Source organism: Aphelocoma coerulescens (genome assembly GCF_041296385.1).
Source record: "Aphelocoma coerulescens isolate FSJ_1873_10779 chromosome Z unlocalized genomic scaffold, UR_Acoe_1.0 ChrZ, whole genome shotgun sequence".
NCBI lineage: Eukaryota > Metazoa > Chordata > Aves > Passeriformes > Corvidae > Aphelocoma > Aphelocoma coerulescens.
The window spans coordinates 25,372,705-25,482,735 of record NW_027184085.1 but is presented as its reverse complement, the minus strand read 5'-3'; the positions used below and the strand labels follow the sequence as shown (position 1 = coordinate 25,482,735).

The 110,031-nt window shown below is 37.0% G+C and overlaps 1 protein-coding gene across 6 annotated transcripts; it reads left to right on the top strand.

Annotated features, from left to right (window-relative positions):
- Positions 1-8,939: 8,939 nt before the first annotated feature.
- FCHO2 (FCH and mu domain containing endocytic adaptor 2) lies at positions 8,940-94,654 on the top strand. Of its 6 annotated transcripts, none has more exons than XM_069002379.1 (27): positions 8,940-9,079; positions 17,915-18,006; positions 23,664-23,738; positions 25,052-25,193; positions 25,286-25,438; positions 29,506-29,610; positions 31,585-31,683; positions 32,745-32,841; positions 51,836-51,880; positions 53,626-53,698; positions 56,753-56,777; positions 64,154-64,211; positions 66,657-66,832; positions 67,409-67,423; positions 67,832-67,856; positions 68,554-68,596; positions 69,561-69,649; positions 72,868-73,377; positions 73,988-74,091; positions 77,013-77,142; positions 82,451-82,562; positions 83,183-83,338; positions 84,269-84,401; positions 87,171-87,370; positions 89,463-89,527; positions 91,986-92,150; positions 92,379-94,654. In XM_069002379.1, the coding sequence occupies exons 1-27, from the start codon at positions 9,053-9,055 to the stop codon at positions 92,399-92,401; spliced, it is 2,937 nt and encodes a 978-aa protein (XP_068858480.1). In that variant the 5' UTR covers positions 8,940-9,052; the 3' UTR covers positions 92,402-94,654. The 6 variants fall into 6 exon arrangements, with proteins under 6 accessions (XP_068858480.1, XP_068858478.1, XP_068858482.1 ...); XM_069002377.1 differs by having other exon boundaries at positions 8,963-9,079; positions 67,412-67,423; XM_069002378.1 differs by lacking the exon at positions 8,940-9,079 and adding an exon at positions 14,239-14,315.
- Positions 94,655-110,031: the final 15,377 nt, after the last annotated feature.

Sequence of the window (110,031 nt, the reverse complement as noted above, 5' to 3'; positions counted from 1 at the left end):
TTCAATCCACTCATATTGGTTTGAACATTTTATGTTCAGTCCCAATCTTTAGCAGTTGGTCAATAGGATGTAGACAACTTAGACCGTATGTCTAGCACAGATTGCTTATTGACTGAACATTTTATTGAACTTAGTCATTACACTGTATAAGCAATCTGTGCTAGACATATGTCATGGTGTAAGTTGTATGCTGTTGACCAACTGTTAAATATAGCAATAAAATGCATAGATATAAATACTTACTATAATGAAATTTCTAGTAGAAACTAATTGCTCCATACTTGGCTGAAATTCTGCGTAATGAAGGACTTTGATTTCCAGAAACAAGAGAAGGCCATGGAACAGCAGTGTAGAGACAAGCTGATTAGCAGAGATACCAGTTCCAGGTGGCTGAACACATCACTGGCTGTGTGGGAGGGGATTGGGGAAGTTGTGTTTTCTTTCAAATAGCCATTCCCACTCACCTTATGTTCTCACAGCATACTGCTGTCAGTAGTTTTGTTAAAGTCTCCTACTATCAGCTCAAAGCCTGATTTTAAGCTGTGGCCTCTAATTTTGAGTCGGAGGTTAATTACTACCCGTATTTAAAAACATTAAAAGGTTGAAGTACATTTTGAGTAAGTGAAGTGAATGTTACTTCAAAGCTTGTGGAACAGTGCAAAGGATTGAACTTTCATTGTACATCATGATATTTTTTTAAAATAAAGACATTTAAAGTTGTACTTCAATGAAGAAGGATTTCAGTAGGCATAAAGGGTGTATAGAATAATTTTTGTATGTTAAGTGGTCACGGAATAGTTGTTGGTAGCTTTTGTTACCCCAGAATAACTCACAGTGAAACATACTGCATATAGAAATGACTGATCTTTCACAAGCATTTACCCTTGTTCTGCATGAAATGAGCAGTATAGCCAAAAGACATCCAAATGTTAATGTGAATAATGGCAGACTTAAAATTGAGTCATTTCCAATAATACATCCAATTTAAGGAAAACAGATGTAATTATGCTGCTGTACGTGTACTAAAACATAGGTGTGTAAGTGAAGGCATATAATGAATTATTCTTGAGTCACAGTTTTTCAGCTTTTTTGTGACGTCCGCTCTTTGTCTACCAGACTTCAATTTAAATTGTAAAAATTAAAATGGAGTTATTTATGTATATACATATATCTTTATCTGTAGATATAGGTGTCTTCAGGTATAAATACTACTTTTCAAATCTTAATTTATCATTTTGAAATATAGGGAAATATATATTTCCATACTTCAAAATATATTTTAAAAAATTAAATAAAATGTTGAACTGTTATACCCACAGTTTTACCCATTTTTCACTTTTCTTAGTGTCCCTTGGCAAAGTGAGTGGTCATAAATTTCCTATATTAAATACACAGGGTAACTTGAAGTCCTCCTGTGTTTAAAGCATACAGGTTAATTTGGATGCATAACTACTGCAGTGTTACTGTACCTTATACCAATATTTTAAAAATATCCATTATTACTCTCTGCACCCCCTATGCTTAATAGAGTAGTACAATTTTGTTTCTGTGATAAAGTACACAAATAGAAATGAGGTTTATTTACCTGTCCTTTTACCCTGGAATTACTGTTAAGGAATGTATAGTGAATGGGTAGTGTATATTTAATTTACAGTTTTCTCAAGCTATCTTTTAGCTTTACATTTATGTTGGTTTACTGAGAGGATTCTGTTACTTACAGGTATAGAAACTAAAGGGTTCTGTAGTTTGAAATCTCAAAACGTAGTGAAAGATACCATTAAAAAAGGGATTTTGCTTTTAAACTAAACCACTAAAAAAAAAGTGCAAAATTGTTTTGCGTCTTAATTTTAATGTGGTATTTTTCTTCCTAGGAACACATCTTTCAGTGTCTTAATAAAATCATCTCAAAAGGAAGTTTTCAGTCATCTTACATGGTGGGGTTTTTTTTCTTCTTAACATATTGATGGTCATTGTCTTGCATGTTTTTCATTCTGAAATGTACATGCTCAAATAAACATTTTGGAATCATGTGTGTAAATATATACACCTTTTCCTTCTAGCTTTGGAAGATCAGAGGAACCACGTGACAAACTAAAAAGTCAAATACTCATTTTTTTAAATTTACATACCTTAGCATAAGGCAGTAAGATAGTTGTATCACTTTCTGTAATACTCTGCCATAGAAATATGTAGCCAATTTTAGTTTTGGTTATCTCCATCCTTCTTATCAAGGCCTTGCATACCAAAACTGTTGTCATCTTTGGGCCAAAACAGGATGGAAGCTAGCTGGAACCTTAGACCATAGCTCTCATTGTGTTGCAAGCATTCACTTGGATAACTGTTTCTCATTCCATGAAAAGGCAGTGTTGAACACAGAGGACTGCCTGAGGTAACAATTCAGAGCTTAGTTATTCTAATTAAGACCCATAGGTATCTTGACTACTTTTGTACCTTTAAAACAAACAAACAAACAAACAGTAAACACAGGGGAAAAAAAAAAAAAAAAAAAAAACAAAAACAAAACCACAAACCAAACAAACCTCAAATGTCTTCTGTGTGAGCAGACAGGAGGCCTTCCAAATCGGTACTGCAGGTCTTCAGAAGGAATTAGGCTTTAAGAGTTTTATTGAAGTGACAAGGACACTGAAGTTCACGTTTCTTCTATGTGCTAAAGCTGGTGGCTGCCATTAATAGGCACTAGTATGTCAACCTACTGGTGTTAAGAATCAAAGTTAAGAATCGTTTTCACATAGCACTACTTTTGCCCAAATGCAAGCCGTTCACTGACCATCCTGTTCATACTGACATTCTGATTTTTAATGTTCAATCCTAATTAAGGATTTGTATAGCCAAATCATTTTACTTCTTTCACAATATTTCAATAGCTACTTCTTACCTAGATAACTAAAATACCTGTCCAGACCAATATCTTTCATTATTTCATTAACTGTCTTGCATGAACTCAATCCCGAGCAATTGCTCTTCTGTTAGTGTAGTAATACTTAACATCTGTCTTTGGTTTATTAAGAACACAGGCACCATCTATTATGCTATGCTGTCCTAGGAATACTTTCTTGAGATACCACGTAATCTTAATGAGCTTGGCTTCACACCCTTGTACCACCAATTACCTTTTCTGTTGTGTATTATAACAAGAGTGAAGAAGATCTTTGTGATCAGAGCACCACCACAGTAGGTGGTGTACTATGGAGCACTTTGGTACTAAGTATACAGTCAGAGCTTGCTCTTCTAAATACTTCATGTTTCTTCACTTATCATTGAATTTCAGTGTATTAAATACTTCAGTCTTTTTTTTTTATTATTATTTATGTTGTTTTTACTAGTTGACTGCAAATAAGCTGCTGCTCCAAGTTAATTGATTGACATATTTGCAGGTAAGTACCTAAAGCATGTACGTAATATTAAATATATTAATGTGTCAAGAGTATGAATTACTAATTCAACTAAACATTGAATGTACTCCTTAGGGTACAGCACATAATAATTTGTCCTGTTATTTCCCCATCTTATGCAGAATATAAATTAAAAACTTCAGTATGTTGTTACCGTAGTAATGCACCTCCTGAATATATTAGAAATCTCCCAGAATTTTTCATACAGGATTGAAATGTGACAAAAAGTCAAAACAGAATCTACACCCATTCAACTATTCTGGTTTGTTTTTACTAATATTTACTAACACTTTCTGAGCCTTCCATTTGATTGATGGTTGATTTGATGAGACATGCTTTTGGCAGAAGAGTTATAAAGGCGGACCATTAACACCGCATGACTTGCTGTGAAACAATGCTGTTGGCTTCATAATTTAAGTAATTGAATTAATGAATGGGATACAATCAAGCTTGGTGTGCAGATCAATAGAAACATGTATTTAACTGAACAGTGAGTCAGATGATGCAGCCTAATGGAATACATAATTCCAGGGAAGTAGTAAACAGTGCCGTGAACAGTTGCTGCAAATCTTCAACAGAACACATATGTTATTCCTAAGTTTGAAATAACTTTGATGAAATATTGCACTAAGTTTAAAGAAATTCTATTGATCTCTTACTGTAATAACATGGCTATGAATCTGTGGACAAATATTTTTTGTTCATCTTATACTTAGAAATAACATTAGAAATACCCATCCTACCCAGAGTGTAATGTAGGCCATAATCTCAGCAGTGTTCTCTCATCAGACTGTATTTTCAGTTTATGCATATATTTCAGAAAAGGGCTTAGCCTGTATTAAGACTGTCTGGGAGAATTCCCATTGAATAAATTATTTCAAGTTAGCTGTATTTGCTGCTAGCTTTATAATGTCTTTTTCCTAGGCAGATTTTTTTTTTTTCCTGAACTTTACCAGCTCTAACCTTCTGCCTGTGGGATTTTATTACACTTTCTGTACAAAAAGTCTGCAATAAATGTCTAGTAATGAAGGTAATGTGTAGGTCATAAGCAAGTGAATTATTAAACTTCTCAGTAGTATCTGCAGGTATGCAGGTACCATTGCTTGGTTAGAACATAATCCTTGTGGCTTTTCAATCCTACAAGGTAACCTGACCAAACTGAAACGACTCTTGAACAGGACTTAGCTAACAATCACTCTGTCTTCACTTCATCTTTTGTTCTCCACCACAGTGGACTCTGGCTTTTTACATTCCCTTCTGCTGCTAATATACCTGTAGAATTTTGAGTAGTTCTCTTAGCAAAGACAATGAAGAAAGAAAATGCATTTTTCAAGGCATATTTTCAGTGTAGTATATGAAATATGTATGTGGTATATAAAATACCTCCATCTGCTTCTTCAGATCCTCTTTAAAGATAAAGTGTAATGTTAGAGTATTTTAGCTGCATCTGTTTCTTAACTCTTTATAAGGAATTTTAAATATCAACTAGCTCTTTGGCAATTCATGATGACATTAAGTTATATAATAATCAGAATTATCTTTTGCAATTGTTTGGATTATTCTTTTTTTTTATCTTAAAATTAGTGCATTTAATTTTACTAATTACAATACGTGTGTTAACAATTTTACTGATAGTTGAGTACAGTTGTTTTACCTAGAGTTTATAATTCATTTTCAGGTGGCTTTGACATAAAACAAATTAACTTAGTTGCTGTAAGTAAAAACAAAATATACAATCTTTATTTAATATTAACACTTACAAAACCAGAAGCTGGAAATATGGGAGAATGGGTGCATGGAGATGCATATAGCAAACTGCACAATCAGGGATGCTTTTCTGATAGACTAACTGAGATAAATGCCTCCTTTAACATGTGTTCAACCCATATTAATGCCAAATAGCATACTTTTTTAAACACTAGCATTATATTGTGGCATGAGTAACCCAGAATGTTATTGTATTCTGTATCTATATGTGCCCCAAAATTTTTACTGTCTCTTTAAGACCCTGCAGCTGGAAGATGGAACTGGGGAGGGTGGTATTGTGGGCATTTTTAAAGTCGGCTCTAGCAAGCAACTCGGCCTCTTGCCGCCTAATTTTTGCTTTGCTGGGCTTTTCATTTTTGCTGAGGCAGAGCTCTCACTCTGGCCTCTTGGTTTGGCTCTTGGCTTCTCGCTATGGAGCCGAGTGTGGACAGAGGCTGTTCGGTTTTGGGTTCTCTTTTGGGATTGTTTTTTTTCTCATCTCAGAGAGGCTGCAGTTAGTGGTCTTGGGCTGCCTCAGGGCAAATTCCACTAGCATTGCCTGGCCAAGGAGAGAAAACCACGAGTCAACCCAGCCCAGCTGCCCTGCCTTGCCTGCCCTGCCTTGCCTGCCCTGCCATCTCCTACCGAGAGAAAAGTGAACTTCCTCCACGAGTTCTAGACCTGTGATCCAGAGAATACCAGTTGGAGCTCCAGCCATCAGGCAGATAAGCAGAGCAGTGAGCAGGGGAAGAACTGGCACCATTTTCCCCTTTGTCCATGGAACCACATGCTCGGCCGCAGAGAGCCATCTTGGAGGGGTGGTACCCTGTGAGATTTAGCAATATGGTATCTAGCAGTTATTTACTGTTATTCTTTGCCTGTTGCTGTTCTGATTGTTAGTAAAGTGTTATTTTTTTCTCTTACATCTACTTGTATTCATTCCTTATTGGTGGAAAAGAGTTGTTTAAGCCTGTAACAGGAAGCAACTCATTCCAGAACATTTCTTCTTAAATTCTCTAAAACCAATACATATTCATAAAATATAACTAGTGAATTACTATAGCTAAGACATCTCTTCAGTTCTTCACAACCTTCCAGTGAGGTTTGTTGTGGTGGTTCTTTACCTTACACTCATGCAGATGATGCGAGGAACTGCTTTTTTAACTATTAAAAAATCAAAAATCCAGAATACAATTTCAATCTTCCATGAACACTGCTGAAAATATGCAAGGAATTATTGTTTTATTATACAGGACTCACTGTGTATTTATGGCTTTCAAAACAATGTCCCTTTCTCTATGCCTCCATTGCACTAGGAGAACAAAAGAATGACTGTACTGGGACAAACAAAGAGTCTACCTAACCTAGTATCCTGTCTTTAGCAGCCAATACCTAGGGAAGAAGATAAAATTAAAGAATTATAAGTGATACTATTGCAAAGTATCCTCAAAGACTTCACTAACATGCAGAGCAGGAACTTCCAGAATAAGGGACATTGCATTCAGTAATCCACTATGGATTTCTCTATGTAGAAAAATCTTAAAATGTAACTATTGATCCTGATCATCATCTGTATCAAAGTGGTTTCCTGTATAACTGTACCTATGTTGGAGCAAGCCTTAACAGTAAGATGGCACATTTCACTCAAACTTATGTGGAAAGCTGTTGAAAACCTGAGGATGGGTTTGATATTTCTGTCATGGTAGTTTGCTGAAGAACTGCAGCAGTTGCTTCACATCTAGATATAGCAACACAAAAAGTAGAACTATATAGCTTTGAAAATATGGAAAATGGGAACTTTTCTGTGAAATGTAGGCATGAACCTGAGACTCCTTCCATCCCAGCATAGTATCTGTCCCTATGAAAGATGTTTTTCTATCTGCTATGGAATAGAAAGCTTCAGCTTTGTTCATTCAGTGTTTATCTACTGTTTGTCCTGGTGTACATCTGTAAGGATGCAATGCACACTGCAAAATGTACTATAATCATGTGGTTTTTTTCAGATCAGATCATAATTCAGACTGCTTGCTTATATTAAGTAAAAAGAGGAATAAAGAAGTTTTTTTCAAATGTAGTCCTATAGCATGTTATTGATGATTAAAATGACAGTACACGTGCTCCTCTTATCAAAAGAGACATCCAGATCTAACAGTCTTGGGAATTTTAAAGAAATTTGTACTATGAAAGGAATACAGAAGTTTTCTCTGCATTGGCAAGTTATCCAGCTTGGCATACATTTCCATTGCCAGAAAGAAAGGAGCTTCTAAACTCACCATGGAGCTACGGAAGTGATGGACTAAAGCTACAACCATTTATCAATAACTGTTATACCTTTTCAGAATGATACTGTTAATCTTCCATGAAAGTATATCTAGTAAAGGTAGATGAAATTCTATAGCTGTGTAGACTTCTGAACTACATTCTTCCTAACCATTTCTTTCATGTAAGTATTTACTCAGCATAAATTTGATACAAGCTGGTGAATTCATGAGTTTCTTAGGGATCACTTGAATGTTCTGCTCTATGCCTCACCTAATAACATACAGAACAAAGTACGAAGACCATTAGTGTGAAGTTGAAGGCAGGTGAGGTTTTTCACACCAGAATTAATAGGATTTCCATAAGGAGGAAGGGAGCCCCTTGAACACCCAGCTGAGAATATCAGCTTCTTACTTTTTCTAGTTTGGATAACACTTTGTGCTGACAAAACAATGGGTCGAGTTGGGATAAAGCACTTACCGCGTGATTGCATTGGACAATGAGCTGCAGCCCCTCACATTGCCGCTTAGACCTAGCCCTCTGTTTTTAGTCAAAGATGAAAACCTAACTGCTGTCTTGGGCAAGGAGTCACCCTATTAAGATAGAACAGGAACTCTTTGGAGTCCCAGAAAGAGTCTGGTGGTGCTGACTCTGCCACAAAGACTATATATATACATATATACACGGAAAAGGAGCACTCCAGGTACAGACTGGCCACAGGTGGCACTTGAGTGGCCCTGTGTTCTGGACCAAAAAATGGTACCAACCCCACCAGCTAATACACTATATTGAATCAATGAAGGGTCTACAGACTGAACCGTCGTTGAAGAAGGTGAAGATCTGAATTAATCAGTTTCTCCAGACACTTTGGCTTTAGATGAGGTGCACCTTTATTAGGAGCATGCCACTGGAACTGTAAAATCCTGTGGGACAATGTGTTAGAAGGGCAGACTATGCTTTATCTGCAACATTCCCTACAGGACTAATCATCACCTGCTTTCAAGGACCTTACTCTACTGGGCTGGAATGAGACTTAGTTGTGAAGCCACTTCACAGAATCAGAATATTCTGAGTTGGAAGGGACCCACAAGGATCATCGAGTCCAACCCTTAGCATCTTGGGGATGTAAAGGACATCCCAGAGACTCGCATCGTGTCCCCGAGAGCGTTGTCCAAGTGCTTCTTGGACTCCATCAGGTTTGGTGCTGTGACAACTACCCTGGGGAGCCTGTTCCAGTGCCCAGCCACCTTTCTGGGTGAAGAACCTTCAAATAGCACCGGAAGTCCTCCATGCACGGTGACACTGAGCACGGCCGCTCCCCGGCGGTCACTGATGCGTCGCAGCGGTTTCACCCGAGCTTTCCGAGCCCGCCCTCTGCAGCCGCGCCCGTAGCGCTGCTGAGCGCCGGCTCCCTCTGTCCCCGCCAGAGGGCGCGCGTTGCCCCCGGCGCTGCCGGGCCTGCGCAGCGGCGGTGGCGGCCGAGCGCAGGCGCGGGGCCGGGCCGGGGCGGGAGCGGCGGCTGCTCCGTCACGGGAAGGGCGGAACGCGGCGGCGGCGCCCGTTTCCTCCGTCGCGTCTCGGCGGCTGCGGCGGCCGCGGCCGGGCTCCCCGGTGGCCGGGGCGGCAGAGGAGGGATGGCGTACTTCGTGGAGAGCTTCTGGGTAAGGCAGCGCCGCGGGCCGGTGACGCCGCGCCGCGGGTGGAACGGGCAGGGCGCGGCGCGGGGCAGCCGCGGTCCCCGCTGCGAGAGCAGCCTCGGCTCTTACGCCACCACCGGGACTGGGCCGGGGCCTTGCGGCGGGGGGTTCGTGTCCGCTGCGCCCGCCGCGGCCGGGCTGGGCCGCGGTGGAGCTGGATACCTGCAGCCCGCGGCAGGGCAAGGGGACCGCCGGCCCTGCCCGCGCCGCCGTGCTCGGCTGCGTAGAGACGGCGGGAAAAGGGATGGGATGGGATGCGATGGGATGGGATGTTGCCGTGAGGCGCTGGGCCGAGGGATGCGCGGACACCAGACTCCGTGCTCAGGGTTTCGGCGCTCTCAGTCAGCGCCGTGTCTCGGGGTGACTTGGGCTGCAGGAGGTCTTGGTGCCCTACGGGAGAACAGCACGGGCTGTAGCAGCTTCACATTTGTTTCACGCAAAGGCAGAGCCGCGCCTCGGCGCTCCGCGCTTTTGTGCCGGTGCCTTGTCTCCCTGTGCCCGTGAGGAGGTACAGCCCGAGCAGCAGCCGGCTAAGGGAAACAACAGGCTTTCCAGCTTGCTTTGGACATGCGATCTTATAAGTCACGTCTGCGCAGATATCTGTGGTTTTAAGTGGGTAAATATGTATGGATAAAAAGTTAAATTGTGGATTTGGATTGAGTTTCTTGAAATGCAACTAGTTTTCATTTTGTAGCCTCTGCTAGTTTGAAACATTAAAGTAAGTGTTCTCGTAGTCACCGGACTGTTTACAAAGTTGCTACTGCTTTACCTATTTAACGTTTTCTGTGCCTCTCTACCGGGAAGTAGGGGAGACATAGAAATTGTTATTTGTTGAGACTGAAGTGAAAGAGACACAAAATATCTTTTGGACTCCTGCTTTTCAGTTGTAAGCAGCAATTACTCTTAAACTTCAGGAAAAACCAATTTCACAATTACACTGTTCTTGAATATAAGGCATAGCTCAAGTTTACGTTTTGTTTACAATCTTGTGTTTAGTTTTGAATCCTTTGCTTTCAACATACTATTAAAATTTATTGACCGAAGATACTAGATTTGCTCTCTTCGCGTACAAATCTACTTAATTTGAAGCCTCAGTGCAGGAGATCAGTATTAAATTAACACGTGGAAGAATTTAATCTTTCATAAAAATAAGATTTAAATTAATATAAAATGTTGTATTTTCATTGGAAAAGCTTCTGTCTTCTCCTAAGATTAAAGCAAAATAGAAGTTGTTTATTCAGCTATCACAACTGAAATTGAGCACTTTTCTATTAAGCTTTTTTATGTACTGTGGTATGTTCATTTAACTGTCTGATTGCTTGTGTTTTGTTTTGTTAGTAAGTCAGTTAAATTGGTGAAGGCAGTGGGCCGTTCCCATACATTCTGTTTCCATGTCTGTGTCTTCACAAATGCTTCCAGCAAATATGAAGTAGTAGGCATCTACCCCAAATTCCTATTCTCTCTTTCTGCTTGTAGATTCTCTGTATTATAGCTTTATTAGCAAAACCCCTAGTGTGGGTTATCAATGAGTGCCAAGAGAAGGATTATTCCTTCTGTAAGTGCAAGTTTTTCTCATACCTCCAAAAATGGCACAAGACAGGACAGTAAGTTTGTTCTTGTTTGTCTTGCAGTGATAACAAAGACATTAGACAGGATCTTAACTTGCAAAATTTGACCAAGAAACTTTTGTAATACCGTAGATAGGGTTCTATTTTGTATAGAGGTAAAATTAAAAGGAATAGAGAATGTCCTTCTTTACTGCTGTGGGTGAATATTTTTCAAGATTAACTGTAATGATGGATTTGTAAAATCTGAATGTATTGAGTTTCTATATATCCTCAGAACTAGGCATAAATTATAGGTTTGTGCATTTTGAATCATTAGTTGTCTCCATTTGCACTAACATTTCAGAATAGGTTATTGTTCAGAATTGTTACTACTTTGGAAGACTTGGGAAACAATCTATACAGGCTCTGAATTATGGTGAGAAAGGTAAGATAGGCATTAGAAGTTATGTGTGAAAATGTACTAAAATGCATAATGACTAAAAATAATGAAGATAGTTTTGTAAGGAGAAAGGAAGGTGGTAATATGTAGAACTTCGGAAGGATTGTCTTCTATTTCTTCCTTGCCCTACTAGCCAACCCCAGGCAAAATATTTTTGGGAATATGGAATAGGATAGTTAGGCTTTTTGAAGCACTGATTTGAAAATGAATCGAAAACATAATTAATAATTAATTATTTGGCACAGATTCTGTCATAAACTTGCAGCTGAAATTATGCATTGGAAATGGAAGTCTGGGTCTTAAGCTGTATGATGCTCTCCCTTGATTTAGTAGTTTGCTGTAAGTAATAGGAAAAGGGATCAGAAACTTCAGGGACTTTAATGATTTCTCCAGTAAAGTAGAGTGGCATATATGTGAGTATAGCAATTTCTTACACACAATTTAAGCTGCTGTCTTCCTAAATGTGCTCATGTAAACAAAACAAATCTTACCTTCTTTGTTGTAAGTCTTGAAAATTATCCTGAGGCTTTCCTCTTGCACTGCTTTTGAAAGTGTTTAAATAGTTACACATTTTGGTTTTATTGTTGTTAGAGAGTGGAAGAAAGTTGACTTGACTGCTTTGTAAGAGGTCAATGAGTGATAAATAAGACTGTTTTCAGGATGTGTAAAGCTGAAGTACAGAGACCTCTACTGTCACTTTTAAAAATTTACTATCCCTTGAAAAATTTAAGGGTCTGCTAATGGAGCACAGCACTCTAGAGCAGCAGTTATCCAAGCCAGGAGGATATTTTTGGGTGTCAAAAGTTATGAACTAGTTGTACAGGCTGTAAGTGGCTTTGATTCTTATGACTAAGTTTTAGGCATTCAAGTCACATGGCCAAACATTCCCAGCTCCTAATTAGGATTTGTCATAAAACATCTTACTCTTGCTGCTATGTATATGCTACATCAAAACAACATCCTAATTTAAAGGTAAAACTATCATAAACATAGCTACATTTTATCACTTCAAATACACTCTTACTGGTATAGGAGTATAGAAAGTGTTCTTTATCATTGACTTTCTGTTTTCTTAACAGAAAACTTTGCTTAAACTTTGACATTGTATTTAAACTGACCAGTGCAGGTGATTCTTTTGATATAGTTTAAAAGAATGTCTAGTAACAAATCAACAAGAATAAGCCCCTTCCAAACCAGTCAGTGGTTGTTTATGAATTGTTTAAAATTAATTTGGTCCAACTATTGAAAAGTTCTATGAATAGCTGAAGGTGGTTTCTGTGTAACTCTGTGCTTGGTAGCTCTGGAAGTTCTTGCATATTAAAATATAAGTATGAATTGACTTTGACAATTTTATTTAATTTTTTTAATTGGTTGCTTTACTTGTAGCTCTTGAGAATGGCTGTGCTGAGGATTCCTTTTTTTTTTCCCAAATACTTTTATGGGGCCAAGGGTTGGCAGTATCCTGGTTTAATAACCGTAGCTTTGTGAAGAAGCTTGCTCTGTTGAGGGTGATATGTATTGTCTTATGAACTTGTGAGTATATGAGTAGCACTGAGACTTGCCAAACTGACATCTGGAGTTACATTCATATGTTTACGCAGCATTACTCTTCTGCTGGGCATATGGCTGGATGCTCTGTTTCAGCAGAACTGTTGTGCAATGTTTGCTTAGTCTCCTCCCTCTGTATGTGTGCATCTAGCATGACTTGGCAGCTTTCCATCTGTTTGTAAAAAAATATTTTTAGTTACCTATATATGGTGGAAAATATCTGTCCTGCCTCATATGCACAGAGCTTCTCTGGAGCTGATCTTTATTTGATATGTTGAAATGGGAAGGTGGAAATTGAAGCTGACAGGTTGTTTTTGTGTCCAATCTTCTCAAAAATTTCATAACTGAAGAAGATACACTACCTGTGCAAGCATCAGGTGACTGCTTTTCTGTCGTGTTTCAATGCTCTCAATTTTCTACAGCTCTTTCCGACACTCAGAAATTGAAATTTACTGAGAGCTTTCAAAAATGTAACACTGTACTATTAATCGTACAAGTATTTTTGTGTATTCAGGGCCTGTTAAATTAAATTATTTTCTATGTAGACAGCATGAAAGACATGCTATTTATTTAAAACTGCAACAAGGATTAACAGTTTAAAGAACATGACAACAGTGTTTGTCAGAGCATCTAAAATGAGTTTACATATCCCTGAATTTAGTATCTGACCAGTCACAGTCACCATAGTAGAACCATTTATTTGTACTGGGTAAACAGAAAGTGGTGTAACAGAGTATAAACTTTTTACAATAGATGTTAACGTTGAACAGTTTTAATCCAAAGGAGGCAGAGCTTGCACTCAAACAATTTAATTTGAAACATAGAAAATAAATGCTGCTGCAGATTGCCTAGAAATTTCTGGCTATTTTACTAAATGCAGAGTTTAAACTCAGAATTATTTTTGTTGCAACAAACAAATTTATTCTTAAAAACTTGGAGTATTTTAAGTAGTTCAGTAGAACAGAGTTCCTGTAATCTGTTTCCTGTTATGCACAAGTCATGGAAATGCTGATTTCTGACTACATGTTTGCTGACAGGGCTACTTTCATTTCCATGAGGAAATCTTTGCGACTAGTTCTTGATGAAGGGAAATGGAAGGACTGTTTGCTCTTGCTTTCCATGACTTAATTTGTCTGTGTACATAGTTGGTCAGTAATACTTCATTGTAGGCTTATTTAAGTGTTTACTTGTATTTGAAGTCTTGTTTTCTCTAATGGCTTGCTGTCAGGGGACATCTATGCTCTCAATACAAAAGAGCTTTCTTACAGTAGTATAGAGCAGGAAATCTCAGAACAAACACCATCTTCTGAAGAGAGTTTTGCTAGCTCTGAGTAAGAAGGAGAAAACTGCTAATGAACATCAGAGTAATTAAATGGTGCCTATATGGAGAGGGGACTACTTACATTTTGCGTTCTCATACACAGTTTTACATTTGTTTTTTATTGAGTAATGACAGGATCACCCTCAACAGATGGTGGTTTACCTACAAAATGACATTCAGAATGGTCTTTCAAACTGATCTGGAAGTCTGTTACATAGAGCCTGATGTTATACATGAGAACAGAGGATCATCTTTCTCCACTGTGCAACAACCTGTAGAAGAAAAATCTGCATCTGACTTCACTGTCTGTTATACCAGTGGATGGTAATTGCTTATGAATGGGACTGGAAGGTTTCATCATTCCTTCTATTATATGCTGCATTAATTTATTTTTAAGTAGGCCAGTACTGGTCTTTCAGTGATCACAGCTATTACTGTTGCCACTAGGAAGGAGCAAGTATAAACACCCAATGAAGAAAAAGTGTCTAGACACACAATTTCCATGTACAGAATTCTATACAGTATGTGTGGGAAGGAGAAGTGTTGAGAAAAAACAACCAAAACACAGTGTTGATGGCATACGTGCATGTAAGAGGATAAATACTTACTTGGCTTTTGTAAATTGAACAACTTTTCCTCCTAGCCACCACGTACATCTGTCTCTTTACCCTGAATACAGAACCTTAACTCTGATTGCTGCTCTTCATGAATGTAACTACTGAATGGAGAAGTTGTGGAAGGCCTGTATAGCTTTTTCTAAAGCAGAAAACCATCTGCTCTCTGCATTGAGACACCATACTTAATTTGGTTTATGTACACGTATGTCTCCACACATGAGCAGAATTGTCATCAGGTTAGTCATCAGAACTGTTGGTCATGTGAAGAGTTTTGAAGTCTAGATGTTTGTGCTTTTAGATAGAGCCTGGTATAGGTAATATGGGTTATATCTCACATTATGTTTACTAGTGAAGACATATCTTTTAGTTGTGCCAGACTTAAGCCATGTAAGCCCTCAAATCTGTGAGCCTCCTTTCGACTTGCTACTTTGTTTAAACTTTAATGTATTTTGCACATAGGTTCTTGACCTCTGATAACTGTTGATAGTGTATAAGAGATGAGGCTTTCAGGAGACTTAACTGAGGAAAGTATCTGTTCTGTTTCTCTGTCATGCTTTCTACTATTCATTGCGAAGTCAGGAAGAAGAGCAGGACTGATTAGAAAACCTAATTTAAGTGGAAAAATTATTTCCTTAGCAGTAACCTTCAGTTACAGTTAGGGAACAAGATAATGATGGCAGTTGGTTGTTCAGGATCATTCCATTCTCTGAAGATTGCATGGTTACATTTCTGACGGTTTATCAGGAAGGCTGCAGCCAGAGGCTGTGTCATGGATGTGCTAGCCTTCCTGCATTTCTAAACTGGCAGGAAATTTATGGAACTCCAGTGTAGAAAAGGCCCCATTAAAAGTTTCCATTATGAAAAGTTTAGAAGCAGCCTATGTTCAGCACATTTTGATCAACATGTTGTTTTAGCTGGAAGAAACACCTTAGAGCAAAGAATGTTTCATAAAGGAGAATTTTATTACTTTTTCAGGAAGAAATGCCTAACACTTATTTGTAAATGTTTGTCTATAAATTTGGCTACAGTAACAACTTTGGAGTAGTTAAATAAGAATTATATTCTCTATTCTAATTGAAAATACCAGTGAAGTCTTATTATAATGCAATGACATTCAGCATTTACATTGAGTAACTACATAAAGTTAATAAATTAGGGCACCAGTATTCAAAGTTATTGTGGGCCTCAAACTACAAAGAAAAATGTTTAGATAGGGGTGAAAGGGGAGAGAAACTATTTAGACTGGTACTTGAGTAAGATAACATTTAAATAAAGTTGCATATTCTACTAATTGGTGCTCCTAGCTTTCTTTTACTTTTCAAGCTTGTAAAAGCCTTGCTCTGTGGAGAGTCCTTTTAGAGTTTGCTGTTTTTTCATCTGTTCCATTTAGTTCTGCTTGTACTTTTTACAGACTGTAATTGCACTTACACCACTCTAATCTGAATTTTGGTGCACTTTTTCAGGTTACAGCTTACAGCTTACTGCAACCATGGAAACTATGATTTTATAGGTGCTTTTTTTTCTATTTGGTTTTGTTTTTCCCAATGCTTGGAAGAAGTAAAGCAAATAATCCTGGCTAGTAATCTGTATCAAATTGCCTTCAGTTATCTGTTATTTGTAAATTTATGTGTCTGTGTGTGGTGTCCTTTAAGGCAACTTGAAACTTAGTGGAAGTGGACTTAATACCATGGCTGCTGTAACGTGCTTCCATCCACCCATGACTGCTTCTCCTTATTTAAGATGGCAGATCCCTGCATGCCTTCTCCTCGTAGCTCCCCCCTCTTCTGCTGAGCAATGCAGCTTGTTTGTGTCCTTGAAGTGATCTGGATCAGTGATTCTTGTTTTTATTTGCCAGCTTTATTTTTCAGCTGTGTAATTTCCCTGATAAGGTTTGCCTTATGGCTGGACAAAAAAAATTTTGCAGAACTGAACAGACAGAAATGTTTGGAAGGGTATATGACCAAATTCTCAGGCTTCTCTCACTGGCAATATAGAGCTGCCTTTGTTAAAAGTCCAGGGTTTTAAGGATGTGAAAGTACTTGAGTGCATCCAGAGGAGGACAACAAAGCTGGTGAGAGTGCTGGGAGATGTGTACTGTGAGGAGCCAGTAAGGACTTTGGTCTTGTCTGGTTTGGAGAAAAGGAGGCTGAGTGGTGACCTCATTGCTCTCTACAGCTTCCTGAGCAGGGGAAATTGGGAGGGTGATGTCCATCTCTTCTCCCTGGGAGCTAAGGATAGGACATGTAGGAATGGTTGAAAACTGTGCCAGGGAAGGTTCAGATTGGACATTAGGAAGCATTTCTTTACCCTAGGAGGGTGGTCAGACACTGGAATGGGCTTCCTGGAGATGGTGGTCAATGCCCCGAGCCTGTCAGTGTTTAAGGGGCATTTGGACATGCCCTTAACACCATGATTTAACTTTTGGTCATCCCCGAAGTGCTCAATCAGTTGGGCTAAATGATCGCTGTAGATCCTTTCCAGCTGAAATAGTCTATTCCATTCTATGCTATCCCATCCTGTTTTTCTTTCCCTTCCACTCTGAACATGTATGCAGTTTTCCTGAGGGCACATTTTGCACCTTATATAGGAACAGCATTATGGATCTGAAGCTTTTATAAGGCAGAAGGGGGATGGATAGTCTGACAAGAAAACTTTATTAGTAGCAGTGCTATTATGCTGTGCCTTGCCTTCCTTTAATTTCTGTCATTCCTTTTTGCTATCAGGAGGAAATTCATCATGGTGCCAGAGGTCATAACCTGGCCAAATTTATTAATCAGGGCTTAGAGCAGTGTCTCAGTTTTAATAGTGAGGTATGCCTTACTCACTGGAGAAGTTTTGAAACGACGTTTAAGAATAGACAAAGAGAAGGTGCTAGTGGGAAGATCAGTGATTCTTTTTTTAACCAGTTTTACAAAAAGCAGGGGAAGAAGGATACCCAGTAATCCCAATTAAATTTTAGTTCATGGAAAATAATGAAAGATATGAGAGGATAAAGAGAGAGTACAGTATTTAGCATGTGTTTAATAGGATGGGAAGTGAAAGAATACAAGACCCCTAGAAATCTACCACAGAAATGTCTTTGACTATAGCCTAGAAATATGTAATAGAAATGTAGTGATGGCAGCTGAGGTGATTTTAGTTTGATTTATGTATATGGGCTTAATGGAAACTAACAGCAACTGGTAAAAAGAAGAAGCATTAGAAATAATTAACTTCCTGATGAAGTGATTAAAATGAAAAGCAGTTATTAAAATGCATTGGTTCAGCATGTTGTGCTTCATAGTTCTACTTTCTGTTTATGTTTAGGGAGAAAGGAACAATGGCTTTGATGTCCTCTATCACAATATGAAACATGGACATTTGTCAACAAAGGACTTAGCAGATTTTATTAGAGAAAGGTAGGTATTCATCCTATGCATCTAATATAATATTTGTGGGTTTTATTGTTTGTCATTGCATTTAACAGTAATGTGTAAAAGATGTAAACAAAACTTTAAAAATTCTAGTATCATTTTAAGATATCTCTCATATTCTACGGGACTGTTTATACTTATTCCATTCACTTAGAACTGAATAGGAACTCTTAAGCATCAGTTAATAACAAGCTTCTAATTTTTCAGGTTTCATTTAAAAGATGAGAGTAAAATTAATCCCGATTTTTCATTTTGTTTGGAAGAAAAATTATAATTTAAAGTTGCAAAAATTGTCAGTTTTTACTATGGATTTGGAATTAGGCTATTAGCAACTGCTAGTATAAACATTAAAAATATATACTTTAAGAAGCTGAGACACTAGATTTGTTAAAGAGAGTGATACATAGGGACAAGAAAATAATATGCAGAAAATAACACAGGTTCTTCTATATTGGATGGGAGGAACAGGACTGAAATCTGCCAATATGGCAACTTCCAAAACAGTTGACCTAATGCTGCATTTAGTTCTTTGTGAAAGAAAACTGCTGCTGCTACACTGAACATTTGGATTTCCTCTCTGAACAAAATAAACTGTATGCCTACTTCGGAATTTTGTCTTTCCTCAGTTACTGAGACTAGATACCACATGGAAGATAGTTTCAAGGTACAGACTGAGGACCTGTTTCAATACTCACTTCTTGCAGTAGAAGCCATCGAAAAAACTGGAATTCTTCTTCAAAATTTAAGTTTTGGCCTCAAATAGACCTCAATTTAAAAAGTACTTTTAAATTTCCACAAAATGTAACCACCACAAATCTGACAGATACTCCATTGCACTGACATACACATAGTTTCAAAGAGAATTGGAGAAAACTTAAAAAAAACTTCTCACTAAGTAGAAATGGGTGAGTTCCAGAGTCCGCATGTGAAGGGCAGTCTCCTTTTGGAAAGACTGCACAACCCAAGGAATCTTCTGTTTTATGAATACCCAATTTCAGAGAATGCATTATGAAATCACAAAGGGTTCTAGTGAAATCCTGAGTTGGATTGAGCAGAGGGGGTATCGCACTGTTCACATTTAGTATGAAATGCTTAATGCTTCACAAACTTGCACTTCTAATACTCGCCTTGTGTCATCTGTGTGAGTTCCTGAATCTTTCCTTTGAAAGCTGCTTTAATTTTTGGAATCATTCAGGTTTTATAGCAGCACATCATGGACCTAAGATGTACCTTACCTGGACACATTTAAGTTTATTTCTTTTACATCCTTTGTGTTTAGATTTACTTCCATATTTAGATGAGAAACCATCTTACTCTCTTTGCTTCTTGTCTCCTTTATGTTGTATTCTTTGGGCATGCTCCATGTTTTTCATATTGGTCCTAAGGTGTAAGATCTTAAGTAAATGGGTAAAAAATAACTTGATGCTGTATCTGACTTGGTTTCTTTGTTTACTATACTGACAGAAATAGAACTTGACAGCTCTTTCTATACAAAATCCCTTGTAAAAAGGAGTATGGCATTCTGGTTTTTTCTATCTATAAGCTGCTGCAAATTAAATTCTAAATTATTTTTAAATAACTTTTAAATTATGTGCCTTTGCAGTCAATAAATAAAATCTTTGAACCTTTTTCCACATGTTAAAATGTTTCAGCTCAAGTTTCTGCCAATTACTTCGAGTGATTTACATAACATTTAAAGATTAATGACCATGTAGGAATATGTGAGGATCCACATGGGTACTTTATCCTCAGTGAGAGGTCAAGAAATGTTTTTTCCTGTTCATGGATCGTGATGTGCCAAAGAGACATGCAGCATTTTTTGTAAGATCTATGAAAAAAATTCAGTTCTCATTAACTCACTGAGACAGAATCTGAGTGCTGTATTGCAATTTACTTCACAAAGCTGCAGTATTGTTCCTTAGGAGTCAGTTGCCTGTGTCAATGATGCAGATCAGCTGCACTAAATTCAGTCCTTTCCAGTGACTTTCTCCTATCAGGATATTAAACCTCCATTGTGTATTCTTCAGCCCTGTTTTTCTACTGCACCTCTGTAAGTCAGGCTGCAATAAACAAAAAGAAGTTGAGTAACAACTAGATACTTCTTTTCAAGTAAGGGATGAATGATCAATCACAGCCAAAGCTAGTAGTAGTTTGCGACATATAGTTTAGATTCAAAGAAATAGAGAGGAAAGTGGAGAGACTTCAAATATTTGGTGTCCTTACTTTAATGAAAATATGTGAGAATCCATATCTGTACAGTGAAGCCCTTTGCTGCTGTTGTGAAGTTACTGTAGGATGTCATTCAGCTTCCTGGGAAATAAAAATGGTTCAGTGGAATACATTTTTTCACATGGGTCAAATTCTTGGACTCAGAGAGAAATTGGATTGGGCAGTACTTGAGCAGTATTTTACAATGGTTCAGTTGTCTTGTCCATAATCTATTTTGCACATTTATTTATTGCAAAGAAGTTAAGAGATGTTGCACACAGTTATCTATTGTCCTCCTTCTTCTGCAGATTATTGTCTGAATATTGTTTTACAGTACTGTGCTCTGCTGGAAACACGTTAAGTGGATGAGCAACACTTCTTAGGAGCCATCTAGATCTAGTGTTTTTATGCCTTGACTTTTGTGTACCTGATTTTCTGAACTCTTCCCTATGAAAACAAAGTGTACATATGTTTGAACTCTGCATCTGTTCTTCCATTCCTTTTTACACATAGGCTTTTTTCTGTCTTTTTTTTTTTTTCAGAAGTAGATACATAAGAGAGTGAAAACTGAAAACTATTGAATAGGTAGAGACAGATCCAAGTTGGTGGTAATACTTTTAAGAAGTTGGAGTACATACCTTTTCTAGGTAGAGCAGTCATCTGGTCAGTTGGGCTTGCTGGAGTCTCCAGAATAGCCAGAAAATATACTTTTTTATGAAGTGGTTTTGCATGGAAAGGAGAGATGGCTCAGTGCATTTGGATGTACAAACTGTTTAGTGCACAAAGGATGCGTGTCTGTGTGAAGCCCATCTCTGCTACTTGTGATGTTCAGAATAGTGTATTAGTTATGTGTAGCCTATTTGGGGAAGAGTATTGTTTCCTTTTCTCCAGCCTTAGAAATGGTAATGAAAAAATGTGTAAGATATGGAACTTTTAAAATTATAGTTATCTTAAGTATTTAAAAAAAAATTTCTTTCAGAATTCCTGTAAGAGCATTCTGAGATTGTAAAGCTTTTTTTCTTTGAGAAAAACAAGTGTTTGAAATGTATTAATTTGTAACAATATTCCTATGCTGTATCTGATATTCCTACTTGATACCCTAGAAGGAGCAGAAGTTTTCCTCCTTGTCTGTGTTCAGTGAGTCAATACCAATACAATTCTCACTTTTTGAGTTTTGTTCTTGAGTATTTGTTATTGGTCATATTCTAAAAGAACTGAGAGCCAGTTGGATCTGTGGTTCAGAAGTTTGTCGTCTGAAGGAGTGAGTTTTCTGGCAGGCAGTCTGCTTACTGTTGGTAAATCTTGAATGGGACAGGTTATCTGTCTGCTGAAAGATTAGATACCAGTTCTTAGAATCATCAAATCATAGAATGGTTTGGTTTGGAAGAGATCTTAAAGGTCATCTAGTTCCAACCCCCCCCGCTGTGGTCAGGGACACCTTTCACTAGAGCAGATTGCTCAATGCTGCATCCAACCTGGCCTTGAATAAAGGCTATGCTTTGTTGATAAAGCATGTAACAATTTTTGTTTTTTAAAGAAGTCAAAATAAGAAGGTTGAGCTGCCTGCATACCTGCTTTTTTCTTTAAATATGGGGAAGATTTTGTAGGTGAACTGTCATGTGTTTGTGTTCATTTTAAATCTAAACTTTGTATATCTAAGAAATCACTCTTGCTTATCTAGGAAAGAAATAGGTATAGGAATGTGTTGGCTTTTCTCCATGAATCTTTCTAGTGGTTTTCTGCACCAATTGCCTGTAAGCATCATAGAAAGAATCTTCTAGATCAGATAAAACTAGCAATGCGTATGTTTCCATTTAACTTTAAAATGTTTAGCAGATCCCAAGCAAAGACACATCTTCAAATGGGTGAAAATTAATTTACTAAGAAAATCATAGTCTGTTACCTGTACTACAGAGTGTTCTGCAAAGTCGAGTTATAAAATCTGAAAAACTTTGATAGAAGATATGGATGATTAGTCAAAATATATTGTTCATCATGATAATTAAAAAAAACTCATTGTCTACGTTTGGTGCATATGTGCTTGCTGCTGTGCAGCATGCAAGATTTCCAAGCCTTGCAAATTTGAACTTTTTCTTATCATCAAAGATACCATCATATGTGGAAGGAGGATAAAGTTAATTGGCTTTTTTTAATGATGAATAACTTTGCAGTAGGTAATACTTAAAATGAAATTTATTTGTTGCATGTTGTAGTTTAATCTCCTTCTCCAAAGAGATTTCCAGCTAACTAAGTGGATAGTTGTTTTGGAAGTTCAGTAGGTTTTAATACATTCCCCTCTGTTTCAGGTGAATGCCCCTACTTTGTTTTCATATTTTCACAAGACAATTCTTTTTGGCTGTAAACTGTTGCTGTACAGGAGAAATAGAAACCTCTGTCTCAAGTTTTATAGTTGCGGTATAACTTGAGAGAGGGATGAATTCTTCATCTGCCTTTTTTTCTTCTCTCTTGTCCTGTGTAAAGGTATTACACACCAGGAAAGAAATTGCTCCAAGCTTTTCAAGAAAAGAAAATTACAGTATTTACTCAAATCTAGGATGCTTCTAAATCTAAGTTGACATTACATAATGAATATTGGTTTAGGGTGAAAACTTAAAATACTGTGTATCTTTAATTGTAGGAGGGTGAGGAAGATTGATAGGGAAGGACTTGCAGGGAGTCACTGCTGTAATAGATGACTCCATGGCAATTGCCTCTGCAGAGGCTCTAAGGGGGAAATCTGTGCCAACCCTCGTATTTTGCATCTCTGAAAGACGAGTGAAATTGTGTGTTTGCGTGAAGGAAAATAGAAGAACACATTGTGTAGGAAGAAATATTCACAAATTGAGACAACCTTCCATTAAAATGAATTTAAACAGTAGAATACAATACTTACCATTGCATTTTATTTGAATTTCCAAACTCAAGTATCGCTATGTGAAGGACTTAAAGGAAAAGGCAACCTACCCCCAACATGAAGACTAAACAAGACCTCATTTTGTTTTATGTGATTGCTCAGTAAACATTGTTTGTTTATTGTAAAGTTTTTGTTACAAAGACATGTTATTTTGTTGCTGTGTAACACTCTCCTGCTTAGACAGTCCTGGATAGATGATTGTCATGGTGCTTTGTTCTGTCTGTCATTAAGGAATGTTAATGGCAGTTGAGAACAGCAAATAGAGAGAAGGAATTGTCTTTTTCAAGCTTTGAGTTCCTAGGTTTTATTTGTTCTGTTCTCTGCAATGTTCTATTACAGGGTTCTTAGATTATTTTTTAAAAATATACTAATGTGATTTTCATATAGCTTTTGAGAGATCATTTAAATGGAGTAATTTTTAGCTCATGTAAAATGTTCTCTGTTTTGCACCTTTAGAATGCATATTCAGTCTTCATATCTTCAAAATTTTGATTATGCTTTTGATGGCTTTCTTTGTCAGGGCTACAATAGAGGAGACATATTCAAGGTCAATGACAAAACTAGCCAAATCAGCAAGCAATTACACACAACTTGGGTAAGTTGTACATAAGAGAGAAATAAGTGAGTGTGTACATGGTAAGAATCAAGTTGGATTCTGAAGATTTTATTGATGATGTTGGATGTTATCATAACTTTGCCACCTTTAAAAGTGATTGTTAAGTCTTTAGTAACCATGCAAAAATTCATGCAGCTAGGACAAAGAGAAAGACAGAGGAGTTCTTTAAAACTGAATAAAAAGACCAGAGCCCAAACATGGAAAAACTGTCTGTTCCTCTGTGTTTAAAGCTGAGTTCTTTGCAGACGTAGTGACTTCTATTATGTGCTCTCAAGCCTATGGAAATTATTTTGAAGAGAGAACATGGCCTGCAAATGTGGCAGTGAATTTATTTATTTCTATTATTTCTGATTTTTGGAGTGTTATCTGTTCTCAGAGATGTTCAGAATGAAACTTATCTATGGAATAAATCTATGGGAAAATGGAAGTTTTATACATAGGGTATGTTTTTAACAACTGGAATGATTAATGGATGCTTTTTCATTAGAAAGATTAGGCCAATGAAAACTTGGACTTCTGAGATAAAGCTAGATTTATTTTTTTATTCATAGTAATGTAATTTAGAAATGTGGGGAGCTTTCGTCCGTGGATAATTTGATAATAGTTGTTGCTGCTCTTTAAACTAACAAGCAGGTACAGAACCTCTGAACACAAGATCTTTAAAGCCTATGGTTAGTATTGACCTTTTAGCAGCACTAACCAGAATAGCAAGGCAGAAGTGTATCTTTAGAATAGCTGGAGAAAGCCCATTCAACACAGAAATCTGAATCTGAGAAAAGATCCCACCTCTTTGTTCATCTTTATTAATCACTAAATCCCTTTTAGTGGCAGACTATCTTTGCCAATATATTTTCCTCCATCTTGTGGCTGCAATGATGTAAGACAACTAGAAATGTAACTAACCAAGAAATTCCTGATTTGTTCACACTGTTCAAGTACATACATAGTAATACTTACTACGTGTTAAATTATTTTAAGCTGTTCTTGCGCCATCTTGACACTTGGCATTATTGTGTGCTCATCATAGCATGAAATGAACTTTGCTATATTTTACTTATTAGAGTTAATCCAAGTAAAACATAAAACATGGAAAAATTAGTGGATAGGATGCCAAGTACATTGGGAACATATTTAATAAGAATTTACAGCAGTTCTTGGGTGTTTTGTTTGTTTCAATTTTAAGAAGAGAAGTGAACTGTAAACTTTCTGATTATCCCTTAGCACTACTAAAAAAATTGCCAACTGAAAGAAAAAATCCAGATTAACATTACATATTATTTTCCTCAATGCAGGACATTTGCACCAGTTTGGGATGTTTTCAAAACCTCAACAGAAAAATTAGCAGGTTGTCACTTGGATCTTGTGCGGAGGTTACAAGAACTAATAAAAGAAGTTCACAAGTATGGAGATGAACAGATCAAAGCTTATAAAAAGGTTATTAATTTTTTTTTCCTGCATATGTCCAATGACTTGTTAGCAGTAAAATTAAAATGGTTTGGTTTTGACAACCATGTGATATTTGGCAGACTAAAGAAGATGTTTCAGGAACTTTGGAAGCAGTGCAAAATATTCAAAGTATCACTCAGGCCTTGCAGAAATCAAAAGAAAACTACAATGCAAAGTGTGTGGAACAAGAACGCTTGAAAAAGGAAGGAGCAACACAGAGAGAAATTGAAAAGGTAGCTCTTGCTTTAGTTGTTACTAATTGTCTTACATGTTCACCTTGTTTTAATAAGTGGAATGCTCAGAAAGGGTTAAATGTAGTTAAAAGTAGTAGTTGTGACTATTTTGTAATATGCATGATATTGTGAATACCTAATTATGTTTTGTTTACAGTTACTTCCTTATCTGTTCTAGCTGTATCATAGTTCTAATTCTTCACTTTGTAAATACCTGCATCAAATGACAGTTTTGTGCAGTGGCTTCAACAGAAATGACAGTTGTGTGCAGTGGCTTCAACAGAAATTGTGCTCAACTGTTTTAGCATCTCTTATGTTTTTGAATATATTTCCTTATGTAAATACTCAAATACTCAATGCCCTTGTTACTGAACTCAGGAGTAATTGTGTTATCTGTGCAATGAGATAAAGTAGCTAAGTACATGAGTATTTCAAGTCTGTTCAATAAAGAAAAATATGTTATCAACAGTTTCATTGCTGTTTTAAAAGGTTCCAATTTCATGGACCAGAGACTCAAGGGATAAGTATCTTGAGATGTATTTAGTACTGTCCTTGGGTTATGGTGGGGGTGTTGATCCATTCACAGTATCACTCAATGACTGAGGTTGACAGGGACCTCTGGAAGTTATCCTGTCTATTCCCCATGCTCAGACAGGACCACCTCCAGCCAGTTACTCAAGACCTTGTCTAGACAGCTTTTGAGTATCTTCAAGGATGGAGATTCCACAGCCTCTCTGGGCAACCTGTGCCAGGGCTCAATCACCTTCACAGGAAAAAGGTGTTTCCTGACATTCAGAGGGAGGGAACCTTTTGTGTTTTCTGTTGGTACCCATTGTCTCTGGTTCTGTCACTGGACACCACTGGAAAGAGCCAGACTTTGCCTTCTGTGTACCCCCCTTTCAGGTATTTATATCTCTTGGTAAGATAATCCCTAAGGCTTCCTGTCCCCAAGCTGAATAGTTCCAGCAGTCTCAGTCTTTTCTCATGGGAGAGATGCTTCAGTCCCTGAACTATCTTCATGCCCCTTTTCTGGACCCTCTCTAGTATGTCCATGTCTCACTTGCAATGAACAACACAGAACTAGACACTACTCCAGGTGGGGCCTCACCATTGCTGAGTAGAGGGGAAGGATCCCCTTCCATGACCTGCTGGGAAAAAAGTAACTTTTTCCTGTTTTCAGGAATCTAACTAGTAGAGGAAGGAGGTCACATTTCCTTGTCTCTAATTATAACTTCTCTTACTAAATCTTGATTCCTCTGGCTATTTCCATTTCAATTAACTGATCTGTGTAGGACTTTGTTTTTTTTTAGAATGATCTTTTTGCTTTTAGTCCTGCTATCTTAATGGGGAAGATAGCATTGGTTACTGTCTTTTCACTGATGACAAAAGTGATTCTGTTGACTATGTTTCAAATGTTTTATCTTGGTATAAATCTAGTTTTTTTCACCCCAGCTTTTGCCTCAAATGACAGTTGATGCTGGATTCTAGACATGAATCAGACGTGTGTGGGCAGATGTTTCCCTGTGAGTGTATTCAAAACATAGTTTTCTTGAATTCTTCTAAATAGAGTTTCAGTAGGAAAAGTTGACTTGAGAGAAGGCTTTTTAACATGTAGCATTATCCTTGTTCATTTGGAAACAAAAAAATCTTCAGCATGACAGATGTCTACATGAGAAGGGAGAAAGAGGAAGCACTGTAGGAGGAGGGTCAGTTTTTTACTCTTGTATGCGTCTTCCTTAGATACAATCAGGTCATAGCTGAATGCTCTGCAAGTATTTAAAAAATGTTTCCAGTGGGAACAGGTAACTGACACTGTCACATCTCTTCAGTCATGCCTCTATTCAAATTTACACTTGCAATTTCATAAACAGAGTGACCAAATATTGTATTAATTTATTTTTCCTTTGGTAGAAAATAGCTTTATTACTTTCAGTGCAACATGAAAACTATTTACTGGCAAAACCACAGAATAACTGCTTTGTCAGAAAACAAGGGATCTGCACCAGTATACTAAGAGTTTATCACAAAGCCAAATGTTTGGAGAGATACTTTTTTGAAAAATCTGAGGAGGTATCTGAGACCTTGCAAGTCTCACTGCAGCTGAAAGTTAATACTAAGTTGTGTAATAATTTCCTGTTGTTCTCTAACATGTAAACTTCTCCATTTATAGTGACTTAAAAAATACTTGACTGACCCTTATTCTTTCACATACTGTAAATCTTGTCACATACTGTAAGTCTGGTAAATAGAGTTCTAGCAATTGCTGCACCTGAGAATAGTCACATCCTGTTTTCAGAAGAGATTGCTAGTTAATCATACAATGTCCGTGTGTTTTATCATCTTGTCTGTCCTGCTGAGTAGTTAGTTTTTTTAATTGCTCTTCAACATGTAATACTGGCATTCTGCTCCTCATTAAACATTATAGGAGGTGAAGAATGTTTTTGTTTTGTCAATCTCCCTTGCACATGGGGTTCAATTAAAAATGCTTTACCAAAAAATAACCCCTTTTTTACATCTTGTAACTTGACATTTCCTTCCTTTTTAGTGGTGAAATTTGGAATCAACTGCAGAGGAGCCTTAATTGTAAAAGCAAGATTTCATGGAGCATGTTGTATTTTCAGCATAGTAAATGGCAATTGGGAAACAAGATAGGGCCGTGTGCTTCTTGGTGGTTCCCCTGTGTAAATGTGTAAGAGTGAGAATCATGAAGTAAAATTCAGGATAATAAACTGATGGGTTTGATAAAACTTTTCTGAATTATTCTTGTTACATTAAATATTTTCAGGTTCTGTTATGCTGAGTTTAGAAGAGTATGTGACTAAGATCTGCTTAAGTTTTCATTGTAACTGGAAAAACAGTGGTAGCTTCAGTTCCTATTCCTTTGGAGTGCTAATGATACCCTGTTACTCATGATTATCTGTTATTTTTCTCTTGGAAATTGCAGAATCTCTCTGTCTTGCCAGAGGGCGTCTTTCTGTTAATTCATTTGAAATTATGGATAGCACTCAGCTTCACAAATCGTTGTTAGTAAAAAATAGTTTCTAAAAAATAGTTAGACAGATGAAATTTATTTGAAAGGAGGAGGAGGGCTAATCAGAACAAATAGTGAATATACAACTCTCTTTACTGATGTCATTAACAATTCAGGAATACTTTTGAGTTACAACTGATGGGAAATTACAGTGAGACAGTAAACATGTTGAATAAAGAAGTTAGGAAAGAAAATGGTGTTCAAGATGATTTTCATTGGCATTTAACTTGGAAATAGAGTATCAAAGGTTTGAAAGACTTCATCTTGTGCATCACACTGTAAACTTTGAAAATAACTTTTTCTCTTCTACAAGTCACCTCATTCCATTTTGTTCTGCACGTAATACTGAGATTTTTCCTGTATTTTGTTTTGTATTTTACTTAACTCCCAGAAAGAAGATTTTTGTTTATTAGCAACAAATAATTAAAAGAAAAGGATAAATCCCCAAAAGATTATTAATAATAAAACTGACCTGCCTATATCTGACCAAACACTATATTTTGCACTAGCTTCATTTTCAAATATCTGTTAAACCATTGATGTAACTCCCATACTTTTGAGTTTCTTCCTTCTTTTCTAAGAGAACTTCACCATCTTGGTATATTTACCATTGATTCTTTCAGAATTGCACTTATAACTGTTTGCTCTGTATTCCAACCCTGCTTTTTTCCTATTTTGCTGTTGAAAATATAAATTTATTGTTCATATTTTACAAGCGCTAATGAGTTATCTTGAGCAATAAAAATTTTATTTCAAAATAAGTTTTATTATAAATATTATTATAAAATTTTCATTGCTTATAAGGGGAAGGGATTTAATTGAGTTAAATGCTTTGTTACACTTGTATGTAATTTATGTATAGTAAAATCTCTAATAGCTTTAATCTGAGATATTTGGTGTTGAAACTTTGTTATTACACTTCTCTGTTTTGGTATGCCCCTGGATAATTTTTAGAGATCATCCTAGGCTTTCTTTTAATAGTAACTTTAAAATCCTTTATGTGTGACATTTGACACATTTTTGTATTGATCTACAGGCAGCAGTTAAATCTAAGAAAGCAACAGATACCTATAAACTGTATGTGGAGAAGTATGCTACATTTAAATCTGATTTTGAACTGAAAATGACTGAAACAGCACAGGTAAGTTTTGCATTAAATGAGTTACCTTTGAAGTAGGTTAATGTATTCTATTTCATTTCTGGAGCTTTCTGAAATGGAAGATTTCAGAAAACTGGTCCCTGTGGAAATTGATTTGTTTGAAAGGCAAACACTGACTGTGTATGTTGTGATAGCACTGTCCTTGAATGACACAGTGGAGTGCTGGCACTCTAAACAATGTTTTGAAGAGATTTTTGGAAGAAAGCAAAATTAACTTCTAGAAGTATTGTATATGCATTTTGTTTATGTGGAAAATCCTCTGAATTGCTGGGCACCCAGAACTCATTCATAGGAGTTTCAATACTGAGATCCATCATGGCTTTTCATTATTATTCCATCAAAACACTTAAGTTGCAGCTTGTTAAAATGTGTACCCAGGATTTACCTGAGGTTATGAAAAGCCATTATATCTGTTTAAGATTCTGGGGATTTTTAAAAGACTGTATTCCGGAAGATTTCAGGTACTCTGTATCATTGCATATGTCATTTCTTGCTACATTTTTGACCACAGTTGACTAGATGCCCTTAGTTCTTTTTACTTAGAGTTTAAATTTTCACTTAATGTTGTAATGGACACTTGTAAACTTTCCACATCTGTCCGTATTGGAAATGAAAATTGCCAATTAAATATGTATGTGTGGAATTCATTTAAAGTATAATGGTGTAGCTGCATCGACAGTTTGGTTGCACAACAGCTGCTTTAAAGATGATGTGATAGGAAAAATAACATTCATGGATATATGGAATCCTCCTTTGATGTGAAGCACACACTGTAGTATCCTAATTCAGCATACATTTCACTTGAAAATATGCTGATTAGTTCTGAAAATAAAACCAGTGAGGGGTGTGAGTATTTTAATTTCTTTCAGTGCACAATCATTTGGTTTAGCTTAAATCTGTCTTACAATGTCCAGTAAAAGAAGTAACATTATAGGGTAGGCTCCACAGGATGACCATATCATCTGTAATTAAGAGGAAGGCTGCTGGAGAAAAGGAAAATAGTTTTAATCTCCTTGAGTGATGACTACAGAAGTACGTAAGTATGGAAGAAGACTGAGGGTCGAAGAAGCTAGAGATATTTGTCTTGTATGTGTGGAGTCATGTTTGTGAATCAGAGTAGCAGGAGATGTGAGATGGGGATCTTCACAGAACCCTGTGCAATCTGGAGGGAGGGTTAAGTGGTGCACCAAAGTTTGGACACACTTGAAAGGGCAGTTACAGAAATAGGCTAGGAAACTAGGAGAACTAGGAAAGAGCAGAAGTAAACAAGGATTTCAAGACTATTATGGCTCACTGTTGGGGAGGATGAGAACATTTTTAGTTCTGATTTTTGGCCAGGAAGGGACCATTGAAAACTTTGGAAGTAATTTTAAAATGGCTGTCAGATGACAGCCTGGGTAAAAAGGAACAAACTGTAAAAATTATGTATGGTAAGTTTAAAGATTATGTATAAGTTTAAAGATCAAATGAATTGTATTTAAATAAGCAAAGAATATAGATTTAACTAGAGAAAGAGTATGTATATTTACAAGGAGGAGAGTGTTCTAAAAAGGAAGTGCAAAACAGATCCAGAAATAAGATTTCTTGGTTTAGATGAAAAAACAAGACTCTTCAGTAATGGAGAAAAGAGAAAATTTGAACACCCTCTAAAGCTACTTTCTTTTGGTACAAGTAGATCAGATTTTTTGGGAGGGTTGGATGAAAGTTCAAAAAGTAAGTAAAAAAAGTTCAATAATGGTTCTGAAAGCATATATTGCTTTCTAAAGTGCATTATTTCATAACTCTGCATTCTGCATCTTACTTTCTTTTATGTAATTATCATGTTAAAGATGTAGAGAGGAAAAAAAAGAGTCTTATTTGATTTTTTTCATTTTAATGTATTTAATTATTGAAAGTTAAGATTTAGTGTTTCAGGAAATGTTTTCATTATGATTAATTGCTCATATTTGTTTGCAGAAATTTCAAGACATAGAAGAAATGCACCTTCTTCGTATGAAAGAGATTATACAATCATTGTCAAATACCATAAAAGAAATTCATTTACAAATAGGAGAGGTATTTTTTATACCATAATTTTTTCTTGTTTGGAGCATGCTTTATGTTTTTCTTAACTATAAAATAGCATATCTCTTACTGTGTTTATGGTAATTATGCCTTTGAAATTATGGAAATTCAACATAACCTGAAATTGCCATGGCTTTTTGTTGCATTTAAAAGTTCAGTGTCACAAAATTTACAGAGTAAGTCTGAACAAATTTTGTCTTAACATAAAACAAAATTTTAGGAGAATTTGAAACTGGAAGAATTTTTAGTATATTTTTTAGTGTATTTCTAAGTTCTGCTCCCTGGATATTAACTTAGTACTCATTTCACACAGAATTAGGATACTACTTTTTTAATTGGAACAAGAAATTATATCACTCTGGAAAGTTTCCATATATTTTATACTCTTGGATTTTATGAGCAAAAGATATTTAGTAACAAAAGCTTTTATAATATCTTTTGTTTAGATATAAGTTGGTTTAATTAATAATCTTTCTAAGCAGTCCATAATTTTTTAATTTTTGAAGTGTCACTTTATTTGCTTACACTTCAGTATCGACATTTTCTGCTAATAAGTGATCATCACAAGGGTCATGGTATTTATTTCTAAAGCACATACACATCCTGCCTTGTTGGAAAAATCTATTAACAACATGTTGTTGTTCGTTTGTTAGACCAAAACTATTACAACAGTAATGCTTTCACTGAAGCAGGTGGGAGCTGTGATAATACAGTAGTAACAGTTCACGCCCTAAACTGGTGCTGGCTTAAAAAACTGCTTGTCTTCCTGACATTATAGTGGGATATACCGACAATTTCAGAAAAATACATATACACAAGTTGTTTAGATGGAAGAAATAGAAATAAAACGTAGACCTATCATTTCATTTTTTGTCTGTATTGTACCCACGCTCACTAATACTGCAGGAAAGAGAAGGGGGTTCCTAGATAAAATAACATGTTGATTTCTCTAAGTCTTGTAATGTATTTTAGAGGGAAGTATTTTTAACCCTAACTATAGCAAAAAACTTCTTTTTAAAGTTAGTCACATTCTTTTTTTTTTTTTTTTGAAGGTGCACGAAGAGTTTATTAATAACATGACAAATACTACAGTTGAGAGTTTAATACAGAAATTTGCTGAGTCAAAAGGAACTGGCAAGGAAAGACCTGGTAAGAGATTAAAACTAACAGAATAGGAAATGTTAGCTTTAAAACTGGTAATTTCCATTTCCAATAAAAAGTCAAACCTATATTTGTTAATGTGCTATATTTTTAACATACATTCACATTCTTAGTACTCATTAACTTTGATATTGAATGGTTCATAGAAATTGGTAACACAGAATTCTTTATGTGCATGTTGTATTTGTGTTCATAAAGCTTGGTAATTTATAGGTCTATACTACCAAGTTATACTGTTTCCTGGAACATCAGGGAAATTGGTCAAGAAAACTGTAGTTCCTTGTACAAACTATGTCTTGTCTGCTATGTGTTTCTTGTACACATTCTTCATGAATTATGTTTCAGGACTGTATTTAATATAAACGTATTCAGAGCAGATGTCTATAAAGCTGCTTATTGAAGTGCTGGAACAGTTGGATCAGTTTATTCAGCTTACCAATTGAAATTATATTTTTATTTAAATTATTATTTTAATAGACAATATTTATTTTTTATAAAATCTATTTTAATATACAGTAACGTATATTGCTTCTTAGGTAAGTAGTAATAGTACTTTCTATTCTAGTAATACTATTTTCTATAAGTAGTAATAGTAAGTAGTGAATAGTACTTTCTGAAGGTTCTACTGGTTGATTGTGGTGTCTGAGACTTTTCTGGACTGGCATAAAAAAACATTCTCACAGTATGGCCAGTATAGTGTCACTTTCATATTGGCATATATGAAAATGCAGTCACTAGGTGTGTGAATACAGGAATTAGTAGTAGTTTCCCTCAACACTGGGAGTCCTCACTAGCATCTCTGTCTTCTAGTAAAGGCACACGAAGATGTTTTTTTCCAGAGCAAGAATGTATGTACTAGAGTAGATAGTGAAAATTTATAGTAAATTGTTAAATATGATTATTAGGTATCTTGCAGTGTGTCTGTGAGGTGTTTTTAACATAACATTGTTTCATATTCTTTCTGTGATCCTCTAATGCTGATATCCAAGTGGGCTGAGGTAAGATTACATATGGAAAGATTTTTGAGGGTTTCCTGCATATTTATCAATTTTTCAGTAAAGATCAAAAAAGAAAATGTGTGAACTTCACGGTTTCAAGTTCAGTTGGTCTGAAACAGGACAAAGACATGGGACAGTTCAGTGTTCAGACCTCTTTGATTAGCTGTTGCCAAGATATCATGGCTAGGGATCTCCATCTTGCATTTAAGATTCTGGCTGCCTGGCTTACAAAGGTCCTTGCTAATTTGTCCTGGAACAATGTGCACTTCAAGTCATCCATCCTATTACTGTGGATTTTGCTAGACAACATTGTAGTTTTAAGCGAAGTAGTACTTCACTTTTTAATTTAATGGAGAAATTACACACTTTTTACTTACTTCCTGCTTTACAGTTCTTCAAATCCTCTGTACTCTCTGGGGCCAAATAAAAACTTCTTCAAATGTATTCCTAGAAAATTAGGCAAAATGTTTTAAGGAACAATAGCACATTTAGTGTGTAAATGTATGCACCTTGAATTTTCTTTAATTACTGTGTTAAATTATTGTATTGATATCAACTTTGCAAAAGCAGTCATGGTACAGGAAGAAAGCACAGTCAAATTCAGCAGCAAAAGAATACAAATTCACAGGAAGTTTTGAAGTGTCAAAGACTAGCAACACAGACCACTAATGTTGTTAATTATGCTTACTGCTTCTAATATATTGGTTTAATTAACTTAGAATCATAAAACTTCGACAGTTTGAAAGATTTAGAAGGCAAAGTGAGGTATTGGCCTTCTAAGAATGAAATGGAGACATCCACTGTTAAGGACTGCTTTTTTTTTTTTTAAACCCCCACTTTTTTATGTCTGAGAACTTTTCATGATGAAAAGATATTTTAATTCATGGAGCAAATGTTAAAAGTCTGTGGGATATATTTATCAATTAGGCTGAAGAAGGAGGCAGCTCCTCAGAAAAATCTCAATATTCAATGTAAAAAATGATGCTGACTTGGCTTACAAAACAAATGCGGAAAAAATGTCTTCTCAATGTCACGGACCTAAATCTGTTTGAAGGCAATACTTTAAATTTCCCTAGAACTATGTAGGCCTTCTTTCATCCATATTATTTGTGGGCTACTATGACCAGTGAGATGGTAGGTACTTTCAGATAAAATAAACTAAAAAGGTAATGCATAACAAAGTATTTTAGTTTATTTCAGTATAGTCTAGCTATTTATAGTTCTTCACAGTAGAGTTCACTTGCTTTTATTTATATCTGTAAAAATAAGAATGAATCTGAAATGAAGTACTGATAAGGGCTGTTTTATTATGGAGAACTAAGAACCATTTACAGTAAAGTTTATTGCGTATCTGAAATGTATCTGTACAGGGATGTCCTTTTGACCAGATTATATGGGCTCCCCCTGGTGGCTAATTTCTGTCACCTGGAGTCATAATATACAGGGGCATCTAGAATTTAAGTTTTTCTAGTGCAAATAACAGATTTTCTTTCAAACAGTAATGCTTTGTGAGAATTTTTTAATTCTCTCAGGAACTTCTTTACAATGCCTCTTTTTGCATTGCTACCTAAATAACTTATCAAGTCAGGTTTATAACCTGCTTCTTACCAAATTTTTTTATTTTTTTTTTCTTTATTAAATCAGTTTAGAATTTAGAGGTTTTAGTAATACAATATTTGAAGAAGTTATATTTTTTTGCTTTCTGGCTTCCATTCAGTGTTAAAAAAACAAAACAAAAGATGAAATTATTACATCCTGTTGCAAATCTTTAATTTTAACTGAAAAAAAGTCACTTAGTGTAAAACACTGAAAAACAAAGCTGGCAGGGTCAGTAAGGTTTCAGATCAGAATTTAATGTGTTCCTTGAACTGGCTCTAACATCCAGAGGAACCAGGATGAGGTCAAGGAATGGGCCCATGTGATCCCCAATGAGGTTCAACAAGGCCAAGTGCAAGGTGCTGCACCTGGGTCGGGGCAGTCCCCAGTATCAGCACAGGCTGGGGATGAACAGATCAGAGCAGCCCTGCCCAGAAGGACTTGGGGGTGCCGGTGGGTGAGAGGCTGGACATGACCCAGCCATGGGCACTCACAGGCCAGAGAGCCAAACGTGTCCTGGGCTGCATCCAAAGCAGCGCGGCCAGCAGGGCCAGGGAGGGGATTCTGCCCCTCTGCTCTGCTCTGCTGAGACCCCACCCGCAGTGCTGCATTCAGCTCTGAGTTTTCAAGCATGGAAAGGACATGGAATTGTTGGGGTGGTCCAGAGGACGGACACTGAGTTTATCAGAACACCTCTCCTATGATGACAGGCTGAGAGAGTTGAGGTTGTACAGCCCGGAGAAGAGAAGAAGGCTCCAGAAAGAGCTGATTGTGGTTTTCCAGCACTCAAAGCAGCCTTATAGGAAAGATGGGTACAAGAAAATAGGGCCTGTAGTGATATGGCAAGGAGTAATATTTTTAAATGAAAAGAGAGTAAATTCAGATTAGATAAAAGTAAAGCCTTTTTTATGATGAGGGTGGTGAAACACTGGAACAGGTTGCCCAGAGAATTGGTAATTTTCCCATCCACAAAGCCATTCATGGTTGGGTTTGATGTGACTGTAAGCAACCTGATATTGTCAAAGATGTTTCTGCCCATTGCAGGGGGGTTGGACTAGATGACCTTTAAAGGTTCCTTCCAACCGAAACCATTCTAGGAATCTGTGATATCTTCCTGGTGTTAGGTTTAATAGCAGATTTGATACCATCAGCTGGAAGATGCTTTTTAATCATTCATGTAGTCCTACAATGTTCATCAAAACTTGCCCACTTCTGATTTGTTTCCTGTTTGTTATAGTCTGATGCTTCATATTCCTTGGAAAATTTATTTATTGTATGGCAGAAAATGTCTGCTTTTCTTCCAAAGTATATTGAAATCAATAATGGAGGTGATACCAGAGTAGTCTTATTCCAGATTAGAGAGGTATCAACGAGCTCTAGCTCTAGATACTTAATCTTCTGTTAATCTATTAAAAATTGGTTTGTTCTAGTGTGCAACATTGATGCACAAGACATAGAAACTACTAAGAAGTTTAAGCTCATGTTCTTTTTATATTTGATGTGTGAAATTGTCAGGTTCATATCAAATGTCTTTTAAGAGGTTAGTGAATGCCTATATATCTGTAGCTGATCATGGGTAATTTTTAATTTTAGTTACTAAATTACTGTGTCCTCTTCTCATACATGGGGACCTAAATATGTGTGTTTGTTCCTGTGTTAATTTTTGCCCACTACATGGTTCACCCAGAAGGCCCCATCCAGCCTGGCCTTGAACATTTTCAGAGATGGAGCATCCACAACCTCTCTGGGCCACCCATTCCAGTGCCTCAGCACACTCACAGTAAATAATTTCATTCTGGTATTTAATCTAAACCTGTCCTTCTGCATCTTAAGGTCATTCCCTCCTTCCTGTCACTACACGCCCTTGTGAAAAGGCCCTCTCCAATCTTTCTTGTAGGCCCACTGTAAGTACTGGAAGGTGCTCTAAGTTCTCCCTGGAACCTTCTCTTCTCCAGGCTGAACAACCCCAATTCTATCAGCTTTTCCTTACAGGACAGGTGTTCCAGACCTCTGATCAATATAGTGGCCCTCCTCTGGAGTCAGTTCAACAGGGTAGCTTTTTGTGCTGGGGACCCCAGAGTTGGATGCAGTACTCCAGGTACAGTCTCACCTGAGTGGAGCAGAGGGACAGAATCCCCTCTTGCCCTGCTGCCCACACTGCTTTGGATGCAGCTCAGGATACAACTGGCTTTCTGAGCTCTGAGCACACATTGCCGGTCGTGTTAAACTGCTTGTCCATGAACACCACCAAATCTTTCTTCCCCAAGGCTGCTCTCAACCCATTCTCTGCCCAGCCTGTATTTGTGCTTGGGATTGCCCTGACCCAGAATCCTGCACTTCGTCTCTTTGAATTTCCAGAGGTTTGCAGACATCCATCTCTTGGGCCTGTTCTAGGTTCCTCTGGATGGCATTCCTTCTCTCTAGTGTTCCCACCATGCCACACAGCTTGGTGTTATTGGCAAACTTGCTGAGGGTGCTCCCAACTGTCCATATCACTGACACAGATGTTAAACAGCACCAGTCCCAATACTGTCCCCTGAGGAACACCACTTGTCACTGCTTTCCACTCAGACATGGAGCTGTTGATGGCAACTCTTTGAGTGTAACCATCCAGCCAATTCTTTATCCACCAAGTGGTTCATCTGTCAATTATGTGTCTCTCCAGTTTACAGACCAAGATGTCATGCAAAAAAAAGTCAAATGCTTTGCAGAAGTCCAGGTAGATGACATCAGTTGCTCTTCCCTCATCCACCCCCGATGTAATTCCATTGTAAAAGGCCTTTGTCTTCAATAATTTGTTCTGGTATCGTAATTAGTTGTTTGTGGTAGTTTGTACCTCTATTTTTGCCTTTTTTTTCTTAAAAATTATTAAAGATTGAATCAAGAATTTTAATGTAATGCAGATAAAACAATGGAAAGCCATAATCTTTGTTTGGTCCCTAGTTCTCCAATAAAACAATGATGTGCAGACGGCAATTGCTACATATGCTGTGCTGTTATTTAGCGTGAGAGAGGCATTGGGTCATTTTCAGTTAAAATAATTTTTTATAAGCATTGGTTTTGTCCTAGCTTGATCCGGGTATCACAATCTCTGAGCCCATAAAATTACTTCTTGTCTCCTTTCATTATCCATTTAATAAACTTGAACTTTTTACAGGGCCTAAAAGAGGTTTGTATTTTAAAAAATATTGAAAATTTGTGCCTACAATTCATCTACTCTTCAGATTAAATGATAACAGTACCTTACAATGTTTATTATCAACAGTTGCTGTTTGTCAGCCATCACTGGCTCTTGCACATACAGTAAAGTATTAGACTTTTGTTCTTCTTGTTGTTTTAGATATTAGAAATGTAGTATGACTATTTTTAATAAAATGGCACTTCCACAGATAACAAGATTCAGAAAAGGACAGATGTAATATTTTTATTCTGTTTCTTCCCTCCACCAAGTGCAAAAATTGACAATTTGGTCAGTAATATTGATTAAAAAAAAAAAGTCTGGTCTGTTGATTTTTGGAGCTGTTGAAAACCTATTTTACTTTATTTGCCCATGCAGAAAAAACAATCTCAAGGCTCCTGGTAACTCCAGTCATGGAAAAGAGTAAGGTTGTTCATGTAAAGTGGAGATATTAATTTAGGAAATTTTTTTGTCATTTTAAAATTCTTTCTGGAAATGATATTAAGTAGATGTTGTGGCTTGACATTGGCTAAGCTAACCCACTGGCTAACCCATGAAAAAAACCCACCTACTTATTTTCCTCTGCTATGGCTGAGGAGAGGAGGGGGAATTGAAAACTTCATTTTCATGAGTTGAGATAAGGATTATTGAAAGAAAACCAAAATGCTTTCAGGCAACACAGGTTCAAAACTTTAACAGTATAAAGAAGACTTATTATTAACAGAACTAAAAGTAAAGAGAGTAATGAGAACCAAACCAAATCTTCAGAACGCCTTTCTTTCCCAGTCCCTCTCTTTTTCCACTCACAACACAAGAAAACAAAACATGGGCGTTTGGTCATTATTTCACTTCTTTAAAATCTTTCTTCAGTATACTTAAGGAAAAGAGTTTTTTCTGCTGTGCTGTGGGATCCTTGCCACGGGAGATAGTTCTCTTCAAACTTTTCTAGTGTGGTTTTAACTTCCACAAGCATCAGTCCTGCTTGAACCTGCTCCAATGTGAGGCCCTCCCAGGGGCCAAGCAGTCTTCCCACAACTGCCCAGCATGGGTCATTTTAGTTCATGGGGTTTAGTCTTTTAAGAATGAGCTGTTTGTCTTGGTTTGAAAGACAGGTGTCTGCTAAGGAAGGCAGGACCATCCCTTGGAATGGCAGATTCCCTCTGAGTTATTATAATTTTGAAATCAAGGGGCTTTTAGGCAAAGATATGGGAAATAGGAATAAGAGTTCTTTACTATTATATATCTATATGTGTATAACCAGTCAGACTAACAGCACTAACCATGGCAGTAACAGCAAACAATCCCAAACCCAGTCCCAGCCCTCTCGGCTGTCGGGCCCTTTCCCCTCGGGTGCAGTTCCGCTCGCAGCCGGCAGGGGCGCTGGCGGCTCCCGGTGAGCAGGGCAGGTGCGATGGTTCCCCCGCGGCTGCAGGGGGCGCTCCGGAGCGAGCTCGGGGAGCATGCAGCTGCTCTGGGGCCCTGGGATCCCGGGAAGGGATGGGACAAAGGGTTCACAAACCCCTGGGCAGCCGATCCTGGTGTCCGGCCAGACCCTCGGGAACAGCAGGCTGGAACGGCAGGCTGGAGCACCAGGGACGAGCACAAATCCCGGGTGACAGACCAGATGTATCCAAACGGGGAACCCCCTGGAGGTCTGGGCAGGCAGGGTGAGCACGGCTACAACATAGCGAAGGCCCAAAGCAGCGTCGGGGGCAGGACGGCCACGACCCAGCTCCCAGTGGGGCAGGGAAGGTGAGCTTGGGATCCTGGGGTTTCTCTGGCAGAAGGAAAAAGCAGCCGATGAAACAGTCTGTCCAATTGCCGGACTGACTGTCTGCACATCCAGGTGAAACAAAAGAGTAGACAGATGCACCCCTTATTCAGTGGCTAAGTCTTTTGTTTTTCTTAATTACCCAGCAGTTTGTCCCCCTAGCAACATGTATGGGGAAAATTCCTTAAACAGAAAAAAAACCCAGGAGAACTCCAAAAACCCCAACACTGTTCTATTTTGGAAGTGAAGGCTCTCTTCCTCTATTTCTAAAAGCAGGGGTCATCTCTCTCTGTTTACTAGATTACAGCTTTTCAGTATCCACGCGCTCCAGCGTGAGCACTCTTTTTCATGGGCTGCATGTGGATCTCTGCACCCCCCCATGCACCTCATGAATTATAGGGAAACTTGTATTATAGTCCTCACCACGGCTTGCAGGAGACTCTCAGCTCCGACGTTTGGAATGCCTCCTCCCTCTCCTTTTTTCACTGACCTCTGTTAGAAAGGAACTAACTTTTAGATACAATTAAATGAGGACAAAGTCCTCGAAGCAAAAGAAAATTGTTTATTAGTAACGATTCAGCTGAGCTGGGTGTGTGTCTCCCTCCCTCAAGAGCTGAACACACACCCCCACCATCTAAATGGCTATATTTTTACCCTTTCTGGACCGGGGTGGTCCCTGTCCCCTTTCCCATTGGCTGGGTTCTCAGGAACTTACATTCTCTCCAGACTGCCTACTTTTCTGTCCCCTCCCCCTCATCCTACTTCCTTTTTAGTCCGGTCTTCAACAGCACCCAGCTCACAGCAGCACCCAACAAACCAACCAGAATAAATTCAAACCACAAACAACAGCACATAGAACCAACAGCTTTTATTCTTTAACTTAATAACCTTTTGGCTTCAGCAAAATATCACCTCATCTCTAACACCTCAGTGTTGCCATGTTGGTTTTCCTCATGTGTCCTCACTTTTCCTTTTTCTCTGACATGGAAGAAAGTTGATGTCTGTAAGTTACAGCTGAGAGGTTGATCTCATCTGGGCTCTGCATCAGGGAATTGCTCGCCATGTCTCTTGCTGCTGGCCACATGGTCCCTGCCAGCACCACATGGCTGGCCCCAGCCGCGTGGTCCTCACCAGCACTGCACAGGCGGCTCCAGCCTCAGGAGGGCCCCGGCCACGCGGTCTCAGCCTCACTTAGGTCCCCACCGGGATGGGCCCCGGCAGCCACCCCACCACCTCTTGGTAGAAGAGAGAGAACTTCCCACGGTTTTTGCTTTCTTAAATATGTTGTCACAGAGGCCTTACCAACCTGTCTAATTGGGCTAGTAACCTGCCCATTGTCAGAGCCTTCAGAGACTTGCTCTGTGCCTGACATAGACGTTTTGAGCAGCTTTTCTCCCCCCACCCACAAAAAACTAGGCTGTGTTAATCCAACACAGTAGACTAAGTTGATAAATTTTTTAGTGAGTTAGGGCTTCTATAATGTCAGGATCACTACTTTTTCACAAGGTAGCGCATACCAGAAAAAAATATCCTGGCATCTTTCTCAGTGTGCTGGTGATCCTCTTCTGTTCTGAGGGAACACATCTGGGAACTCTGCCTGTTAGCAGAGATCATGAAGCACTAAAGCTTCAAGTTAGTAAACATCTTAATCCCAACTTTTACCAAGCCTTTAATTCAACTGATTTCTGATTCAGTGAACTCAACTGAATTATTGATTATTTGATTAGAAAAACGTTTCATGTGGCTGTCTGTTGGCAGTGATGAGGCAAAGTTTGGTGTGAATTTATCACATGCTTTCAGGCCTTTTGCAATTGCTTATTGTGAGTGTTTTAATTCTAAATGTCCATGAAAAGTACTGCTTATGTGTTTTTTCCAAAGCAAATGCAAGAGTGTCAAAGTGAGCTGCACCACAGCTGAAAGATAGTGCTGATAGTGTTAATGCACAGTTGTGCTCACTCCATGTTAATACTCCTGTTTAGTTAGTCTTTTGTGTTAAACTTCATGTTTGGTATCTAATGAAGAAATATACCAAACAAACAAGATAAAGCAGCTGGGGAAAGAAGAGGGTTAAGAATAAATGTATTACTCCTAAAAATTTTTAGAAACAAGTTAATCCTTTCCCACAGTTTGAGAGGCAAAACAAGGGCCATGGAGTATGGAAGCTTGCTTTGATTAAAGCTACTGGCATTTTATGTGGTTAAATAATGTACTCTGCTTTGAAAGAAAGACTTTAAACAGTGCTGGGTGTGGCATTTATTTTTTCCATGGGTTTGTTTGATAACATAGTAGTTTACAGAACATATAAAAATACTTTTCTAGGATACTAGACAAGTAACAAAGTAGATGGAAATAAACACTGAAAATGGTTAATACTGACTTTGGAACAGCTCTGCAGGACATCTTTGAGCTTCTTTTTCACAGGGAAGTGCAACAAAGCAAGTATTTATTTTATGTTCTTATAAATAATTTTCTTTATCTTTAAATACTGTGAATATTTTAGTGCTGCTGACGCTTGTGCTTAAATGCGCAAATAGCTTGGAGTGTCACAATTTCTCAAAGACTGTGCCCACGTATAGTTCTACACAGAAGGCTGGCTGACGAATGAGCTTACTTTATCAACACTGTCAGTGTCCAAGGGATTCAGCAAAGTATTTTTTGTAAAGGAAGGCAGACCACTGCTGTATTTCAGAAGTTAATGGAAGAAATTAAGTGAGAATATCTTTGAGTATTTTTATGAGAAGCTGGGCTTGAGGCAGATAGAAAAGTCTTTAAGGGTCTTATGCTGTAGAGCTGTTTTCAGTGAGGAGCTAAAAGCTGAAAAACTGGACCAGCAAATGTATCTTAATTGCTGTCCTAGATGTCTGCTTTATTTTGCGTGCAAAAATTCAGTCCTTTCTTCACCAACAAACTGCCAAAGCTTCTGTGTGCTTCTAGTCTGATCTGCCAGCATAGATTTTTAATAGTTACATGTATCTAAGTTGCAAACTTGTTTTATAATGCATTTTATTTATTTTTAATGATCTGGAGAGTTATAAGGGAGCAAGTTTTATTGAAAAAGTCTTTTAATGCAAGTGGAAGAATTGTAGCATTGATAAAAGTATCTTAGACAACATCAGTAGATATAACAGGGCAAAAGCTAGATTATGAATGATCTGGAACACTCACCAAGATGAAGTACTGTCGGGCCCAGTCAAATTTTCTTGCTACAGACAAACAAATCAATTGCAGCCTGGTATTTAAGAGAGTATTTTGGGACTGCAGGAGCAAAGCAATGTCCATTTCAGCGACTTAAATAGGAGGAGTATATTAAGTAGGTGATAGTCATCAGAAAATGCGGTAGTATCCATGATGGATTCTACTATGACCAGAAAAATTTAATAGCTTTAAAATATCTGAAAATAGAAAAAACATACTGAGATGTTTTATGGTGATAAAGTAAATAAGACCTGTACTTTACTTATATAAAAGCATAACCTTATATGTAATTAGTATTTAGGAAAGGTTTGAGATTTTTAATCTATTTATTTGGGGTATATATTTCTTTTAAGATAGGAAATGTTCTTTGTTTTCTAGTGGAAAAAAGATATTTTTGTCTGAAAAAATCTGGATACTGTTAAATATATTACCCTATTTTTACTCCTTAAGGTCGCATTAAACATCTTAACCTCTGACGATTTCGTGGGCTTAAGTTCAGAACTTCAGTAAGAAACTATACCTCTCTTCATTTACAGGGAGAATGTGTGACTATTAAAGAAGATGTGATTCTTTGGAGACATTTTTGAATATGTGGGCTATAATTTGACATATTTACAGTGTCTAGTGTTCCAAAATCCTAGCTGAATCTTTTTAAAAGTGAATGTATCTGTGCATATCTCTCATCACTTCATACTTGCATGGTCTACCTTCAGCAGGTGCATCATGCACCATGTAGACAGGCAGAGCCATTTGTTACAGATACTTACATTTATAGACTAGAATTATGCAGTTGCTTAGTACTTTTTCCACACTTCTCCTACAATTTTCACAAGACTGCTACTTTCTACACAATTTGATGGAAATAAAGACTAGAAATGTGGAGTTTGCTAGAGAAAGAAGAAGCATCCAAACCAGTAATGTCGTATCAGGCAAAGCCAGTTGAAGTGATGTAAGCTATTCATTTGGAGAGTCAGCAGACAGCTGAGCATGTATCTGTATGTACTGTTTATGTTGGCCTGCCACTTAGCTTGTGAATGGTTAAAACCAGCCATATCTCATATTCTGTTGTTTATGCAGTTAGAGAGAAAATATGGAGTGAAGCTGAAGCAAAAGCGGGAGTAGAAAAGGATGAGAAAAGGGGCTGGGATTGTAACACTGTAGATTGGTGCGTTACCTGACATTATTTTGTTACTCCCAGACCTCACACTTTCATGGATCATAGCTGAAACTTGAAGTGTTTGTTATCATACTCAGGTGTTGCAGCCTAGATGGATCTCTACCTTGAATCATTGCCTTTGGTACATGTTTCCCATCTCTTTTGAAAACCTGTGTGTTATCAGAGCAATGAAAAATATTTTGTAACTGGTATTTGCCACCTTTCTATTTTAGAGGAAAAAATGTGGTCTCTCCTTCTGATAGTAAATATCTTAACTGATAAATAATTACTTTAAGGTTACTCAGGTTATGATCCTTTTCTGCTTTGTTTTTTCTCTGTAAGCCACGTAGAAATACTGTCCCCTGAGTATAGTGTACTTGCTGTATTCACATAGTTTGTACCCAGAATACCAGAAAAACCTGAAATTAATGTTTCCTTTGAACTGGCGAACTGAGTGCAGGGCTGGAAGCCTAGTAACAGAATCAGGATTAAAATTGATTGCTTGTTTAGATGCTCTCTTCGTATGTTAATTTCTTCATCTGAAAAAATTCTTTCCGAGGAAGTGCTGCCTATGTCGCTACTGATAATTGTCATTATTTCTGATGCCACTATCACCTCTACCTTTCCTTTTTTCTCCATAATTGAATACTATTGCTGTGCTATAATTTTCTTTTTTTAACATGTTTTTTTTTTAAAAAGAAAGATTTGGTGAAGCCTTCAACATCTCTAGAAGCTATATATCAGCCAGGCTGGTATATCATTCTCAGGATGTAACAAGGAGTAGTCAGAAATTCAATGATTGGTGTGGTGGAACCGTATTTGTAGAATTATATTAAAGGATAAGGTTTTACCAGTATTATTTCAATGTTTTCTGTCAGACTGACATGCTAACTGGCCAGTTCTATTTCCTGTCCCTTATCCTCATTTTGGCAAAGAAGAGCTAACCAAATCCATAAACTAAGATTTGCTTGTAGCAATTTGGTACTAGCATGATAACTGTATCACATGTGTGAAATTTAGCTTAAAGAAAACAGGTGGTCATCTTTACTCTGCATTCCTCCAAGTAAGGTATGCTTGAATTTGGGGTTTTTTTCTTCTTTTTTTTTAAATGTAGAATAAGAAGTCCTTTTCTAGGGAAAAAAAATTATTGTTTTATAAAATCATTTCTCATGTATGGGCAGGCAATAAAAATGGGAGGTTAGTGTTAGAAACAAAATATATTTGGGCTTCCTGGCTTCTGTTGACAAAATATATTTGGGCTTCCTGGCTTCTGAATTTGAAAGCTGGAAATATTTTACTTAACATATCACAGGATCAGATGATAGCAAGAAAAAAATTGCTTATATGTTTGTGTACATACAAAATTGACCTTTGTGATGCAGCTTGACATCTAAACACTAAAAGCAGTCATTTGTTTTGACAGCAGAATTAATTGAGGCTAAAACAGTCGAAATTCCACTTGTATCAAGCTGTTCATTAGGAACTGCTGTCTGGCTTTAGTGCTGTCAGAAAAATAACCTGTTCTGCTATGATTAAATAGCAGAATGATGGTCGGTCCACTGAATTTGAGAGAGAGGTTGAATAAACTTTCTACTGCGGAAACAATTCAGAAGTGACACGCTGCAAGGGGGGTCAGAATGTGCATTGATATCCAGCTGAGCTGTCAACTGGCACTGAGCCAGGCACGCAAAGCTTTGCCGTTTGAAGCAGCATGTGAAGCATATGCAGTTTAAAAAAACTGTCCTCCTTTCATGCATGATTTAGACTCAGAGACAAATTTTATTTTTGTTGAAAACAAGAATATGGTTTGTTATTCTATTTGTAACTACAGGTACAGATTTACGGAGTATTTTTAAAAGCTTTTTCTTGAAACAGATATGTTGTTGTTTATAAGTGTGCATGCATGTGTGTAAACTGATTCCTCAGGTTGCAGGGAGGGGCAGTTTTCAGGGGGATTCTGAGTGTCTGAGTGCTTCCAGTTACTGAGAATTACATGCAGTTAACACCAATATAATGTTCCTTTCTGTCATGCATGCCCTCCTTAAACTAGAAAGGAGATAGTTTCCAAAAGCAGATGCAAATGTAAAGCAGTTCTTGATTTGTTGACTTCTTGATTTGTTTACCTTTTTAGCTCTGTGGGATTTTCCAGTTCATTAATATACTTACTGGGGGCACTTTTTCAGGGTATGACATAATATTACATTTTTGTTGCTAGTAATATTGGTTGACTTTTGCATTTGACTTGTTTATTTAAAGAATCCAAAGAGTAAAACCTTTTTTTTCCTCTCAGTTGAGGAAAGTGTGTATTATTTTATTGTTTAGACATTAGCAAAACATTCTCCCAATGTCTCCCTCACAGAGGTTTTGTGTAGAAGTTATTATAGACAGGCTAGAAAACCTGTATCTAGGATTTTATGGAGAGAGGTTTTGTCTTTTTTCCTAAGTAACAGATATAAGATAGCAGTTTCTGTAGTTGCTTTTAATATACCTTGAAAGTACTGTTCCCATACATGTGAGCTAAATATATAGGAGATTCTGTAATATAATTTACAGTGCAATTACCTTCTTCATTTGTCTGTCAATAAGAACAGTATCTCCTTATTGCTAGCTATATACTCTGCCATTCGTGGCATGGAAGCTCACATACTCACATGGTACTTGTAACAAGAAAAGCATTACATGTAGTTACTGAACAGTCTAGGAGATGCATCCTGAGATGCAGACTTACTCACTGGTGCTTAATTTATGCAAGCGTCTTGTAAATTATGAGATTAACTACAATAAAAATTTTCCATTTATACAAATTACTTTTTGTGTTCCAGCAAACCAAAGCTGCTTTATTTTCAAGAACCTAAGAATGACCTAGTCCTGGTGTATTTGCTTCAGTTTCTTGTCAATTAGCAGCTGTCTGCCTTCATGTGTTTGTGAAACCATCCTCTGTTTGCCTTTTCTTTTTGTCCTTATCTGTCCCAGCTGGTAGAATACTGTGAGCATTCAAAAACTCATTGCAGCTTGCAGTGATGGCTTGGTGGGATTTTTTATGTACAGTTAGAGGGGTTTGCTGATTTTTGATGCCTGCTTCCTTTGTAGAGTACTACATTCTCATTAGCATCCCGATAGCTAGGTATTTATTGTTAGGTGACTGAAATCCCACTAGATACTCATATCTCTTTCTGTTACAAAGGCTAAGCTTCATTTATGCACTGTATTTATTAATTTTTTCTGTTCTGTGTGTCTACAGTATCAAATACATGCAAGTCTATGTAGACATATTTGAGGTGTTAAAGCCAGCATTACCCAATGTATGGATTAATTTAGCAGCAGGCAGAGTAGACTTTGAAAGTTGCACTCTCCTTGCAACAGAACATTAAATCAGACACCTTTGCAAGGATTGGACTAGATCTCAGCTATAACTTTTTATTTACTCTGAAAAAGTCTTAATGTCTTTTTGATTTTTACAGTACTACTGTAGTTTTAGAATTTGTTTTTGTGTTCATATGAAGGTTTGAGAATAGGCTTCCTTCTCAATTCACATTGCTGTCTTGTTATGAGAAAAAACCAAGGAAATTTCAGTGCTTTGATTGCAGTACTGCCACATAGCAGTGTAATCACCATTATCACCTGCACTGCAGTATGGCAGCATTTAGATGGCTCTTTAAGTGCCTTAGGCTACCACATGGCATGGACTCTAAAGACTGCTTCAGGGAAAGACTTCAGTCCCCAACATCAGCACTACTTCTTAAATGTGAAGCAACTGCTTTTCGTTCTTTGAATGTTGCAATGGGCAGTGAATCCGTTTACTTGCATCAAAAATTTTAGTCATTGTAATCATCCAGATTTTGAGATGAAGTCCTTGTTGGTGTTAAGCCTTTGTCTACACTACAATCATTGGGCTCCAGTCTGTTCTGAAAACTTTTAGCCTCATAGAGGTAATGCATCCACTTTAAAAACTTCATGTAGTTGTTACAAAAGTTATTGAGATACCAGGATGTAAGATGTCATGCTTTGACTTCTATCTGTATATTACATCTATCTGGCAATCTCCATTAATGCCAATCCACTGGTAGTGCTTGACTATAGCAACTAATGACTAAGGAATCAGAAAGACAGACATTATGGTATTTCAGAGGAGAAAGCTTTTGAGTTCAGGTTTTTTTATGGGTTTGGTGGATATTTTTGCAGTGCTAGTGCAGCTGCTTTTGTTCCCATGTTATACAAGGACAGTGGGCAGTGCTGGAAAACTTCTTAAGAAACTGTCTGAATTCCTTATTGATGCTATGCTCCCATAAAAGTATGTGTGCCTAAGGCCTTCTGGCTGGCTAGGAGACTGGAGCTGGCTCTAGCAGAGGACAGTGTGGTGACAGCACACAATTCTGGCTGGACAACAGGATTATCACCTCTTTGGACGCAAAGACATCGGTCTGCAGGAGACTACAGCTGTTATGCAGGCTATTGAAAGCTTCTCACAGCTATCTTGTTTTCTAAATTAGTACACTATAGAGGAAATGTCCATTTCTGAAATGCTTGACTTAAAAATACTATGCCCAAGGCAAAATATAGTGCTTTTCCTATTGACATATGGGAAGCAGAACTGTTGGGAAGTCTGACATTGCAGAAAAAAACTTGTCAGGAAATTTAAAACTGCTACAAATTTCACTCTGCTCCATTCAAAATGGCAAACTGTATGAATTTGCCTTAGCTCTAAGCAAATAATGCAACAAGGCAAACGTGTTATATTGGTGAGGGTGGGTTAAATACAAATTTTACAAAAAGAGTAGAATGCTGAATTTAATTTATTAGTATTTGTGGAGTAATTAGAAACAGCCACTGACATGAATTTCTGAAATTCCAAAGGAAGAAGAGCCCTATACAAATTTGAGTTAAGTAGGAAAGGTAAGTTAGGATCAAAATAGGTTTTTGAATTGGAACTGGTTCACACGATATCTGTGTGTTTCTGTAGTACAGAGGAATGTGTCTTCAAATAAAAATGTTTTAGAAAGGTGTAAAAAACCCACTTTTAAAGGCAAGTGTTTTAGGCAAGCATAATGGAAAAAATAAAGGAACTTGGCTGTCTTGTTAAAGCAAATCTTTCCTTTCTGCTTGTTTTAGAAGTGAAAGTTAAGATACTGATCTGAAATATACTATATATACTATACTTTGGCCTTCATTATTTTTTTTTTTAATCATTAGTGTAAAAGTCTTAAAATTCAGGTGATCAGTCTTAGCAGCTGGAAAGGATAAAGAAAAAGGTGGAATTCTGAAAATGTCTGAGTATTTATTCCTCTGAAAATATGTTTAAGTCTCAGTGTTTACAGGTTACTTTCTTTTGTTTTGGGGATGAGTGTTTGTGATTGTTTTGGCTTTTTATTTTATTTTTCCTAGTGAAATGGGAATATGTATAGGAGCAAGAAACAGAAGTAGTTGAATCATTAGCAAAGTGATGAAAAATGTGTTGTCTGAAGTGTAGTTCTGAAAAAGTAATGGTTGTGTTCTTCACCTCCTATATTTTATGGCATTTTTCTGAATTTCTTGCTTCATATCCTTTGAACAATAGAGTTTAAATTTGTAAAATAAAATGTTGATTAAATCAGTGTGGAGATGTAGACATGTACCGTTCTAAACATCAGTTTTCCTGGATTTTTTTTTTTTTCTGTTCTTTTGTTTTGCAAGATACCCAGGTTTGCTTCTTTTTGGAGCATACTGACTTTGTTTTACTGTAAATTTAGTGAGAGCAAAGGATAAAGGATTGCAAGACCAGCCTAAAATGCTCATGTATTTACAACGTGTAAGAGATTGAGAGAGCTGTTAGGAATTTGCATCTTGTCTTGCTATATTAAATAATTAAACTAGCATTTGAAGTCATTTACTAATTGAAATTTAAAGGGCTGTTAAGACTTGAGATTTTTCTTTTAATATTCTGCCTTCAAGAGCATCTTTTGGAGGCCAAACAAATACATTATGATAAAAGAGATATTGATGGGTTCTAGTCCAAAATTCTCATTGCTGTTTTACAAATACTTAGATTTGTTTTTACTGATAGGGAAAACTTTGCAGACTTAGTCTTAATTGCAATAAATATAAATCAAGACTTTGAGCATGCCATAATTTTTTTATAAAAGCAATTAGAAGTATTTTTTCCCTCTGTCCTACCTGCAATGTTATCTGTGTATAAACTTGTGTGTATTCTATCAAAATGTTTGCAGAAAGGTAAGTAATAACCCCTGTGGCACAGTGATAGCATGCTAAACTTTTTCTTCTAAGGGTACAGCTACAAGATAATGAAACATGGGCTGAAAGAAAAGGTGCCTGCCTGCCATGTGCTCTCTGTTTTCACTGTACTTCCACAAGGGCTGGTATGATTCTGCCATTCCCTGAACAAGGTCCTACAGAAACTCACACTGCTTTCTGTACACTTGCTCCCTAAAATGGCTCATACTGGGATTAAATAAATCCTAGACCTGGCCAGATTGAATAAATGAGAGTTAGGTCATCAATTTGCAGCGTCAACTGACTGTTATTTTGTGTCAACTATAATGTGAGGAATTTCTTTAGATCCAAAACTTGTGTTTCTGCCTTTTTTTTTTTTTTTTTTTTTTAATCCTGTTGAGTCTTAATGATTTTTTGAAAAAAATTGTCCTCTTTATTGCTTTAGTTGGCTATGGAGAGGAAACACTAGAACTAGCAATGCAGAGATAGCAAAAGTGTGACTTTCAAAATTATAGCTTCTCCTTTTCATTTTCACTTATATAACTCTTGTTCATTAAAAGAAGAGACATTGAAATCCTTACACTGATGCTATATAATAGATGCAATTTTGAATAAGGACACCAATTAGATGTTGTAGTAGCATAAGCAATTGAATTGTAGTTATATGATGACTAGTATTTTAATTTTTCAGTATGAAAGAGTGAAAATACTGGTTTACATATATGATTTTGCAGTATCTTTGGCCATTGGCAGAGTAATTGTGCCTTTCAGTTATTACCTACATTTGTAATTGGATTATCTCACATTTTCAGGAAATACTAGTTGCCATTAAAATAGATTAAACTGGACCTAAAGTTTATCTTCATTTTCATTTCTTTAAGGCCCTATTGAATTTGAAGAATGTAATGCATCCAGTGTAGCCGAAGGTAAGTTGCCATAGCATAGTTATTTACACAAGAATGCTGTGGGTAAGGACCTGAACTGTGAAGCAAAGGGTACACAATGTCTGAATCTGTATAACTTTAAAGTATAACTTTAAAGTATAACTTCAAAATGCTCCAGTAGACTAAAATGCAGTTTTCCTTTTGAGAAACAGACTTCAGTGACAAGAAGACCCATAAAACTTTTATAAGACTAATGCATAAAGGTCAGATAATTTGAGTGTTTCCTACAAATATACTTTGGCTAAGGCTTTGTCTTTGCAGAGGTTTGGATTTGATTCACTTATGAATGTGTTGTAGCTTAATTTACAAGTGTCAAAACATGGCCCAGGCTCTTCCCATTGTTACTGTGTCAGTTAAACGAAGCCTAATGTAATGTTATGGTTGCAAAGTCTTCCTTTGTTGGTGCAGCTTATTTTCCTTAGGGGATTGTTTTAAGTGGTTAAGAACTGCTTTCTGTCCATAAGCTATGTATTTACTTGTGGAACAGAGGAGTCGACAGTGTAACTATAGCATCCAAAAAACTTTTAAGTTGCCAAGACTGCAGCTGAGACTTAAAATCTCTTCTGTCTGAAGCAGAGAAGATCCGTGTTCAAAAATTACTCTTATGCTGCATTTGCCATTGTTTTGGGCTGCATAGGGCACTGAGAGAAAATAAAGCCCAGACATTTAAAAAAAATCTTGAAACAAATTATGTGCCTCAGTATATATGACTGACTCTACAGCTACCTGATTTGAGAAGTTTGGAGTTACTTAAAGTTTCTAGGAGAGGAGAGATTCCTTATGTGCTGTATAATGTATTTTTGTAAAGGTAAATATAATAAAGTGCTTGAATTGACAGTGGTTTAATTTTGGAAACCAGATTATTTCTACCACTCTGCTCAACATCATGCTGTCAGTAGTATCATGCATCAAAACAGAACTGTAGACTAGTTGGATCAGATGCTTGCATTTAGTCATTTTTTTTGGCAGTCTGCTCTGCCTCAGCAAACATTGTGAAAAAGCAGATGTGGCAGTAAGTCTGAGGGAATATTTAAGTGTATTTTAGTTTTAGTACATTAAATGGGAATGAAAACAAACTTTTTTCAGTACTGTAGCTATATGTATCCAGTGATAAAAGCAGGGAAGAAACAAAAGGGGAGAAGCATACGCCAAACTCAGTGAGAACCAGTCTTAGAGCCGGCTAGAGCACTGGGAAATCATAAATTCACATCAGCTGGAAAGCCAAGAAACAATCTCATTTTTAACAGGACCAAGATCCTGCTTTTGAGGAAAGATGGGGCCTTGCAGCTGCTGGGAATATGCAGGGAATTAACAACAGGGTGTTGAACTGCAGTAGGTGGAGAAGGCCACATTCAGTTTCTCATCCAAGTGCATTGGCTGTTCAGGATTGCCTGGAGCAATAACTCCTGTTGAGTTTTTGTGAGCAGAGTCCTGTTCCTCAAAACTATTAAAAAAACATAGTCTGTATACCCAACTTGGAGATGTAAATCAGTTTTTAAGGATTTTATTACTAATGTGTTGAACCATATTTTGATTTCTTTTTTTTTTAATTGGTATTTTACCTAAAACAAATTTGAATAATGTTCCCTTAATTTGGCTCCATACCTATCTCCACTGCATACCTGTGGAAGCATTTAAAACATTGGCATTCATATGCACCTGTGTCTGACATTGCTAAATATGCATTTATCTCTTTGATCTATAAATGAAAAATGTTTGTTCCATAGGAATAAAACCACGGAAAAGGAAGCCTTTTGGTTTACCAGGAATAATGAAAAAAGAAAAAGATACTGAATCTGTGTAAGTGCATTTCCACCCTGAAGCTTTGTTTTGTATGAAAACTTGTAATGGGGATAAAAATGAGCTGATATTTAAACAAAAAAATGGATTTATAACAGCGGTTTAAAGGAATTTGATGGATATGAAAACACGACAGTTATTTACGATTTTTATGACCAAGGATTTTAACATAAATAACAAAAAATAATGTACGTGTATTCATAGCAGTCTACTCATGTTTCATTCTTTGGTGTGCGTCAGTAAGTATTTTTCCATTCTTCTACATTTCAGCATTGTAGGTAATGTAATTCACATTAGTCCTAATAAAATAATATGTCTGTACATGGTAAAAGTACTGGATGGCTGTGTTTGCAGAATTGAAGCTTCAGTTATTCTTCTGTTAGAAGAACTTCTACATAGACTGTTGAAGGACAGAAAAGTCTTTTAATGTTTATGCAGTACATCACGAGTGCACTCCCTTCTCATGCACCATCATTCTAACTCAGGACTGATGTCCCAAATATACCGTTTGCCATATTCTTTGCATTGCTCGGTCTCCCAGGAGTTAAAACTCTCCAAAAAGTGAGCTTGAGTAACAGTTCTGAGGCGAATTAGTCACAGTGTCTTTATTAGTATTTATGGTCAATGCATTTTTTTCATAACTTCTACATATATTTCAGGAAAACAGCTTACAATTTGACAAACTTAGCAATATAGAAATGTTCCCAGAGGCAACATCTGCATACATGCTTTTTAAAACTACTTTCTAAAGTAACATTTTACCAGTGTTAGTTTTTTTAACATACTGCTGTAAAATTGATGACCTAAGAACAGTATGTGCTTATAGTATTTTGTTTCTATATTTACCCACTACAAAAGTGACTAGATTCTGAGATCAGAAAGAAAAAAGTATAATGGCATGATGTCAATCTCCTAGGTAATGTGTGCCATACGCTTTTACAGAGATTCTTGCATTAAACCATAACCACTAAATGAACTAGAACTTCACAAATAAATAACAAAGGATTCATTACGTGCATAAAATATTCTAATACTTCTTTTATGTATTCTTCTTTTATACTTCTTTTATAGTACTCTTTAGAGATATAGATTGCTAGTCTGTATTTTGTCTGATTTCATCTTCAGCTTGATGATCCTGTTACAGACTGGAAATGATAAAACTGTCATCAGAAACTTCTCTGCACAGAGATGTCAAGACCTCCCTTGGTCTCATGTTTTATTAGTCTGTAAGCTTGTTTAGTTTGTGTAGGGCAGACTTTCCACATCTAGAAAAAAATCTCATGGTTAGTAGGCTTTTCAGTTTGTCAAGACAGTTTTTAAACTGTTGGTGCCTGAACTGGTGGTGTGCCTAGTAATGGCTTTAATTCTGGGAAATACCATACATGGTGTATTCTGTTACATATTGCTGTAGTTTAGCCAAGGATTTCACTTCTAACCACTGCTTTGCATGGTTTGGTTGTTCTAGTTTTTATCTACAATCATTAAATTCTCTTATTAAATCTCCATTTTCTGAAATACTACCTTATACCAGAAGCATGACCTAGTTCTTAAATTTTAAAAGAATGATCATAAATCTAGGGATTTAAAAGTACTTTTGTCTACAGCCTGATATCCTCATTTTCCACCTCACCAACAGTTGCAAACAGTTGTGTTTTCTTTGCATGTATAGAACAGATCCTGAGAGATGCTGTTAGTTGCTCCTTTGAATGATAATAGTTCTGCTGTTTCTCTTTGAGATCTGTTAGCTCACTAATTTTTAAAACCTTCATTTTGGGCTGAATTATAATCATTCATTTGCCTCATATTTCACATATCTCAACTTTTATGGACGTCAGGCTGTCTTGTTTGCATACAAACACTTTTCGAAACCACATCTCTCAAGGGAAGAATATACTTTGTCTCTTCAAGCAGTGAAATATCTTTCAAAACAGCTCTATTACTATGAAAAATGTCAATCAACTAGAAATCTGGTCACATATGTCCTCTTTTGTGTAAGCCCTTTCAGAGAAGATGGAATCCTTCATCTCAATGTCATTTCCTTAACATGCTGTACTGAATTTTATAGTAGTGCTTCCATGTTAGCAAGTTTTTCGTACCTGTTTTTAAGGCACTGTAGTAAAAACTACATTTTTTACCTTTAACCCATTTGTTTTTTCAGATAAGATGTTCTAGATTGTAATAAATCCGATTTTTTTCCATGTTCTTTTTTCTATAAATGCATATTTAGGATGTGCAGATTAATGATATAAAACTGTTGTTCAGTCGCACCATCACTATTTGTCAGCGTGCAAATTAGAGAGGACTTGTATGCTACTCAAGTATTCCCACATTCTGTAAATGTAATTGCTTCTGCTTTTTGAAGACATCAGAGAGAATCAGTGTCATTCATTAGTTTAAGTACTACTGCTCAAATCGAAGTTGCAGTGGAAAAGTTTAACACTTGCGAATGGTGTGCTTGCAACCACTGCATTTCTGCAGACAACTTTTTAAATTTTTTTTTAAGCGCTTATTAGGAGGGTACTCATTTTGTGGAGCCTCTTCTAGTACTTTATTGCAACTGTGCTTGACACACATGAACTAAGAATGAAACTCTAGAAGAGGAAGCTCTGAATTCCTCTAAAGAAAATCTTAATTTCTTTGGGAACTGGTTTTTGTCCAAAAAGTTTTGCACTTTCATGTGGACTATTTTGTTAGAATCGGTGACTTCTACTTACTGCAGACATCAGCCATGAGGACCTGAATCTTAAAGTATGTTCATCCAGAACACAGTGGTAGTCCACACCTTTCTGGAGTTTTTGGTTATTATTTTTTGATTCTTTTCACTAGTATGTGAGTTTGATTTTTCATAATTTCTTTTGAGTTTTAACTGTCAGCTGTTATTTAAGTCTCATTCAGTTGAATGTGGATTATTTAAAGTAAAAATTTCAAGAGTCTGAAAGGCAAAAGATTTAAATGCACTGTTTCAAATTAATTTAAAATATTGAAGGAAAAATTGTATGAATAAAATAATTTGTGCATTTTATAATTGTAAATTTTCTTTATTTTTTTTAATAGGGAGTGTCCAGATGCAGACTCAGTTGTAAGTAGACTTCTTCCCAAAATAAATGCATATGCTAATACTATCAAGCCCTACAATCTGATGAAACTTAACTTACATACAGTCCCTGCAATACATTATTTATCTGATAGAGGATTTAGTATTTTCATAGCATAGTCAAAGTGTTAATTTGTGCAGTATATGATCTTCAGCAGTATGTACAAACAAGTGTCAGTAATGCATTTTTGTTTCCTAACAATTTTAGGTTTTAAGCAAGGTGTTTTTACTGCAAGTGTATATTACTTTATATTTCAGTTAATAGTTTAAATTTTTTGGCTAATAGATTCTAAGAAAGAAAAATACTTTATTGTGGACTTAACTTTGTATCATCATATTCCTCTGCTTACTGCTGGTTCTTTTGAGAAATCCTTCTGATATTGAGAATGTTCTGCTTTACTACTGCCAATAGAGTGTGGGAATAGACTTTTTAAAATATGGCTTTAAATGCAGTATTTCTAGATGCACTTTTTTAATGGTTTGGTTTTCATTACTGTTAGTTAGGTCTGTGATATGTTTTACAATTTTTTTTAGTCAATTCGTCAATTAGTCAATTAGGTAAGTGGCCATTGCAATTTAGTTTGAGTGGCCAGGTAAAAAAATTAAACTACGTTAATTGTTTTTTATTTCCTTAATTTGATCTTTTCTTTTTATGCAAACATGTATCTTCTCTTGAATTAGTACATAACAAAGATTGTAACTCCCTATAACTATATATGGGAAAAATTTACAGAATAATCTAAGTGATTTTCTGTAGACTAATTTGGTTTTCATTTATTTATTTAGATGCCAATTATATTACAAATTTAAGTTTTCAAGTTCACTTATTTTGTGGATTTTCTTATTTTTATTTGCTAACTAGGAGGTTTTAGTACCTAATATTAAAACTTGTTTTGAGAAACTTGATTTGAAACATCTAGTAGAACCATCCTTCTAAATGGGGAAAAGTAAGTTTTGCCACACAAGAGAACTATATGTGTAAGAACATGTGTAATTCTTGCCAAGACAGTTGTTTTATACTATGCAGTCATCTTGACTTACAGCAAATTTCTTTCCTTGTGTACATTTAAAAGAAAATAACTATCAAATGATCCTTATAATTATCAAGCTTCTCATGGAAGTAAAATCAGGTTGAGTCACTGGAGTGAACCGCAACTGGATCTGACTTGCAATGTTTAATTTCTTTGCTTGTTTTGGTCTCCATGTTTTTTGAAAGCAATTAGTTCCAAAAATTTAGCTATAAATTGGTTGGACATTCTTTCTGGCTGCCATATGATCATCTAGGTTAATTGTTGACACTTTTGTTGTATTTTTTTTGCCTACTTAACATTTTATGACTGTATTTGGAGTTTAAAATTTGGTCTATGATTTCTTCTTGCTTTTTTCAAGCAACAGTGGTATTCTGTAGAATGATAGAATGCTTTAATAGCAGAAATCATTACTGTAATTCTAGTGAAAAAATTATTTGAGATATGAGATTCGTTTCACCCCTTACAAACAAGCAATCCGTTGTGCTTTTATGTTTTAAGGTTGGAGTCCTCTTCTGAAATGTCTCATTTCAAATGGTTTTAATTTTTCTTGGTTTTTACTTTTGAATTTCCTTTCTGTTTGATTTTTGAAACCTGATCTAAATAGTTTAAACCATCTATATTATCTCTACGAGTATTTGTTTTTATGGATATTTGCAATAAATTACACATTTCAAGAACTTGAACTTGGAAAACTATTATTAAACAAAAAAAAATTAAAGCAATTATAATTTGTGTTTGATTGCTAGGAGATACTGAGAAACAGACCTCAGAAAATTCAACTCGAGATGTTCCAATTATTTTGTCAGTTTTGGTCGCTTACAGAAAACCTGTCTGGCATATATATATATATATATATATGATTAATGTGATCATTTTTTAAAAGGTGGCTTTTGTTTATTTTTGAAGAATTTTAATTGTGTGAAAGGAATGTAAGAGATAATCACTCTACAATTATATGTAAACATAAGTACCAAGGTAAAATATTGAAAAATTTTAAGTTAAGGATCTAGGAAGAGCTGACTTCTATACATTATCTACTAGTTCTGTGTGCTACTGTGGATCTTTGAACATACTATGTAGTCAATACCATGGAGGCCTTCTCACTAGTCCAAAATTTATAATGCAGTATTGTATTCTCCGTTTCCAAAAACAAAATGGTGAGGTGGTCCTAAAAAAATGTCTTTTGTCCCAGAATGGACATTCTCAAATTTATCTGTGGTAAAACAGATCCGCTTATGGTCATCCTTTTCGTAGCTGTCGGATTATATATCCTGAAAAATAAATTAAGAAAATGTTAAGTCCTGTAAGTATTTTTTGGTAAGAGGTCTTCCTGTGCTCATAAGTAGGCAGCTGTGGACTAAGAACTGGTGTTTGTTAAAAAGGTTGACCACTTCAATAAGCAGTCTCTGCTTAAATATAGGTGACAGTATCTCATGAGATTTAAAATTCCCGAGTTTTTTATATGTCAATATGTAGTGTAACTTTAATTAAGCTAAACCTTGATAATTAAGAAAAGTGGAAAGTTTGTAGTAGAAAGAGATAGCCACTGAAGGCTGACTCTGTATGGGGGTTTTGCCTTAGAAAGTTTTTATAAAGGCTGAACTAACTGTCTTGTTTCCCATGAGTTTGTCATGTCTCTAGAGATGTTCCCTAGGAAGATAGGAGGTCTAAAAGAAACTTTCATTTTGGGCAAGCTTTTACAAGGTTCCACTTGTGTCCAGCAAGATCTGAATTGGGATTGTAACCTTTCCCTTGGCTGGGATGCTTGCTGATCTCCTTCTTCTACTTCACTGCCTATTTTCATGAAGACCGTAGCAATGTAATTATCTTTGAGTTCTCTGTTCTGTCTGTCAAATCCATTTGAAATTGTCCAGTAAGTTCAAAAGTAATTAAGAAGGGAGTCACAGATGTACAGAACATAATGCTGAAAGTTTTTTTTTCATGGGAAACTGAAATGCCAACACATATCAAGGCATCCAAAACTTTTCATTAACCTCTTCACATGCGAGTGTAGCATAATTACAGTTATATAGAATTATGGACCACTTTTATTGTTGGGGACTGGTTGAATTTGGAACCATCAGATTCTGAGAAGTGGAACACAGGCGTAACCTAATATTTAGTGAAATTAAAATATTTTTCTTTATTTGCATTTTACAGCATTTGATTTTGAATAGCTGCTATTCATACAGAGGACAAGGCTTTCTATCACAGCACAAGACAGGGGCATTTTGAATACCCATTTTTCTTTCTTTCTGCATTTCTAACAATAGGAGAAACTGACTGTCTACTCTCTTCTTCTGTGTCTTTTGGGTTAATAGGCACCCTAAGGAGAGGAGGCCAATATTCTTCTTCTGTCTTAACCTAAGGGTATGCCAGAGTCAAATTTTCATCTCAAATATGTCTAAAGTGGAGAGGCTTTTTGTTCTCTTGTTCCAGCCTATGAGATTCAGCTGCTTACTTAAAGTCCTCACCTGGATTACGGGAAGTCAGTTGAGTTCTGGCAGAAAAAAGTAGAGTGAGCTGTTCAGCTGCACTGCATCTTGAAGCATACCTTCAGGAAAACTTGATAAGGAGCTCTCATAACCACTGTAGTTATCCCAGGAGAAAAGGAAATATGAAGAAATCAAACTGGAGCATAGTGAAGGTTTTTCGCTTCTTGACTAATGACCAGCCTGTCACCAGCACAGAGGAAGGGCCAAATGAAGTAGCTGGACTGCAGTTTGCTCCATATGTTCCTCCCTTGTCCTTTGTATGTAGCCCAGAGACACTAATGACATGGTAATGGTGTGGCTTCTTCCATCACTTTTGAGTGACAGATGGGACAGAGCAAGGAAACTGAAATAAATTATTCAACAAAACTAAAAAAATGTTTTGTCACTGGAATGCTTGGTCCTCAAGCTTCTTATATAGGCAGTTATATTTTATTTATCAAGGCCTTATGCTTTACTTCTTCGAAAAACTATTCACCCCAGAATGCTTGTAGAATATACCAAGACAAAGACAAAGGTATACACCTAAGTTTCTGGTGTATGTTTAAAGCTATATAAGATCTCAATTAATGTGTTGTATTACATCTGCAAACACAGGGAAAACTGTCACTTTTAAAGCTACATGTTTAATTGCTTAACAGAACCTCAAAAAGGCGTCCTGGAAGTCCACCGTTCCAGTTACTTCTGCAGAGTTCAATTTGCATGCATAATGAGGTTGTTGGGATTTTTTTTGACTGCAAAGACCACTACACGTGTGTACACATGTGACCAGACCTTCATCCCCATCGTATTAATACTAACTTTTCCCAAAGGCCAAAGTTTGCAAAGACCATCATCTTGTGTGCTGAAGTTCAAAAATTATGCAGGTATACATGCAGGGTGTGAACTTAACCTCTGATCAGCATGATAGGCAAATCAGAGCTTGTCTGTGTTGTGTGCCTGATACTTAAGACACATTGTTTCCATGACGTAATATATAGTTCTGTAACTGTAGGAGTGTGGAGAAGGGAGGAAAATTAGTCAAGTAGGTGTACATGCCTTCATTAGCATCAGATTCATGAGTATGGGTCTCTCTCAAGCTGCTATGTTATCTACCACTGTTATTAAATGTAGATTTCCAAATAAAATGTTGGTATTTCAGAAACCAGCACATTCACCGGTTCAACCATTCATAATATTGAGAACAGTATTTTGAAATTACTACTTATAAGATTGTGAGGTTCCGTTTTGCTTGTATGTGACACAATTTGCCTTTGTCTATTCAAAGGTATATCAAGTGTCTCTTCCACCCATTTTTTATGTTGGTTTACACAAAAATATAAATTCAGTGTCTCATTAATTAAAGCAGGTGTTAAGAATGATCATAAATTGGCACAAGATCGATCTGAATTACTGAAAAGGCTGGAAATAAAAAGTAAATTATGTCTGTATACGCTGTTGAGTGTCAGATTTTTGAAATTATATGTATTTAAATTTTAGATATTGGAAAAAAAATTATGTTTTCTATACAGGGCTAGAAAAAAAGTGGTAACATAGACCAGCTGAAAAAGAAGGAAGGAATTTTCTTCTCCTGTGTTCAGAACTTAAGCTGTTAAGTATCCATCTCTGTTATGTACATGAAGTTGTGAAAACTGACTGCATGCTAAAGGGCTATTTCTGAGGAACAGATGATTCAAGTATATTAGCAAGACCAGAAATAATTATCATGAAAGTATTAAGAAAGAAAGTAAGACAGTTTAAGATTTTATTGCATTCTAAGGACTTACTTCATCCTAGAGATTATTCAGTAAATTAAAAATAATGCAATGAAAATAACTTCTACAAACTAAGTTCTCTCACAATTTTATATCAAAATAGTTTTTCCAGCTACATTGCGTGTGCTGTGTCAGCCCAGTCATAATATACTTTACATATATGGCCCAGCTGTAAGAAAAATTAAATGTTGTATATTTAAGGATTTTTATTGATTTTCAATTCATCTTAACCATGAATGATCCTGATCTATGGAAAATTACCTAGTGTGACAACTAAAATAATTTTAGAATTCAGAATTTTTAGTGTTACAAGAAAATATACTTACCCTTTAGCTGTATGTTTTTGTTCTGTTTACTTTGATGTCAAGTTTCATTAGTGGTTTCTGGTATATAAACAAGGTCAGCTTGAGGTCAAGCGTAGCTAAGAACCCTGATTTGAGCAAGTAGAGCTAAAGTATTGGACCGTGTGATTGTAGTCTTCCTACTTTTTGTTGTTGTTGTGCTTATTTATTTACTTATTAATCAAATAGCAGTGAAGTCTAGATCCTACAAATATTTCAAGAAATTCCATCTATATGTTCTATATTTTAAGGTTAGAGAGCTTAAATGTTGGGTTTTGGCCTTAGTTTGATGTAGTATTTAATTCGGTACAGTCTTACATCTGTGCAGGATTCTATTTCTTACACTTTTTTTAGCAGAAAGTTTGAGCTATGTGTAAATTCCATTTATTTTTGAAGTGCTAAATTTAGGGCGCTGTATAGAGGAGAATCTTTCTTAGTAAATTACCAGACATCCCATTTGTGATATATGTAAAAGAAACAGAAGGATAACTACATTCTAATCATTTTAATGTTTGTCTTCTGTACTTCAAAAGCTATTCAGAGATATTCTCTTTAAACTTGGCTTCAAATTTTAGCTGAAGTCATGAAGTTCCTTGCTTGTCCACTTGAAATCACCAGCGAAAGTCATTTTGTTGTATCTCATGACTTCTAATGAATTACATTTTGGCCATACTGTGTATACATATCTGTTATATTATATATATTTTTATATATACGTCTCCACAGTCTAATTTTTATAAGATATTAATAACTGCTGAAATCACTGCATTTTGAAGACACCTTGGTTGTGTTTTTTTGTGATAAACATACTGAAACATTAAGCAGTTCACAAACACTGCCTATGCATACGAAGTTGTGAGTGGATGTTTTTCTTCTGAGTGGGGAAAGTATCTACGTATCCACATATATATAATATACATGATGTGGGGGTTTTGTGCATTTTTAAAATTTAGATAATCTTGGAGATTTGTGTCTCTCTGCTCCAAAGTTTTTTTAATGAAGTTATATGCTTAGCTGAGCATTCTAAGTTATTTTAACATCATTCTTTCAATTTCTATCTAATTGCCTGCAAGAATGAAAAAAAAAGAACTTGTCTTATGTTCCCAGATGCTTATTGGCTTTGAAGATTCAGGATAGTGTTGGAGATGTGTAAAGGAAAACTTTGGAATAAAATTTTGAGCACTTGTGATGTGGATATTCTTTTCTGAAGTAACAGTGCAGGCATGCTGCCTTTTCTAGGGGGAGTGGAAGTTGCAATCTGTGCTTTTGCTTGCATATTTAAATATTGACTAGTACTTAATACAGGTTTTGCCTCTGTACCATCAGAACATCTTGTGTCTTAGCTGAGAGCAGTAAAAACTGAGAAAATTTTCTGGGGCCAAGAGAATGGTAGGCTAATTTAACTCAGTCCTAAAGCTAAACTAATGTTAATTTCTGTCCTTTTTGATAAAGTAATTGATCAGTAGTTAATCAATTGGTAATTAATTAGTGATTGATTAGTAAAAGTTGACACATTGCAAACTTGCCAGTTTTCACAGGGAATTTAGAGCTTCTTTTGTTACATTTTGTGCTGAGGTATCTTGTCACATAATTTCTGAATGACAGGTCGTAACTTCAGATAACTACTAATGTTGAATAATGTTGCAATTTTAAGTTGTCAATGATGTAAAATTCAGCCTGATGTAACAACCACATTGTTTTTTAGTTATTTGTCAATAGCATAATTTTTGTTGTTGTTTTTAGAACTTTCCTGATGTAGATGATGAAGGATACAGCATTAAACCAGAAGCAACACAGGATATCCTTTTTACTATTGTTATGCCAAGTTATTTGATGTTACTACAGTTCTTTGGAGAGAGGAAGTACTGCCTAAAGAGTTAAGGAAGATAAATGACATTTATGCCTATGTTGCAACCTTGTATTCTTACATTCATATCTTTTGTAAAATGAACCAAATTTTTCCTTAGATGTGGTGTTACACGTTGAATGTTAAAGATTAGATTAGATCAGGTCTCTTTAAAAGGAACCGTAAAGAACTGGGAAGTTCCCTTAAGGAAACTTTAAAAGGACAGTAAAAATAAAAAGAAAAAAAATAGCCAGAACAAAATTTTCCATGCAGATCTCTCTCCTTGAAAAGATCTCAGAGAGTTTATAAAATAAAATCTGTAAACTTTTTAAATTGTATGGAGTGGTTATCTGTGCAATACCTTCACCCTCCCATTTTTTTGTAGTGCTATTAAGATGATTGGGAGCTCCAGCAGTGTAGAAATAGAATTTCTGTTACTTAATGAAGTCATTACACCACATGCTGTTTCCAATTGGTGCTTTTAGCTTTTACTGTCTTTTTAATAGTAGCTTTCATATACAGAATAGATTTTCTTCTGAGTCACATTTATGGAGGCTCAAGATTTTTTCTCTGCCATTCCCTGTTGCTTTGGAGGAAAATTCTTGTCCTCTTTTTTCCCTACCATCACAGAGGAATGCTCCTCTTAATAGCTGGGTATAATTACCATAGATCTAAGCAAGCCTAGTATGTTAGCAAGATAGCTAATTTTTGGTAATGTATTCACTGAATTTTCTAGGTACTTCAGATAAAAAGTGAATTTAGGCTGTGAAATTACCTTAAATTGCAAAAACTTTTAAGCAGTTAACAGCTCATTGCAGTGGGCCAGTTCATAATAATAACTTGTTTTCATCGACTTTGCAGAATATGCCTCTAATGCCCACATGGAAGAGTCCTGTAGCAACAAAAGCAGTTGACGTTATCTCCTATTTACAAAAGTGATATAAGAGTGACAGACTTTTATCCAGTTCTGAGAGGAGTATTACTTCATGCTTTGCATGTATTTCTGAAAGTGAGAGAGAAGAAAACAACATTATACTTGTAATGAATGACTCATCTGGACATCCTCTTTTTTTTATTATCTCTTTTTTTTGTTGTGAAACAAGAGAAAAGTGTTCAGTGAAAAATATCAGTGATTTGCAATCTGTAATGAGACAGTACTTCAGCTTCTGAAAATTTTGAACAGATTCAAGCTCCCTTCCTCTTTTTCTCCCTTAGCCTCTAGAAATTTATTCTGTTGATGGGAACTCTTGAGATAATTTTTGGAGGACATTATTTAATTATAATGACAGTCAATAAGTCTGACTTAAATCTGTATTGGCAAAGCACTTTACAAGAACTGTCTTATTTGTACTAAATGAATCTTGATGGTCAGTGATAATTTTCAGGACAAGAAATCTTTTGATGAAATTAAAATTACTTGTCTTTGAAACCTTTTCTATAGCTTCATTTTGAAGGAACAGGTAGTCTGTCAGATGAAGATATATGGCTTTTTCCTCACCACAACTTTCAGATTCTTTCAGCTGAAGTAGGTTTGGAATGTCTTTAAGGTTCAGGTTTAAAACTTCGTTAGGGAATAGTTTGAAGGAATTTAATGCAAATGTCTGTCATATTTTCAGGTGAAAATAACAGAAGCGACTTAGAGAATATGTACAGTTCTTCCAGGTGGTACAAAACTTTTGTTTTTCTGTAGAGGGAAATTTTCAAATTTTTCTTGCCAAAACAGATGCAGTTTTCTTCAGTGCAGCTCCTGTGCATATAAAGGGCTGTTATATTTTCCTTATTTTGAAGGCTGAGATGTTGTTGTGATTCCTTTTTTTCCCAAGATGGCAGTACTTTAAGCAGTTGACATTGTTCAGTTTACTGTGCAGCCTTCTGGCATCCTTTCTTGTAAAATTTTCAATGCCACACTGTAAAAGGAGCAGGTAACGGTGGCTCCTGCTCTTTCCTTCTCTGTTAATGTTAGGTACAGGTACCAAGGGCATTTCACTGCTTATTAAAGAACCTAGGCTTTTCTTCACTTGGTTTAAAAGATTTCTACATTTTCCATACATCTGTTAGAATCCCTGTTGGAGTCTTGCAAATTATAATTTGAACATGCAGAAGTGTTGCTGCTCTAGAATCTTAAATTTAACCTCATGCCTTCAAATATGCAGTTGTTCAGTTATATAACAGATACTGCCATTCTTCAGTTATGACATCATATTTTTCTGAACAGAATCATCATTATGAAGATAAGTGGAATAAACCCCTAAATTTTAACTCTGATTTGTGATTTTTGGACTGTGGGTGTATGTAAGTGCACAAAAAGGTCACTTAATGTGAGCATTTTGTGGAGCATAATTATGAAGTAGATTAAGCAGATGACTTTGTGGTATTTTCACCTTAACTGAGAAAAACATACCAAAGAGAACCATTTCTATTCATCCACTGATTCTGACTCTGAAGATGATGAACCCAGGAGGTTCCATGTGGAAATAAAACCTGTCCAGCCAAATAACAGCTCTCAATACACTATGCCTTCTTTGGATGAATTAAAAGTGTCTATAGGGAACATCACTCTTTCTCCAGCAATATCTGTAAGTTTTGTTCCTCATACTTTTAATGTGTAGAAAAGTGGTAAAGAAACTGTAGTGTAAACATATAGTGTTCAGAATTTATTCTAGGTTCAATGATCCTTTTTTCTTGTGCACTAGGTCATTTTTGGTACACTTTATATTCCAATGTATTTGTATTGCACTTCTTTATTGCAATATAACATTAAGTACTTTTCTTGTATTTAAACTTTCCTATGAGTCTTTTGAGTGCTCAGTTCTTGTCTTTGTGCTGTTGCCACCACAAGACATTCAATTACATCTTAGAGTTAACCAAGCATGGCTTTTAACATAATTTGCTAATTCATTTTCTATAACATACGAGTCTTTTAAAACAGATCTTACAATGAAGATACATGTAATATTTGCAGTGCAGCTTTATTGATGTATCCTGCCAATTCACAGAATAATCCTTTATACCACCAGATGATAAATAATGTTAGAGTATGCTAGTACAAGATTCAGATCAGAATAAGACTGGTTCTGATTTTAAGGAGAATAGTGCGCATAACATATTAAAATAATAATTTTTCTTTTTTTTCTCTCACCACATTTTGAAAGCAGAGACACAGTCCTGTAAGTAGAGAATGGCTTTTTATTTGCATTTTTAGTTAAAACCAAGTAAGTGTAGTATGCAAGGGGAGTTGTTGGGAAAACATGAGGAATGTTTTGTTTCATCTATACTGTGTAATAGATATATAAGCTGTTTTACTGTCCCAACTAGTAAAGAGATTTTAAAATGCTGCTCCCTTTGTCAGCTCTATAGTATTTATTCCTGCATTTTCATACTGGTGTGGCAGATGCACACTGGTTTCTCTGTCCAGGCTCATGTTCCATGGTCTTCCACAAGCTCATAATGTTTTTACCTGGCATTGAAAGCAAAATACCTCATAGGAAGTTGACTGGAATTAAGAACTCTGGGACTATTAAGTGCTTTATTTCACAGTAGAAGAACTTATTACTAATCTTTTTTTCCTGTTTCAGGCACAGATGAATCAAAATTCATCCAGTAAGTGTGAATCTTTTAGTCTGTTAGTTTTTTAACATAGAATGAAAACAAATTCCTTTTTTTAATTGTTGGAGACATAAACTTCTTAAATATCTGTATTTTAAAGGGAACAAAATTTTCCTCTTGTTAGTTTTATATACCTCTTCCTTATCTATGTACTTGGCTGTTCTCTGTTGTGGGGACCAGATGAACCTGTCTCTGACAGTAATGAGGAACACATCCAGATGCCAAAGGGAATTACCCCATGGAAGAAACTCCAGTGCAAGTTCCTGAAACCCTTCCACCTGCTCAAGTTTAGTATGACCCACAAACCAGCAAAGCATACTCTGTGTATGATGTAAAATAATGACATAGAGGACAGAGCATTAGCTTCTATTATGTGGGGGGGGGAGGGGGCATTCAGTGGGAAATCAGGCCAGATTTGCTGAAGAACAGTATTGATGTAAACAATGCAATCCAAGGAGGAAATTTCAAGTAAACAACACTTCCTCATGAAATGCATTGCTCTGTGTAGTCTTCTTGTATTTCAGGAATATCTAAACTTAGGTTATCAGAAATAATAAATTTTCTTTTTTCCATTTTAATAGTAATTTGTTTTGAACTGCCAACATTAATATTAACTATCTTTTTATAATGAAAATGAAATTTTTATTTTATATTTCACAGTTTTAGTGATAATGCTGTATCTTTTTCTTAGGTGAAGAGTTAACAAAATCAAAACTTTCTGCTCCAATTAATGAGTAAGTTCAAATTTAAAATTCTATCAAATGCAGTTTTGCAAGAATTTGTTCTTATTTTTCTAATACTCAGAAACTCATTGGAAATGACAGCTGAGTCCTGTTTTAAGTTGTAACTCTATTGCATTATAAGACTAAGTGTATCAATGCATGTTTCCATCATTTGTTTACCCCTTCTAATACATTTGATTTATTGTGATCTGTCTCAGTTGATATTCATAATTACATGGTTACACAATTTTTCTAAATAAGACAGATTTATTTTCTATCTAAGAGTGTTCCATGGTAAAGAACAGATTGCAAACCCCAAATTTACACAGATCTGCATACATTGCTTATGTGTATATACACTGAAATAAATGAATTTGAAGATGTAGGTCTCAAAAATTACATTATGAAGTATGACATTATTACATTATGAACTGACATTATGAAGTATGTCCACACCCAAATTTGCACCTAGGTGTTGGCTAAGATAGTCTCCTTTTGTGCAAATCAGTTCTTCAACTCGCAACTTTAAATTAATTATTTTCTTTTTAGATGCAAAGACTAATACAGACTTACTTGTCAAATTTTTTTATCGTATTATTGAGGGACTTTTTACAAGGGTCATGTAGTGCTAGGACTAGGAAAAATGGCTTTAAACTGAGAGTAATTTTAGATTAAATATGTGGAAGAAATTCTTTACTGTGAGGGTCATGAGACATGGAAACAGGTCACTCAGAGAAGTTCTGGATGCCTTGTCTCTGGAAATGTTCAAGGCCAGTCTGGAAGGGGCTTTGAACAACCTGGTCTAGTGGATGTCAGCATGGTTGGAGCAAGATTTTTAAAGATCCCTTCAACCCCAAACTATTCTGAGATTACTATAATTATTACATTATTGAACTACTATGAAGTTTATGATTTTTATGAAGTTTTCTATTTCATAAATATTTCATTTCTATTCCAATTGTAACTCCTAATATAGAAAGGGGAACAGTGACTTCCTGGCATGGGATCCACTCTTCAGCACTTCTCTTGAATCTTCAGCTTCCTTGGCATCCTCATCCTCCTCAGGTAAAATATTTGGTGGTAGAAAATGTTTTCTCTGTATATTTCAGGATATTCTGGTGTCATTTTTTCAGTTATTGCGATGGGCTGTGTTTTGACGCATAAATGATAGACTTTTATACAGCAGTACACTGTCTTAGAAATATTACACAACTGAGAATGCAGTATATGAGGCTTTAAAGCTAGAAAACAAGAGGGAAGAGGGAGTACTAGACTCTTTAGGAAAATTCTGTCTTGCTCCTGCCTTTTTTTATTGCCTTCTCATACTTACTGAAAAATTGCTCACCAAGAATATTATCCTTTTTTTTTCAGCTGGTAGGGCTGGGAGATTAAATGGAGGTTTTTGCAGCAACTGTGAGACAAGCTGAGCTTGCACAATGCACTCTTCTTTCCAGGAAAGTCGATTGGGCTATGTAGTACAAAGGCATTGCAGAGCTTTGCTGTGGGAAACTTGTTTCCTGTAGGAAAGCATGATTCTGTTAGGAGATGTGAAGGCATAATCCAAGGGGAGATGGATAAAAATGGCAGGCCTGAGACTTGAATTAGCTGAGATCCTGAAAGCAGGGATATTGCAAGGAAAAGAATGGTGTGTGGAGTATGGGAGGTGAGGGAGAGAGCCTATGTTGCATGGGAATTTTGGGTTGCAGGATATTAGTGTTGGTAGGACACTGGCAGGTTTTCCTGAAACCCAGTCTTTGCAAAAGATAGTTCCATAGTTCTTTTCAGTCTACCTGCTGTGTATCTGTACTCCAAAATCTTAATTTTCTTTTAATGTAGACATTTTTCTCCTCCCACACACCTGAGAAAGGAAGTATGTCCACTGATGTTTTTAATGAAGTAGTTGTATTCCAAAAATAGTCCTCACTTCTTTGTTCATGATCATGACTTTCTAGCAGTTTTCTTCTGTGCTTGATCATGCAGATTGAAGAACAGTAAGGAAGATTACATATAGGAGAATTCTGAAAAAGTCATGTTATTTCTTGGCTTTAGTAATGTTCTTTTAGCAACAATCAACATTGCTTTGTAACACTTCAGATTCTAAGTAGAACTTCGTCTTTCACTACAAATTTGTGTTTCTTAAAGCTTACGGTTTTAACAAATCCAGCTTACAGAATTCATCATAACTTTCTCATCCTGACTTACATAATTAGTCAGTAGTATTGGCTAGTGAATCCACCATGTGTGGTAACACATTTAAGACTAAATTCCAGAGACAGATATATTACTGGAATATTCTGAAAAAGACGTGGCGCTTTCTTAAAATATTCTGTTTTGATAGCTTTGCTCTGGTGTTGGAGTCTGCAGAAAAAGGCAGAGGATACTTAACTTGTTGTGTTGGTGGTTGTAGCTGTATTCAGGTGTTTATTGCTGTGCCTGGATAGGAAGTTAAAGCACAGTAGGAAATCTTCATACAGTTCCTCCTGGCAGCAGAACTGTGGAGAAAGTAGTCTCTGGTTGATGAATAATGACAGAGATCCATAATATCTTCTGTAGCTGTAGATGTAGGAAGTCATCTACCCTAGTCCTCATACCCATGAGGCTTATGCACAGAGCCCTGCAGTTCATTGGAATTATTTAAAGGATTGTTGTTCTAGGTGTTAGCTAAAATATTTACATTTGTTAAATAATCTGTAGAGTTAAATATAAAGTAAGTGTTCTGAAGTATAACAAATTTCTAATGCATTTGGGGCAAAAAAACCTGTTGGATCAATATAGGTCGTATTGTTGTTTAAATTGAGTTCTAATGCTTGCTAACTTGCAACTTAGTTCTGAGGTTTTTAAAAAAAATGCTTAACTGATCTGATTGTATTTTCCTTGATTCAGTGTTTTCTCTTCAACTTGAAGGTTTGTAGTAAGCTGGTGCTTAAAGTTTTTGAAAATCTCAATCCAAAACTTAAATTACATACATTAGTTGTTTGGAATACAGTAAATGTCCCTTACTGTTTAAACATTTGTTTAACTATTGTTTTATAACTGTGTTAATCATTGAACGCTTAAACTACCTTGGTATTTGAGCAGACAGTGGTTTATGCAGCACTGAAGTAATCTTTGGTCATCCATGAATAATCTTGCTTTATTAGAAGTTTAAGCTAACTTAGTTATCTTGAACAAACACAGCAGACATTTTTTAGCTAGTTCTTGATACTGTAGAAATGCTTCCATTTAGTTATCTTTGTTATTTTCATCCATATGTATTTTTAAAATAGTTCTTAACATCACATTTTTTTCAATAGGATTTGTAGTAGTATTTTAAAGTCTTTGAATCATAGTTAAAATATCTGCTAGAAAGGGAAAGCTGTGTTAAAATTCTTAACGTTTAGGTGGACTTAGAGAATATATTTGTTTATGGCAAAAGGGCCACTGGAGAGAGGACAACTGTACTTATGACCTGAACTTTTAAATGTGTTTCTCTCTTTTTTTGATTTCGGTTGTCACTGCTGTTGCTCCTAGCTCTGCCAATCTGCAAGATGTTGAGAATTGACTAACCTTGCATTTTATGCTTCTATTATCATCTAGAGCAACAGGCAACAGCAAGTGCAGGGAATACTTGTGGAAAACTCCTTTTTTCAGCAGTCTGAAGACTGTAGGATGAGAGAGGAAAAAAAACTGAGGTGGATGATGCCTCATCCGTATTGTTACTCTCTAGACACAGGTTGATAGAGACAGAATAAATATCAGACTAGATCTCATGACTGCATTGTCTCCATTCACTCCCCTGAAAGCCGAATCTGTTGGACCTTCCTATTACAAATGTTAGGACTAAGAGGATCAAAGTCTTTGGAAGGAACAGGATAGGTTTGATCAAATGCCTTTGAAGGAGATTAAAAGCAGGAAGCTGTGGAGAGGAACCAAAAATGGAGTAGGATGCAAGAAGGAAAAGACAAAGATGAGAGAAAATTAAATCACAACAGGTAGGAAGTCAGAGAAATAAGGAAAGCTGTGAGAAGTAGAGCCTTAAGTGGAGAGATACATAATAAGTTATTTTTTTATGTACTGAAAAATGGAAAGTGAGATGGTTGGCAATACAAATGAGGTACATATGATATGTTACTGGTTTTTTTCTTTCTTTTATTTGTAAGTGGGGGGGGGTTAGCTTAGTAGAGGAGTTATTTTTCATGCTGGCTAGTAATCCTTGTGCAGTGGATATTGAATACTTTTTTGAATATTGAAATTTTAATCTTTTCATTGTCAGTCCTAGTTTCAATTCTTCCCTTTTCCTTCAGCTACCCTAACAGAGCACAATAGGAGCTCCTCCTCATCTACCACTGATTTGCCTGGGTGTAGAGTATCTCAGTTTTTGCTTGGACACCAGACAGATTCTGGGTCTACAAGTCCATCCTCACCAGACTTTACCATTAGCACTTTGTGCAAATCTGGTGTTACAGCAGCGCCATCAGGGAGTACCAGTACTTTATCCTGTTTTTCACGGTCTCAGAGTCAGTGGATTTCCTTTGCTGATGAACTTCTTACTATTAGACACACAAGCACAGACAAGAAGGAGCCCCAAAGATTGCATTTTAAAACTGAAAATGCCTGCCTTGCCTCTTCTGCTTTGCTTGGGAATTCTTCCAACAGCTGTGCTTCTGAGGATCAAAGTGACCTTTTCAATAACTCTATATGCCATGAACAATTATTCATTGAAGAAACTGGCACTGCTGCTGAAGTATCTTCTGCATCATCTTCAGCACTACTGGACTATAGTTTAGTGTCTTCTTGTGCTCATACAAATAAGGGTATGCCAAGCATGCATTCTGTACTGCTCTTTGCTAATAACTGACTCCAAAAAGCAAGCTTTGGACTCATTTTTCTTTTTGTTATGATTGCTCAACTGATGTTAAAATTAACTCATCTTCTTACTTAGAATGTACTAAACTGCTTGTTAATACCAGTTGGGACAGTGAAGTAAATATTCAGCTTGAAATATGAAGAAAATTCAAATTATTCGTTTAAAGGCATTGCTTTCTTTTAACTGTGCAGAGTTGCTTTTCCAGAAACGGGAATGTATTTTTGTGGAATGTCAGGCAGCAGTGAGATCACAAAGATTAAGTAATTGCATTTGCAAAACAATTCTTTTTACATGCAAGCTTCCAAGAGCGGTTGGTATAAAATCACCTGAGAGCAATGAGAAAGCCCATGATGCTGTTTTTAGAGTCACTTTTCAGGTTATCACATGGCACTATTTAAAAAGCACCTATGATTTGTGGTAACTCTTAAAACATAGCACTTGTAAAATAGGAACTTCTAATAGAAATATCACTTCCAGATATTCTACTCAAGTAAAAAAATATTTATGTCCAGTGTGATCTTTGTAATATTTATTTTGTTATATTTACTTTCTTTCAGCAAGGCCCACCACTCCTCTTTCTGTGGGCACCATTGTGCCCCCACCAAGGCCTGCTTCAAGACCAAAGCTGTCTACTGGGAAACTTAGTGGGATTAATGAAATAGTATGTATTGATTATTATTTTTTTATTTGCCATTTTGATTTGATTTCAGATACACCATTCATTTACACTGTTACACTGAAGTTACTTTCCAGCCTATGTTCAAGGAATCATATAAGCAGATTTTCAACATTGCCAAATAGGCATGGTAATAGTTTATAATAATTATAATCTTATTACAACAGATAATTATTAACACAATGCAAAGGTCCAAATCATAATTTTTGCATCATCTGAGTGTTTTTAATTGAGCAAATCAGTAATTTGATAATGAAAGATGGTGCATGCAAAGATCAAGGTTTTCAAAATGTAGAAATACTAGTGAAGTTTTTAACAGACCTCCTTTGATTTGGGGATATCACCAAATCTTTGGGAAATGAGTGGGGTTTTTTCAGTCATGTATTGACAAAAGTAGTCCTGTTGTGACTTCTCCCTCCCTTGCTGGTTTGTGGAGAAGGGAGGTGGTAGATCACAGCAGTTGCCCATGAGGGTAGTGAGAGGTTGCACGCTGCCTGCATGTGCCGGCAGTGCGGATTCACCTGCCGATAAGGAATGTGGTAAAGAATGCAAGTACCCAAACAGCCTATCAGTCTTGGCCATGCTTAATTTCCTCTGTAAATATTAGTATTCTGCAGATTTCACTTGACTTACTGACTGGGAAAAATGCGCCTGTGGTAAAATCCTCTTATTGTCCTTCAAAGTAGCAAGATATTTTCACCATATTCTTGTTATAAAAAAAATTCTCATTGTATGCTTTGACAAAACTGACAAAGCATTTTAAACTGTTTTGTTTTTCTGTAGGATCAGAACAGAGTTAATTTTGAAATTATTTCTTTTTCCAATACAGAATTGTAGCAATTGCTCTTAGCCCAAGGAATCTATTCTTCATGTCATCATAATTAAATAGAAATTATCTGGTACTGTTCTGCTATAAAGTATGATCCTGAACAAAGCTATATTCATTTTATACTGTTGCTTTAGAAACTGGCTATTATCTGGATACAAGTAGAAGGTTGTCATTTGTCTTCATCATGTCAACTCCTTTTACAATTCTCATACTCTCTATCAAAGCCAACAAGTGCAATAGAATGGGGGAAAAAAAGTTACAGTGACATCCTGCCATTAGGTGGAAGGAAACACCCAAGATTCACAAATGCTAGTGGTCAAAAGGAATGACTAAAGTCAGAGGGTCCACAAAACTCACAAAGCTTTATTATTAAAGTATGCACTTGGCATGGAAATTGGTATGTTAGTTCCTGACCTACAACATATGCACATGACTGTGGGTTCTGGGTAAAAAGGTAGAATAAAAAAGGGAGAGACAAAAGAACATATTTATTAAACAGGAAGAGAGGGAGAGAAAGGAGAAGAAGAGATAACCAATCCTGGTTCCAGCGTTGGTTCAGCTTATGGGGTGTTCTGGGGGTATCACCCAGGCTTGGTGGGGGTACCTTTTTATAGACAGGTTTTCCCCACCCTGGAGCTAATTTTCTCACTTTCTATGCAAATCAGTTATCATGCACAGTTCATTCTTTCAGACCTTTCTGGAACTGAGTCAGAGGGCTTTGGGGCTCTTGGGTGGTCTTGATCCCCCCCTACAGTCCATTCCCACTTCTCTGTCTCATTCCTGCACTTGAGCTGTTCCTGTGCTTGTGTTTATCTGCAGGAGCCATAAGAGGGTGTTTGTCCTGGAAAAGTGCTGCCTACCACTGCATAGCCCCTTCTCCAGCCACATCCTGTTATTTCTCAGCTTGTTATTACCAACCGTCCTTGGATATTACCAGCAGACCTCATCTATTAGTACCAACAGTCCTTTGTTATTAACCACAATCTTTGGTTATTACCAGCAGGCCTTGTCTATTAGTACCAACAGTCCTTGGTTATTACCAACAGTCCTTGATAATTATCAATAGTCCTTGATCATTATCAACAGTCTTTGTCTGTTATTACCAACAACCCTTGGTTGACTTTACAGCCATCCAGCTATCAGTGTTTCAGACATACACATTAGCGCCTTATCTTCTGGGATTCTACAGTTATCCTGCCAAAATGATGCTTAGGGGGTTTCAGTACATTTCAGATAGGTTAATCCCAGCATGATCATTACTTAACAGTTATGTGTATCCTAAAACTATCCAGAGATTCAGCATGGAAGAGACTTTTAAGTTCTTTAGGCCAACCTGCTCAAAAAAGGACTGACTTCAAAATAGTATCAGGTTGCTCAGGCACATGCTGAGTTTTGAAAATCTTGAAAGTGGGAGATTTTACAATCTGCCAGTCTGGCAACCTGTCTCAGGATTTCACCACAAGGTTGCAAGAAGGAATTTTTCCCAAAGTCCAGCTAAAATTTCTTCTCTGTAGCTCTTGGTCTCTTAAAAGAGCCTGACTCAGACTTCGTTGTGTGCCCCTTTTTACCTAGTAAGCGACTGCTAATAAATCTCTTCTTAAGCTTCTGTTCTCTGGGCTGAAAAAACCCTGGTCCTACAGCCTGTTCCTCTCTCACTCCTATACTCTACTCACAACTATTTTAGTTGCCCTGTGCTGCTCTCACTTCCAATTCATTAGCAGCTCTGCTTTAGCTCTCTAAATCCATGTTTGCCACACATACACAGGGCTGTAATCTTAGTTTCTGATACTGTGTTATATTATTATTATTGACAGGCTGCTGCATAATCAAATATATTAGACTTGACTACTCTGTCAAAAAAAATTATCATCTATGAAATAATTGAATTTACTCCAATGGACAATGCAGGTTCTCTGTTTTACACTAAAAACTAGGGTAGATAAAACATTAAATAAACTCTGTTGAGAAACATTGTGAAATTCATTGGGGCATGAAATAAGAACTTTTCTATTTACAAAGTTTTTTTTCATCTCTTTAAAACCACTTTGTGTTATATTCTTGTAATCTCTTTTTTCAGCCTAGGCCTTTCAGCCCTCCATTGACCTCTAACTCAAGTCCACCTCCAGCAGCTCCTTTGGCACGTGCAGAGAGCATTTCTTCTATATCCTCTTCTGCTTCCCTTAGTGCAGCAAACACACCTACAGTTGGTAAGTTTAATTAACCATTTAATCTTACTTTAGGAGTAGGATAACTCAGCACCTGTTACAAGAACCATTTGTTGGAGTTAGTTGTTTCATATGCGAGTCCAGGTACTTTGAGCATCCTTTGCAGTATCTGCTTCCAAATGACACTGAGACACAGGAAAGTGAATTAAATTAGATTAGACCATAGATCCAATTATGGCATTTTCTCTAGGGAAATATAATTCACAATTAACATTCCGTGAATTCTTATTTGGTATGCTTGTATATCCATCAAATACAGCATGTTATCATATATTTGTTCAGAAGATGTTGTTGTGTATGTGCAGAAATACTTAGAGATACTGAAAATTTGAATGAATACAAACGTTCACAAAATTGAGTTCTTTAATGTTCTTTTAGTTTTGTTTATTGTTCCATAATTGCAGTTTCCGAAAAATAAATCTAATGCATCTTTTTCTTCAAGTTAGTTAAGAATGTAAACTAAGTGGATGTTCAGTAAAAGCAAAACAGTTAAACAAGAAAGATAAAGATGAAAAGCAAATTAGTCTTCATGTGTTGCCACTAATTTCAGAAGGTTTTTTCTTGTTTTTAAAGGGAGGTCCTTCTGTTTTGATATTTGATTATAACAAATCAAAAGGAGACATTGGAGTTTTTTTAATTAGATGGGGTATTTTGTTAGTTTGGGGAGGGCAGGGCTTGAGATGTTTAAACTTGTTTATTTAGCAGAGTTGAATTCTTTAATTCCTGAACACAGTTACACCTTTTAGGCACAAGTTAAATCAAGTTGTCGAGTTATCATTCAATTATCTGCAAATGTTATTGATGCCAAGGATCCCTCACTCAGCAGCTCAGAAGAACACCTCTGCAGCACCTAGTAGGAGTTCTGCAGTGGAGTTGTTTCCACCCTGTGCAAAGCTACTGAGTTTTGCCCAACCTTAGCTCTTACAGTTCAGTGTTCACCAGTTTCACAAATGCTGAGAAGCATCACAGAAACACAACTGATATTTTGGTTGCCAGTCTATCCAGGCTGACATCCTCAGGTCTCAGCTCTGGTGTCGAGGAACCAAAAATTGGTGGCAAGAGCATCAATATTCCCAGCTCTGGGGATATGTGTCTATGTTGTTGGAAACAGTGGCAGAGTGAAATCATGAGGTGAGGCAGGAGGTAAGAAGGTGTGTGCTGACACTGAGATTTGATGTGATTATTATTGCAGCCTAGGAAAACTAAATAAGGCCAGTTCCATCTGCACTGACTATATGAATTAAATAGTTCTGGGAAAATGGGAAGGGCAGTGCACAAAGCTGATATACTTTGGGGGATGAGGTTATAGTCTGCAATACATTCTGTATTCTTTTGACATTTGCACAATCCAGTGTTCCCCTTACCCCATTTGTTCTGAATAATGGAGAATTGACTCTATAATTATCTTTTTCCAAGTGAACTTTAAGGCGTGCATAGCTGAGTTTTTCTTTTATGCTTTAGCCTTAATTTAATTTGCAAAGTATTTTTTAAATATTATATTTTAACATCTATTTTTGCTTGAAATATTTTCTTTTCTTGCAATGTTTTGTTTCATTTAAATGTAATAGACGATGATATTTTGATTCGAAATCTTCCTACAATTGAAAAGCTTTGTGAGACACCACCAGGTATTGTACTCAATGCACATTTATGTCTTAACTAATCATCCTAATATATGATATCTAATAAAATTATATTTCTTTTGAAACAAGTTTCTCCAGATATTTCTAGTATCTGGCACATACAATTTTCTTGAAATCTCAACTATATAACAAGTTGTATGTTGCTGAAATCACCAAAACTTGATATAAGCACTTTTATATAATGTTATCTTCTGTCTATGCACTTCTCTGCTTCATAAAAAGCTGGAACTTGGCCTTGCTTCTTCAGTTTGTCATTATTACTTTCTTTCAAGTGAAGTGAATATACTTTTACTTTGATAATCCTTTTTCTCCTAACACAAGTATGTAAAAATGTTTCTATATTTACATCGAATACAAATCTTAGAAGACAGACATACTACAGGTAGTATATTTTAAAATAAATTTTATTTTCATGACAGCTGTTTAGCTAATATTAAAATTGTCTGGATCTTTGTTCCTAAACTGAACTAAAACCATTTGATCAGCTTTATTCATCTGCCCTTTTTATGACCAATGATGCAGTCTTTTGTTCTGCAGTTTTGGTCTGCACCTTGAGTGTCAATGCAACCATTTGCATGGTTATGTCACTAGCTCTTGTATCAGCACGGCTCAGGGGCTGGTAGTGGTGGTGAGGCTGAGGCAGATGGCATGGCATTTAAGCCAGTTTTGCCATTCCTGTCAAAGGTGCTAGAACTGAAGCCTTGATCTGGGCTGCAGCCTGAGATGAAGTGAGGCCACCTTCATGCAGCTCTGTTATGTCCCTTCCATCTGAGACCTCACAGCAGATATAGAAAGTCCTGAAGCTGAATGTTGCTGCATTGAATTGTACTTTCAGCAGCAAGGCAACAAAACTATGACTTTCAGCATCAGGATAAGTAGTTATCTTTGGTTCATATGATAGAATGACGGAATCATGAAGGTTGGGAAAAGACCTCCAAGATCATCAAGTCCAGCTATTGACCGATCACCACCTTGTCAACTAAACCATGGCACTAAGCAATTCAGTCATTTCTTGAACACCTCCAGGGATGGTGACTCCACCACCTCCCTGGGCAGCCTATTCTAAGTGAAGAAATTCTTCCTATTGAGCAACCTGAATCTCCCCTGGCTCACCTTGAGGACATTTCCTCTTTTCCAATTGCTGATTGCCTGAGAGACTGTCCCCTACCTTCCTACACCCTCCTATCAGGGAGCTGTAGAGAGTGATAAGGCCCTCCCTGAGCCTCCTTTTCTCCAGGCTAAATGTCCTGAACTCCTTCAGCTGTTTCTCAAATGACTTAATCTCCAGACCTCTTCCTTGCTTCATTGCCCTTCTCCGGACATGCTCCAGCACCTCAGTGTCTTCCCTGAACTGAGGGGCTCAAAACTGGACACAGCAGTCGAGTGCAGCCTCACCAGTGCTGAGTACAGGGGGACAATCCCTGCCCTGGTCCTGCTGGCCACACTGTTGCTGATCCAGGCCAGGATGCCATTGGCCTTCTTGGCCACCTGGGCACACCCTGGCTCATGTTCAGCTGCTGTCATCAGCACCCCCAGGTCCTTTTCCTGTGGGCAGCTTTGCAGCCACTCTGCCCCAGCCTGTGGCACTGCCTGGGGTTGTTGTGACCCAAGGGCAGGATCCGGCACTGGGCCTTGTTGAATGTATAGTCATTTATTTTTTTATTCAGCTTATTGGTTTCTAGGAGAATGCATAGATTTTTGAGTCAAAGGGTGATGAACAGTAGGAGCAGAGCAAACAAGAGAGAAGAGATCTCATTTGTAGTTCCCTAAATAGGTCTCAAAGAAATATCTATACATATATATTTGCCATGGTGTTCCCGAAAATAAAGTAAAAATAATGTTATTATTTCTAATAAATTTCACTCTTCAGTCAAGAAAAAAATATTTGTCTTTTACCAATAGGAATACAATGAATATATGTGCATTACTCTGCATAATTTTTCAAATACTGCTATAAAAATGTACATAAGGCTGTTAAGTAGAAGATTTAAAAATAATTTGTACACCTATAATAATATAATCCTATCTCCTCTAAAGATGTTTATTGTTTCTTAGTAAATTGTCAGAAAAAGACATTAAAACAGCTCAGCAACTGTCGTGCCACAAAGTGTACACATTGAGTGTACACTTTGGCTTTAGTGAAGAATAATTCTGGAGTTCAGTATTTCACCAAACAGAATTTCTAGTAATTGATAACTCATTATTTTATTGCACATTTGCCTCTTGAAATAATGATTTCTAGAATCCTGAGACTATTGAGAATCACAGCTTTTGTTGGTAGTTTTCAAGGAGAGAAAAACTTTGGAATCATGGTCTATGTATTGTCTGAAAGAATAAAGAAAAACAACCTACTGTTCATACTGAAAAAAATAAATAAATCAGTGGTTTGTAGCTAGAATCATAATAATTAATTCATTTAACGATTTTTGATTTTCAACAACTGCGAATAGATCGTTTGGATCTAAGGAGGCCTAAGTGTTGCACAAATGTTTTCATGGTACTGTGAAGCATTCTGAACATTTTACTACCTTATGTGAGAAATTGTAATGGAGAGTGAGGTATGAAGTAGCAGAATTAGACCAGCTTGTGTCTTTTGCTATGTCACTACTTCATTCACTTTTCTCTTAATTTAAGGTCTAATATGAGGTATTAGGTGTTCTGTGAAGAACAAGGCCCCAGCTTCCTTTTTGCTTCTGAAAGAGCTCAGAAAGCACAGTCACTTAAATAGGTTTAATTTGCCGTGAGCAATATTGTACACAAGCATTTTGTCTCTGCTTTACAGTATAAAAGAGAAATTTTTCAATTTGCTTATGGAAAGATGAAGATTGTGCTTCCTTTGTGATAGATAATACTATGTGATACAGACAATTTCTGCATGTACAAAAAACCATAGTAAGATGCTATATCTACTACACTGCTGCACTAAGAAAAAAAAGAAGGAACTTCCAGTATTGTCTTTTATATCCCATACACGTGGAAAATTTGTGAAAAGTGAAATCCCATGACAACATGTTTCATCAACTGAATATGCGCGTTTCAGAAGCCTTAGCATGAGGTCTTAGTTGATTTTTATAGCTCCATATTGGAATTGTGTTGTGTTGGCACAAGCAACAATTGAAGACTTCTCCACTAATTTCTGCTTGGGAATTGCAATGTCTGTTGGCTGCAAAAGTTAAAAGAATGTTCAAGAGTTCACTTATGTGGGGTAATATTGATGAATTTACATTTAAGTTCATTTTTACTGTAAGTGAATTATTTGTATTTGTGTGACCATTTTATCATACATTTGTCCATACAAAAAGCATACAGTAGGGATTTTTTTAAAGCATTCTAGTCGATTTGCTTTGGGTCTGTTGACTTCACTCCCAGCAAGTAGCCATTTTAGCGCAGTGTTCTTCTGTCTCATGTATTTCCTTGTGTCTGTTTACATGATGTCATACCAATAGGCCTGTGTCCTTAGGCTGCTAAGCAGCGTTTTGCTAGGATTGTACTGTACTATGTTTACGTATTTCTACACTTTTCAAGTAATACCTCAGATGGTACTGTGACCTTGGTGTAAGCTCTTGTGAAAATTACAGATGTAGTCAACCATTCTGAAATCTACTAAGCTTTTTGAAAATTAAATCTATACACTGTATGTATTCTAGGTGTTTCACGTGGTCCCAGCCCCGTCAGCCTTGGAAACCAGGACACCTTGCCTGTTGCAGTAGCCCTTACTGAATCTGTTAACGCCTACTTTAAAGGAGCAGATCCCACAAAGTTAGTTAAATAGTGAATTGTATTAAATGTAATGAGTTACAATAAGAAAAGGCACTGGGTCTACGTTTCATACTGTGGGGGGGGAATGAGTATGCATTAGAAGGGGAATTCAAAGGGTTTTTTGCACTGGGTATAAATGACTATGGGTATAGCAGTGGCTTATTGCTCTGTAATGGCCTGCATCCTGCCAGAAGTTCAGATACACCTGCTTTACAAAAATGTGTTCAGTGAGAGCACTGAGAATTACAAGGATTTTTATCATTGTCAGGTAGGTGTTACATGTAATTTTGTGCAGCTGAAAGCACTCATTCCCTGTCACCTCCATTGCTATGCTACTTAGGCCTTGCCTAGGCATAGCTGTGCCACGTTTTCAAAGCCTGAAAAATATCCAAGACTACTGTATGCTTAAGCAGTTAAAGCTTTTTCTTTCTTATTTCATCTTACTTTCAAGTTGAACGTGACAGTACATAGTCACATTACCTTCAGATTACCTTGAGATTGATTTTCTGGTTTTAATTCAGTTCATCAGATTGTGAAAATACAGTGGCTGCTTTAAAATTAGTATTATAACTAGGCAGTTTATGAGTTGCAATGAAGCTGATCTTTTTATTCTCTTCTAGATGTATTGTGAAGATTACTGGTGATATGACAATATCATTCCCAAGCGGGATTATTAAAGTCTTCACCAGCAACCCATCTCCTGCTGTGCTCTGCTTCAGGGTGAAAAACACAAGCAAACTAGAGCAGATTCTTCCAAATGCACAACTTGTATACAGGTTTTGTATTTTTTTTTTTCAATGTAATTGTAAACTACAAAATTTGTAAATTATGAGTTGTTGTGTATGTAAATCATAATTCTTTGCATTCTGGTTTATTTAATGACATATAATTTAATTTTCTGAATTAATCTTGTTCAGCTTAGTTCTCTCCACTGTCACTATTAAAAATCTCAGTGATTACTGGACTTAAAACTTGTGCTGAGTATAACAGGAGCCATAAAAAATAATGTGTAAATGTGTCTATGTTTTTATATGCATTTTATAAATAATTTCTTTATACAGTAGTAATAATGGTAAAACTAAATTATGAAACAGTAGGCTAAAATGGAAAACAAGTAGTAGGAGATTCATGTACTGTCATTTGCCATCTACTAGTGCATTTTAAAGCTGACTCATTACACTAATCAGATTCTTTACATTACTATCTCTCAGATGTGTAGCAGCATGCTTGGAAGAATTTGTAAGAAAAAAGGTTGCTGATTAAGTAGAGTAGTTGTTGAAATTGCACTTGGAGATACTATTTAAAAAAAAAAAACAAACAGAAAATCTGGAATTTTTTAGCAGAAATCCATTTCAGCTGAGCAGTTTATATTTCATTTATTGGAGATACTATTTGAACACTAAGTTAAATGGTTTTAAGTGCTGTATTTTTTAAATTACTAAAATAATGAATCAAATCATGTGCATGTATTCTTTTTTATTTAATTTCATTTTGTTAGTTCATACTAAAAGTAATGAATGATTCACACAAAATTAAGTTTAATCACTGTTTGACATGACAGTTTATAACTGAAAAGTTAGCAGAGCTGTATCTGACAAAGTGAATTATACTGAAAAAGCATATTTTGCAAAAAAAGGTTAAAATGTCTAGTGTTCTTGTATGAGTGGTGTAATATTTCACCCCTAATTAGTGATCTTTCTTTGTAGTGATCAGTCACAAAGTGACTCCAGTACTAAGGATTTTTGGATGAACATGCAAGCTATAACTGTCTACCTCAAGAAATTATCAGAGCAGAATCCATCTGCATCCTATTACAATGTGGATGTTTTAAAGTATCAGGTAAACACTTTTTTCATTTTGGAATTTTTAAGGAATTCCAGCAGATCTGATGCCTACCCAGAAATTAAAAGAATTATTCTTTGTCTGCCAGTATGGAGATGAACTGTCATCCCTCATCTAGACCAATTCTGGGTATGTCTTTACTTACGATACATAAACTCTGCCCAGGCTTAGCACATTCCTGCTATGCTTCCTGTCATTCCCTAAGATACAGGGCTTGTTTCAGCTTGCTAATGCATCAGCCCAATCCCACAAGCAAGCTTCAAACACTGCTCTCTTTTTTTGTATTTGTCAGCAATATCAAATTTTCCTTTAAGAGATTTGGTGGGGACTTGCTATAGTTAGTACTTGTACTATCTTTTGAGTTTGCAATTGTCTAAGTTTTGGATGCTGTAGCTGATGAATTTTAATGCATGGTTATGGCTTGCAGTTGAAAGAGAGTAGGTTTAGATTGGATATTAAGAAAAAATCCTGCAGTCAGAGAGTAGTGACTCATTGGCACAGGTTGCCCAGAGAAGTTATGGATGCCCCATCTATCCCTGGCGGTGTTCAAGGCCAGACTAGATAGAACTATGAGCAACCTGGTCTAGTGAAAGTTGTCTGTGCCCATGATGAGGGTGGGTTGAAACTATACAATCTTTAAGGTCCCTCCCAATGCAAACCATTCTGTGATTCTCTCTGAGAATGTATGACATTCTGATTTCTCACGATGTAATAAAATGGGAGTAGTCAGAATGCATTTACTGAGGGACAGTCACGCTTGACTGAGCTGACAAACTTCTATGATGATTTCCCCTGTGGATGAGGGCAGAGCGGTAGATATTGTCTGCTCAGATTTCATGAGGCCTTTCAACACCATCTACCACAGAATCCATATAGAGAAGCTGGTGAAGAACGGGCTGGATGAGCAGACACTCAGGTGAACTGACCCCCAGGTAGCATATTGATTTTACATTTTAATAGCTTCATTAATGATCTGAATGATGGGACAGAGTGTACCCTTGGCAAGTTTGCTGATGACACCAAATGGGGATGGCCCTCTGTATAAACCAGAGGGTCATTCTGTCCTCCTAAGGGAGCTCAACAGGCTGCAGAAATGGGCTGAGAGAAACCTCATGAAGTTCAACAAGAAGTGCACTTGGGAGTCACCAGCTGGAAATGAGCTTGGCAGAAAAGGACCTGAGGGTTCTGTGGGTTACCACGTTGAACATGAGCCAAACAACTTGCTGCTCGTGCTGCAAAGGCAACAGATTGTCTCCTGAGCTGCATTAGGCAAAGTATTGCTAAGTGAACAGAGGGGATCCTTCCCCTCAACACCACACCTGGAATGCTGTGTTCAGTTCTGGGTTGTTCATTGCAAGTGAGACTGGATAGAGATCAGCAAAGGGCCACGAAGATGATGGTGGGACTGGAGTATCTGTCCCATGAAGAAAGGCTGAGAGACTTGGGACTCCTAAGCCTGGAGAAGGAAAAGTTCAGGGAAATCTCATCAATACGTATAAATACCTCAGAGAGGACATAGAGAGGACAGAGCTAGGCTTTTTTCAGTGGTGCCTAGTGACAGAATCAGAGGCAATGGACACAAGCTGAATCACAGGAGATTCCCTCTGAACAGCCAGAAGCACTTTTTTCCTGTGACAGTGGCTGAGCACTGAGCACAGGTTGCCTAGAGGGGTGGTGGAGTCTCCATTTTTGGAAATGTTTAGAAGTTGTTTGGAGCTTAGGCAGCCTGCTAGAGGTGGCTCTGAATGAGCTGGAGGGTTGGACCAGACATCTTCCAGGAGGTCTCTGTCAACTTCAGCCATTCTGTGAATCACCGAGAGGATGTTCTGGCTGTTCATAAAAAGTCTTCATGAATACTTAAGGCAGACTCACCTCAAAGGGAGAACAGGGATTTTCTAGGCCTGCATTGAAATGTCTGAACATCTGAGACAACTCTCTACACACAAAAACCCCCTGAAAATTACTTGTCAGTCCAACTGTTCATACCTGTAGTTTCCACATCTGCCTAGTATGGTTTACTGAACCATAAAGGTTGGCTTACTGAACCTGCAAAAAGCATGTTAGGCACACAGAATTAATGAGAAAGATGGAAGGAAAAAACCATTTGGTTTGCTGAAATGAGTACTGTGTATTCTTCTGTAAAAATAAGGCATTGGCACATGGAAGCCCAGACATATAAAAAAGGTTTTGGGCTGACAAAGAAAGGCAAGAGTGTGCACCAGGACACAGGAGGTTCCTCAAGTAGATTGAGAAGATGGCTGAGATGCATCAGTGCAGTAGAATGAGCTCAGCTACAGAAGCAGCATTCAACCCTCCTGCAGCAGGCAAATAATGCTTTGAAGAGATAAAAGCTGTTCTGCTGGCTGCCTGTCCCATAATGACAGGTGGTGTTCTCTGCTGCTGGTTGGTTGGGCAGCTGAATTGGCACAGCACACAACTGCTAAGGATGAAGTAATTTTGCTGCAAGCATGTTGCATAAGGCAGAACACAACAAAAAGGAAGCTTACAAAACGTTATAAAAGAGCAGGAAGGAGCCTCATAGGCCAAAGGGAGTTTAAATCTTTAAGTATTTTAATTTAAAATTAAAATAACAGGAATTCCTTTAGGCAGCAGTCTTCTGAATTCTGTGATTAAGGACCCAGGGGTCAATTGTTCTCTTGGTATTTTGTCAGCACTGAGACTTATATTAGTTACCATCATCCCCTAATTCTGCCCAAAAGGTGGATATGTTCATTAAGTTGTTTTCAATGGTTTATTCTTTTACAGGTATCCTCAAATGGCATACAGTCAACTCCCTTGAATCTTGCAACTTACTGGAAATGTGATGCTGGCACTACTGATGTGAGAGTGGATTATAAATACAATCCAGAGTCTATGAATGTGCCTAGTATGCTGTCTAATGTCCAGGTTGTGGTACCAGTAGATGGAGGAGTAATAAATATGCAGTCACTTCCACCTGCAAAATGGTAATATCAATACTTTTCAGTATTTTTTCAGATTCATTTCAGTCTATTCTTTATTGTCATAGCCAGAAATTTTCACAGGAAGAAGTAGTAAAATGTGTAGTATCAGATGTCTAGACATTTGTGGTTTGAAGAGATCACGTGCAGCCAATTCACATAAACTGAGACAGTAAGTACCCATCCCAGCTGTGTAATAATATAAGCCTTTATGAATTTTCCAATGTTAGCTTTATTTTGGCCAATAGATTGAATAGACAGTTTTAATACAGTAATTGGAAATGGTTAAAAAACATTTTCTCTGTGTGTGTATAAATGTATTCATATAAGGGGATTATACAGAAAAAGTAGCAGAAATGCAGTTTTTAAAAAGATTTCCTGATTGTTCTAGCTTAAAAATTAGATTCTATTGGAAATAATTTTAAAACACACTTAGGTAACTGAGCAGCTCTCCATAAATCAGGTAGCACTGTCTCTCAATTCAATTGTCATGCAGATTATTAGACTAGCAGCTACCTGCCACCACCTTCTGAGCCTGCATTTACAGTAGCACTTCAAAGTGTGACATAGACATGAAGAAATTATGTTACTGCAAGTTTGTGGAAACAAACAGAGGGTAGTGGGACTAGACAGAGTAGTACAGCCCTGGAACAAAAGGTGAGCAGAAGTCAGTCACTGTGCCTGTGCAGCATATACATACTTGCCCAGCTGTAAATAAATCCTGGACTGTTTATTCCCAAAATGGTCTTTTTAACATGAAGAGGGCAAAGAATAGCACATTGAAGGAAGTTAGAAGTTAGACTTCGTTAACCTTATTTCTTATAGATCAGGTTACCTTACAAAGCAAGGTTTAAAAGAAAAATAAACACAATGCATTTATTGGGTAGATTCTAATGTTTTTGGAGGCAATACAGTTACAGGTGTTTATTGGACAATGTAGTAATAAAGTATCATTTTAAGTGGAAAAAAGTCCTTACAGGACTGAATCTTTCTTGACTTGGTATTTCAAGGAAACAATACTTTTAACCAAATTTTAAGTTTATTCTGAACAAGAATGTGTTCAGTATCCTATCTGAATGACACAACTACACTGTGGCGAAGCCAATCTCCCTGCCCAGGCTTCTTCCACAAACCCTGTGTAATGAAGCCAGAGTAAAAGCAGGAACACCCATCCAGAACACCTAGTATTAGCTGGGAAGACTTAGGGATACTTCTGTCAGTGAATTCACCCAGACAACTTCCAAAACCCAGAATTTTGAGCCTGGCAAGCTGACAAAAAAAAAAAAAAAAATCAGTTATGTCCCAGGCAGGTATAGTGTTTGTGATGTACTACCTGTTCAGTCTAGTGGATTGAGTGGTGGGGTTTTGGTCCTTTTTTAGGAAAAAAAGTGGCTTATAGCTTGACTTCCTGTGAGTAAATGCTACCATAAATGCTACTTATGTGAGCATTTCAGTCCTGCTACCTCAATGCCAAGAGTAATTTCAAACCTATCAGCACTTCATGCTGCTCACAGCTTTAAGTTGTTTACTTTCCTTTGATGCAAGTACTAGAAAGTCCTCCAGGAGTTAAATGCCCTGTCAGCTTAGACACTCTTGGTACCCTTTTTTGCCCCTTTACAGTTTCTGAAGTTAGCTTGAGCAATGTGTCATGCCAATTAGTGTTACTAGATTGGAAATGAACTAAATTCATGCTCTCAGGACTCTCACTTAGGGGAGAACAATCAACATTGCTCCCCAGTCTACCATCATCACGAAGCATCAAGGCATAGCTTCCAGAGTGCTTCAAAAGTAACTTACACTTTAAGACTGCAGAGGATTTTGAAGTTTGGAGCCGTAGGTGGGGACACGGGACAGTGTTAAATGTGTAAAAAATTGTATAAAATGTGTAAGCAAGTGTGTTCTTCTGAGCTTGCTGCTCTGGAGTGATGCAGACACACCCTTCGCTTTTCCTCTTTTCCTCCTGTAGTTTTCCACAGACTTACCTTAACTGTGCAAATATTTTTATAGACTTCCATTTAGAGATGTCTGTACCAGTGTAAATCAAGGGAAATAAAGTTCTAAAACTAGTGCTTATATCTAACCTACCATTCTCTTACAGGAATGCAGATCAGATGAAAGCATATTGGAAAATATCTAGCATTTCAGAGAAGTCTGAGAATGGAGGCAAGTTGAACTCTTTTGTTTTGCTTTCTTGTACAGAAAAATTTTAACAGTAAACAGGTGATCATCTTAGCCTCTATACCCTCTAATTCCTTTTTACACATTTTCTCATGCTGTATCCCATTTACTAGTTCACCTTCTTCTCAATTAATTGCTTCCTGAGAGATTCCATTATGAGTTAGATGTCAAAATATAAATTAATTATTAGCTATACAAGGGGAAAAAATGAAGTACCCTGAAAGCAGTTAGTAGTTCTAAAACAAAGTTTAGATGGGATAGGAAATTATTGCATTCATGCCATTTGGAAGTGAGCGGTTACTCAAATGAAAATGGGTTTAATATCTGTGTCTTTCTACACATGGCTAATTTAAATACATTAGAAGGAGATAAATGGAAGAACCGGGAGTTTAAAAAAAAATCCAGAAGTCCTGTGCTTAGATAGATTATTCTTGACCAACATTTTGAATCTTGGTTTTGACCATAATGACTCCAGGAAAAAAATTAATGTATGCACAGCTGCTCAGAGTGGTAATTTATACAATATTGCGTAAGATACCAATAGTTGTCCTCTGCCCAGTGCCTTTCTCTTAGCTCTAATTAATGTCATGACCCTTACAGTCTCTGCAGGTGCAATATTTTTTGAAGCAGTACAGGAGCCAAAGGGAAGCATCTCATCCTCAAAGCCTCTGTGGAGAAAAGAACTGCTAATGTAAAGGAAAGGCCTTTAGTCCTGTTAAGAATTTAGTGAAGGGGATTGTGAAATCAGAGATTTGCCTGTAAATATTGCCTGGTTTCATATAGAAAACACAAGCATGAAAAGAGAAGAGAACTTCTATTCCTGCAAAGGCTGCAAAGTGTCTATCATTCAAACAAAATTAGAGAGAATTTTATTGGACAGAGGTGATTACTCTAGTCTGGTGTACTTTGTCCTTCACTAACCTCACAGTTCTTTGCTATCTGTCTTCCATTACATTGGAATAGCCCTCTCTTTTTATTCCCTTCTCCAAACACTGTGGCTTCTTTTAAAAAAAAATCATACTGAAACATAAATGCAGCCAGATGTAGAAGAACTGTACACTTACAGAGCAGCACAGAATTGGCTGCTAGTGATCCAGTTTGCATCTTGTGTGTTCACAGCAGACTTGCACATATCCCACTGCTTCTGCTGTATTCTTTCTCTTTCCACTATCTTTTCTTCCCCTTTTCTTTGAGTATAAACACGTATAGTGCTCTCAGTTCAGGAGGAAGTAATACTGTGCTGATCTTGCACTTACAGAAGCAAAGAGAGAAGTTGCACAAACACTGTCCATGTCAGGATAAGTGTCTTCAAGTCTCCTGGTGGACAGCATGATAAAATGTTTTGGGGGTTTTTATGGTCCAACATATTATGTGATCTGTCAGTTGGAGAGAGATAAAACACAGAACAAACTTTCAAAACACTTGAATATATGAGTTTCCATCCTTAGAGTAGAAAGAATTGCCAGTTTACAGAAATAAGGCAGACCTACTGAAGAAATTAAATTGATCTTAAGCTAAATTTATAAAGAACAAGACACTGTGTGAAAAAAATTCTTCTAGTTCCTGCTTTTACCTCAGTAACATTTCAGTTACTAACTTTCCTTGTCATTTAGCAGTTCTTATTTATAGGAATAGCAAGTTGTTTTAAAGTAAATTTATTCCATTATTAATTATTTAAGTCTCATTTTCCCAGCACACTTCCCAAGAACAAGAGAAGACCTGTTATAAAACTAGAAACTGGTAGCAATGTGGGGATTTTTTAAATGCTTTTCATTGCCTACAGAGACATACTTAAAGTAATTTTGAACAATTATTGCTTTATAATAGTATCAAAGTGATACCACTTCACCACTGTGTCTGAAAAAAATCAACTGAAATTTGTAATAAGTATTTAATCAGATCTTTTCTTTAATAGAAACATAGTAATTGCTTTCTTCTGGGTACATTACTGTAGAACTGCTTTTCTTCCAATGTTTTTGTTCATGTACTTTCATCTAGACAGATCATGACAACTTTTAAGTGTTCTGATGTAGTTTCAAATCTGCTAGTGAAAAGCAGATAGTATCTACCTATCTATCCATCGGATACCATCTACCATGAGATAGATGGTATTAAGTACTTAGTGACCAGCAAGCATAAATTATTATAGGGACCAATCAGATAAGTAGTAAGTGATTGCCAGGCTGTCTGATACGCACATTTTGTATAATCTTGCAGAAATGTATATTGTTTCTCTTTAAATCACTCACTAGTCATTGTCTTTGACAGAGTATTGGAAAAAACAGACTTGTACTCTTACCTCTTTTAATAGTAAATGTAGGTCAGCCACTAGGAATAGATCTCAGAGCTCACCCTGTTAGTTTCACTTCTTACTACGAAAAATTTGGAGACATCATTTTGTTCTTGCAAAACAATCAGCTTCTCAATTTTGTTGTTTTTATAGGTTCTGGATCCCTCAGGGCAAAATTTGAGCTTTCAGGAGGACCCAGTAAACCAGCAACACTTGCAGTGCAATTCATCAGTGAAGGAAGCACGCTTTCAGGAGTAGATGTGGAACTTGTAGGCACTGGCTATCGGCTTTCCCTTCTCAAGAAGAGATTTGCCACTGGTAAGACACTGACATGCTTATATATTCAAATTAATATTATATATTTGCTAATGTTAAATTCTAAAATATGAAACTGTTAAATGAGTGATGTATAAATAGTTACTCTTTATTGAAACATTTCTGACAAGTCAGTTTGCTTTTCCATAGTTATTCAAACTGCTCCAAGGAAAATATTGACAAAATCTGGTTTATCTACTGACTGCAAAAAAACTTACCTTTGTTTTTCAGGACGGTATATGGCAGACTGTTGATGTACCTGTGAAAGTCGTCAGATCAGGAGTGCAAGAAACCCACTCTGCCCTCTCTAATTTTCAAACACTATTTTAACATGCATTAATTTTTCCAAAATGTTGACCTACTTTGAGGCTAAACTACAGAAAGTAAATGCACTTTTAAGAGTCATTTTGAAAACTTTTTATTACTTTACAATAGCACTGAAGTTAACTTCAACACTGTCTGTAAATGATCAACTGCAATACTTGGGGAAAATTTGTTGAAAAATTAGTAACTTTATGTAGATGAAGTCAAAATAGTAATCTGCAGTTGTAATGAAAGTATGAAATGTTATGTTGTACTGTAAACATTAAGCCTAAAATGTAGGGGAGCTAGTAAGAAATATTTGAGCTTTTCATAAGTAATACTCATTTTTCAGATTCTTTAATTGCCAGATTTTAATTGACAGTTTATAAAGATAGCAGAGGCTAAGTCTCGTGTAGTTCTTCTATCCATTCATGCCACAAGACCAGCTGAGTTAGAGACGTGTAAAAGTAACTTGATGCCCATGTATCATTGTTTTATATAGGTTTTTTTTTTAACTAAGTGCAATGTGTTAAAAATTGCAAAACACAGCAGAGATTTACATCTGCAATAAGTCAATTTTTTGGGCCTTGTGATTGAGTTAGTGCGGTAGATTTAATTTATTTTTATATTAATTGCATAACATTTGTGCCTTTCAAGAAAAAAGCCTGTGCCTATCCAATTTGATACTCACGTGCCTCACTTCCTTTTTCAAAGTTTGGCTCTTCATCAAGAAAGTGTGGTATTTGTATTATACACACAACTGTTTAAAAATTATTTTCACTGCAATTTATTTAGAAGGCAGGTTTGCAAAAACTGTAGTTAAGAAATTTAAAATACTGAATTACTTCCTCGTGGAATAATTGCAATAAAATGTGGTTTTAGTAAAGGGAGGTGCATCATGAAGGACTCAGAAACTTTTTCATTAAGTAACTTTAATGTCACCAAAGAGGAGAATCTGAAAAATCAGTGAAGATAGGAAAAAAAAACTTCTAAAAGCAAACAGCATTACTCTTTGCTTTGGCAATAAGTCTTCAGACTTCGAGTGCTTTTGGGGATGTGTGATGTGAATGTACATATAGTACTTCAGGAGGCATTTAAAAAGGATATTTTATGGCTGCAGGATGATAAATCCTGCCATGCGTTCGTTTTTTTTTGTAACTACCAATTTTAATATTTGTATTGTTATCTAATCTGCTTGCTACAGCCTAAGCACAGGGATGTGACACATCAGTAATAATTTTCTAAAGCAAGTCACTAATTTAGAAAATCTACGTATTTGTATTACCAAGTTGGCTTTTTTTAAATGTTGAAATCATAAGCATTAAGGCAAAATAATTCAATAACCTGCATATGAAAATTTTAAATGAACATTTAGCATACTAGTATCTATTTCAAATTCTCTATTAAAACAGTAAAACATGCTTGAGTTAATTCATGAAAAGCCAGTAATGAATTGGACTGCTGAAGCTTTACAAGAAATTATGCCTTTGCAGAGGCTGCATAAATTGTAGTGTACAATAGACATTTTTGCAGGTGAGAGTTTCATTGTTAGTACTAAGAACATACTGTACTGTAGATTTGATTGGTAGAGTACATTTGGCTCCTAATTTGCTAATCTTATTGATGATAAATTTATAACTCATAAAATGGTACAGTCTTTTTATTGGAATTTTAATTGTAACGTGCTTTACAATCAAACTGATTAACACAACAATATTTTCAAATGAAAAAACAAAACCTATTATTGCTATTTTAATCAAGTATTATATTAATTTCTAAGTTAAATGAAGTAGTTAATGTTTCAGCACTTTTAAACTAGCCTTCATTCAGGTGTTTTTCATACATTTGCATTGGGTGCAGGTTACAATTTTGAAGCCATACAAGTTTATATAGACATTTTGTAAAGAAACTCAAAAGCAATGTAAAAAGTACGTGTAGCTATCTGATATTAAGAAAAAAAAAAGTATGTAGCAAGCTGGTTCTTGCTTGTGTATACAGCAATATCCCTTGTAGCTGCCTCCTAAGAAAACTAATTTGTAAACACAACTCTAAAGGATCTGAATTTTTATGATTTGTTACTACATTAGACTGTAAATTAGAGCATACAAGTTTATCTTACAAAAATTGTAAATACTTCTGAATTTTCATAAAATGTAAATTTTAAAAATGTGCACCCATAATAAACATGTAATATATAAATTAAATACTGACTTATATTGCCTGTACTTTTGCAGTTAGTTCCACAGATCTTCTAAGCAATAAGGTAATAGAGCAAAACCATGCCTGTGTTAAACATTTTTAAAGTGTTGATTGATTTTAAAGTGATAAAGGGTAGAGATCATATGAACTCTTTTGTATATTTAAAAACAGAGGTGGATGGAAAGATGACTTCTCTAAAACATTTCATCTTTACTAAACTGGAATGTCTGAGATGTCTATACTGGCCTATGCCTTTACTAAATTTATATGCTTCACTAATAAATTAGATTAGGTAAAACTGTGGATATGTTTATGAGAAAAATCCTAACTTGTGCTGTCTGTAAGTAGTGCTATCAAATGCTGTAAATTCCCCATCTTCCTTGATAAGAAAGGTATTTTGTTGTTGCCTATATCTTCTTGTGTGTGCAGGAGAAGAATTAGTGACAAGATTAAAGTAATTCTTTCTGATTTCTAATGTTCCACCAGTCACAAAGAGTAGAAAATTTAGTACTTCTTCAGCACTCTGTGTGGTATAGTCCTTCTAAGCTTTGAGCACAGAACAGAAGTTGAAACTGAACAAATGTTTTTGAATCTGTTTGTTTCCTACTAATCCCAAGGCCTGTAGAAGCTTAGTAAGTAATGACTTATTAAATTCACTTTCTCAGCTGGTTGGATATCACTGTTATAGAGGTACCATTCTTGTCATGCAGGAAAGCAATAGTCCAAGGGCTTGATTGTTATCTTCTGCTGGCAGGCAGGAATGATGAATGCAAGTGCTCAGTGGTCAGACTGAATGGTCCATCTAACACAGTAGTCTCTCTTCAACACTGGTGAAAGAACACGCTAGAGCCTTGGAGAGCTCATGTGTCATTTGCTTTCTGCTCCCCCAGCACTTCAGTTATTGGTTAGGGATGTAAAAAGGTGTTGCTCAGTTCTTCTAGTATTCATTGAATTTAAAGTGTAACATCTGACAGAGGCTGCTCTGGCCTGTCTGTTGACACTTGACTTGCACCCAGGTACCGTTCACAACTGCTGCAAACTGGATCACTACTGTCGAAGCAGGTTTGTGATTATCTAAGTACATGATCAGGTAGTTTTTCAGGGAAACCTATCTCTACCACTGCCAAATAACATTTATGTAGGATATTTGAAGGAGCTAAGGTATTTGATTATGAACTGGAACAGTATGCAAGTTATAACTGGTGAGTTTTGCTATCTAACTAAAATGAAAGGTCTTGCATCATGCCAAAAAGAATTACATTTCAAGTCTTGTATGTTTGCAAAGCTTAAGATACACAAATGTTAAGATGGCTATCTTTTGTTTTGCAATTGCTAGATAATTGGCTTCCATTTCAGTTGTTATGAAAGGGAAATTATACTTAAGAACATGCAAGACAGAAAGTCAGGAATTCCTCCAAGCATAGAATAAGCTAAAAACAGTTCAAAGTACAAAAGCAGCAGATAACATATCTACTGTTGAGGTGCTCTTGATTGGACTGATTACCAAGTCTCTCAACTGAAAACTTAATGTTTATCTTTAACTCTACATACTATTATACCAGTATTCCTCCTCAGCTCACTTTGACCTCCATGTTTACTGACGTTGATTTTTGGGTTCCCGCCTAGTTCATTCAATAACCCATATAAGGCATACAGTCTTAAAAGAATAAAATAATCTTAAAACACAAGAGGCCTCTTCTGGATTCTGCTCAATTACTTATTGAACATTTAACACACAAGACCCACTGTATGCACTCCAAGCTGATAATTCTGCATTTTCTGTAACTGCTTTTTTCACTTCCTTTGGAATCCATTCTTTTTGATTTTAAATCTGGGATGGCTATTTTAATGATTGTAACCTAAAATATTATTTTTGTTTGCCATTGTCCCAGCTAAATTTATTTTAAAAAGTCTTGTTCTGTAACTTAGTTGTTATTATTATTACTCAGCAGGATTTTTTTAAAGGTTAATAATCATAAGCCACAAATCATGCCGATTTCACTACTCTGATTATTCAGCTTTTCCTCTTATCATGCCCCAATCTGCCTTCTTGAAGTCCTCATTTCTTAAGTCATGTTTTCTGCTCCCGAAAGTTAGCAGTAGTAATGTGTTCAGCGATGACTCAAATCTTTCTCCATCCTGGTTAAGGAAGCAGCCCATTTTTACAACAATTGCTGATTCTCCCCTCCAGATGTTCCCTCCTGCATTGCTGTTTGATAAGATCCTTATATAATATCCACAGCCTTCTCTTCTGCTTCCCACTCTTGTCATTGGTAGGTTATACAAATAGTCATCACTAATACAGAAATGTTAAGGCTGCCCCAGTGTTAGTACTGATGACATTGCATCCAGGTAGGATGCACCAATGCAACTTGGGAAGGAAAAAACCCAAAACCCAACAACCTAAGCTCAAAAACTGTCATTTATCTTCCACCTGTGTTGAACTCTCTTTCTCTGGCACCTTACAGGACCGTGGATTTAGACAGGGAACAGACAGAATTTTCAGCCCGTAAGCACCTGACCTCATCAATGCAAGTTTCTCTTTCGCAGGTGAAAATCCCTTGGCCTGTGTGCATGAGTCCCTTCTCACTTCTGAGCAGTGCCTAGATTGACAGCACACGTTAAGTGCTTGAGTGTGTGAGCACAGGAGGAGTGTTGTAGTCTGTGATTTGCCATCTCTGCAGCTGACATCCCTTTAAAGTCTCACCAGTCCTTTCCCCTGGGTGGGCCAAGTGCTGCCACACCTTTTCCCCTCCTGAAATCATAGTTCTATACTCTGAGTCACTTGATTAGAAACATTAGGCTGGATGTCTGCTTCTAGTGAGATTAGAGAATAAATTTAGTTTTCTTTCAGGATTAAAATGAAGATTTCTCAGTTTAAAAACTGCATCTTGTACATCTAGCACAAGAAACTGAGCCCTCAGATGACTGCTGTTAGTCTGGCATAATTTCTCTAGATAGTATAGAGGTAGTATAGAGCAAATACTACTCTTACAGGAAAGAGAATAAGGAAATTACAGGGAAAAATGAATGTGGACACCAGTGTTCCCTTTGGATTAAGGGGAAGAATACGTATTTGCCACAACTTTCCCATAGAGGAGTTGAAAATGTAAAAAAAATTCAGGATGATGGGCCATTAGAGCTACTTCTTTGGCATTTTGCAAGATACTTGAGATGACCATCAAATTTCTCAAAATGGAAGTCATATCCTTAATACGATGGGAGAACATGGAGGATATCTTCTCTATCCACCTAGCTATGAGCTAGAACTTGTCACTACTGCACTCACTAAGTACCAACCTTTGCTTACAGGAAACAATAAGTTTCCCAGCAGGAGAAATATGGAACCTGTACCCCCGTTTTCCTCAGCTATGACCTTTCCAGATTGCTCAAGGTGGCAGTGCTTTTGCCAGCTGCTCCCCAAGAGATGCCACAAAAACATGCATTAGAATTCAGAGGTTTTTGGCAAATAGCATCTTCTAGTCATTCCTCCAAGTGATTGTCCAGCTTAAAACAGTCGTACAGTAACATGGCTTTGGTAAAGAACAGTGAAACCATAATTTCTGTTTCAGGAAGCAGTTCATCCCATCTGTAAGCAGCAACAGTGCAGTCTGGCTTTTCATGCTACCCACAGTTAGGAAAAACAGCTGTTGTCACAAGTTGTAAAAGAAGCTTTCAAAAAAATGTTACACTGTTCTTGTAGTGGTGACTGTTACCTCAGCATCAGTTTATAAGCAAAAAATTACCCTTTGAGAGTCCTCCTGGGCCCAGGAACATAGACTCAGCTATACCTTCTATCTAGGTATCAGTAAGGTGTTTGTACCAACACACAATAGGAGCAGTAGTATCCAGAAGACATGTTCACTATTGCAACTACTGACAACAGTCTACAAGCCATTATTTTAGTGTGTGAAGCAAAAAGACCTTGCTTGTATGACAAGCAGCACCAGTGTACTGCTATGTCCTCTTCACAGAAGCTGTAAAGTATTAACAGCATACGATGCCATACACAGCAGAGTCTCAACAGAAGACAGATTCCTGCATCAACCCTGTAAAAGCTAAGTGATAATTTGCAACCTCCTCCTACTCCATTCAGTGATCTTTTCAGTTGTTTTTAATGGCATTATAAAAACAGTAGAATATTGTTAAGACCTTGGTTAGTGTTTGTAGGGAACAATATCTTACTCATCTGTTCAGTCAAAGATTGGTTATACAATTGTTTTAAACTTCTTGTTAAGTCTCTTGGACACTTGCCTTTAGTTAAAGGATCTTTTATTCTTTTCGACATTTAAAAGTGTTCCATACTTGCTCAGTATCTCCATCGAAGTTTAGGAAACCTTTCTTTGCCTCTCTCCTGTCAAGGTATGTGTTTTAATGGTTATTGCTGCCACTGTCTATATTTAAAGACACATGAACTGTATGTTTACAACAGATACACAATCCAATCTAACCAGACGTTTGCAAGTAGTGATTCAAATGAATATCAGACCACATCAGGTATGTCTTTCATTGTTCTCCGTAGATGTTACTGGCTCTACAGAGAATACTGTTAGCATATGCTCCACTGTCATCTCTATAACACAACTATGGTGGTAGTAGTAATCGGGTCAAAGTGAGGAACACGTTAAAAATAGTGTGAGATTATTTCTATGGGAAGAAACTGATGTCAGCCTCACAAAATAATGCACACTGCATGAGACCTCCTTGCTGTAGTCAATATTTACTTTTAAATCAGAAAAACACAGCTGCTGGTAAGGATCATATTGGAACTACTTACAGTCTGCTTATACCTTGATTTACAGAGATACTGTTAGCTTTCAAGTGGTCTTCTGTCAGCCATGTCTAATGTCTAATCTTGGAGACCCCCTTTGGAACACTTGCCTGAGTTAAGGAATTCAGTGCTCTTGTACAGCAGCTGTTTTCTTCTAGGAAGGTCCTAGACTTCTGCAGAAGCTGCCACACTTGCTGACTGAGCAGATTATAGGCAATTCACTTGTAGTGCCAAGATTAGCTCAAAAGTGGGGGTGGGAGCACAGCACACAGGAAATAAACATAAATGAAATGCACTCTGATGCAGTTGACAAACAAAGAATCATAAATGACACTTAAGTTGCTTATGTGGACTGCACAAGCAAACATTAGTGACAACCAAGTCACCACTACTTGATTACATTTGTTGTTAGTAATCAGGTTCAAGTAGTATGGCCAGGTTCTACTAAAAATGGTCAACTTTTAGATTTTTGGATATGCTCATAAAGCAATAATTCCTTGATTGAGATGCCTAGAGTAATTGAACACAACCCAACTGGTTTTGGCTACAGCTTCATGATGAGTCAGTTTGCTCAATAGTTCAATATGGTCAAAAGGCATGGGCCAAGCTGTCCATCTTCACTCAACACGAGGTCTGTACCAGCCCTGTACCAGCTTGTGATTCAGCTTACCAAACAAATGTAAGTCAAACCCAGGAAACAAACAAAATTCTGTTCTAAGTTAAGCCAACTGAACCAACTTGCAGGAGGATCTGGCAAACAGGGATTCCCGACCTAGGGGTGGAGATGGGATAGGGAATGAGATCTCCCACTTCAGACAAAAACATCACCAGCCCAGGCCACCTGTTCACTAAATCACAGTCAGAGAGGGGAACTAAAAACAGTTGTCTCCAATGACATAAGGGAGGGCTTCTGTTAATAGTGGTTTTAAATCCTGAAATTATAAACTATACAAGATTTATAAGAAAAGCAAATTAAACACGGGGGGTAGGAAAGTCCACAGAGATAGTTCGACTGAGGGTGATAAAAAGGTGTTTGCTCCAAAAAACAACAAAAATGTTTAACTTCCACTGTGTTATGGGATCCATACTAAATGGAAATGCCAAAATCAGTAAAAACAAAAAGACTGAGAAAGAAAAGTATTCAGTAAATATTTTGCCACATTTCATAAAGGCTATCTAGATCATGTAGTCACATGGTGAAATACTTTGCAATCCAAGAGTACCTAAAGAGAGATATTAATACATAATCTACTAAGCTAAATATTTTTAAACCACCATATCAGATAAAAAACATCCAAGAATTTAGGAAGTTGAATAAGTCATACTATGGATGATTAATTTTTATTTCAGTGATTCTCAAATACTGGAAAAGATTAGAAGATTAAAAGAAAGATAACACCATTACAGAAAAAGGGGGAAAAAAAGAAAGAAAAAAAAAGAAAAGGTGTCAATCCAAATAACTGTAATATAGAACTTGGTGAGAAAATAAAAAAATACATAAGATAATTAGTGTCAATCATGGAAGTACCAAATGGAGGTCTAAACTAATTTAGGATTAGTTTGAAAATCTGGATCATAAGAATAATAGGGTCAAAGGAAAAAAGGATTTATATAAGATGCCTGATTTAGAAGTACGCAACATTTGGTTTATAACTAGAGCAATGCAAGAACATAGTAGATTAAAAAATTAGTCTTAAGATGTAACTGAAGAGGGAATCAACTTTAAACACCATTCTGGTGGGCTCCTGCAGGCTTTATAATATCTAATATTTTTCCAATTACTGATGTTAAAAAACCTGAAGCTTTGCAGATGACAAAAGGTTGGAGTAGAAAAAAATAAGCGAGGTCTCAAGTGCAGTTTTTAACCACTTAATCATCATCCAAAATGGCAGGAAGATGCTATAATATCAAATAAGTAGGGACAAAATAACATCACTTTGGGATAACTAAGGACTTTCCTGAACTATTCTAAAAAATCCAGTGCTAGATCTTCTGAGAAGTCTGCAGATCTTCATGGGATCACAGAAGATCTGAGGCTAGATGGAACTCCAAACAACATCTAGCCAGTTCCCCTGCTCAAAGCAGTTTTACCAAACTTCCTGCAATCTCCACCCCTGTTTTCCTGCATCCATGTCAGATCATATGAGACTCTTAAAGACAGTTAAGATGTCTGATATGATTCAGGCACATATTATGGACCAAGTCAAATGTTATTATCCCTTAAATAAGAGCTCTAACACAAAGCTGAATTCACTATATGTATATAGCATACACTATAGTATAGTCTCATACTGTGCAGAGAAGACACAAACCTTGGTGGAGCAGTCTCCTAGGCACCTTCTTCTTATGTTTCTGAAATCTTTCCTCAGATAATCCAAGCTGTATCAGTGATTCCCTGTTTGGAGTATAATATAAGAAGAAATGGACCATTTGTCAGAAAAAATATATTAACAATATTCAGAAATTCTCCATGGCACATAGACCAATCATCTCCCTTTCTCTCTGCCTCAAGGCTTTCAGAAATTACTTCTGGCTACAAGTTTCCTGAATAAGTAAGAGAAATCTGAATTTGAGAGAATTCAGCAACCTGTGGTGCCACACAGACATTTAATATCTTTTAACATTGGGAAGCAAGTAGCTTAGGCGTGTGGCAGTAGCATGCAGTAGGTACTGTTAGTTAAAGAAAGGCCTTTGGCTCCAGTGCCTGGATACATCCATGCACAGACATGCACCTGCAACACTCAGAAGAAACAATAACCTGCCTTACTTCTGTGATGATGAATTACTCAATATAGGAAAACAAACTTTGAGATTGCATGGAAATTAATTACCAGCATCTATAACAGCAAAATAAATAGACAAAGTAAGCAAAATATCATCAAAAAATCAGCTTAGACAAGGGCCCCCCTACAAAAAAAAATCCAAAAGCAATCCAACCAAAAAAACTTATACTGCATTTATAGTCATGTGTGAAAATACTGGTCATGAATAAAATAAAAATCCTTGTTTCTTGTCTTAATTTTTAAACAAGGTGCACTAACATGTGAAATGCAGAGGTAGAGACATTAATCTTAATACTATTCATTTATGTTCCTTTAAAATCAATATGGAGGGTATTGAAAAACAAGCTATGGGACTTGCAGAACAAGTGGAATAGAACTCCTGATTTGAGTCTATTTTATACTGTCAAAGCCTAAGGACTTACTTCATCTCAGCTGATATGAACCTAGGTAGAAAAACAGTATTCCATGACAACAGCACTGTATAGGAAAAGTTGTCAGAAGCTTTCCCCATGTCCAGTAGAGCCACTGCCAGCCAGCTCCAAGATGGACTTGCTGCTGGACAAGGCCAAGGCCACCAGTGACTATGGCAGAACCTCTAGGGTAACATATTTGAAGAAAAAAAAGGTTATTGCACACAGATGTAGTTGCAGCCATGGAAGAATGGAGGATCTCAAGATCATTGAGTCCTGGTCAGACTTTTGACCCTGTGGAGAACCCACACTTGAAGCACTGCACCCTGTGGAAGAGTGGTCCACACTGCACCAATCCCAGAGAGCTGTTGCCCATGGGATGGACTCACAATGGATAAATTCATGGAGAACTCTCTCCCGCGGGAGGGACCCCAGGTTAGAGCAGGGGAAAGACTCCTCTGCCTGAGGGCAGGAACGAAGTGTGACTGTAACCCTCATCCCCCATCTCTCTGCACTGGTGTGAGGAGGAGGTAGAGCTTGAGGGGAAAATGGTTTTAAGATTTGTTTTACTTCTCATTATCCTGATCTGATTTTGAGCAGTAATAAATTCAGTTAAGTTCCCCAAGTCAAGTATGTTTCGCCCATGACAGTAAAAAATAAATGATCTCTCCCAGTCCTTATCTCAACCCATGAGACTCTTTATATTCTCTTTCCTGTCCAGCTGAGGAGGGGAATTACAGAGAGGCTTTGGTGGGTGCATGGCTTCCAGCCAGGGTCAACAATCACAGGAGTGAACAAAATATTTATCAAGCCAATAATGTTTGGCACACAATCTCATAAAGTTCTGCTCTATAACTTTAATAGAGATACTAGTTTCTACTCAACGTGTCAATCCAAGAGGGCCAAGTACAGGATCCTTAGCTCTGATATAGCACAGTGATGGTAGAGGATGACAATATCTCTTGCATAACTTTGATCCTTTCACTAAGATAAATGCAAACCAGCACATTTTGACCAATCAATCATTTTCAGTAGTGCAAAAATCAAAACAATAGATCTCATTGTATACTTCCAAATAAATCCTCACCTCCCGGTTGGGACCCGTTCTTAGTCTGAGAATTCAAGGTCTTGCTTTTATTTAAACTCTGCTGTAATTTGGGCAAGCACAAAACCAGCATCTACAGCTCTGTAAAACATTTGGGTGGAAGCACAAAAACATCTGGACTCAGCTCTCTAGCAAACCAAAATACAAATCTCTCAGGTCACACAAAATAAGCAGTATGACCTTGTAGCCTAGAAATGAACAATCAGTCCCTGGAGTCACAGAAGCACAGAATTGTTTAGGTTGAAAAAGACTTAAGGTCACAGAGTCCAACCACTAACCCAGCACTGGCATGTCCACAATTAAACCATGTTACAAGTGCCATGGTTGCATACCTTTAAATATCCTGCAGGGATGGTTTCTCCACCATTTCCCTGAGCAGACCGGTCCAATGCTTGCCAACCCTTTCAGTGAAGAAATATTTCTTGATATCTAATCTAAATTTCCCCTGTAACAACTTGAGGCTTTTTCCTCTTGTCCTATTGCTTGTCCCTATTGCTTGTCACTTGGGAGAAGAGACCAACCCCCATCTGGCTACAGCCTCCTTTCAGGCAGTTGTGGAGAGTGATAAGGTCTCCTCTGAGCCTCCTTCTCTCCAGGCTAAACACCCCCAGCTCCCTCAGCTGTTCGTAATAGGAGTTGTGCTCCAGACCCTTCATCAGCTTTGTTGTCCTTCTTTGGACATGCTCCAGCACCCCAACGTCCTTCTTGTACTTTCCCCTGAACTGGTGCCACACAATCAATGTGCATTTTTTCCTGGTTAAGTGTATATCAAACCTACCAGTTGTTACAGTGCGGATACTGCAACACGTGTATCAGACAACGAGGCCCGTGGAAAGAAATATGTATGGACCGATTCTTGGTAGATGTTTCAGAGATGTTTATTTCTCCAGCCTCATGGCCGGGCTCTGCTGAGGAACTGCTCAATCATAGGACCCGAGGGTCCTTGCCCACGCAGGGGAACACAAACCAACCAGTGGGGAACGAGGCTGACCAGGGGCAGGGAAACCCCGTGTCCCCCCCCCCGAGGGCCCCTCTCCCAGGACCCCACGGCAGGGGGAAAGGGACCCCAACAACCAGTCTTATACTCCTTTAAAATAAGGGCACCAGTGACAAAATCTTGAACAGAAAATTATATATGTTTTAGGAATTTAAAAACTGCCCTTCTAACAGGTGGACAGGTTTCCTCAAGTCCAGACTGGGTCTCTTCATGCACTGGATGAGAAGTAATAGAAGAGCTTTGCATCCCTCTTTCCTTCCATCCTCAGAATGACCAAGCTGCCCTTCCGCAGAATTCCATTCCTGACTGTGAGAAGCAGCACAGCCTTCAGCCAGGGAAGGTTGTCTGCCTCAGAACCCTGTTCTGACAGGTGCAGCATGTTGTCTCAGACTCAATTCCTCATCCCAGTGTCATCACAGCACAGTGCAAGAGGTTACGCGTTTCTAGTGCCACCAGCTGAAATAGCTTGTCATGCCTTTCCCTTAAAAATCAAATGTAATCAGAATAAGCAAACCCAACAAATTAAGATGCAGATTTGAGATATGGATCTACCTCTCCCGGCCAAAACAAAGCTATTTGATTTTTATGACGGTTAATGCATAACCTCTCTGAATTTCATTAATTGTTAATCACTTTTCTCTTAAATCCTTTCAATACTTACAGGGGGCTTATAAGAAAAATGGGTATAGAGCTTTCAGCAGGGCCTGTTGCAATAGAACAAAGGGTTTTAAACTGAACTAAGGGTAGATGTAGAGTAGATAGAAGGAAGAGATATTTCACGATGACAGTGGTGCAGCACTGTAACAGGTTGCCCAGAGTGGTGGTAGCTGCCCCATCCCTGGAACCATTCACAGTCAGATGTGACAGGGCTCTGAGCAACTTGATCTAGTTGGAGATGCCCTTGCTCATTGCAGGGAGGCTGGAATAGATGACCTTAAAAGGTCCCTTCCAACCCAAACCATTCTGATTCTGTGATTCACTAACAGAAATATGAAACGAGTCTGTTACATTCCCACACCTTTTAGATGGGTGGAGCAAAGAGGCTGGGAAAGAAGATTTATTAAGAGGAGACAGTGACCATCAGCCAAGTCATGGACACTCCTGGTATGCCCAGGCTCTGAAGAGAGCAGTCAATTTGATCTTCTTGTTGGATCTTTCTCAGTTGCTCCTGAGTAGGGATCATCACATGTCACTAGGATGCACTGCACAAGTTTACAAATGCCACCAACCCAGCTGGCTGCTGTTTTGTGGGGAGAGTGTCAGTCCCCCATTTATCCTCCCTTCTAGTATAGCCAGCAACATACTTTTTTCTGTGGTTCTTTTGTGGTTATCTGCTGAACTACAAAGAAGAACTATTTCAGGATTAATTAAGTTTGGTTCCAAAGCTTACTGAATGCTGGCAGCAATGTTTTTGTCATTTCTAAGCATATAAATTGACAAATTTAATAAAATAAACATTTTATAGACTTGTATTTCTAAGTATAGATCTTTTGAGTCTACCAGAACCTAAATAAACCAAAATACACAGTTCTTAACTATTCCGTCAAGCTTTGTACTTTCTATGCAAACCAACTTCTTGATGTGAACGGGCTGCACAGAACTTAGTGGGAGCTGGAGAGCTGGGTGACTCTTGACTTCTGCATCATCATCTCACTTGGTCCATACCATCACAGCAAGCAAGTAGCAACTATGAAGTGAAATGTACCATGTGTTTCCTCCATGCACTCTTCAGCAAATCCTGCTTCAAAGTATACCAACAAAAAGTCAGCTGTCACTGAAACAAAGTGAGTAGCACCAGCCTTGATTTAAGGATCTTCTAAAAAGCTTCGAAGTGTGCTGTGAATTATAAACACTAGGTATTTTGATGATGGTTACATTTCCACCAGGACAGTTTAGGACAATCTGGATTCTCTCACTGGGTTTTCAAACATCTGAAAAAATTCTGCAGATCATACTTACTGTTTCGAGCTGAAGCAAAACCTCAGCACATCCAGTATTTCACATGCCTACTTGCAACAGCTGTGGTTTTACTGACTCATCTCATATTACACACAACATATTCTTCTTACACACAACCTCTTCTGCACAGTGGAATTTTAATCTAGAAGTGATTTAGTTTTACTTTACTTAAGGGCATTTGTACCCTTTGTCTTGGTTTAAAGACAGGTGTCTGCTAAGGAAGGCAGAAGCCTCCCTTGGAATGGTAGATGCGACCCCCCCCCCCCCCCCGAGTTATTATAATTTTGAAATCAAGGGCTTTTAGGCAAAGATGTGGGAAAATAGGAATAACAGTTCTTTACTATTATATATCTATATGTGTATAACAAGGCAAACAAACAACAATAACCTTGGCAGTAACAGCAAACAATCCCAAACCCGGTCCCAGCCTTCTCGGCTGTCGGGCCCTTTCCCCTCGGGTGCAGTTCCGCTCGCAGCCGGCAGGGGCGCTGGCGGCTCCCGGTGAGCAGGGCAGGTGCGATGGTTCCCCCGCGGCTGCAGGGGGCGCTCCGGAGCGAGCTCGGGGAGCACGCGGCACTGGGGCCCTGGGATCCCGGGAAGGGATGGGACAAAGGCTTCACAAACCCCTGGGCAGCCGATCCCGGTGTCCGGCCGGACCCTCGGGAACAGCAGGCTGGAACAGCAGGGATGAGCACATATCCCAGGTGGCAGACGAGGTGTATTGAACTCAGGAGCTGCGGTGGGAACCCCCGGAGGTCTGGGCAGGCAGGGCGAGCAGGGCTACAGAGTAGCGAAGGCTCGAGGCAACGGCGGGGGCAGGGCGGCTGCAGCCTGGCTCCCAGCGGGGCAGGGAAAGGCGGGCTTGGGAATAACCCAGGGTTTTCCCCTGAGGCACCCGAGCAGATGGTGACCAAGTCCCTCTTTTAGCAAGGTGTGGAGTTAAATAGGGTCCCAGTGCAACAGCCGCTCCAGTGAGCAGGCTCCACTCACGGCAGAAGGAAGGCAGCCAAAAGCAGAAGCCTGCAGTGCTGATGAACTCCCTCCACAACGATGGCAGCCTCTCTCCCTCCGACCACCGAGAACACCAACCAGCCAGGCGTGTACCCAATCCTCAGGTGAAAGGATGGACCCCTCCTTCTGTGGCCAGGTCTTTTGTTTTTCTTAAGCACCCAGTAATTTGTTGCCCTGGCAACATGTGTGGGGAAAATTCTTTAAAAGAAAAAGAAAACAGGACGACTCCTAAAACCCCAACACCTTGTTTCTAGAGACCATCATCTTTAGGCAAACAATTCAAACCAACTGTCAAACCATTTATAAGCATGTCTGCTAAATTAAAAAAAAAAAAAAAAGAGGCATGCAAAGTTAGTAATTTTTCATTTATATTTCATCAGATTATTGCTATAAGTAGTGGTTTCCATCAAAGTAGCCTCAACTAATTCCCAGTCACTAAATCATGAGCAACTTTCTCTGCTCATCATCCTGAATGGTAATCTTCTTGTCAGTGTCTTCATGAGTGTTACTGACTCTAACCCCAGAAATAATTTCAAAAGCAGTGACTTTCTGGTAGCTCTGGGTTCCATGTCATACTCCAGCTGTGAATGCACTGCATTTTTTCATAGCTCTAGCATTGCTTCCCATGCCAGTCAAAAATACTTTCTTTTCTCTACTAGCACTAACATCCAAAAACTACTGTCATACAACTATGTCCAGCCTTAATATAAAAAATTCTCTCAGTACTTTCCTGTATGGTAAAAACCAGTAAGACTCAGTTTTCACCAAATACTACCATTTATGCTGTGAACTTAAAATATGCATTACCTGTAGTTAAACAGTTACCTTTAAAAAGTTTAAAAATATATAGTTTAAAAAATAATTCTTATCTTAAATCACAGTATATGGCTCAAGATCACAGTTTTATGACTGCAGTCCCATGGCAGGAATCAACAGCCACTTAATGCACTGAAAACTCATACCAGGCTGAGTCAGAATCTCAAGACCTGAAGAATGATATTCCTGAAATCCCTTCTTTCATCATGGGGGTCAAGTCCTTAAGCCCAAGATTACAAGAAACCCAAGTGGTGGATGGAGGGGAAAAGCTGATGACAGGCTTTGTAGACAGAAATCATTTTTAGGCAGATGCTAGCCAACAAGCCTGCTAATTGTTATGATTGACTTTTTTTTTTTTTTTTTAAGTTAAATTCTTGACATGTTAGGTTTGGTACAAGAAGTATTTACATAAAATAAAAAACTATTTATGTAACAGGAAAAAAGACAGAACATATATCTCAGCAGTGGTCCAATAATTTAATAGTATCAGAGAACCAAAGAAAGCTTAGCCTGACAAAATACTTCATACAGAAATGTGCACCACAGAAGTCCTTTTATTAATTATTTAAATTCTATGTTGAAAAAACAAAGTAACCAGAATCAGGGATTAGAAAACTGACATAGAAACATAACGAAATCTCCTTGTGTCACTGCTGTCAGACTTCATAAAACAGTCTGATTCTACCTTTTGATGCTCTCTCACTCTTTGCAAGAATTAATCTTCAGCTTGACTTTTTAAACAAGCACAGGTAATTTTCTTTTGTTGTCTTCAAACTTTTTTTTTATCCTTCACTGAAATAGTTCCTTCATCACAGAACACAGGAATTGTTACTTCCCAGTCTCTCCTTACCACAAGACCCTTCTCAGGAGTATCACGAGTGTTACACGACTGAAGCCCCTACAGTCAATGGTAGCTGAGTCAGGACACAAACAGTTGAGATAGCAAAGGGTCTTTAACACTCAGGAACCTACACTTCTGGAAAGCTTGAAGCCTTCTACACCATTACAAGCTCCTTCCTACACCCAACATGTATTTTCATACCCTCTTTGGTTATCAATTCAATTCCAATTTTCCCTTGCTCTCTACCCAAATGCAGATTGCCTACAAAAAGCTACACATAGAATTTTCACCCAATCTTACTGTCTAACCAAACTATCTGTCAAGCAAGACTTTAATCACTCTCTTTTCCTCTTGCCATATATTTTCCCGGCATCACTCCATCCCTGCTCTGGCTCATCTTGTTTTGACTTACATAAACCCAAACAGGTTCCCCCACACCTCACTGGCTCCCAGGCTGCTGTTAACCACCTTGGTAAACTTTAGTCACGTTGTCTTGGTCCTGCCACTGTTACAGCACTTACAAATGGCCCATCTTGATCTTCCTTCCTTGGCTCCTTTTCTGCTCACACAGCTGCTTCTTGCATGTCACAGCTCTCTTGTCTCAGCTACCAAAGCCAGCTTCTTCCTCCTTCTACTGCATGTATCTGGCAAGAAAGGATCTTCTTCCATTTCTACCAGCTAAAGCAGCT

Bases quoted from the DNA above. Each gene is read 5' to 3' on its own strand.
- FCHO2 (XM_069002379.1), top strand. From the start codon at position 9,053: ATGGCGTACTTCGTGGAGAGCTTCTGG. The intron at 18,007-23,663 runs GTAGGTATTCAT...TTTCTTTGTCAG, and splicing joins GCAGATTTTATTAGAGAAAG to GGCTACAATAGAGGAGACAT. The intron at 31,684-32,744 runs GTATTTTTTATA...TTTTTTTTGAAG, and splicing joins TTCATTTACAAATAGGAGAG to GTGCACGAAGAGTTTATTAA.